The sequence below is a fragment of the Tyto alba genome, unplaced genomic scaffold (genome assembly GCF_018691265.1).
Source record: "Tyto alba isolate M040663 unplaced genomic scaffold, T.alba_DEE_v4.0 Super-Scaffold_23, whole genome shotgun sequence".
NCBI classification, from domain to species: Eukaryota; Metazoa; Chordata; class Aves; order Strigiformes; family Tytonidae; genus Tyto; species Tyto alba.
This window is the reverse complement of record NW_024881297.1, coordinates 7,284,775-7,404,661: the sequence shown is the minus strand read 5'-3', so window position 1 is coordinate 7,404,661 and position 119,887 is coordinate 7,284,775. Positions and strand designations below refer to the sequence as shown.

General features: G+C 43.4%; 8 protein-coding genes and 1 long non-coding RNA gene across 17 annotated transcripts in view; 6 read left to right on the top strand and 3 right to left on the bottom strand.

The window, feature by feature from the left end:
* Positions 1 to 10,790: 10,790 nt before the first annotated feature.
* Positions 10,791 to 28,517, bottom strand: LOC104357907 (glycerol-3-phosphate acyltransferase 3). Of its 2 annotated transcripts, XM_009963417.3 has the most exons (12): positions 28,225 to 28,517; positions 20,978 to 21,050; positions 19,148 to 19,418; positions 17,938 to 18,012; positions 17,157 to 17,246; positions 16,149 to 16,242; positions 15,747 to 15,862; positions 14,290 to 14,345; positions 13,852 to 13,937; positions 12,911 to 13,039; positions 11,617 to 11,696; positions 10,791 to 11,167 (listed from the first exon to the last, which is right to left on the bottom strand). In XM_009963417.3, the coding sequence occupies exons 1-12, from the start codon at positions 28,378 to 28,380 to the stop codon at positions 11,053 to 11,055; spliced, it is 1,341 nt and encodes a 446-aa protein (XP_009961719.2). In that variant the 5' UTR covers positions 28,381 to 28,517; the 3' UTR covers positions 10,791 to 11,052. The 2 variants fall into 2 exon arrangements, with proteins under 2 accessions (XP_009961719.2, XP_032853817.1); XM_032997926.2 differs by lacking the exons at positions 15,747 to 15,862; positions 16,149 to 16,242.
* Positions 28,518 to 36,107: 7,590 nt separating this feature from the next.
* Positions 36,108 to 43,003, top strand: ABRAXAS1 (abraxas 1, BRCA1 A complex subunit). 2 transcript variants are annotated; one of them, XM_042796327.1, is made up of 9 exons: positions 36,108 to 36,249; positions 36,832 to 36,922; positions 38,308 to 38,344; positions 39,160 to 39,226; positions 39,887 to 40,080; positions 40,606 to 40,725; positions 41,040 to 41,124; positions 41,615 to 41,747; positions 41,905 to 43,003. In XM_042796327.1, the coding sequence occupies exons 1-9, from the start codon at positions 36,163 to 36,165 to the stop codon at positions 42,309 to 42,311; spliced, it is 1,221 nt and encodes a 406-aa protein (XP_042652261.1). In that variant the 5' UTR covers positions 36,108 to 36,162; the 3' UTR covers positions 42,312 to 43,003. The 2 variants fall into 2 exon arrangements, with proteins under 2 accessions (XP_042652261.1, XP_042652260.1); XM_042796326.1 differs by having other exon boundaries at positions 36,125 to 36,249; positions 41,615 to 41,723; positions 41,884 to 43,003.
* A 1-nt stretch (position 43,004) lies between these two features.
* On the bottom strand, positions 43,005 to 45,335 carry MRPS18C (mitochondrial ribosomal protein S18C). Its single transcript, XM_042796328.1, has 6 exons — positions 45,193 to 45,335; positions 45,006 to 45,067; positions 44,057 to 44,140; positions 43,563 to 43,620; positions 43,194 to 43,253; positions 43,005 to 43,112 (listed from the first exon to the last, which is right to left on the bottom strand). The coding sequence occupies exons 1-6, from the start codon at positions 45,242 to 45,244 to the stop codon at positions 43,036 to 43,038; spliced, it is 393 nt and encodes a 130-aa protein (XP_042652262.1). The 5' UTR covers positions 45,245 to 45,335; the 3' UTR covers positions 43,005 to 43,035.
* Positions 45,336 to 45,365: 30 nt separating this feature from the next.
* HELQ (helicase, POLQ like) lies at positions 45,366 to 61,792 on the top strand. 3 transcript variants are annotated; one of them, XM_042796323.1, is made up of 19 exons: positions 45,524 to 45,676; positions 46,082 to 46,820; positions 47,155 to 47,333; positions 47,880 to 48,080; positions 49,101 to 49,173; positions 49,650 to 49,747; positions 50,331 to 50,429; positions 51,143 to 51,288; positions 52,137 to 52,376; positions 52,810 to 52,953; positions 53,259 to 53,400; positions 53,701 to 53,805; positions 54,348 to 54,567; positions 55,359 to 55,516; positions 56,396 to 56,494; positions 56,782 to 56,955; positions 57,543 to 57,656; positions 59,808 to 59,942; positions 61,589 to 61,792. In XM_042796323.1, exons 1-19 carry the CDS (start codon positions 45,524 to 45,526, stop codon positions 61,673 to 61,675), a joined length of 3,306 nt encoding a protein of 1,101 aa, XP_042652257.1. In that variant the 3' UTR covers positions 61,676 to 61,792. The 3 variants fall into 3 exon arrangements, with proteins under 3 accessions (XP_042652258.1, XP_042652257.1, XP_042652259.1); XM_042796324.1 differs by lacking the exon at positions 52,810 to 52,953 and having other exon boundaries at positions 45,366 to 45,676; XM_042796325.1 differs by lacking the exons at positions 56,396 to 56,494; positions 56,782 to 56,955; positions 57,543 to 57,656; positions 59,808 to 59,942; positions 61,589 to 61,792 and having other exon boundaries at positions 55,396 to 55,505.
* Positions 61,793 to 68,204: 6,412 nt separating this feature from the next.
* Positions 68,205 to 84,687, top strand: HPSE (heparanase). Of its 2 annotated transcripts, none has more exons than XM_042797008.1 (12): positions 68,205 to 68,482; positions 70,071 to 70,216; positions 71,568 to 71,693; positions 72,085 to 72,258; positions 72,719 to 72,890; positions 73,517 to 73,564; positions 75,610 to 75,703; positions 76,320 to 76,426; positions 77,311 to 77,425; positions 79,274 to 79,392; positions 79,533 to 79,679; positions 82,651 to 84,687. In XM_042797008.1, exons 1-12 carry the CDS (start codon positions 68,286 to 68,288, stop codon positions 82,763 to 82,765), a joined length of 1,560 nt encoding a protein of 519 aa, XP_042652942.1. In that variant the 5' UTR covers positions 68,205 to 68,285; the 3' UTR covers positions 82,766 to 84,687. The 2 variants fall into 2 exon arrangements, with proteins under 2 accessions (XP_042652942.1, XP_042652941.1); XM_042797007.1 differs by lacking the exon at positions 82,651 to 84,687 and adding an exon at positions 80,453 to 82,268 and having other exon boundaries at positions 68,210 to 68,482.
* On the bottom strand, positions 75,651 to 81,091 carry LOC122153809. The gene is made up of 3 exons (XR_006165690.1): positions 81,005 to 81,091; positions 76,472 to 76,570; positions 75,651 to 75,761 (listed from the first exon to the last, which is right to left on the bottom strand). It is a non-coding gene; the product is annotated as an uncharacterized LOC122153809 (long non-coding RNA).
* Positions 84,688 to 85,490: 803 nt separating the features above from the next.
* Positions 85,491 to 105,260, top strand: COQ2 (coenzyme Q2, polyprenyltransferase). Of its 3 annotated transcripts, none has more exons than XM_042796899.1 (8): positions 85,491 to 85,732; positions 85,917 to 86,083; positions 88,603 to 88,724; positions 88,956 to 89,041; positions 89,932 to 90,065; positions 90,513 to 90,701; positions 93,441 to 93,638; positions 103,791 to 105,260. In XM_042796899.1, the coding sequence occupies exons 1-7, from the start codon at positions 85,519 to 85,521 to the stop codon at positions 93,594 to 93,596; spliced, it is 1,068 nt and encodes a 355-aa protein (XP_042652833.1). In that variant the 5' UTR covers positions 85,491 to 85,518; the 3' UTR covers positions 93,597 to 93,638; positions 103,791 to 105,260. The 3 variants fall into 3 exon arrangements, with proteins under 3 accessions (XP_042652833.1, XP_042652832.1, XP_032853889.2); XM_042796898.1 differs by lacking the exon at positions 103,791 to 105,260 and adding an exon at positions 93,838 to 94,498; XM_032997998.2 differs by lacking the exon at positions 103,791 to 105,260 and adding an exon at positions 93,801 to 94,498.
* Positions 105,261 to 112,670: 7,410 nt separating this feature from the next.
* On the top strand, positions 112,671 to 116,386 carry LOC116962848 (placenta-specific gene 8 protein-like). Of its 2 annotated transcripts, XM_032997977.2 has the most exons (5): positions 112,673 to 112,820; positions 114,585 to 114,713; positions 114,924 to 115,048; positions 115,888 to 115,991; positions 116,237 to 116,386. In XM_032997977.2, coding segments are annotated over exons 2-5 (345 nt in total). In that variant the 5' UTR covers positions 112,673 to 112,820; positions 114,585 to 114,598; the 3' UTR covers positions 116,238 to 116,386. The 2 variants fall into 2 exon arrangements, with proteins under 2 accessions (XP_032853867.1, XP_032853868.1); XM_032997976.2 differs by lacking the exon at positions 116,237 to 116,386 and having other exon boundaries at positions 112,671 to 112,820; positions 115,888 to 115,995.
* A 3,298-nt stretch (positions 116,387 to 119,684) lies between these two features.
* The window catches only part of LOC104363414 (placenta-specific gene 8 protein), a 2,028-nt gene continuing 1,825 nt past the window's right edge, over positions 119,685 to 119,887 (top strand). The window contains exon 1 of the mRNA XM_032997997.1: positions 119,685 to 119,759. The gene's annotated coding sequence lies outside the window, so the exon portion shown is untranslated. The remainder of the gene's footprint in view (positions 119,760 to 119,887) is intronic.

Below are 119,887 nucleotides of genomic sequence, written 5' to 3'. Positions count from 1 at the left end.
TCTTCACTGCTCTCAGCATCTCACCTCTCCTCCCACTCTTTGCCTCATGTAGACAGATAATTTGTCCAAAACAGAGACAGCGTGATCCCTGATGAAGCCTCTGGGTACAACAACCACAGAAACAGTCGACCAGCTAGATCTGAGATTGCCAGCCAGCACTTCAGCGTTTTCATCCCTCTAAGTGTTTAGTTGTGATCATGCCTGAAAGGCCCGATTAGGATTGAAGGCAGTAGCTTCTCCGTGCCGTACACACATTAGTGCCAGAGTCCCTACTCCAAAGAGCTGTACTGCAGGTAGTTCTGGAGTGTTACAGGGTCCACAGGGATGTATGGATCCAAATCAATTAAGAGTGACTAAAGTCTGGGACAGAAACAAATCAAAAGAACATTACTTTCCAAATACTCACAACACATATGCCCGTGGGTAGCTTATTTTAAATTTTTATTTTATCCATTGTTCCAAAAGCAGAAAGTGATACAGGGCATTTAGTCCTTGCTCATGAATTTTCATCTGGGGTGCAAATGGCAGAGGCCAAAGGCTTGGTTGGCTTGTGTTTACCTGGCCTTAAGGAGCAGAAGTCTCCACCCAAAGGACAGGTGTAGCCCAGGTAGCAACAGTGGACGCTATCTAGCTCCTGAGGAAAACTATACAGCACTCACAATAACATGTCATACAGATTTCATCTCCATTACATTTCAATATCTTCATTTAGATAGTAACATCTAAAATTGCCATCAGAAGCAAGAATTGCAATACAGATAATCCTGTGCAAGGCAAAGCTTTTTGTGTTTGTTGACAAAACCTTGAAAACTGAAAATAAATAATCTGTTTGACTTAGTCCACGTGCATGTTAACCTCTGCGTCAGTAAAATGCAAAAAAAGTCTTGGCACAGTGTATGTCAACTTTGGTGGCATATGGCAAATTCCTGGGTGTCAGAGGGCTGAAATCCATCCGTGTCCCTAAAACATCAAAAGAAAATTCTGGAGACATCTACTTGTAACATCACATGGAATTAAGGCATTGCTTTTCTGCCACAATAGCCTGGCTATTGGAACTACTGCCTCTGTCCACAGGCTCCATAAACATATGGTAGGAAATGAGCAGTCTCTACCAACATTTGTGCTTTAGAGCAGGGGAAGATAACTGGTTTGATCCCTGCTGTCATTACACACCAGTAGGGAAAAAAACACTGGTGAAAAGGTATTTTAACAGGAGGCAGTTTTAGGCACCAACAGCCATTCTGTATAAGCTGAACAGAAGCAGGACAGAGGCAAGATTCACACATAAACAGAAACTCGTATTTTATTGCATCCAGGTTTCCCCTTTGCGCTTGCATGAATAATTCACAAAGCCATTAATGTTAAATTGTGAAAAATCAATTCTGTTCTTGAGTTGCTTGAAGAATCACCTTCTCTGCCTGGGACAGCAGAGAGGAAACACGCCTGCTAACCTGACAGCCTTCTCCTAGTGACAAAGCTGCTGGCAAAGTCCTATCATGAACGTGCTGAAGTTCATCCTTTGCACATATCTTGCACTCCCATCAAAGCATAGTAGGCTGTTAACTGCAAAACCTGTTGACCTATTTAAAAAGAAAAAAAGAGACAAACAAACCCCACAGCTTGCTCTCTTTGCCAAGTGGCCTTTGTCTTTCAAAAAGATATAGCTATTGTAAACCACTGATCACCTATCCACTGATAAATTTGTTTCAAATTAATTCCATCATTACATTTTATTCGTTTGCTCTGTAGCCTGTGAGAACATAATATTTCTCTGTCTTGCTTTTACTAGTGAGTCTGTTTTCCTAAGAGAGGACTTATTTCTTTCAAGCACTAGGACCATGCTTTCAATGCAGGTACGAGCATGATCCCACTAAATACATGGAAAGAGTGCTAGTTTTAGCACTTTTCCATGCTTTCGTTTTTTGAAGGCCAATTTTATGTACAAAAGCTACACGTCGTCATGCTTTCTAGTGGAGTATTTTCCAGTAAAAAGTGCAAACTATGAGAAAGACAAATCCCAGGAGAATATAACAGAGCTTATAAACTTGGAAAAAACCATTTTCATATATGCTTATTTTTCAATTTATTTCACAAACTACAGTGCATATAAAAAAAGCTTCATTTTAAATTATATGCCTAAAGTTTATCTAAACGAGGTGCTCTAAATAGATCCAGAAAGTTTTTTTTTTTTTTTTAACTTTCTGAGAAGTTATCAAGATTTTAAATTTTTGTTTTATAAGCACTAGTAATAATGTATTTTTATGTCTGTAGCAAGAATACATTAACATTTATTGCCTTATTATGCATAGCTAGATAATGTAATGCATTATTTTAACAGGGTTGTGGATTGAATCAAAGACTGAGAAAAAGTACATGCAAAATTCTCATCAGTGTTATCATACTGCTTTTCTGAATTACTTATTTTTATGTTCCTTTGGCTATACTTGTTTTCTCCCACTTAGTTATCAGAACCTATCAAGTTTTGGCAGTGTGGAGCATGGCTGCAAACTTGGCTTCCAGGATGGGGGAAATCTTGTTGAACTGACTCACGAAGAGAGCCTGGATGGTGTCAACTCATGTGGCAGTCACACTCCTATTTTGCTAAGTTATTGCACATGTTATTGGCTTCTAGTAGGTCAGATCTAATAAAAAGTAGCTTTTCATTTGTATCCTGTCACTGGAGCCGGGCAGCTTCAGAATACCAAACAGTTTCAACTCATGTAAATATCTGTATTTTATTGGAAATAAATAGGGTCAGGGTAGTTACCCTAGTAGTCCCTTTTATTTTCTGCCGTTGAGGAGTAGCCAGCAAACCACTCGGGGGAATTCTGCACTTTCTCATCTGTCTTACGGCTGCAGGCAGGTCATGCCTTCTCTCCACCGCTGTATTTGCTATAATTCACTGTAAGAAGTCATACCCTTTATACAAGGAGTCAGATGTTTTCAGCTTTGCTTTGAATCCAGGAACCTAAGTGGAATTTTACCTTCTGCTCTCAGGGACTTCCAATTCCTATTGCACTGAAAATAAATACAAGTAGCTTGGCTTCTACCTACCCTTAAAGCCTAGCAGTGTGTACTGACAGAGCTGCAGCCTCGTGTGTCGTCTCCAGCAAGAATGAGGGCTCACATAGGCACCGTGTGCATTGTAAACTCAACGCCCAGGCATGTCCCACCTCAAAAAATGTAACTTCCCTCATTTAGAAATGTAGGTTTCTAGGAGTTAAGCAATCCTCCTACAATTAAGCCCCTGAGCTTACTTTCTCCTTACAACAGGTGAGAAAATATGAGCACCCAAGAAGGACATTAACCGAAGCGAGCAGAAACAGAGGAGATTCCAGCTAGAACAGGTAGCAGGAAATACGCACTGTGGCGGAGACAACTGCAGGCCACGGAAACTGCACGCGTGTCCCACACAGCCCCGAGTGTCTCAGAGGTGCCGATGCTGAGGTGACTCAGTTAGAAACCGAGCCTTTCGTGCTGGAGAGGGAAGAGGGAGGAGAAGGATCTTCTCTAATACAATGGTCATATGAATAAACCCCAGGGGCAGACGTTCCCAGGTGTTCAGCATCCAGAGCTTCTCGTTTGGATACCGTAAGCGCAGCCTTTGTGGTCGTTTGGCCTCCCATCTACGGCGTAACAGCCGAGACTCTTGGAAACAGGGCCTTGAGACCTTTCTAGCAAGCAATACACTTGCACATTTTTCAGGGAGATGTCTCAGTGCTTGTTCCTGCCAGCTGCTAAATATCCTGGCCTTTATACAACAAACTATTTAAGTGCCTGCTTACAGCTTGGTTCTGCAGCAGTAGAGGAGCATCAGAAGGCAACTCGGCAGTGGTCTTCCCGTTATGGTCTTAAAAGCGTCCGTGCTCAGCTGACCAAACCACCTAGAAACCTTCACCACTGCCTTAACGTGGAAGGGGCTTTGTGAGCGTCTGAGCAGTTCTGTGCATCCAGCACAGGAAGAGATGCAGACACCATCTTCTGAGCAAAAATGCTACAAACAGACAACCCAGCAGTCGTGCGAGAATCTGCGGCACCAACACAAGCAGCGTGGCACAAGTATGGTATCTCGTTTTACTGTCCACCATGACCTGAGGTCCTGCAGCCTGACTTTCTACTGCACTTGGGGAGGAGAAACGGTGAAAAAAAAAAAAGATATATATATTACTTCAGAACTTCATGATTTCTCTAATCGCTGAAGTTGCCAATATAAAAAAATTACCATTTCAAATGATACCATACTTTTCTGTTCATGCCAGTATTTCAAGGAAGGACAAGACATGCTGATGTCCGGTAAATTAACTTACCTTTTAATGTTTTTTTTCTTTTCCTTAAGTGATATTAAGGCTTGCACTTCCCGAAAGAGCATTCATAAAGTTCTAGTCCTCATTGCAGCCTTAGACACACACACAGCTCTGCCACCTCCTGGTCCCACAGCGAGAGCAACCCGTCCCCGTGTGACACATGAAGTGAACTGCGCGGCGTAATGTCCGCGCTCACGTATGATGCCCCGGTGGCACGTACGATGCAAAGAGTGAGGCTGTGACATGCAAAGAATAGCTTAAAAGCCCAAAGGTGCGAGACAGCATCTGGGTGGAAATCAGCCCCAGCTCAAATCTAACCTAAATGTATTTTTTATATAGATAGCTCTCCTTATATCCCTTGTAGGTGTATTTTATAAAATGATATTAATAAACCACAAGACGAACAGTGGTTATTTGAAGTATAATATACGGTGTGCGTACTCATCTTATGTAAATTTATAAATTACATCAGTAAAAGAGACTGCTCACAGCCAGATACTGTGAGCATTTTTTTAATAATCTATTATATAATTGATAAACACAGTATATAATGTATGAACAAATGAATGCTTATGATGTATTTACAAAATAAGCTGTTTAATAGATGTCTGTATAAACTTAAAAGGTAGTATTAAATAGCTATCCCATATAAAAAGAAAAAATATACCTAAAGTTATCTTATATTTCTTAAAAGTCCGATATGCAAGGACATAGTATTTTTCCCAATATTACTCTGTTTAATATCCACCATGTGGATATTAAATGTGCTTCACCACATGGATCTTTCGCATAGTCAAATGCAAATACCAAGGGATATCAACTGATGTCAATAATCCGCAGTTGCACACAAATCATGACTACTGATTAGTAAAGCAATTATCATATTAAAAGAGTTCAACAGGGCTCAACATACTGTAAAATTAGAAATCAGTCAATACCACTGCCATTATATAGAACATCATTGATTGGATGTACTAAACGCTAGCCTTGATGACAATTGATCACGATGAACCCTGCTCACAAAGGAGTCTGGTACACTAATTGAGGAGCCATCGTTAAATAGAATAATAAATAGAGGAGGAGGGGAGAGGAGAAATGGTTACAAAGCTAAGGTCCTTCCTGTCTGTACAGCAACAATAAAGAAGCAAAGAGCCAGGAAGGCCTCTGTCTCTACTGTATGTCCACTAACTTCTAAGTCTACTTTTCCAAAACCAGATGAACCTGTGAACCCCTCGCGGGTCACCTCCACAATCTGCGCCACAGCTGAGAAACATGCTCGAAAGAGCCTGAGCAATGGGTATTTCACCTCAGCACGAACATTTCCAAAAGCAAATCCCACAGAGAGGCTAGGAGACCCAGAGGTCCCATCCATAATACATCTGTGACCTATCTCCATTGGTCTACTTGAAATCAGGCCTCAGACTGCACACATAACCAAAATATGTTCCTTAGAGTGCCTTGGGGCTAAAGAAGAGCTGCCCCCGAAGCTTTCTTCACTTTCATTCAGGACAGGCTGCACAAGGAAGAGTTTGAGAAAACACCAGGTGATCGAATTCAGCACTAACAGCTCGCTGTTCTCACTACAGCTCAAGGAAACACGTCCTGGCAGAAAACAAGTTCAGAACATCTCCCCTATTATTCTGAAAACATGTTTTATTCTGAAAGTGTCCCCAGTCCCAGATCAGGAGCAAAGGGCATCAAGGTACTAAAGAAACTCATCACAGCAAAACCAACCGTCACACTGCCTTCAGGAACATCTCAGGCTTGCCACCTCTACTGAATTTTAAAATACAGATAGAAGCTCAGGGATTAGACCCATACTTGATCTTGAAGCAATTAAAGGACAGAAGCATTTCTGATTTTCGTGTCCCAGAGAAGAGACAGCCTGGGGAAGCCCCACACAACACAGGCTGCTGAAACTTAGAACCATAAGCTTTGCTGGTAAGTACAACACGACTGATAATCAAAGATCCGATGTTTGGGGTATGCAAAGTTATTTCTATGTTTTCATGGTTTCCTGGAAATGGAGGAGCAGTAACAGGCTTGTTCATCGGAATTTAAGGTAACTGCATTAAATAAAACATTGAGAAGTCTGTGAAAGGGAGACTTTGCTACCACTGATGAGCTGTCACTAGATGGCATCCTTTGCACATTCCTTACGACACATGGATGTACAATTCCTGAAACACCTCTTGGAACAACAGCGAGTCAAGAAAAAGGTACGCAGGTAAGGTCAGCAGATAACAGAGAGTGGGTCAGCAGAAGTCAGAGAGACAAGAGCATTTCAGACGTTCCCAAAGATAAGACACAGCTTCAAGAGAATAAAGGACTCTAGCTATATCAGTCAGTCTTAACATGCAGGTGCATTACAGTGAAAGATTATTGAATGTTTTAGCAAACTGATTCAGTTCTCACAGAGTACAAGAGATCACTAAGTTGATTATCACTATGTCTTCTAACAATCTGTAACGTTTCCATTGTTATAATTAACTCACATTGCTCATGTCCATGCTATGCTCCTAGATAGTAGGCACTCAGGCATCTCTTTATATACATACAAAGTCTGTGTGTGTGTATATATATATTCCCCTACACACACAGAAAAAGATACGTACATTTATATATATAAAAAGAGACCTCAACATTTTTGGTCCCATCTTGTATTTGAGTCACAGAAGTTCTTGGAAGCCCAGGAAATTTAGAGAACCTATCTAAAAGACTGGCTCAAATGTAGTAAGGCAATGACAGTCATTTACACAGAAACTCACCTTACTCTGCTTTAATGCTGCATAGGTACAACTTGTTTCAGGTTACTTTACCCTTGTAGCAGAGCAGCACAATGTACTTTAAACATGGAAAGTGATAATGTCCAAATAACCTCTTCTTAATCCAGAGGTGAAAGCCCCGAAATGAGAGCCAGGTATTGAAGCTATTTCAGTCTGCACATTTAGTCTAGAGGAGACAAAGCATAAATCATCTTTACAAGTTCTACCCCCAACCACGGAAAACTTAGATAATAGTAATGCAAACATCCAAAAAGATGCTTTCAGAGGACTCGTTCTCACGCTCTGGGTTTGGAAGCCTGCCTGAGGAAGGAGAGGCACATTAGACATGGTGACCCAGCCTTTATGGGAGTGCGAGAGTTGCCCTTGCTTATTCAAGGCTTCAGGACTCTCAACACAGGGGACACAGCTCCAGGCTTCAGCCCAGTGCAGAAGCAGGATAGCACCCGTGTGGGTTAAGGTCCCGGACCTCCCCAGGACCCATGCTGCACACAAAGATTCTGCACTGCAGCTTGAGCATGCTGCCTGAGTTTTATTAAGGCTCTAAAGGTGGAATCTATTAAATTTATCTGGTTTATCCATCCACACAGCTGATCAGGGATGCCTTCTAAAGTTAGCATAGCAGCTATTTTGACTCTGACTCACCCACACAGGCAAAGGGCCTGATTTTATTCACTCATTCCACATAGGCTTAGTTTCCAGTCATGGAGCACTGTCTTGGGCATCTCAGAAGTTCAGGATGAACGCACTTAGGACTGCTTTGGTTTGTTCCAGTTTCATCAACACAATGCATTAGTGCCACAGCAACAGTATCACTTAGATGCATCGTAAGTAGGTATTAGCCAGCAGCACCAAATTACAAAGCAAGGCTATGTTTTACAATGTAGGTCTTCCCTACACTGACTAGCTGTATCAGAAAGCCCCCATATTTTATTTGGGGAAGAGGCCACCCAGTTAACTGAAAGTGCAAGGAGCTGAGGGCAAGTACATTAAATGGTAAACAACAGAGGACTTTTGTGCTCTTGAGGAAGGCAGAGCCACAGGCTTCTCCAAGGTTGTGATACATCTTGTCTATGTAGCTTGCACAGCTAGGAAATTAAAAAAAAAAAAAAAAACAAACAAAACAAAACATCACTTACATTGATAGATTTATTTTTTTTTTAAGGATTATTTTTTTGCTGGGGATGGAAGCGGGTGTGTGAGTGCCTGATCCACTGAAATATTCCTTCTCTTCCATCTAAGCCTACCAGTTGGCACAAATTAGCCCAAGACCATGCTACATTTGATCCTGCAAAGGTACAGAGTAAAAAAAGGAGCTCAAACAGTTTAGAAGCCTCATTCCTGCAAGACCAGTGGAAGACAAGCAAAGAGGAAAAGTAACACAAGTGTGAGTTCTTTGACTGTGAAAATTAAGATGCAGTTTACCAGCTTCCCAGTCACATTATCATAAGGTGTTCTTTTTACTGTTACTGTGCCCTTCTGCTGGAGGAGGAAGACACACTAATCTGTGGTGTCCTTTTGGAAAACAAATCAATTCCTGCACAACCTCAGCCCTCTAAGGGCAGTATACAATTTCAGTTAAAAGTAATTGCCAAGGCCACTGCTGATAAATGCAAATGAAATACAGAAGTTCAAGAGAAAGGAAAGGAGGAGATGGAAGCTAGGTAAAAAAGCACCACGAAAAAACAGAAATGTTTCTTCAAAGCAGGGCAAGGTAACAGTAGCCTCTATTTCAAGTCAGGTTGAGCATTTCTACCTGCAGCTAACAAAGCACACCTCACTCCTGTCATCGACAGGTTCTTGGGTTCACTGCTTTATCTTTCTCTATTCTGTATGTAAGTACCTGCTTCACAGAATTTTTGACTTCTTTTGACAAGACAGACAAAAAATGACAGAAAAAATACAGACAACCCCACCACTCCTCCCACAGCTCAGAAGGTAACGTGCAATACTCGTACATTCAGAGGTGTTAGCTATACTTCCACAAGCCTTGGCATCATAACCATAATGAGGATCACACATCCAAGGGCTCTTCTCTTGGTGAGCTGGGGAAGTGTTGCAGGATCAGAAGAAAGCCACATCATCTCCTAATGTCTTACAGAAGCAGAGCCCAAGTGAGAAAATTTCGGTTCCAGCAGTTCTTTATCTCCCCACCTTTTCCTGTCTCTGGCCCCTCTTTGTACCTGTTCTGTCTCCCCTTTTACCCCCGAGGAGGAAGAAGGCACACAGCAGTGTGGAAAGGATGCTCCCAACATTTGTCTTAACCCCTTGCATACAACTGCAGTCTCTGTTAGTGACTCTCAGACATCAGTCACGCAGAAGGAAAAACTCCCAGTTTAAAACTCTGGCATACTGAAGAGATTTAACAGCTAGCAGATTAGTCTGTCACATTTCTTCAGGTTTTATATACTGAGAAATTAGATCAACAGCTTCAACAGACATAAGCACAGCTTACTCCAGTGGGGGGCAAGCAGACCTCCTTCACAAGAGGTCAGCCTGAAGACATTTTCCTCTGTAGACATACTGCCAGCACCCTCCCTGCCTGGGTGGCTAACAGTAGGGGAAACTGCCCTTTTAAAAAGCTGCTTACCTACAACACCAAAATTTGGACTGACTGATCCACCAAGAGAATTCACATACCTGTAGCACCCAAGCCCAGGGATGATACGCCAGACCACAGGAGAAGAAAGCTCAGTTCTGTGCCAGGGAGCTTCAGGTCACTCCTCACCTCTGTTATCTGCTCCCCCTGAATAACAATTTTCTAGGCTCTCCAGGGCTGGGCAGTGTTCTATCTGTGCATGTGTCCTTCTGCAGGGTGTATTTCTGCTCACCACAGCAGGCCCTCCAGCTCTGCTGAGACCTCTATTAACAGGCTGCTGTCACATAAACCTTATTAATTGTCCTTATCACTCATCTGTCTTAAAGCAACTTGGGCAAAGTAACACCTACTCATGTGTGCTCATTAGTGCCACTCAGATCGTTAAAGAAGCCAGATTCTTCCACACGGGAGCGACTTAGCAAGAGAGCAAATACAAAGAAATAGTGCAGGTGACAAAAATATTTCCATCTCAGATTTCTTAAGTGCCCTTGCTCTATTTATTTCTGAAGGATAGACTTGTCAGAGAAAATTAGTAGTCTTCACATCAAGTGGCAACACAAGCAGATGGCTATCCAGAAATTACCACATCATAGGTTTCCTGTGTGTAATGCATACAAACAGACTGAAAGGGATATAGTAAAATCAGAATAGACAATATAATTTAAAAATACGATACATTTTTCTAAAACATTGTCCTCGACTGTGACTGATTTATCCCAGCATCACACATCACACACCCAGGCATCAGGGATGTGCTGCCTTGGACACTGTTCTGCTCTTGTCAGTAGGACCCTGGAAAACTTCCCATGTTGCCATCCCTGGTCTTGTGACATGGAGGGGAAAGTCAGTGACTGCCTGCCTCCCTCTGGCATCCAGCACTTCAACTTGCAATTCGGAAAATGTGTTTTGGTGAACTGCTTAATGTCTTCTGACATCAGGAGATCTATCTCTGCAGCAACACAGTGACTGTGGCTCACAGGAAAACTGCTAGCCCAACTCATTGATAAGAGGTGAGGAGTACAGAGGTGTTTTATCACAAGAAGTTACCATATTTAAGTCTTCAAGGTAACTCAAAGATTTAAAAAAGAACAAAACGAGCTAGTGTTTCAATGAACTTAAGTAATTTTATTGCAGATTCTTCGCACTCAATGTCAGAAAGTATTTTACCAGTATATTGTAAATCTTCCTTTGTATAAAATCATACCCTTATTTAATACAAAATACTATCTCTTGATGGTCTCCCTGCTGTGTCATAAGCAAAATATCTTACAGGGATATAAGGAAAATATGTCGGGTTTAGTATAAAAAAAATAGCCCTTTTTTGGTGGAGATAAGTCATAGAAAAATTAGATAAAATAAATACCATTCAACAAACATTTCCATTTCCCACAGATCCATTTTCTATTACTATCTGGCAATATTTTTTCTGTTGCTCTTCCTTGAAAGACTCATTGACCTTTTTCCTTTTCAGTCCCCCGTCCCTGAAAGATACAGAAAAGAAACAGCCTTGAGCTCACTTCATGGTCAAAGCACAAAAACGTTACAATATTTAGACTATGTAGTCAAAGCAGTTTTCACCCTAATGCAAATGGCTTTTGCAATAGAATGCTAAATTATCTGTACTGCCAAGACTACCACACAACACAATGCCTTTCATTTAATCCAGCATTTAACAAGCAAATAAATTACTTTTCACCAAATGCTATTTGCTGGCTAGATCTACCTGCCAGCTACACTTCTCTTTTTAAACTAGTCTATTTATTCTAGTGGAACTGTTCAAGGGATAGAGTAATATTTTCTGACTCGGTGATGGACTACAGCCCAAGCAAAGCAAATCTGGAAAAAGTTTTAGAAGATTTCAGGCTAATGTTTCAGAAGACAGAACACCTAAATATGCTTTAAACCCAACCCCAAAGGTGTTGCTTCTTACCACGGAAGCACTGACATTCCTCCCCGAGCAGCAATGACAGCCTTGACTCTGTTGGCAAAGTGAACAGCATCTTCTTCTTCCTGAAAAACAAACAAAAAAAACAAAACAAAAAAAAAAAAAAACACAAAACCAAAACAAAACACAACAAATAATTATTTTCTTTGCAATTTCAACACCTTCCCCATGTCTCACTTAAAGAGATACTTTTTGTCAGACAGCAGGCACTTGGGTTTATGGCAGGCCCACAACCCAAATGTGACCTGCAGGGCAGGTCCAGCTGGTCCTAGAGAACGCTGCCTGGTTTGGCACCATTTGCTGCCAAAAACAACCAAGTGGGAGGCTCTGTGGTTTCTGGGACAAACCTCAAACAACACACAGCCTGACTTCACAGGTCTGGCCAGAGCAGGGGATTCTTCTGCTCTGCCCAGTACTTCAGTTATGAGTCTGAGGCTGGGAACAAACACAGCAACACGCTCACCGTGGAGGAGATGGGGTGCCTTGAACAGGGTTGGGACCTGGTGCATCCAGCATCAGCAAATTACTCTGAGTTCACAGGAATCTGTCTGCATGAATTGCAGGGGACTGAAGCCACATGCAATTACAGAAGCTTCCCTGCCAAGACTAAGGCTGAGCAAAGACCAGGGTAGGCAGTACCAAACTGGGGCATTGCTGGAATAAAGGCCTTGACCACTTTGTCAATGTCAGGTCAGTATCCAGGGGCAGTAGGCTGGGCGGCTGTGCCAAGTTGTGGGGTAAAGCTGCTGGGCAGAGGATTAGTGGGTTTCTCAACCCTGCAAAGCATCAAGGAGGTAGGAGGAAGCTGTGCAGATGCAGGTAGAGTGAGGACATAGGAGGCAGAAGCACCCCAGCATGGCATGAAGAGAAGGCCTGAATCTATACATCACTCCTGGAGTACAAAAAAGGGAGGTCTGTGCCAGGCTGATGGGCAGGACTCCTGCAACACAAAAGCACATTTTAACCTCTCTTCTAGTTGCTGGGAGCAGAGGAAATCAAAGCAGCTGCACCCAAGTAAAGAAGCTGTTTGGCAGCAACAGGGAACATGGTGCAGAAGTGTCTGAATCTCTGCAAGAATAGTTTTTACTTGAAGATAACTAACGCACATAAATCAGTGCTCACTCAATCTTAAGACTACAGTGTTGCTTCCTGGCCTTTGTCCATTAAGTTGTCAATAAAGATCCACAAACATAATGCTAACACACCGTGCATAGTAATGCAGACGTCCTCCCAGACAACGTTTTATGAGCATTTTCAAAACATACAAAAGCATAAGTACCTCTTTGACCATTGGTGGCAAGTACCACACGTTACAGACAATAGCCCAGCTGGTCATCAAATTAAAAATATAGGTCATTATGGAATGCTTTGTGCTGTTCCAGAACGCATCTCCAAAGCGGGGGTCATACTGGAAGACAAGAAGAATAAGCAAAAGGGCATGACCTGCCACCTTAGTTTAAATCACATTAGCTGCTCTTTTTCATCCACGAAGTCACAGTTCAACTTGTTAAATCGGGGGCAAATCTAATCATGCCTCCTAAAAGCAGCAGAAAATTCAGAGTAAAGCTCCACATTTCAACATTTATTACAAGTTTATAACAGTTAACCTTTACAAACAATTCAGGATCCCAAACTGTGACAGACCCATCGAAACATATCTCAATTATAACCAGACAGATCTGCTCAAAATGTAAAGACTTGTCATCTACAGATATGCTGACTTCAAAGGTTTCCTTGAGAATGCTCACACCAGTTTTAACAGTTTCCATAAGATTAGGCAACATTACAGTTCCAGAAAAAGTAACCAACATATCTAGAGCTAGGGTGACTTGGCTAAAGCTACTCCAAAAGCCTTGGAAATGCCCGGAAAAGTGCCTTTATCCCCAGAACACACAAGAGCCAGGAGCCCTGGGACAGAAAGAGCAGGCAGAACTGAACATGCAGCACAGCAACTGCCAACTGTGCTTTTCAGGTTGCTCCTAACCAGCAGTAAAGACAACCAGTGAAAAATTTCCCATACGGCACTGAACTGCAAGACATTGGGCAGCGTGAAAAGATTTTGTTTTCTCAGGGCTTATTCAGTACCTCATTCACACAGGAAAAAAAAAAAAAAAAAAAACAAACAAACAACTTTTTAAAGTTTACACATGAACAGCTTCTGTGGCATGAGAAGCTTCTGCAAATAATCCTTCCGTGTTTGAACAACTGCAGATACGTTACCTTGATTGCTACTGGATGGATGGTCCCTCCTACCTCAAAGCTTCCCTTCTTAAACATCATTACTGATGTGTTGTTTATGCAGGTACCTGGCCAGAATTAAAAGAGATGAAGAGTTTAATCCACTCTTAAGTGGATTAAAGTATCAGCAAATGAATGCTAAACTGTTTTAAGGAGACTTAAATTGCTAAAGAAAGTAAGCTTTAGTTCTGAAACATAATCCCAGAGTTTGTTCTCTCTTCCATTATGCTATACACCAAAGCAGACAGACTATCATAAAACTGTTATAAAGTATCAGAATCTGACTTCTAATATATCACAAGAGCTAATTAATTCTACAGACTAAAAACAAACACCACACTTGTAAAGACTGGGTATAATAAACTGCACTCAGTGCCAAGAAGTGAGAAGAGCAATAAAATCAATACAGTTGTTTCCTACCTTCTGGGAAAATTAAAATGGGTAATTTGGCTTTATCTGCAATGTGTTCTCTAATTCTGTGGAGAGAAAATAAAATTTCAGGGTATAGTTCATTTTCATAGAAGAGTCATATTTGTATTTGGCCAGGAATCTAAAAATCCATTACCTCTTACATGGGACAAGAAAAGCCCTTTGCCAGTCAGTGGCCTCAGCTGGGATGTGTGCTAGTTTCAGGCCTTTACCTTGGAGGTTATCTCTTGCTAATTGCAAAAGTAGGTTTTCTGCAAAACTGTATGCAGTTTTATTTCACCATTTTAATCCAATTAACACGAACCCAGAGACTGGTGGTACTTGAAGCATGTAAAAATCACCTCCATTTATCTTTGACAGGTTCCAGCTGTGAACACAGTCAAACTTTTTTGACTGGAGTATATTCTATAGTTCAAGTTTTCATTCCTTCTAGGTTCATAACGTCCGTTTTGTATGTATCTAATGATTCTCAGTATCTTAAGAGAAAGGTCACTATTTTCAAGTGACGCAGCAAAAGTAGTAAAACAAATTTATTTACCACCAAGCAGATTACTGACACAAAAATCTGGTTTCCGATACATCTGTCTTGCCTATGACTCAAAAGCATGCACTTCCTCTCCACTCTGTATTACAGAACAAAACCAAAACATGAGATATTAAAAAAATGAGATAACGATCCATCATGGGGGGACCTCCTCCATTTTTCTAATGACAAACTATCACAGACACTTAATGTTAGCTGTGTTGCACCCTATTTCATGAAGATTTAGGACTAAGAACAGTCTCTGTAAACACCTGAGAATAAAAGAACTGCCATACAGAGTCAATCCTGTTCATGTCCTTAAAGTCCAACATGCTGTCTCTGCCAGGAATCAATACTGAAGGCCTGGAGAGCAATAGGCATTGAGCAGACATATTATGACACTTCTCCAAGATGCTCTTCCAGCTTCTAGCAGCTAGGTGGTACCTTGGTAATTTTTTTTTTTTTACCTTTTTTTTTTTTTTTTTTATTCATACTTGCCACAGTCAGCTTCCCTTTATCCTGTCTTCACAGCAGCTATAAGCAGTTTTGATGCTCAGAGCTGATGAAAAATGTACCAGGGCAAGGCATGATCTGGGAAGTACACGTGCTGACAGAACTCTGATTTCTGTCCTGATATCCCGAATCATCAGCCTCGAAACTGAATGAACAGGCTCCTGCCTGTGGCAGGCAGGGTAATCGTGGCAATGGAAATTCCCAGGGGTTCCAGGGCAAATGATCAAAGGCTCAGTAGACGATTGCTACACCCTGCACCTTCACTGATGGAGCAGTTCCAAACCTTACACTGATGACAACCTACAGCTGCCCACCAAAGAAAGATGCAGGTTAAGAACAGTCTCAACTCACACTTGCACCTCACAATTACTAGACCTGATGGGACAATTAAGCAAGCACCTCACTACCTTACTTTTTCCTCACCAGATGACGGTCTTTCATTTCTGAGCGTTCAAACAAAACATGCTGAGAGGTTTGCATGCAAGATTTTTGAATAAGCCCCAGAAGCCCTCCGTGTGCCTGGCCGACCTGCAAGCCCAAAGACACTGGTTATTATGCAAACGCACACACACTAAAATGATAAAATTCTGAACACAGATGCATCAGTTTCTAAAAGCTTGTCCACCAATTATAACCAATCCTCTTGGTCAAAAGTGTGCATACACCTGCTTGCGTCTATTATTTTGCAGTCCTGAATGTGAGTTTGCATGCTGTCAAATCCCACTCTTTCTACCAGTAAGTTTATCGTCTTACCCAACACTACATCTATGGGCATTTCAACATTACCAATATTTATCAATTGTCTTTTTCATACCAAGGAATAGCATCTATCACAAGCCAGGATTAGAACATCCAGTGGAGACGTGTGGTTGGCTACACAGATGCCTCCTTCCTGAGGTCTGTTTTCCCTGCAGTGACAACCGTAAAAATAATTACTTAATGTTTATTCTCCAGACTACAGGCCTTATCAGGTGACTCATCCAGTGAGCATACATCCACGACGCTCAGTGACAAAAGCATTTAAGGCACACAGCTCATCAACAGATTCGATAGAAAGTAGAACACGAAACATTTTAAAATACTAATATTACTATGATATACATTAAAACTTCTGGCAGTACATTACAGCAGATAAGTTATCTTTCCTCATACTAAAGAGTCCTTTCACATTTCAGTAGTTTCGGTATTTCACCAAAACCAGTTTCCTTTTAGCTGAGAATACAAGACTTCACTGGGGTAGGCATTTTAGCTGCATGCATTAACACTCAGAGGGATATATCAAAGACTGCTCAGGCACTAAAACCCTAAAAGCAAAGACAGTAAAGCATGATTTTGCTTGTTTTCTAAAGCATAAACAAAAAAATACTTCAGATCCACCATTACATATATCTCCACCACTAAGCAAGCAAGATATTACAAAAACTTACTGAAATACCATCCATAACTTACTTTATGACTGATAGTGAAAAATTAGTTACCAAACAAACTGGCTAATAGAACAGTCAAACATTTTATGAGAGTGTTCTTGTATGTGATTATAATACATTCATGACAAACACTGAGAAAAATGTCTAAGTGTATATTTAATAAAGAACACAGTACTACTCCACCTTTGCATACCCTGTCAACACACAACAGAAAACACAGTAGGGTGTGCAAACATCCTGACAGAGTCTACACGGTCCAAATGGCTTCTTGGATCAAACTGCACCATCATAGTGTCCGTGCAGTAATGGAATAAGAATCCCGCTCTGAAACTTGAGACGTTGACTTCTGTAAGAAATCAATCCCAGCACACAGGGAGCAGGGTGGCACCACTCACCTGTTATGGAAATGCACAAGACCGCTCAGGCATCGGACGCCTAACGTGGCACACATCATCTGAACCTGATTGCTCAGCCAGCATTTAACTCTAAAAGAAATGAAGCCACACATGCATTTCCAGTTATGTGTAGTCACTCATAGAAAAATGTAATATAAACTCTCCAAATTATTCCCAATAGCTGTTATTACACAGACCATACTAAGAAGATTCAATTACACTAACAACGTCACACAGGAGGAGCTTATTGGGTATCAAAGATATTCTTGGTCTACCCTTCTACTATAATCTAATCTAAACCCACCAGATTTAAAGCAGAGAAGATAATAGTCAGGGTTTTGTTTTACAGATTTCTCTCTGGAAGCAACTAATTCATTAACATTAATTAAATATAAAATTGTTTAGCTGGTGAATCACGCTTGAGGGGTTTTTTTGCACTGACAGGACATAACTATCTCAGAGTATTCATATGGAATTGCTCAGGACAGATTATTTACTTGCCCTATTTTGACTCAAGTAGAGTGTACTCTTTATTTTCTACTCTAAGACATGCTTCCATCAGTATCTGTCTTACACTGCATGTCTACTTTCAGATGCTATTGCCATACTCGTTCTCATAGTGCTCTATGAATTTACAGTAGAGGAAAAAAAAAAAAAACCACCACTCCACAATAGTTCACATTAATCCTCCAGATTCAAGCAGACTTATATTCCAACAGAGTAATTGAAATCCTTAAAGAAATAAAAAAAGAAATGGAGAGAGCTCTCAGCAAACACCTACCTGCCATTTGGAAACTGTCCTACTACTGTAGTGGCCAAGACCAGCAAGAGGATGCTGAAAACAGCCAAGCAGACACTACGAAGTAAAATAATCTTAATTAAATGCTAAAAATCAAAACTTGGAAAGCAAGCAAGAAAATATTTTATTTAACCCTTTGATCCATTTCACAGTGCTTCCCTCCACCATTAACAGCATCCAACTAGCAATGCAAACCAGTTAAGGCCAACAGGATAATATGAACATGTTTTCACTCACTCCTGCACTGAGCACAAAACCTTGTGCTCCCTGGAGCCTATCTTCCAAAAAGCACCATGTCTTGATCTGAAGCTATCACATAGTAAAGAAGCCATCACGTTCAAAGAGGATGGCAAGTAGTGGCTAGAGTTCTCTAACACAGGTGGGATTTCTCAGTGCCAAAAGGGACCCATCATTTCATTTTTAAAAACCTAGTCAGAAATTTCAGTATGTATTTCCACCCCAAGCAGTAAGCTACTCTATCATCATGAAAATTAAACATCATTGGTTACTCATGGCTGAGCAAAAACAATATTGAAACATTTTTCTACATGAACGTTGTCATCTTAAGCTGCATATCTAAGTTTACATACAGACATATGTGCGTTGCTATGTGACTGACTGGTATGAAATCCCTCTACACACTGCAGCTATGTTTTGAATATACTGTCCTACCATCAAAAGAATAAGAAATTTTTAAAAACTTTTGCTCTTTACAAGAAGAGATGAATATTTGTAACTGTTTGGTCAACATGATAAAAGGCTGGTTTTGCTAAAAAGTCTGAAAATTAGATACATTCCAAGTGGCTGTCTTTTTTTCACATCCAGCCATGTGCTCTCCTTCCAAGCCCAAATGTTCAGCATACAGTCTTCCTGTCTCTTATTCAGACAGGTAGAGCCGCGTCCTTTCAGTTGAAACAGTTGTTACTTTACATGACAAAAAGATCTCCAGATCATTTCTATAAAGTTCTTCTGGATTTTCAAAACAAATTAATTACCAATAAAACACATGCAACATGAGAAATGTACATCTTCAGCACCTTTTTTTGGGGGGGTGGATATTTGAGTTTCAGTGGCATCTTGGAACACAGTTATGCCAGGTTCTCCTTCCCACACCAGTCAAGAGCATATGATTTCACAACTTTTGTAAAAAGTAATATGAAAAACCAACCCCAGCAAATTACATCTGGCTCACCGAAAAGGCATCAGGAGGCAATACCGAATCAGGATCCCAATAACCCACACCATGCTCAGTTGCCAGCTGATGTGGTGCAAGTTGGCATTGTTTCTGCTGAGGAGATTCCAGGACACCAGCTCCTCTGAGGAGAACCGGTGGGTGACTTCGTCTTCTGCAACTACCTCACACCCCTTTTTGGAGAAGTACATAACATCAGCAAGGTTGAAGCATCCTCGGTGATGGCCAGCGATCTCCTCCTCCATGGAGGTTTCCTCTCTCTGGATGATCCCTGCATGAGGAAATGAGTCTTCCCTCCACACAGTGGAATGGACAATATGGATTCCAAAGAGAGTGAAATACAGGTGCTTTTTAGAAATAGCTGTCCTCCTACCCGTTTATGTACTCGCATTTAGTTCTACAAGTTACTTCTCTAATCCTATGGCATATAACACCACTAAATTATTGAAGGGAAGAAAGCATTCAGAACACCTGCAAATAAAATCTTGAGCCTCTTTCACCTGCTTCATTGTCATTTACCAAACAACGTATGTACATGCACCTAGAAATGTCAGAAGTGTACTGCCAACACTGCAGACCCTTCCTGGTGCCTCGACTCAAATTCAGGCAGTGTTTGTGTAGTAGTTATTCTTGCTGCTGTTGATTAGTTTTACATTTTCCCAGCTGTAATAAACACATTCCTCTGGTATTCTTTCTCAGAGACTTCCCTCTTCCCCAATCCTTTCTCTTTTAAGAGTCATTACACTACCAAGAAACTTTAAAGTGTCTAGAATTTTCCTGCGAGATATACATAGTGTAACACACAAGTATTGTGCAGGAAGAATGACAACACATTCATGTTCCATATCTAGAAAATTACACCTCATAGGGCAGCACCTCAGCAACTTGCTGAGGTCATTCTTGAGATCAGATTCTTATCTGGCTTCTTACAGTGACTAAAATTGTATTGATGCATACCAGCTAACACTTTACTGTTTTGTTTGCCCTTTTTTTGGGGTGGCGTGTGGAGGGTGGGTATTGGAAGATATTAAATATGCATTATTCAAAATAAATTTAATTTATTTTAATCGACATACTACCCCCCACACCCTAATCTGAATCACAAGACTTTTCTCCAGCTGCACTTCAGTCAAACCTTCAACGTCCAGGAAATCATCAAACCTGAAATTCATTACCTGACAAACCAGTCTATGTAACTAATGACGACTAACAACAGCACTACAAGTAAAAGGATTATTGTGAGAACTTAACCAAGTCCCCTTCAGTCAAAGAAGAAATTAAAAACAGTTGTGAAGAGGAAAAAAAAAAAAATTACTCTCTCACATTTTATCCCCATGCCTAGAAAAGAGTACAAATCATAACTGTGATCCACGGGATGGTATAGCTCTTTTACTTGAGAGACCCTGGCTTTTTGCACACTGGGAGATACAAAATGTAAGAGAGAATCCATACACAGTAATGTCAAGGGCAAAGGACAATCATTCCTCCTAATCTTTAAAGAGAGAGCTGATGGAGTCAGAAAGTACAAAATACCCATGAAAACAGGACAGCTTCCCAAATGCTTATCAGCAATGTCTTTCTCTACTCACACTAGCCTCTGACACCTTTTATTCAGAAGACTCAATCATTCACAGATCATTATAAAAGGTCTCTTTTGTAGGTTTGTAACTTCAGCAGTTATTCGCCCATCAAACTCCATTTTGGCCATTCCAGTTTTCTTACTTATCAGATGCAGTTTATTTTTGTTTACTCTTTTCTAGGTAAGATATTAAAATAATCACCTTTTTAGAAGACAAATAGTGCTGTATCACCTTAATTCAGAAATCTTACCAGTGGAGATTAAATTTTCAAGTGCCAGCGCCTTCTGCTTTTTTACTCCCTCCTCAGTCTGCAGGGTGGCCCACTGTTCCCAAAACAAGAAAAGCAGATGTTGATGGTTTTCATTTTGTCATCTCCAGGCAATCTGTAATTACTTTAGGTGAACTGTCTGAAAGTCTTTTATTGAGGCCAGGTCTTATGTTTTCATTTTTCAAATTCATCCTGAAGGCTGTCCTGCATGCCTCCTCTTTCATTTGTTACACAGATTACCTTTTGTCACTGTCAGGTGAAATAGTTTGGATCAAGTCTCTTTTCAGGATATAGGAGGTTACTTTTTTCTTGGGGTTTTTTGTTGCTTTGGCTTTGTTTGGATTTTTTAAAACAGACAAACAAAAAACCCACCCCAAAACCCCACTGAGCTACCAAAGAGATTCTGTGAGGTCCAGGGGTCCAAAACTCTGTCCTCCCCAATTAGCTTCAGGCAACAGAATGATGCAAAATATCACTGACATTAGAGACATGCTGGATCTCAACCAGATTTTAAAGAATAAAAGAGATTACTTCAGCTTTAGGGCATTCATACAGTTTTTACTAAAAGAATATAGAGGAGGGACCGTATCGTATACCCAGTATTTTGGAAGTAGTAGTTTTGGTAATGAACTTTCACCCCTCCCTGTCTTTATCTAACCCAAGTTTATGCTGCAAAATTAAGTTTATGCTGCTCTGCACAGGGAGGAGAAAGCTCCTCCACTAGCAGAATTTAATATAGCAATATGACTAATTTTTGAAGTTTTCATGGTTTTGAATGCTTTCATCGTACATACCTAGACATAGAAATAGTAGCTCTCACAAGGACTAGATCTTCCCATAGTTACATCAAGACATCAGCCGTGACAAAGCACACGCGATGCTTGCGTGTAGGCTCTGTTCATTATTAAGGCATCAGTGATCCACACAACTTATGCCCTCACCTGCTATTAAGGCTTCCCATCTGCAACAGATAAGGATGCATCCTTCTGCTTCAGCATAAGCTCTTGCAGAACAGTTTACTTCCCTCTTAGTGACACACGCAGCCATTTAAGTCACCACAAAGCTTGATCTCAAATAGTCTTCACCTCACTACACGTTGCGTGTGCCAACAATATCAACTAGCTTTTTGCCATCTTTAAGTTTTGTGTGCTCTCTATCAGTTCCTTCTGTAGCTATAAAAGTTTAAGTCAATAACAAGAGGGACACTTTATCAAGACACAATTAGGATATTTTAGTTACCCTTAACTTTTTTTACCAGCCATCTTAAAAGAAAAAAAGCAGAATGGGTAGTGATGTGATGTTTTAAACTCCACGCAAACCACCTGTTATAACACCATGAGAAAAAAATAAAAATAGAGACCTTCACCCTGTCTATACTTTCCAGCTATTCCCTAGGAAAGCTAAACTGGTACATCACCTGTCTCAATCTTCTGCAGTACATGGAGAGTCATTCAGAAATGAGCCAGGGGATGTCATGAAAACGTCAGCCCACACACTGAGAAATGAAAGAATATATGGCACAGGAACAAGAATGTTGCAAAAGAGAGTAAAGGCAGACATGTGGCAAACTTAACCTCTTTATAATGCGCTGCTGATCCTCACCCCTTCACCAACATCCTTTAGGATAGTTGTATGGCATAAGAGAGGAAAAAATAAAAATCAGCTAGCTTGGCAAATAAAGGCTTTTGCCATGGTCTCTGCTTTTCTGTCTACCACCCTTATCTTGCCCATCACGGCCCTCCTAGGTGAACAGGCACCTGCCAGCTGGCAAGCTCTGCCAGAAGTGAGCATGCTCATACTGTCTTGAAGGATTTGGAATCCCTCAAGGAGGCTGGTTTTTGAATCCCACCTAGAAAAAGGGTGATAATCACTGACCAGGCTGACTCACAAAAAAATATCTTAACTAATTCAAATGAGCAAGACAATTCAAAACCAAACAAAAATTAATAAACTTGAATAGTAAAGTCCTGCCAGGCTATTACCTAGTGCCTCATAGCACAGTGGAACAAAAGGGGCAGCCTGTAACTAAACAGTCAGCCAAGGCTACAAATGCAGAGGACAAGGCAGACAAGGAAGGGCTTTCGATAGGTAAATGGTTACACAGGGCTTGCTAGCTTGGAAAAGAGCTGGCTGAGACTGCATATCACGGAGGTGTACAACGTCTGGGCTGGCACAGAGCAGGTGCATAAAGAACAGTTATCCATTTTCTCTTCTAATACAAGAACTGGAGGGCATCACATGAAAGCGTTGGGCAGGGCGTATGAGCAAGAAAGAGGTAACGTATTTCTATAAAACACTCTTAAGTAGTGGAGTTCACTGTCCAGGACATATTGCCAGAGATCAACTGAAGTGGGAGCAGTTACATAAAAATGTGGATGAACATCATCACTGGGACACAAAACCCTCCTGAAGCAACAAGCAGCTGAGAGGGTATTCCCAGCACTAAGGCCGTACAATCACCCAGCTCAGGCTTTTCGTCAAGCAATTGAGTTGACACCTGTCAGAGCCAGGCTGTCTGTCTGGGTCAAACTCCAGACTGACCCAGCACAGTAATCGCTATGTTGTTCTGTATTCGGTAGCATCTGTATGTTTGTTTTTAAAATGCGGAATAAGGCTTTGCTATTGCCTTTGTTTTGCACAGCATTGCGACACAGCTGTCATGCTGGTCTTTATTGCAAAACTGTAATGAAAGGATGTTTTAAATACCTTACAAAAACATGGATGTTGCAACTAACATAGAATTTACTTGTTACATGAAGCAACTTCATTCTTAACTTGCTGACCGAATGAGAACTCCGGTGCTGTGCTTTCCTCCCTCTCATTTCTGAAGTGATGAGGACACAGGTAGTCCAAACACCCAGCAGGTGATCCCATCTGAAACAATGAAGACTTGACAGCTTAACTCCAACAGCCCATTTCTTTGAGGCCTCCTATAATTCCATTCTGAACAAAATAAGGGTGCCTAATGCTTCGTTATATTCATTACTTTCTTTGTAGTATGTGACATGAAAAGCTATACAGTATGGAATGTTTATCTTTAAATATCTCACTACTTTTGTTTTTTCCTCTCTTTTTAGGTACAGCTTGGTGTGTACTCCATTCTTCTGTACTATGTAATAATTCAGTTTTGCCTCTCCATCTACTTTCCCATATTTTACTAACTCTTCTCCCACGTTCTCACAAAAGCTTTTTCTAACCACTTATTACACTGGCTTTTTTCAATCCTCTCAGCTTTGTTCTCATGTGTGTCAAAGGCCTTGGAGCAGTTACTCCATTTAAAGCCTTCCAATACAATTACAAACAGGTCAGTAGGTTTTTAATGCAAGCTAAAATCACCATTTAAGATCAAGCACTTACAACCTTATCATCAACAGTCCTTTCCAGCCTCATTTCCCCTTTCATGTCCCAAACAAGAACCCAGAGCAAATGGGTGTATTACATTGCATGTCTAAGAAGATCTGCAAGCAATGACTCTCTGCAATCAGACCGTGAAAAGCACTCACAAATCTCCTGGCTGCTCTAGTGAGGGAAGATGAAATAGGTTGAGAAGGGTCCCAAACATTTGTCTGGGATAAAAGCACATGTATAATTTCTTTGGGTTTTGATGCAGTAGCTAGCTTATGACAACCATGTATCTGAAAGCACAGTAATGAGCTTTTTCCACTACCTCAAGTGTCTGCAACATCTGCCCATACTCCAGTGGGAGTTGACAGCATATTAGCTACCTCAATGTACAAGTGAGCTATCAATTCAAATATCCACAATTATTAGCTGGCTGATGTCTTCACTACACACAAGTATTTCTCAAGAAACAATACTCCAATTTCATACAGAAGCTCAGATCTCAAAATTCCAGAAAATTCTTGGCAAATGGGGCTACAGCTGTTTAACATGTTTATTTGACTCTCCACAGGACTGTGAGAGCATGGTGTAGGTTTCATTCTATCAAATGCATTTTCTTCTGCAGCTGCAACACGAAGGAGCTGGAATAATGTCCCTAGCACAGCTTTTCTAGTATCGTCATTTCCACCAAAACTCATTACAGACAAGCAAATAGAAAGCGTAGAGAAAAACACATTATTTCAAGAATAAAAGCTTACAAACATACGTGAAAGAATAATCCTGCAGGAAACCAAGCCAAATTCATCTTTATCATTTCCAGAAATATTTTAAGGATAAATGAATGGTAATAGCAATTATGGGCTATCAGTTATGCAACTGAGAAAATACTGTCTCGGACATATTTTACTATTGCAGTATCCATTAAAAAAACAAACAAACAAACAAACAAACAAACAAAAAAACCAAAACAAAACAAAAAAAAACAGAACACCAAACAAAAGAAACCTACCACTAACAAAAACAATCACTCCCCAAATTTTCAAACCTTGAATCTTGCTTTTGTAAAAAAGCTTCTTTCTAAAACACAATTATCTAGATTTCTTGATGGAGAAGCAGCAAAGGGTACAAATTCTTTCCATTTGTTCCAGTCACTGTTCGCACTGCCAAAACACTTCACTGAAGTCAGGAAATCAGTTACTTACCTCATCACATGCTACCATTACTCGTTGCTTAGTAATAGATCTGCAAACTTGGACTTTATTGTAGAATACCTAGAGCTCCCAGCAAATTCAGTAAGGGCTACAGATATGCTTTCTTTGAAAACACACCTTTAAAGTCAAAAGATATTCTTTTCAAAGTCCTTTATTTCAGTCATTATTATTATTTTTCTTCAAATTGACAAAACACAGAGGAAAATAAAACATGTTTTCCCTCTGCCTCCCAATTTACATAGTCATTTAAAGCTGTAAGAAACAAATATAAAGTGTTCTCAGGTGAGAAGTCTTCTATTAATTTTGCTGGTCTACATAACAGACTAAATCAAATGCAACAGTCATTTTCAGAATTCAGTCACAGTGATCAAGGTTGGATTTTTGGTGAAACATCAACCAGTTGTTTGGTACTTCCAAGATTGCCGATATTCCTGCAATATAGTCAGTAGCGTGCCAACAGATGACTAAGCATTTGCTCTTGGCATTTTCAGCATAGCTATCTGGTAAGGCATCCTATTTCACCATTCAGGCTAGCAACAGGGACCAAGGATGGTCTTTGTGCATTACCCTGTTAGCAAGATCTGCGGTAGATAACGTCACAGCTAGAACCAAGTCAACACTTCACTAGGCTATCAATGTCAAGTGGTTCATTTTTTGAAAGAAGGGCGTGTATAAGCCTGCTTTAAAGCTAACTGTATCCCAAGCAGCAAGTTTGGCCATATTCAGGCCAATGAGCCCCAGTACTCCCAGAAGAGGCCCAGCAGTCACATGCACAGGCTTTAATCCAGCACTCCCCAACCCTACCCTTACTTCCAAAGAGCCAAGGACCACAGCACAAGCAAAGGGAACCTAACATTCCCTCCATCCTCTCCCTCTCCTATTTCAGGCCAAAATAAGTAGTTACCTTTTCAGCACGATAAGAAGCATCTGAACAATACTTCAAAGAAAACAGCTGAAATTAATCATAAGATGAAGACAGAGGAAACTCCTTTTTTGCCCACAGGACAATTAGGGAACAACTTTCAACTAAATAACAAAACAAACCAGCCTGAACTGCATCACACAGAGCTGTGCTCTTCCTGTTACTAACTGCTGTGGCATTGAGGAACTAAACGTAAAAGGCTGTATCTGACTGCATAAAAATAAACTTAATTACTTCTTTTTTGTTAAATTAATCCTCCACATTATGAACACAAAAATATCATGCTCATAACCTGTTATGAAAACTGTGAAAAGAAAAACTTTTCATGTGCTTGTCCAACAAGACGTGCCTTCCTATATTAAGCACCCACTGAGTAGGTCAAGTGTCCTTCAAAACTGGGAAATGCACATGGGGAAAAAAAAACACAGAAATTACTTTGATGTCTGCCAACTGTAGCAGCAAAGCTATACAAAGACCTCCTCAGGTTTGTGTTTGATATGAAAGCACCTGATTAAATCAATTCCACATACAAGTGTCATGAGCCTCCTACTCAGGGTACCAGTAAGAATTTCATTAGCATACCACTGGCTGATAAAAAAAAACTATCACATATAAAATCCAATATTATATATAGCCACTGCAGGCAGCCATTTCCCATTAACATCAGCATCTGAAAAAACAAGCAACCCCCAAAGTCTGCAGTCACATTCACTATGCTAAATTATGTTCATACAGCTGAAGACAGTCCCTGCCCAAGAGCTCTTAATCAGTACCAAAATAAAAAATAATAAGAGACAGAAGAATTGTAAGACAGAAATAAGATAGAATTGACAAGGTAAAATAGTCATGATATTAACTGTATCCCATTGTTATAGACATGTTCTACTGCACAAATAGATGGCTTTAACAGCTTAATAATAGTAACAATACTAGTAATAAGTTTTTCTGCCACAAGAAGAAAGTATATTAATGAAAAGCAGGTTTATGCCAGAAAGACAAGGTTAATCTACTGGAAAAGAAAAATGCTTCACTGTTCAATATGATGAATTCACAGCACCTACTTTTAGCCACTGATGGATATGAAAAGTCAAACTTGAAAAATTAAATGCAATTCTGGCTTATTAAAAGCTCCAGAAAACTTTTACTGATATTAGCAGAATCAGGATATTACCCATGACCTGTTCATCTCTAGAAAAATTACTCTTTCAGAAGGTTGCATAGATCCCTCAAGTCTCATACAGCAGAACTTGTGACTGCTAGATCCCCCAGATTTGTAAGTGGGAAAAGCAAACACACAGAGTCAGTATTCCTACCTAGAACAGTACACATTAATACCATATAATTAAAATAATCCAAATAAAACCATTGAAACTTATGTATATCTAAAATACACGTTCCTGTTACTTAGAAACTCCCATAAAGTAGCACATAATTTTATTTATATTTGACTTATCATGAGTATAGTATGAACTATTCTAACCAGCTTGAACTAGAAGCAATATATCATGGAATCTCTACCCCAAAAAACTTCAAACTGATACCAGATTATGACCCAGCACATAACTAGATAACATTAAAGATACCATTCAAAAGAACCATCACTTAAGTTAAAGCTGCAAACAACATACCCAAATTAATGGAATTGTTTCTGCTGACTTTCATGGCATCTATATCAAACATACAGATTTTTATTTTTTTATTAAACATGTCCTGTAGCAAACACATACCTTTTTTTAACCCAATTCTCAACTTACCTCTAACATTTTTATTACAATTTTCACATAGAAATGAGAAATCCCCAGTGACACTCTAAACATCGAAGGCAACAAAACTAACACCAGGAACAAAATCATCCAGATAGACAAAATCTTGCCCTCTGTAAGGCCATAGCCCTCTCTATTTTCTTCCATGCTTGCTCCTTCAAAATGCCAACCTGCTGCCTTTCTAAGAATCTATTCTCATCTGTAGTGGAGAAGCCAGCAAGCTTCCAGAGACAGAGGCAAATAAAAATTACACATTCTAAGAGCCAAAGCTATCCCTGGGAGAAGGCTGCTGCCCTCTGAAAACTGACACCACAGGTGTCCTCAATGATAATGTAATTTCTAGCCCTTGTCCCGCCCTAACTCCACCCACTTACCTTTGAATTGATAAGCATTTACTCACCAGATATAATACAGGGGAGAAGAAAGAAAAAAATGTAAGTTATATATTCAGTAATATGATACTGTCAATAAGGAAACTTGTTCAGTGTCAACTAGTTTTCACACAGCATCTCACCGGTAAGTTATGATGCAGAGCCAAGTAGATGTGGTTTCCAGACTGCCTAAAATCTTCTCTTCTAAAACTCATTTAAACACACACGAAGCACTTCTCCAACTGATGTTTTCTCAAATTAGTGATTTATTTGGTCAGACCTTCTACTTCATGGTGAAATGAGTGCCTTGTTTTGGTATTTGACCAAAGGAACCAAACTGAAGCTTGAGGAGCAAGTCAGGCCTTTTTATTTTATAGTAACACCTGTGAAATGGAGATGCAAATTCCAGCAGGGAGGAATAAACAATACAATAAAACCTGCTCCCTCCACTGCTCTACAAGAAATGAGCCAAACGGTATTACAGGGTTACAAAATGCAATGTGGTGAAATAACAAGTCACCTACCTTTGCATCTCTTCAACTACAGAATTTAAATACAATAGATAAACAGGTTTCTCCTATCCTGTCAAATGCCAATAATTTAATTCAGTATTTTTTAGGAAAGACACAGTTCAGTGCCTTACACCGACTCTTCTCCTGCCTTTTTCTATGCATCACAAAAGAAACAAAGGTGAATAACTGCATCTCTAGAACCTAAGAGAAGCTTACCAGCTGCTCATTTATGACCTTATCACAGAATAAATAAGCTAACCTTGGTGGAATGAGCATTTAGGATTTAGCTTCCAAGATACTGATATGCTGGTCCACAAGAAATCTTTCCTCTGCATATGCTTACAGTAGCATGTTTGTCTAAAGCTGGAGCTGTCCTTTTAAAATATCTCCACCCCCACGTACCATTGTTTGGTTTGTGCTGTGGAGCAGCCCTGGTACACACAAACTGGATTCCTTAGAAACAAAAGCAAAACCCAAAGATCCTCTGCAAAAAGTGCACCCAATGCTCTCCGGACAGCAACAGAAGCACAGGTATCAGAGTAGGCTGCATCACCACAAAGTCCTCCAGTTTATACCATTCACCCAGGCACCAACAAGCAAGCTCTTGACATGTTGTAAGCTCACATGATACCATGACATGCTTCTGGTGCCATATAACGAGTCAAGTAGCTTTTGCATCTTCAGATTTACTGCTGAATGCCATCCCTCGGGTCTTTGTAGCTGTATCACATCTCCTTTAGCAATCTAACTTTTCTTTTGCGTGTTCTTTTCATTATTTACCTGCTTTACATTCTCTCCCCTTGCTGACCTCTTTCTGAGTCTTCTGTGCCTTCTACAAAATCTTACTGGTTTGGGTTTTAATTGTTTCTGCCCTCCCACTGCTCTTTCTCTCAATGGCAGCCTCAAGCCCCTCACTCACTCATTACCCTGCTGCTGCCAGGCACACCATTACACTAGTTCACCAGAAAGCTCTAGTTCTAGGCTTCTCTAAGACCAGTGTTACATTGTTTGTAAACCAGCTTTGCTCACCCACTCCTATTTAGCTACCATTCCTTCCATTCTCATTTCTGGTCTCTTCCTCAAGTGGCTTGCCCTGCTAACTCACGTTCCCTAGGATGGCACATGGTAGAGAGCAGGACGATCTTCCAACATGACGCAGTGCATCTCTGAACAGCTACTTCCAGACGTGGCACAGGGGATCAGCATGCATGTCATCTGGGTGCTAAAAACTTTGTGGGCGGGAGGGTGGAGGTAGTTTCTGGGACCTGATCAGAGGCAGGAAAGGTGGGCCAAATGAAGTATTGACAGCACACCGTGAAGTCACGGAAAGGGGTGGTGATTCTCTTAATGGGATGCCTCAGCAATAAGCCCAGGCACACAAAAGAGGGATCATGTCTTAAAAGGAAAAAGGGAAAGACATAGTTCCCCATCCCTGGAGGGAGGAAGAAGTGGTTTCCTTTCCTGAATAAGGGAGAATTGTTCTCCATTCTGCAAGATCTTATGATTTGCACTGCCTGTCTGGCCCTTACAAAGTCATATTCTCTGCCACACTAGGAGCACAGGCAGACACTGTAATTCTTCTCTGCCACCTTCTAAAAAAACAGAGAGCAAGCAAACCCCTCCATCATGATGAATGATGGGACTATAGCCCTTTGTCAGCTATAATTTTCCCTGACACACCAATCAGTCCAAGACATGTGAGGTTTCCTGGAGCTGCTGAGACAGCTATCGCAGCCATAACCCAAAAAAAAAGCAGAACAGGTTTGGAGAGAGAACAAATAAAACAGAGAGTCTTTGGTAATCTATTGCTTTTCACCCAATGTGTCACATTTGCCACACAGCAAAAGACAATTACTACACCCATTCCACTCAGTTTGCTCCTGGACACGCAGCACCACAACTCACTGCAGTGAAAGCATCACCTTGAATTCATGGGCCAGCCTGGGAGCCCCAGCTCCTTGCAGGGATGTGAAAGGGGAGGCTGTAGGGCTGGCACGGCCACATAAAGTGAAAAGAAGAGGAAGAGCTGCCAGTAGCCTCTCTACTGAGGTGGTCAAACTATCTAGCCCAAAGGCACTATAAGATCTATATGGCCAGGTCTCCACTTACCTTTATCCTTTGCTTTATCTGCTTTGTACCTTCTGAAATTATGCAAAACATTTCAGTGTTCTTACTGTTCTAATGCAAACCTCTAATGTCACATGGTTGGAGAGGGGGGAAAAAATAATAAAAACAAACAAACAAAAAAAAAAAAAACCCCAAAACAAAACAAAAAAAAAAACAAAAAAACAAAAAAACAAAAAAAAACACCCCCAAATTCGGAATGACACCAAAATCAAGAAGAGCCTCTACATCTACCTATTAACAGTATGGAATAAAAATTCTAAATTCTAATGTAATGGAAAGTTGTCCCAAAAGGCACTAAATAATGAGCTTGAGTACTGGAATTGGCCCAATCACAACCAAGGAGTTCAGTCTTGATTAACTTTCTGCCACAAGTGGCTGGCAAAGCTGCTAAAGCATTTTTTTTTGCTCTTGGGATCATAAGCATGGAAACAACTGAGACATGGTAGTCAAAGCAGGTCTACTTCTTAAGTCCAAAGCACTCAGGATTGCTATAGAAGTAAATCTGTACTTGAATTGTATCTCTGCCCTGTATGAAGGTGATGCACTTGCTCATGATGTGTAGAAGGAAATTCTGTATTTCTCCAGGCAATTCACAACACAGCTTCCTATTTTCCAGCCAGAAAGTTGGCATAGCTTATTACGCCTCATCACAACCACTGATTTCTTTATTACTTCAAAATTTATCCCTCTTACCAATAGCCAGCCTGCTGCAATCACGTCCATTTTGAAGCTGGAAGAGATACTTTATCCAGAAGCGTGAAGTTATTACAAATAATTCAGATAAACATGCAGCAACAGAACATAGTTTCATTTGTAAGGTCCAGTAAATAACAGTTGATTAATCCATACCAAAGAACTACAAGCACTGCTTTATGGTGAAGTACCCTAGATGTCAGGAAAAGTCACAGGACAGTAAACGTGCAAAACTCTCTGTTCATTCGAAAGAATTAAATCTAACTTAGAAGACAGTGATCTTGACACAGGAGGAATTCAAGAGCAATTTAACCTGCAAGCATAAGAAATTCACTTGAAACAATGAAGATAATCCTGGTCTCCCAGGAAAATGAGAAGGAGATGGAGTGGGTGGCAGCTGCCTACTCTTGGCTCTCAATCGTTGAGGTCATTCTACTAATTTCTTATTATTAGGCAATGTTTTGCAATTGTCTGAAGGAGCTGGAATTATGACCCATTTATTTTTTCACTGCAAGGAGAAGCAAACACAACACTGACATCTGCCTCTCTGTAGCACTTCATATGGAAGGGTTAAATCAGGTATAAACAGCCTTTTCCTCCCAAAGAGTGGCTGTACAGCAGCCATCTTTCAAGGAGGTGCATATACGCTGTGAACAGACAGAAACTGCATTAGGGCATAACAGCTTTCAGAGAGCGCCGCTGTGGTTCTGCCTTCCCTCTGATGTTACCCACGGTGAAAAATGGACCAGAAAGAACACTCGGTGCGGCCTCTAAAGAGAAGGAATCACACAGAAGTTTTGAGAACCGCTCTTTCCAGGTATGACTCCTTCATGTCCAATACTAACAATTCCAGTGATTCCAAAAGATGCCCGAAGAGATGTCAGAGGAGAGTTTGCAGCCGATACCAGCCCACCTTTCTTACAGCATCTTTTTGATCAGACTACTGGAACATTGTCTGTCCCTAGCAGATACTGTTCCAAAAGAGCACTGACACATCAACTTCAGCCAGGTGTTACTTCAGATGCTGAAGTAACACACTGCCTACAGATTAACAAAGAGATATTTCTACCTGAGGCAAACAACAGCAGGCTCCACAACTACCGATCACGGTCAACGTTCTATCAGTTGATCTTCATTTTTTACAGTACATACACAGGGTATAGTTTACCCGTTTTGAGCTGCAACATCATCAAAAGCTGCTTACATCCAGAACTACACCCTAGCATTGTCATTAGGCACATAAATTTGTTAGTACTGCTAAAATTGTTCCTCCGACTCCAGTTGTAGGGCTCCCTGGTATTTCTATGCAAGTTTTGTCATGCTACAGAGACAGCAAAGCAGACGGATCTACTTAGAAAAGCCCTGGAAGTCAATGACACAAAGTCGAGGCAGCAAACCTGGGCTGATTTCCCAGCATCTCTTAACATCCAGGGGTACTGGGATTATGTTTTGCAGGATAAGAAAGTCTTTCAAACAGGACTGCCCAGAGCATTCTGCATTCCAGTAATTCTGATGTGTGTACTCACATATGAAAACTAATAAGAATACCTATTTTTCAATTAAACTTTTACCTGCTATAATAAAAAAAAAAAGGCCCTTTTGTTTTTTTCTTGTATCTTCTCAAAGTTTCAACCTCCCATTCAGCAAATTACTCACCTGATTGCCACTCAAAGGTGAAATAATCTCTGGTAGTTTTGTTTCAACTTTTATCAAGACTGAGGTTCATGCTTCACTTGTGAAAAATCCTCCAGAAGGCCAAAATGACCTTAAAGATCACCTATTGCAGGCTAAGCAATGACAGGTACAATATTTATTTATGGAAACCACGCTATCTTCACACATTAAAGTGCAAATATCCACTCCTCTGCATTCATACTCTAACTGATCCATGCCTGCTGCTCTTTAGGTCTGCACTGATCCCATCTACGCCACTAAGCAAATCTGTGTTTATATCTGACTGCAGTAAGATTGTGCTATTCATGGTTTATCTTTGGCCATCAAGAGTTGAATTATGAAAACACTGAAGAAGTATGTTTAAGTATTGTATCACTCATTAGCATGACTGTAACACATTTAGCTCTGACCACACAAGCATTATCGTTTCCACACAAGGTAAATGCAACACCTACAGAACCTTATTTATCATATCCTGTTGCTTACAACAGGCTTGCATCTTTGTATCACAAAAGTGGGAAGTCCACTACCCGTTCTGACTGTATTTGTTTGCCTCAGCAATGTATCAACAATCTGTCAGATGTGTAGGCATTACATGACTGTCAATACGTATCTCACATTGTCAATATAAATCTTGTATATGGTTTGAGTATCACCGATGTTGAATGCAACAGAATAATTTATCAATGCCCAACATTTGTTGCATTGATTAAATGCATAAAATTTTCTCACAGCTCTGGCTTAGGAATGACTGCAATCACAGACACGGCCCTTTGGGGCAATTTCTGAAAGATGTCAGCATTCATGTCATCATTTTCTCCTCAAACAGCTACGGAAGCTCGTCATATCCATCTGTTCTTGTTGTCTCCACCGTGGCAACATGGTCCGTAATGAAGTCATCTGTTGCACCCTATCCCTTCAGATGTGTTGTACTTACTATCCATTCGTTTAATACCACATGGCCTGCATTGCAAGATACACATATTAGCTCTTTCCCATTAATCCTGCCAATCATTCTGTATCATCTGGAGACTCGTCACCTCCTTATCTAGATAATTTATGAGTGTGTTGAGAAATAAAAGTCTTAGCTGATCCCTCTCTCCACTATGACAATAGGTAAGAATCACAACAATTCTCCTCTTCTAAATATTGCCATCATTCACATAGATTTTAAACAATATTTAAGGAATTTTATTGAAATGTAAATATGCCAGAACTAACCATTCTCCATCTAAATCTTGCCAACAAGTTTTAAGGGAAAAGAAATTGCACTGAAAAGGTTAATTTTCTATGCAACCTAAAAATACATGTGTGAGACCCCAAAATCGTGGAAACACCTCATGAAAGACCACAGAAGCATACATCCTATTTCAAGAGTCAAGAAATTAATGTCCAAGGCTAAGAATATACTTAGCTGTAGCCTTGGTGAGGGATGAAATCAAACATCTGCTCTCCAGAAGCGCAGGGTAAAAACTCCTGCGGCCTTTAGACCAGATCTCTGATTACGTTTCAAAGAATGCTGTCACTTTTAATTCTCCCTTCCTGAATTTTTTTTTTTCTAGAGCTTTCTTCTGGGTCATATGGTCAGGAACACCTGCTAGAGTATGAAAAAATATGTTACTACAAATATTAAAAAGAAGTCAAACGTGACTACTGTAAAAAGACAACAAACATTCTGCAAACTCAGCCAATATCTGGGGAAAGGAGTGCTACAATTTACAGCTGTCAGACCACTGTTTAGCATTATCATTTTATTACTTCCTTATCACAGTTTATTAGGCTATTATCTCAGCAGATTCTCACCGTGCGCACCTCCATACCCATGCAGCTGCACATCCTGTTTCAAAGGCACAGCCTTGCCGCAGAGAGGAGCTCGGCCAGGCCCATGCCTTGTCAGATTGCAGCCCGCCATGACACAACCCTCCCACGGCGAAGACATGAACCCAGCTCACTCCCACCCATGCTCCCAGCTGGATGCAGGCTCTGTTTAAAAGCTCTTTTGATACTTCACTAAAGCCAAGGAGGCGCTTCTAGAGAGCACCAGCGCTGCGATTCGGCCTGGAGCTCTGTCAGGTTGCAGAGCTGGCAGGGATGGTGGAGGCCACAACGCCTCGCCCTCAGGCAGGAGCCCTTGGTGCTGCACCTGCAGCCCTTGGCTCCGTGAGACACGGCGTGGGGGGGGGAACCGAACACCCTTCTTAAATCGCAGCACTGTTTCTCCTTAAGGGTAAAAGCACACCAGAAGCGTAGAGTGAAGAATGACGCCATTTAAGGCAAACCGAAAGGGCTGTTTTTGCAGTGCGCCTCGCTGGGCAGGAGGCGGGAAGATGGCGGCAGAGCGAGGGAGGATTGAGGGGAGGGCATGGCATGGCGGCTGAAGCCTGTGCTGCCCGGGCCCCGCACGCCTCCCCGCTCCCGCCCCCGCCTCTCCCTCCCGGGGCGGGATGTGCCCGACCGGCCCCGGCCCGGCCCGGCCCGGCCCTGCCCTCCCGCCGGCGGCCGCTGGGGGCTCCCGCCGCTGCGGCGGCGCGGCCCCGCCATTGTCGGGGGGCATGGAAGGCGAGAGCACGTCGGCCCTCTTGTCGGGCTTCGTCTTCGGCGCCCTCGCCTTCCAGCACCTCAGCACCGACTCGGACACGGTGGGTGCCGCGGGCCCTGCCGCCGGGAAGGGGACGGGGCGGGGCGGGGCGAGTGGGACATGGCGGGGGGGGGGGGGGGGGGGGAAGCGGAGGGAGGGGCAGCCCCACGCCGCCGCCGCCATGGCGGAGCCCGCCGGCACCCCGCTGCCATCCCGGGCCGCGCCGTGCCGGAACACGGTTTTGGCGGTGCATTCCCACCCGGCCGCCATGACGGGGAATGGCGGGGTCGCTTCCGTTTAAAAGCGAGGAGGTGTGGCGGCGGCGCGCCCGCCGCGGGCCGGCCGAAACGCCGGTCGGGCCTTCCGGCCTAAGCCGGGCAGCGCCTGTGCCGCCACACACGACTCGCCTCAGAAACGTGAGGAATGGAGTACACATTCCACCTTTTTTTTTTTTTTTTTTTACTTAAATACAGGCATGTATTCAAAAATGAGTGAGAACCGACTCTCTTTTTTTTTTTTTTTAAAAAAGGTAATTTTGACAGCTTTTTACATCTGAAGATGGCATTTACACTATTCATACAAAACACAGTCCTGTTTGATGCTACTGTTAATGTGAATTCTTACTTTCTCTCCCCCTATAAAGGAAGGTTTTCTCCTCGGAGATGTGAAAGGTGAAGCCAAGAACAGCATTACTGACTCACAAATGGATGATGTGGAAGTTGTTTATACAATCGGTTAGTCTGTCTGCATTTTTAATACCGTACTTGGTTTCAGGCAGTACATGTGTGCTTACAGTTTTGAATGAGGGCATTCAACACCTTACAGGATCAGAGCTGCTAGATCCTGGGGTCCACACTGATGTAAAAACACACATAGAAAGGTTATCTTGTAACATTTTAATTACTACAAAACAGTTTTACTGTAGAAAATATAGTAATTTAACAGAAATACTAGTTCTTAGTTCATTGAATAGCTCCTCTTTGCCAAATATCTTGTCACATTAAAGGTAATTTAAGGCTTAGACTCCTTTGTCTTGGCCGCCTCACAAACTCCTGGACTACAGTTGCCCTGGAAAAATTTGGCCTGTTTCAGTGATGTAAACTGTAATGTGTTAGCATCTTTTACCTAATTTAGAGCTTATAAAATACTGTGTGTAAAGGCTGCAAACTATTTACGTATTTCATTGAGCAGATGCCAGATGTATTTTTATTTATAGAGTTGATAGGATTGGAGTGGATATGAATTTTATACTAGCCCTTAACAAAAATGTGTACATGCATATGCACACACATTTAACTCCATTCCTTTAAAATGCAGTTATACACAAAGAAATTGAACAAGGTAATACAGTATGTGCCATCTTTCCAATCTTCCTGAAAATATGGTAGGAAGAAATTACATCCCATTTTCTAGTTTTACTCCAGGATACAATTAAGGTATAACACTTTCTTCCACTGAGTCTCACAGCTGAAACAAAAATGATGTGGGTATTTTTTTGTGGTGGCATTGATCAAGTTACCCAGAGTCTCATCATCACATTCTCACAGACAGAGTTAGTTGCTCCAAAGTTTGGGGCTTTTTTTTTGTTGTTAACTTGGGAAAATTAAACTAGTGGAGAACTTGGGAAAAGAAAATGATTTAGAATGCCATTAGATCACCTGCTGTTTTTTTTTTTTTTTTTCTGGTAATCAGTCTTGCAGTAGTCATCTACCTTACATGGTTCTGTTCTCCAGCCTCATCTCTCTTACTAGCAGCATCCATGCCTTGCTGCAGAGTAACTCAAGTGAAATCTTTAGTGTTACATACTACTCCTGTACTCAAGAGAAGGGAGAGAAAAATAAAGTGCCCAATTTGATCTTTCACTTGACAAAACAGGAAAATGTATTAAAAAATGCAGTTTATATAAGTGGTTCCATTTTACATTTGAAAACTTTATTAGAATATTTTTTAAAAAGTATTTACTTTCTTAACCTTATTTAATTAGATGTTAATGCATTTGATTTTGAGAAATTATATAGAAATCTTTCTTAGTTCTTCCACCAGTTTAGTTCTGATCACAGCATACAGAATATACATCTTGAACTGATGAACCGAGAGTAATATTACCTTCTCTTTCCAGATATACAGAAGCACATTCCATGCTACCAGTTGTTCAGGTAAGAATCTTAAATAAACAGATATGAAAAAGTTAACCCTATACTTGAACTCTTCTAAACTTAAGTTACATTACTGAGAAAATCACCCAGTTGTAACTACAATAGCCATATCAACCCCTTGGAATTACAGGTATAAAATGCCCTATGTTACTCCTATTTTGGTTCATTATGTCGTTTTTTGGTGTTTGTCGGTGCGTGTAGAGAGATATGGCATACTGCACCTTCTGGTGAGCTATGATACCATATAAACTGCAGAATAATGCCTACATACTGAAAAAGAAAACCATTGCTTCTCCAAAAACATACATCCCAACCCCTCACCCTCAAAAAAAAAAGAAAAAAGGTAGTTGCCTATGACTGATACTAAGTCAGAAAAAGAAACACTTGCTAGCCCCATGGCAGGAGTAGTTTCAAGGACTAGTATTTAGAGTTCCATCATAGATGGGAACACAGCTGTGCAGGTTTGCATCCCTGTAAGGGGAGAATCACAACCCCATTTCCTTCTCAAATCTTTTAAAACGTATTGTTATTCAAAAAGCATTTCATAACAAATTGAAGGCATTTTACTATTTTACAGTTGAGAGAACACAGGTGCTACCTTTAACTTGTGTCCCAGTAGCACTGATGCCAGAACAGCATCATGAAATAACTGCACTGTCCTAGCAGAGAAGCTGTGTCAGCATATCTTTATGCTTACTGGGGAAAAAAAAAAAAAAAAAGCTATGAAAGTGAGATGACTGCCAGACTGCTAGGGAGTAATTATTTCTACAGTAGGTTTTTTTTTTTCTCTTCTAATTTTCCTAATTTTCTTCTAGCTTTTATAATTCTGCGGGAGAACTGAATGAGCTTGCCTTGAAGAAAATACTATCGGGCTACAAGAAGGTATTTTGTTTTCAAACATTAACTATACCAAGGAGCTTGCTCAGATTTTGGGGCCTGTTCCAGACACCTCTTGTATGAAGCCTTTTTTTTTTCCTCCTCAGATATTCTATCTAGTCCCTCACAATGCTAGTCAAGGCAGTTGCATCATCTTCTGCTCCCTAAATAACAGTTTAGGTTGGTTTTGACTAGGGTTTGCCTACATATATGTCAAATTTTTTTTCTTACTCATTTCTTAAGCAAATAGTTCAAATATCCCAAAGGAATTCTACCAATTTCAGTAACAGTTGAAGTGGTTAAGTGCTACTTGACCAAAACAATTTAGTCTTCTCCACAGAAGAAGGTTTCACAAGGGGAAAGGAGAAGCTGGAAAGAGACAAACAGCAAATGAGCAGAACAAAGTTTGCAGAGTTTCAGCTTGTGCACAAGCTCAGAAAACAGGCCAGTTAAACACATAGTTTTGAAGGAAGGAGAGAAGTTGTCATACTGGAATTAGGCTTAGATGGCTTAAGGGTTTCAAGTTAACTAACTTCTTGAATATATACACATCAGCAAACAAAGATGAGATTCATGACTTCGTACTAAATCCTCTAACTTGCTTCAATATGACATGCAGGGACAATTACCATTTAACAGTAATAATGACTTCTCTTCTGCCTGCAGAGTGTAATAGGATGGTACAAATTCAGACGCAACACAGACCAGACCATGACATTCCGGGAAAGACTTCTTCATAAGAATTTACAGTCACATCTGTCAAATCAGGGCCTTGTGTTCCTTTTATTAACTTCTAGCGTGATGACAGAAAGCTGTTCTACCTACAGACTGGAACATGCCTTACATCGGCCGCAAGAAGGGTAATTGATTTGTTCTCTAGTTTTAATAAAGCAGTAGCACAGCACATGGTACAACTTGGAACAGTTTGGGTTTTTCTTTGTTGCAGCTGAATTAACTATTTTTTTTTTTCACCCTTGAAACTTACACATTAAATAAGATTATTCCTTATATTGCTAGAGCCCAGTTGAAATCTTACCGTGAAGTTCTATTCAGGGATTTGCCTTTATAACTGTCTGCAGTGCCAGTGTCAACAGGCAGACACTGTCAGTTCATTTATGCACATAAGTTGTTCTTGATCAGTTTGTGTTTGTGTATAGGACTTCAGCTACACGTGATGACTCATAACCAGAAACAGGAGAAAACTAGAGGCAGTGCTTAGTCTTGTTGCTCTTGCAATTTGCCTTTAGCCATAAGTAGTCATCTATGTGTGATGTGATACATTTAACAAGAACAAGCTATACTGTAAACTTCCATCTGGAATGTGAAATGGTCAGTAATCTTTAGCTATGTTAATAAATCATGTTCTCACACTTCTGCTTTTTAAGTCTTTTCCAGAAAGTTCCTTTGGTGGTTACCAACTTGGGTATGGCAGAACAGCAAGGTTACAGAACAGTGTCCGGTTCCTGTGTATCTTCTGGTTTTGTGAGAGCAGTAAGACAACACAGGTACAGTATGCCATATTTACTGATAGCTGTAGCTTTCAGTTAAGAGAAGTATAGTTACCCTTCTATACAAGTCTTTTAAGTGCTTTTGCAAATGCTATAGCCATACCCTGCTCACTTGTTGACCTGTTTCCTGCAATTATTTACCTTTCCAAGGTACTTGGAAATTAGGTAAGTCCTATACTTAGATGTCAGAGCAGCTGTCTTTTTCAACATAGACACCTAGCGTTGAAGCTCAAAATCCTTCTCATTATAGCTTCCAAGTAAGCACTGGGATTATTAACTTGCAATTATACAATTACATTCTTGGTCCACAGGTCAGAATTCTTTTATGAGGATGGATCCTTACAAGAGGTTCATAAGATAAAGGAAATGTATGCCACCTTGCAGCAGGAACTGAAGGTAAGGCAGGCACACCTATCGATACAGTTACTTCCAGCAGTACTACAAAACCAAGTCAAGCAAAGGTTATACCATCTTGCACTAAATGAGAAACAAAGCTGTGTCTTGGAAGCGATGAAAGATCAGAGTTCCGTTCACTGTTAGTAGCTGTACACTGAGTTCTCAAAGTTGAAGACTTAAGTTTCCATTTGATCAAAAGCACACTGATAAATCCTCAAGTCCACCGATAAATTCTCACAAGAGGATTATTTTGAAGAAGCACTATCTGTAGCTTGTCAGAGCTCTATTGCTTAGATGGGAATAAGTAAAACATCTTGCACTTTATTCAAACATGAGGTTTAGGTTATCATCTCTAAAATCCACCTCAAGCTCATCACTTAAGCTTTTTGATACTTTGTATCCAACATAGAATCATGAGTACCTTTGCAACAAGGTTGAAGTCAGCTTCTATGAACACCATTAATTCCATCAAATGCTCTTTTCCTTGCAGAAAATATGCTCTACAGTAGAAGCCAGTGAACGATCTGTAGAGAAACTCTTAACAGAGGTGAGCCAATTAAAAGAAGAAATAAGGAAGAAAAAGCAACAGAGTTGTTCAGGTAAATTAAATAAATGCAATGCCAGTCTTAGTAAGACTTCCATAGTTGATTCAATTGGCAGAAACACAAAGTGCTTCTGAACTTTAGGCAGTCAAGGCAGTAGTGGTAGAAGTGTGCAAGAGGGACTGCAACACTAGCTTTTTTTTTTTTTTTTTTTCAGGAAGAGACATAGACTACACAGGAGAGCCAAAGGAGAACGTCCTCCTTTGTCAGGCATTGCAGACATTTTTCCCCAATTCTGGACTTCAGACATGTATTGTATCCTTCAAGGGCCAACAAATATCCAAGAACTCCTGTAATATTGACCATAATATTAATGTTATGGACAAACTGACTCTCATGGTAGAGGAAAGAGACTTCACTGAAGCTGAAGCAAGACACCTAACCAAGCGTAAAGTCAGAGGGACCACAACAGGATCAAAGTCATTCAAGAAATCCAGATCACTGCAACTTCACCAAAAATTACTTCGAGACCAAGAGGACAGTGACCAGGAAAGGAAGCTTACACAGAGTAGCACTGAAACAGAAGAGGACATGTTGGAAAAAGTCAGAGACACAAATGAATACCCACACTCTCCTACTTTCTGATCTGTTGGTTTGTCCAGATGACTTTGCACCAAGAGTTACTGCCAGCATATTCAAGTGGCATATCAATTCACAGCACTGCAGGGATAAAAAAACCCAGTGTATTTTGCAGGTTGTTTTTTTTTTTTTTTTTCTATCCAATGCATGAATCCTATTTGGCATAGAGACAAGTCGACGACATTCCCTCCGATAACATTTGCCTTCCAGAGTTAAATCTGTATTTGCTCTCTCAGGGTTTAAAGACTATGCTAGCAGGATGTTAGCAGTCATATAACCATGTCACATGCTGCCTCAGAGTAATACAACTTCAAGCTGCTGTTGAAGCAGTACTACCCAGTCCTCAGCAGAAGCTGAGGCAGGGAGCCTCAAATGAATACAGGTAACATACTTAACAGAACGAGCTGTCTACATAAATTGCCACAATTTCAATACTTCCATTTATCCTTGGCTATCCACTGCTTGTTTATTTTGTCCTCCTTCCAATCCAGCAAGGGAAAAACACCCACCTGAACTTCAGCAAGACCTGTGAGCTGAGGAAGTGGTCCAATTTCTACTATTGCTTTCATCTTTCAGACTTCCTTCAATTTTTAGAGACTTGACACTTCATAAGAAAAGCAGCTGACGTCCAGCCTTCAGTCAGGGACGCATTATGCTAGCCAACCACACTTCTAGTAAACAAGTATATAAACATGAAAGGTAGTTTTATTGTTTATTTCTTTATAATGTATTATTCTGGATACTTGACATTACATATCTTGGGGTCTGTGAGAAATGATGGATTCTTAAACATAACTGGCATAAATCCTGTAAAAGATAAGATGGATGGGTTTTTTTAATAGGAAAGTAGTCTTCACTTACAAAACTTAAAAGCATAATCATACTTACCAAATACTTGAGCTCTTTTAATGGCTTTTGTAATTTCCTTCTGCTTCTTGCTACACAAGCCTAAAGATAAATAATTTTCAGTCTCTTAAATCAACAGTACCCAAACCATTAGTTTAAAGGGTAAAGATGATTTAACTGACACTTCCCTCCAGCTTTGTCCAAGTCTTTCTAGAAAAATACTTAAATATAAAAAAAAAAAAAAAAAACAACATAATTAAGGGATGTTTTCATTCCCTGATGAAGGCTATTAAGTCATAAGAATACTATTACAAAATGTACAGGGTTGTCAGTAGTTACTTTTGGAAAGATAGCTGATATACAGTTACTTGGACTCATAAGAACTAGTACATTATTTAATACTTCACATACCTGTTATGTGCCTGCCATAAATGCGGCCAGTATGCAGAGAAACAAACTGGGAAAGAAGCTATTTAAAATTAAGAAATCCAAAGTCAGTTTATGAACTTTTTTTAGAGAGTTTTAGTTTATTTTAATATTTGCATTTTATTTTAATTTTTTCATCTATTTTTAGAAAACTCGGTTCTACCTGGAGACAAGAAAAAATGTGTCTTAGACAGTATTTTATATGCCATAACATTTAAGCAGCATGACAGTGGAATTGAAACTGAGGACTATTTAGTAAAAAACAAATTTCTAACACCTGCACATAGGACTACTAGATTGAACAGTTTATCACAACTACACTCTTTGATCTTTATTCTGCACATAATCTTACTCAAAGTTTTAGATCCCTAACCCATCTGAATGAATTTTTCTTTTTGATTCTTGGAGACTTCTTACACACCCATTTAAAAATCGTAAGCCACTTACCTTCATCTAAGGACAGAAATTTTCAAACTCACCTGCACATTCTTGTAGTCCACATTTATTTCACATAAGACACATTTTTTAGGAGGCTCTTTATAGGGGTTCTCCATCTGTATGGGCTGAAATGAGAGAATTATTAACATCTGTAAGCTTCACAAGAAAATAAAGAATGCTTGTTATTTTTATCCTTTAGGCAAAGCATGCATTGAAGCCAAGAGCTATTTAGTGCATTATCGAAGTTTCTCAGTAACTTTCCTACCTCTATTTCTTTAACACACTGGCTGGTACCTAGCAATTTAAAAGACTTCTCACAGCTACACAACCTTTTATATCTTAATGACAATAAGTCAATTAAAGCAATCAATAAGATGGTGTGTTTACGCCCTTTTCTCAAAATACAATAGCCACAGAAGCTGGCAGTAAAATAGTTCTGTCTGATCAGTCAGAAGAGACTTTTTTTGAAAATAATTTCAATGTAAATGTCCTGAGAAAGCTCCCGTTTACTCACACACTTTAACAGAGACATTCCCAAATACCTCTCAAGCCCTGAAAGGCTCCTTAAACTTCCAAACAAACCCAGCACCACATCCTTACAAGATATGACTGAATGGAGAAAAATTATTTTTGTAACCCTAAGTAGAATCTGGGCAGAAAAATGTTTTTAAAAGCTTTTACTGGTACAAGATATTTTTATGATGTAACAACCACACCTAGCGCATTCTCTTTAATTTTTTTTTCTCAGCTATATTCAGGAAAACAGTGCTGCCAAAGGGTTTGTTCCACACAGGAGCTGCTGGCTGAAGTGACCTCAATCGAGAAACCGGACTTCAGCTCGATGGCGCCTGAACCTCTGCCACTTCAGCGCTGAGCTCCTGCTCTGTAACGCATCAAACGAGCGAGAATTCTGCGGTGTTGGTTTGTTTTTTTTGAGAGCCCGAACCACACCGGGACCAAAGCGCCGCGACTCGCGCTGTGCAGCCTCACCTGGTCGTCCCGGCCGGGCGGCCACTCGTGCTGCAGGCGGCGCGGCCGCTCCCACAGCGCCGCTGCAACGGAAAGAGCGACAGGATTAGCGGCGGCTAATTAACTCGCTCGCTAATTAGCGAAGCCCCGCCGACGCCCCAGCCGCCCCCCGCGAAGGGAGGGAAACGCCAGAGCGGAGGGAACGCACCGGGCACCAGCCCCCGCCAGGGCCTCCGCGCCGCCGCGGCCCGCGCCGCCATCTTGTCCGCTATCCCGCCCGCCCTCCACACGCGCGCTATTTCCGTCTGTGCATCACTGGCAGCACCCCGCCGCCTATACAAGTATGGCCGGCGATTGGCCGCCGCCTGGTCACGGAGCCTTGATGTCAGCAGCTGACGGACGGAAGCGACGCGCGCGGGGGGAAGCGGCCGGTGGGTCGCCACTGCCGTTATGGCGGCCCAGTTTTTCTCTGGCGAGTCGGCCGCCCCCCGCCGTGCCCTGCCGCGGCCGTGACGCGGATCCCTCCGCTCCGTGGGGTGATGGCCGAGCCCGGCGCCGCCGTGCGGAGGAAGAGCCGCCCCGGCTCTGTTCGCAAGCGGAGCTGGGCCCCGGCGCTGCCCGGTGCCTCCTGCTCGCCGGCCGCTTGCAAGAGACAGAGCTCCGGCAGCGAGGGGCCCTCGGCGGAGACCCCGGTGCGGGGATGGCGGGGTGCGGGCAGGCTTCTGGGGCTCGGTATCGAATTTGGGGGGACTCTGCCTGGGAGGCCGGCGTGGCCCGGAGTGAGCCTGCGGGGTGTTGGTCGAGGAGGGCCTTGATTTCTAACAGAGGGGGTGCATTTTGGCTTTAACGTAAAAAAAAAAAAAAAATCATTATTAAGTAGCTATACAGGCATCCTGTCTACTTCTAGGTTAAGTTTTGCTGACTTCTTGCAGTCCTTTAGAAGCCAAGCTAAGTTTTCCTCACAAAAAAAAAAAATCAGAAAAACGCTTAAGTTGGTGAAGACTTCACTGTCTTGTATTTGATGTGTGTTGTAGAAGTTATGCTGCGTTCCTTGGTGTTATTTTGGAGTATTAATACTCATTGTTCTGTTTTTACAGTGTAGTAATGATAGCGAAGAAGATATGTTTGGTGACGATGACAGCTTTTATGGAAATAATTCTTTGCTAGCTCAAGTTGAGGATATAGAGCACAAATACCTACAGGATGAAAATATGGATATGAAAGCAGCTGGAGATAACATACTTGAGAATCTTCAGTCAAGAAGTCATCAGACAAAACAAGATAATTTTTCTACTTCAGCAGATATGGTTGTCTTTAAAGCTGACAAAGAGGATGCTCCCCAAATGAATGAAAGTGACCCGGCGAATAGCAGTCAAGAACTGACCGAATCTGTTTTAGATGACTTGCCATCATCACAACTTTTGTATTTTGAGGAAATGGTTGAACGTTCTTCTGATTCTAGAACAACTCCAGTCTCAGAAAGGAGGAGTAAATGTGTGAATTCTTCCTCAGACAAAATCAGGAGTCTGTCATCTTTGTATTCCGATGCTGAACACAGGAACAGACCTACTGACTTTTCCTCAGATTCTAAGTGTGATTTATTTAAATCTGAGAGTCTTAAAGATCATCTGAAAAGTGCTATGACTGGAAATGCCAAAGCCCAGGCTCTGCAGGTCTCCAAGACCAAACAGCTTAAAGAAGCTGTTTTATCTGAAGAGATTTGTGTTGCTAGGAAAACTATTGAATCATCTTCTGTTGATATAGGCCCTTTTTATGGACTACCTAGCAAAGTTAAAGATCTGTTCAGGCAATTTCGAGGGATTGAAACGCTTTATGGTAATGTAATTAATGCTTTGTTGAAAAAAAAATAATTGCTAGTCGAGTGTTGCCTGATTTACCCTTTACACTAAAAAAATACTCAAGGTAATATTGAAAGTAAATCATGTTGGAAAGTGGTTGTTTTGTTTTATTTTGTTTTTTTGGGTAGGTGGGAAAGGTTGATATAGCTTATAGAATACTTTGGAAGGTTTGATTGCTGAAAGTTTTCAGTAGTTCAGTGAAGAAAAGCTCTCAAAACACTAGACTCAGAGTATTCTTTATGAAACATAGTCATTTTGATATTGAATAACATGCCCCGGGAGTTGCTAATAATTATTCTTTAATTTTGCAGAATGGCAGCATGACTGCTTAATGCTAGAATCTCTACGGCAAAGAAAGAATTTAATATACTCATTGCCAACCAGTGGTGGAAAAACACTTGTAGCTGAAATAATGATTCTCCAAGAATTACTCTGCAGGCAGAAAGATGTTCTGATGATCCTGCCATATGTTGCCATAGTCCAAGAAAAGGTCTGGATACAGTGTTTCTGATACTGTTTATCTTTTCTTATATGCCTGGTTACTTGGCTGGTTTTAACACTAATTTTGGCAGACTCTGTGATTTTCACAAATAGATGGTGGGAAGTAAGTAACTTCTCTCCTAAATGCTGCTCTGAGGGTCAGTAATTTTGTAATAAAGCAGGCTTACATTATGAGGTGGAGATGCTGAGTTATAAGGAGAGTGTGCTGAATTCTGAAATTTCAGCTTTTTGTGATTGTATAGTTTTGCAGGCTTAGAACTGTACTGCCTGACTTTCCAAAGAAATGGTTTTGAAATAAAAACTAATAAAGTTTTAGTATAAAGGAAAAGCTAATTTTAGAGAGCAGAGATATCCCAAGCTTGATAATAATTGTAAACGCTTCAGGTTTGCAACTGGAAAAGGTGGTCATAGCTGATGTTTTCACTAATTCAAACAGTTGATTGTGGTGTGGGTTGGTTACATGCATGTTGATTTCTTGAGGCAGCTCTGAAAGCAAAAATGATTATGAGCTTATTCTCTAACTTTTTTTTTACAGGTTAGGGGTTTATCAAGTTTTGGGGTAGAATTGGGTTTCCTGGTTGAAGAATACGCAGGAAGTAAAGGAAGATTTCCACCAATCAAGAGGATAAAAAAAAAGTCTCTTTATATTGCTACTATAGAAAAAGGACATGCTCTAGTAAATTCCTTAATTGAAACAGAAAGAATTTCTGACCTTGGACTGGTTGTAGTAGATGAGGTATGCTACAAGATTTACTCAGTTTTATAATATGCAATTACTAGCAAAGAGCTGGTTTTTGATTACTTGGTTTTGATTTGAGTGTTTATCATTAAATTATTACTACTTAACTATTTTTTTTCTGTGTTGCTATGTAATCCTGTCATATTGAAAGTTATTTTTCTTTAACTGGAGCATTTGTTGCTATATCAGGACAATAGATTCTGTATTAAGAGATCTACTGTGTAAGTGGCTGCTGGTGAATTACTTAGTAACTGCTTGTCAGTTAAACATCTCAAATGGATTAGAAAAAACAGAACTCATTTTAATCACAGGGAATGTATTTTATGAATCGTAGAACCAAATGCCTAAATGTGAAACCACGAGACTTTTTCCTCTGGTATTAATAATGAATAAATGAAACATTAAAAAAAAAAATATATCAAGTAACATTTGACTGTGAGAATTGCTCCTTATTTTGCTTTTAGTAGTGTGGCTGAGTTGTTCTACTAGGGGTTGACTGTGGGATTGAATCACATGTATCACATTTAATGGGGATGTTTAATTCATTAAATGCTTCAGGCTGATGTTACTTAAACATAGTAGCTTCTAAACAGAAGGCAGCTTAAGAATTAAATTCTGCTTTTTCTGGAAGTAGCTGGCTGATAGAAAATTTTTTAGATTAACTTCCACTGCAAATGGTGCTTAAAACAGGGTTTATTTAAAATTGCTTTAGGCTGGTAATACAGATTCCCACATTAACTGTTTGCTGTCAGGAATTAACTATGTCAGTTACAGTCTAGTTAAATGGAATGTAAATCTTGTTATCTACTTTTGCTCTCGAGTCTGTTTTTCCATGATTCTTAAATGTTGTTTCAGTGAGCTATACTTCTGGATGGAGCTTAGCAGTAAAAATTTACCAGGGGGATATCATGAGGAAGTCCAACAAAGACATTCCTGTAATACTTGTTTAGGACTGCATGATTTGTTTTTTATAGAAATGCTCTTGACTCAGTAATATCCTTTCCCTTCTGTTCACAGTTGCATATGCTTGGTGAGGGAAGTCGTGGAGCAACACTGGAAATTACTCTTGCAAAAATTCTCTACACTAGTAGTAAGTTATGGCTGCAGTTAATGCTATTAAAATATTGTAGTGATGGCATCTCTAAAAAGAAGTCATACTTTTACTTTCTGGATTTGTGGTGGTGTGTCCACCTTTGAAAAACATGGCATGGCTCCATGCAGTAACAATGTTTACTCATTCAAGTGTTAGTTGATCCTGTAATGATGGGCTGGGTGGTTTTGAAGTTTTTTTGATACTACTTCTCTGAGAAATCCTAAGTATTGGCAAATGTCTTCCATTTTTTCATATGAGCCCCTTACCCATTCCAATTAAATGCTTCTGTAGAGAAGGGTACCTCTTTTATGTTTGTGTCTCAGATAGTATTTCTTAGCTATATCCCACTTTGAAACTGCTACTTTGGCATTTAAAAAGACTAATGATGAACCTGATTAATGAATTAAATACTGAGCAGAAGTGTTAAAAATTGTGAACATGTCAATAAATTAATCTCAACTTCTGTTTTACAGAAAACACGCAAATCATTGGGATGAGTGCAACCTTAAATAATGTTGGAGACCTGAAAAAGTTCCTGCAAGCAGAGTACTATACTAACAATTTTAGACCGGTCTGTATACAAGATACCATAAACCACTGAAGAAGATAGTTGGCTTTAAAGTTACAGCAAATCTGTTTAGGATTGTATCACAGCTTTTGTGCTTAATTTCATGGTGTAATGAAATATAAGGCCAGCTACTGTTTGCAATTGTAGCAATACAGTAAGTAGCACTATGCACTTGTAAATGCACAAGTGGAAGTACATTTACACTGTTGTGGTAAGCCACTGGTGTCATTTTAACTAAACCAATTTCTAAATTACAGCTACCGTGATAAGTCATTACAGTTCATTTGATATGACTAGAATCTGTACTGCAGGTGCTTGAATGCTGTCATGACAGTGGTTTATCAATAGTTCATTTGTCAACATTTGTCATTCTTCGTTACAATTAGACACTTTGTCAAGGCAAATAATTAAAACAACTTTTAAAGATTTTTGAGGTGGAATGTGTGTTTGTGTGCATGCAAGTATGCATGTGTATAAAATGTGATGCATAGAAAAAAAAAACAGGTGGACATCAATAATAGCTTAATCTTTAGAGAAGACTTGGTAATTTAAGTGACGTTTCTGTTTATGGGTTATATCTCCCTAGGTGGAATTAAAGGAATACGTAAAGATACGAGACACCATTTATGCAGTTGACAGCAAAGCAGAAAATGGCATTACTTTTTCACGTCTCCTTAATTTCAAGGTAAAACTGAAGTGCTTATAGTTTCTTTGAACTATAGTTATGAAATGTATTATTTTACACATTGTTTACAGAGCTCTTACCAAAAGAATTACTGGAACGTGATAGTTCATTTATAATATCTATGAGAAAGAAAATGATAAGCTTTGGGAAGGAAAAGGTCTTCAAAAAACTAAATCCTTAACCTGACTTTCACTTCTTTACTGCTCTTTAAGGTTGAGGCTTCTTCAGTATTTTGATACGTGAAGAGCAATGGGTTTGAATATTCCAGATGCCCGGTGCTTTATGTTTTGGGTTAGATTTTCTCAACAGTCAATCGCTCTTAGATGATACTGAAAGAAAACATCTTTTGGGGGTTTTGTCACTTTATTACTGCCTGGTAGGCATTCATTTAGACTTTTAAAAAGAAAAATATGTGTTATTGTTGACTGCTGGTATCATAAGTAACATCACTGTGGTGGTGTTATAAGAAATGGAAGTATTAAGAGGAGAAAGCAAAGCATTCAATTCTTATATCCATGTATCCCTCAGTTCAAGCTAGACATGTCAAACTTTCAAGCAAGGTTTGAGAGAAAAGCTTATTCTGCAACCTCTTGCAATTATGTCACGTTAAGGCAAATGGGAGTATTCTAGAAAAGGTTGAGAACGAGTATTGAATACTTAACTTATGACTTAATTTCTAAGTTTAAATGCTTGTCAATCTGTGTTTATGATAGTATTCTAGTAACCTGGAGAAAGCAGATCCTGATCACATCATTGCACTGGTTACTGAAGTTATTCCTAAATATTCCTGCCTAATCTTTTGTCCCACTAAAAAGAACTGTGAAAATGTGGCTTCAATGGTGTGCAAGTACCTCAAAAAGTAAGTTTGTCATGATTTTTTAATTATATATGGAGTAATTAGGGTTCACTAGGTCGTAGATGACTTTCCCTGGTGATGAGAGGTAAATACTTTGAATATGGAATCATGTAAAGTTACAAACTGCATATATGATAGCAAACTGCTCAAGGCTCATTAAACAAATGGTTTATCCCCAAAAAATTCTATTTTTTTTAAACAAACTAGTTGAAAAAATTATAATTAGAGGACAAATAAAGAAAAAAGGATAAGCATACTAAATTAATATAACCTTGTGTCCCTTTAGCACTCGTCTTTGCAAGCTTAGAAAGCAAACATTTTCTCTATAGCCTGGCATTTGGTCATGTATGTTACTAGCTGATTGAGTAGCTCTGGTCCATGCCTATTTTGTGAATGTGACTTGTTAAATCTAAACCAGGCTTTGTTAATAAAAGTAAGACTTAAATTTGGTTTCATTTAAATGGTCTAGCAAAGTTAAATTTTATGTCGGAAGGAGTTATATTAAAATAAAACCCCTCCCTTGCTATCAAAATGGAAACCATTTTTGATGTACCTATAGTCTTCACTACAAGTTGATACTGGCCCTAGTTCCTTTCTTCAGTGTGCTCAACACCTACACCCAGTTAGTATTTGATCCCTTCTGTGCCCATGCTCACAAACAAAGAATTTACTGCATCTTAATCAGTTTCCTGTGTATTGCTATTTTAAAGTTACTGGAAATAACTATTTCTCCAATCTAGATGTTAGAGGAATGGTTAATGAACAGAAATAGACAGTAAGCATGTCTCTTGTAGTTTTTTGAGTAGTTAGTAATTGATCAAAGTCTAAAGAAATGCTTTGCCTCCCTCAAGAGAATTTAGAATTCACAGGGAGAAAGAGAAACAAGATCTCATCAAGAACCTAAAGAATATTGGAAATGGAAGTGTCTGTCCTGTTCTGAAGCAAACAGTCCCTTTTGGTATTGCCTATCACCATAGTGGCCTTACAAATGATGAAAGAAAAAGTATAGAGGAAGCATATTCTACAGGCATCCTGTGTCTGCTTGCTTGCACAGCTACTTTAGCTGCTGGAGTCAACCTGCCAGCTAGAAGGTTAGTAACTGAAACATTTCATTGTTGCATTGATTTTTGCTTTGTAAAAAAAATTGCTTCAAGTTGGAAATGTCAGTGCTAGTAAAAGTATGTTTCTGCTTTCACTGGCAAATTGGAAGCATAAGGGATTTTGTGTTCAGCTCGAGACACAAGACTACAAAGTTTATATGTAGGAAACATGAATCAGTAGCAAGTCGCTCAGAATGCATAGCTGAAGAGTACTTATCTAAATGGATTAAGGAAATTTTACTAAATTGAGGAAATGCTTCAGTATTTTAGTAATGTTATCCAGAAGAATAATGAACTCTTGGTGGTTTCTTTAGATATTGTCCTAAGAACAATAAATTTTTAAATTGTAAAATAAATTTTTTTCTCAGGTGATACAGTTTGAATATGTCTTAACACAAAAATGTGTTGTCTTTTCTTACACAAGTGCTGCTATGGCCGCTGTGCTCTCTATGACCAAAGACTGTTTGCTAAGTATCCAGTTTTGTGTGCACGTGTGTTGGAATAGCGCATCTGAGGGGGGAAAAACTCATACAGACAAGTGTTGTCTCTCTAGCATAACTGATGTATGGTCAGTGTTGCTTATGGGTTTTAGTATGATTTCTTTTAGATCTCAGTGATTTTCACTCTTAACCTTTGGCCTTTGAGTAGATGTAAAGACCCCAAAAGTTCTGCAAAACATAATGAACATGGCTTAACATTCAATTAACCTTAAATTGTTAAATGCTTCCTGATTGATTTACACATCTGTTGAAACAGGTGCATTTGATTTTTATTAGTTACTAAGGGCCATATGTAAAGCATGCATTTGTAAAATTTTACTGCTGCTTCAGTAATTTTAATGTAAAGCATAGCTTACTAAAGACTTCTTTACAGGGTTATTCTCAGAGCTCCTTATGTTGCTAATGACTTCCTGAAGAAGAACCATTATAAACAAATGATTGGCAGAGCTGGTCGAGCTGGTATTGACACTGCTGGAGAAAGTATTCTCATAGTGCAAGAAAAAGACAAACATTTGGTAATTTTTACAAAGCTGTTGGTAATTTAAGTTGTTTGATTGTGCTGGTGGGATAAACAGGAGGGTCTGAGCTGCCTGGCTTAATTTTTGTTCACTTCTTAATGTTGCAAGTATTTGACTTCAGGAATACTATCTATGAATTACCTCTATGTGGTTTGTTTTTGGACATGAACTGTGAACTTTAGATGTCTACACTTATTTTCTTTACAAGCTGAATCATGTGTATCAGTATTTTTAAAAGTGTAAAGCTAATGCATAAGTATCTTCCCTAAACTAGTATCTTTCTTGCCTTTTTTTTAGGTTCAGGATTTAGTTAACAGTCCTTTGGAGAATTGTTACAGCAATCTTCTGCTGGAGTTGACCAAGGGAACGCATAACCTATTGTTATCTTTGGTTGGGCTGAAGGTATCAGTTAACTCTTCTGTGCGAGTAACTTAAGTGCTTGCAAAGCTTGCAAATGCAAAGAAAATCTAATCTATTGATTCTATAGAAAAAAAAAAAAAAAAGACTTTTTAAACAGGTTGGCTTACAAGTTCAGAACAGCTAATGAGATAAGAAGGACAAAGGTTTGATTATTTTTTTTTATTTAACTCAGTTACCAAGTAATCATGTAACATGGCAATTTCCTTACGTGTAAAAGTCTAAATTAGGTCTACCTTCTGATACACTACAGGATTAATATTTCAATTTCTGATACTTGATTCAAAATACAAAGTGGAAATAAATTGGCATGACGCAGTAGCTAGAATAATAAAACAGATGGAGAGCTGTCCCATCGGATCATCATAGACTCTCTATCATTCCATTTGTTGTCATGTATTTCTGTAGAAACACACTAACAGAATATCAGGATATGCTCTATTCAGTAATTTTTTTCATATAGTTTATGAAACGTGTTATGTGAAATGACATCTTTAAACATACTAATCACTTGCAAACTGGTGCAGATAGCAGTTACCCATGAGGAAGTCAACAATTTCATTTGCGGTACGTTGCTGGGTGTTCAGCAGCACCTGCTGTCTAAAGAGAAGAGCCTTTCAGAGATAATTAAAGATGGGCTAGAAAATCTAATAGAAAAAGGACTCCTAAAAGGAAGAGTATCTGAGGACCACCACAATTCCAAATGTACACTCACAATCACCCTGTTGGGTAAAGCTACGTACAAAGGTAAGACTTTTTTAAATTATAATCTTTATTTTAAGAAACACTTTAATCTCAGCCTTATTTCAATTTGATATTGTTTCCCCACCTGAAACTGCAATGAAAAAAGTTGCAGAGAGACATCTTCGATTACTAAATGATGTGCTGGGCTGCAAATGGGAATGAACAAGTAGTGGATGACTGAACATGATGGGAATTAAATGTAATAATATTGGTCACAATGGGAGTGAAACTGGAACTGTACCCCAAAAAAATGATTTAAATATTTGATTTGGTGATTGTAATCAAAATGGCTCATGACCTCATTTTATAATTCATTGTTATGAACAGGTATTGTGAACAGGGGGATTTCTTGACCTAGAGGGAAGCTTAAGAGGAAAAGGAAGCATATGACATGTAGACCAATTGTAATAGAGGAGAGTGTACCTGGAAGTTCTTTTTTCCTGTCATAGTGTAAAGATACAGAGTGTAGAAAGCAATTGGAACAGGATGAATCTGAAAGATTCTTTCAATATACCAGATTGTTCCAGGATTTCACTAAAGCCAAGGCAATTCACAAACACTCCAAAACCACTTACAGAATCAACACGCATGGAAATAGGTGACTGCCTTTCCTGGGTTCTGTTTCACTGCTCATGTTTGTTTACAGCAATTATTCGGGTTAGTTATTTCTCTTCAATTCAGATAGATTAACAGTCCTTTGTGGAAGATAAAGGAAATATTGACTCTGTTAAAATCTATTACACTTAACTCTGTATGCCTGTTTAAAATTGCAGTATGTTGTGTGCTTATTATAGGATCTATAGACTTGGCATACTGCAATCTTCTTTACAGAGAATTGAAGAAAGGTTTGGAAGGGCTGATTCTTGAGAGCAATCTTCATCTTCTATATCTGACAACTCCATATGATATGACTTCTAATTGTAGCCCAGATTGGATGATATACTTGAGACAGGTGAGAATTTATTAGCAAGCATGCACTGGGGCATTTAGTAATACTGCTTATTAATTTTTAAGTAAGTTTATACACATATGAGAAGTAGGTAGTGGGGTAACGATTTGTAAAGTTAAGATATGCTATTTTATTTTCAGTCACAGGGCAGAAGTGCTTTCCTGTATTATATAAAAACCCGAGGTCTCTTTTGCATTTGTAATATTTGACCCTGTTGCCAGTACTTCAAATCCTGACTGTAACCTTGATGCTAGCCTTGCCATCGCCACAGTCTGGTTAATCTTAAACAAGACCTTCCTGTAAACTAGCTGTATGTAACCACGTCGTTTGTAGTCTTGCAAGAAAACCACTATTAAATTAATCAAGAGCCATATTTACCTTCTGATGCTTGTTCGTTTAATCTGTCATTTAGGGAACAAAAGCCACTAGAGAATGTTAAGTCTTAATCTTTATTTGATATCTGAGTCTAATGCTTAACTCTAGCCACGACTGCAACTATTACACTGTGACCAATACCTTCCTATAGACTCCTGTGCTTATGTCAGCCTTGGCACAGCCCTTATCCTAGTCTTGCGTACTCTAAGATCCATCCATAATGCAACTGCTCACTTTACGGAAAAGTGTTGTATACTAGGGGTGGCACTAAAATCTATTTAATTTTGCTAAAGTGTGGCGCTCGGAGATGGACAGTTACAGATCATTCAAGCAGGTAGGCAAAGAAGCTGCAGATCTGACTGTGTCTAGTGATTATAGTACTAGTTTAGAGACTAAGTACTGTATAGAGATATTGAAAAACATTGTTTCACTTTGAGTAATAGACTTGTTTTCTATAATATCAAGAGAACTAAATATTTGAAAACTCTTCATAAAATCGTATTTTAGTTCAACCAGCTAAGTGCAGCAGAGCAAAAAGTATTGGATATTGTGGGAGTACCTGAAAGCTTTATTACGAAAAAGGCTTCTGGTCAAGCCATCAGAAAGGTAGGTTGGAGATTTCTCTTACCTAAGATGACAGTTTAGTAATTTCATTTGATTATTTAAAAATTCCAGATAATTTTGTTGCTAGTGTTCTTTGTTTACTGTTTTACTTACTAAGGTTCTTTTAACCTCATTGGTTGGTTTTCCTAATGTTGTTGAATGCCTTTGGCTATAATGTAGATGTGTTTTAGAGATGTGAAGGAGTAGAGATTAAGATAATTTCCTTGTAGCACTAGCAGAATATCTTGAATGTGATATTGACTCTGAATTCTAACTTCCTTTATTCCTAGAATGTGGATAGTGCTGTGGTAAACAGGCTCTACCTGTCACTTGTCCTTTATACCCTGCTGAAAGAGACCAATATATGGAGTGTTTCAGAGAAATTTAATATGTCCCGAGGATATGTGCAAAATCTTCTTAATTCTGCTGCCTCATTCGCATCCTGTGTTCTACATTTCTGTGAGGTAGTGTGTTCAATGAATTCCAATAAATCCTTAGGGGCTGGTTTTGCAAAATCTGGAGTTTTGTTCTCTTACGTTAGAACTGAACGTAGGTGTTGTATTTCACCTTTCCTGTGCAAAACTTTTCACCTTTCCTGTTCAAAATTATTTCTCCTGTTCAGAAGAGCATGCTCATACAGTGATATTTCTTATATTAAAAGTAACCTTTATGCACTGAGAATGTGAAAATACACAAACTGTACAGGGCATTGATCAGTGTCAGTGCTGTTGGTGAAATAACTGACAATTTTACCTTTCTCTTGGAAATAAGACCATGTGGCTGTGGAATGTCATCTTGGTAAAACAGCTGGCTTGACTGTTCTCTTGTTTTTCCTCTATTGCTTACCCTTCAGAACTGTCCCAACTTTGGGATGTTCAGTTAGAGAGTGCTGAATAGAACTCTCCAACCAGCTGAAAAAACAACTAGAAATAATAGGGCTTCCCCTGTCTAAAAGCCAAGTATATGCTTGTTGCTATAGCAGAGCTCTTATCAGTCATACCCCCAAATACAGAACTTAGGATCTGATTTTTAGTGATCTTTGTCTCTGCAGGAATTGGAAGAATTCTGGGTTTATAAAGCCTTGCTGACAGAACTTACCAAGCAGTTGACGTACTGTGTTAAGGCAGAACTCATCCCTCTGATGGAGGTAGCAGGGGTTCTAGAGGTTAGTAAACCTGGTTTTGTGACATTTTTCAATGTAAACTTGTATTTTAAATGTTACTGTGCCTTGCCAGTATATCGGGAAGACTAAGCTAGTTTTTTGTTGAGAATTTGGCATTGTGCAGATGCACCACAACGGTCCTGGAGTCCAGGGAAAAGGTGGTCTGTTGAGGAAATGTGAGCTGGAGCCAGTAATGTTTTTCTTCTGGCTGCTACCACAGCAACAGCAAAAATGCTGTATTTGGACAATAATTTAGCTGTGTACTCAGCTGGAAAACAGAGTCCAGGTTTCTTTTGTGGTAAGGATTCTTCAGTTCATGGGAGTAAAGAGGAATAAGAATTTGCGTAGTTATTTCTGTGACGATCTTCTAATGTGAAGTCCTATTGGGAATTTAGGCTTAGGATGGTAAAAATCATTTGCAGTGCTTTGTGTATTTTAAATAAATAACTTAACCAGTCTCTGAATTGAAGACTCCTATTAAAGTAGAAAATCGGTTGGGGCCTCAGTGCAAGGTTGTAAGTAATTACGGGACCTTTTTGCAAAGCAATCTAACTTGCCCATCCAGCCTGTTGTAGAATCAGTTTGTCAGCAAACCATGGAATTTAGTGGCAGTAAGGTTTTATTCTGAGGAGCTGAACAATGATGAAGATTTAGAGCCTAATGTGGTTTTTTTTTGTATATATAAAATTTTCTGAATTAGATGCAAAAGATAAGTAGTCTTTTTTTCATTGCTCACCCCATATGGGAGCATTTCCGTGTAGGGACAAAACTAGCCTGGATAGCATGATCCTGCTGAAGTTGTATTTTAAAGATGACTCTTGAAAGTTACTGCTATAACCAAGGTACTTCTGCATTGAAGTTAAAACTATACCAACAGCTGATATTTGTAGCAGATAGACTGTCATCTTGAACAGATTTGATTTGCTTAAACTTCTGTGAAGAAAAGGATAAAATCAATCTTAAGATTACTGTAGTGAAAGTTATTTTTTGCACACTTACTGTCACAGTTTTCAAAGAGTGATCTAAAACCTTCTCATGAGATTAAGTCATTAGTGGGGAAAAATTCTGTGTCATGGGCCATACTGTGCATCTAAGAGCCAAATGGATTACAGAAAATAGTTGCTGGAAATTAGTGATTATTTCTGGTGAAATTAGTGACACCTACTTCACATCAATGAACGTGCATAGCCCTCAGTTACCATAGAGGAAGATAATGTAAGCTGTTACCCATTGGATGCTAAAAAAGGCCACACACGCCATCAAATGTCTTCCTATTATTTGTTTTTACAATAGATGATGGGGAAAAAAAGAAAAGGTAATTGACCAAATGTTTGAAGGTGTAACACTCAGTCATCAAATGGTTATTATTTCATAACTTGGGATACTAAAGCCTTGGGTATGCTAAATTGCTCTATTACCAGTGTAGAAATGCATTTTAGTTTAAACTTTATAAAGTTTTAGCACTTTTTGATTTGCAAAAACGTTTGCCCATAGACCTTCTGTTAAGCAAATACAGCTTGGCTACCTTACATAGCAACAGGACCAAACCAAGTTAAGAGAAGCAGATAATGCACACCCCCTTACACTGGTGATAATCAAATTCCAGAGACTCTCTCCTGTGGTGTGTGTATCTCCTGTATATGTGAGCTCACAGCCACGACTTCACACAAAGCTAGAGAAATAAAAAAGATTCTGTGATACTAAAGGAAAAATTATTTATAAGCTTGAAACAAAGTATTGTCTTTCTGGAATTTTGTGAAAACTGATCTGTGGAAAAAAATACCAATAAAATCAGCCCTCTTTGGAGCTGTGTAAGTTAAAAGAATGTTGGTCGCTCCTGTCAGTGGCAGTGACTGCATATAACATGTTAACAAAAGAGGATGGCAGAGTCAGTGTCATCTAGGCTCAGAGAAAATATTGACAAATGGGTTCCTAAGAGCTGGGTAGGGTTGTACAGGGAGGTAAATCTTAGTGGTAAAGGTGTATTTTGGAGGAGTAAAGATTCTCCGTGAGTATTCACATTCTTAGAAAGACAAATCAAAGAGAATTGGATTGATAAACAAAGATTAAATGTTTGAGGTTGGTGCAGAGATTGGCACCTAATGGTAATTCTCATTGCCTTCTCTAATAGTCTAACACAATTTTGGCTTGCAGGCACGAGCAAAACAGCTTTACAATGCAGGGTACAAAACTTTGGCACACCTGGCCAATGCAAATCCAGAAACTCTGGTCAAGATGATTGAGCACTTGTCGCGGCGTCAAGCCAAACAAATTGTTTCATCTGCAAAGGTAAGTTAGAAACAAAGCTATCAAAACCTGCTCCAGAACTTCAGTATGTCAGTAGTGGATGCTTGAATGACATTCAACATGAAGGATTCAGTTTACTAGTAAAGGCATTAGTAGATATATGATCCAAATACTGTTCTGTATTAATATATTGAAATATTTTCTTGACAATATAATTTGTCTAAGATAGTTAAGAGTAGTGAATTGAGCAATTGCTGACCTTCATGCTCCTGAATGATAGGCAAGCTTAAGCTTTTTTAAAAACAATTTGTTATATACAGGATAGTGGAAAGTTGTGCGTTTTTCAGAGGGGAAGCAAAGGGCAGAAATTTGACAACTTGTCTGATGAAGTGTAGGAGTTAAATGACTACTTTGATCTCTGTGCTGAGTCATCATAACTGAAAATGCTCAGTTCTGCCAATACCTCAGGACTTACCTTACAGAAAATCTAGTGATAGTTGTGATAAAAGAACAGGACTTTCAGGACTGTAGAAATGGAAACAAACAAGGTATAGGATTAACCTCACCCTATTTAGTTTGCTTTTGTCGTGTCCTGTTATTCTTTCCTTTCTAATCGCTTTCCATTTTGAGTATGCATCATGAGAAGGGCCTTCACATCATATCTGCCTGTAAGGCATGCTTAGGCACACATAAATAATCCAAGGGAAAGGATCTGTAAGAAACATTGAGTTGTGCCTGAACAAAAAATACAGGAAGTATTTTATTTATCAGGTGTTAGTATTTTTTCTCCTCAATCTCCATTAAATACCTGCTGTTGCACTGGCATCAGCTTCATGTTTGATTCTGCTAAAATAGCAAGCTTTCAATAAAGGGAATGGCTAGGATAAATGAATGGGTGGTTGGTGTAAAAATGATGCAGTCAACGGTTTGTATATTCTCACAGTAAAGTACTAACTTTTATGCACTTAAAAAGTCATGACCGCTTAATGTTGCTGTAGGCTCCTTACTGCTTTTTTGCTGCTGTGTGAGCTGAAAGAAAGATACATGCAGATTTCTCATCTACCTTGGTGCCAAATCCAGCAATCTAGGTCACTCATGCTCAGATATTAAACTGATGGAGTTTTCTCTAACTGGGAAGTTAAAGTGCTTGCATGTGTTATACTGCGCATGCTACTTGGGGGACTGTTTAACTGCCAGCAACAGACAGTTCAGGGCAGTAGATTTAAACAGATATCAAGGGTCCTATATGTCTGATGTAAAATGCTGTAGTAAGAAATTTTGCATAAAGCAAGAAATTGGCAATTTACCAGGTACAACCGACAAAAAGTTTATTCCAATGTGGAAGATAAATGTTTAAATTAAAAATGTTCTTGTTAACACTCTTAGACTAAACTGTTCTGTTAAATTTTGTGTATTATGTGATGGCTGAACTGAGAAAACCAGCTGTGTACTGTATGAATTTTTTGTGTTAGTGTTTTTCATATGGGCATATGCTAAACAGGAAAAAGTGTTGGTAGTGCTTACGAAAATGTTAGTCCTACAAGCAGAGGTATTGTGGTCCTGTGACCAGCAGCAGAAGTTTTTTACAAACCAGATGCAAGTTTAGAAAAAAAATATGGGTGTAATGCTTGTATTTGTTTTCTAATGTTTTGGGGTTTGTTTGTTTTGTTTTGTTTTTTCCATTATAGATGCTGCTAAGTGAAAAAGCTGAGGCTTTACAAGTAGAAGTTGAAGAACTCTTAAAGGTGCCTACAGATATCCCAGGCACCTACTGACCAGCTGTCATGAAGAAAAATCATTAATCCAAAAATTGGGATTTTAAAAATTTTTAACTTTCCTGTGTAAAGCTGCTGTAATTGTAATAAATATTTAATGTCTTTTGTATACCTCAATTGTGTGAGTTCTGAGTTCAGAATGTTTCTTGGAAGGGTGACTTAATTTGAAGGTTTTGATTATGAACCTCTTGAGCAGGAGGCTAGAATCAAAAGATGCGATGTTAATTTATTCCTGATTTTAGACATAGCCCTAGGAGTGCTTTGGGTACTGGAGTAGCTGCCTGGTGTGTACTCCTACTCAGAGCTGATGTTCATAGCTGACTTAAATAATGCCTTTACGTTGCATATTCCCTTTAGGTCACCTACTTGAGTGAGCTACTCCAAAATTCCTACTTGCAGGAATCTCTGTACTCTAGGTGTAGCTGATGGAAGGAGAGAAACGGTTGTAATTGGTAACAAAGAAGTCCCAGAGTTGTGTAAGAAATTGTAAATGATGCCTAGTTTAAGCCTTGTAAAAAAGTGTGAATATCAAATTTGTATTCAGCCTCTGGCAATTCCCCAAGAGAGAATTCTTTCCGGATGTTTCTTGTAGCAGTCTTCCAAGTAGAAGGTGTACTTTTTTAAAATGTTTTTAAATTTCTTGCTTAAGTGTGAAGACTAATAAAGATGAGGGCTTGAAGAATTGATTTTTGAGAAGCCATATCAAGTTCTGAGACTCTACTGGCGTGTGTCAGTCACACTGGTTAGAATTTTTAAAGGTATCTGAACCAGTTTTGCTCCAGCAAAATGTTGGGCTTCATGGAAGTACTTTTGAAGATGCATTAAACTTCTTCAGCTGTGATACGTAAACTTTTTGAAGCTGGTATGTAGTACAGGACAATGTTAGAGCACTGCACGTTAAGACTTGAAAGCTGTGACAGACTGCTGGGTTAAATCATGGTAGCCTCTATACTGGCAGACTTAAATATGGCATTTCTGTCTAAGATAGTTATATCTATAAAGTATTTACACCTGTAAAGTCAGGTGTCCCTTCTCATTTGAGGAAAAGATAAACTTCAGCTAAAACTGTCTTTTTAAATTCAACTTAGGCTAATTGTGTTGGGATTCTAGACATAAACAGGAATGTTTTCAAATCCAGTGGTATCACTAGAGGTTGAACACTTGACTGAAAGGAGGTTATGGTGGAAAACTGATGAAAAGGCTAGTATTTTACAGCTCATTTTGTTGCATAGAGAAGTCAAAGGTAGCAATTTGACAAATTCTTTATAAGCTTTCACTTAGCAGAAACTTGCCTCTGAGGCCATAATTGTGATACTTCAACTGTAGCTTACAAAGTTTGGGTAAGTGAAATATTTGAGTGCATCTAGTATAAACCAGGTCAAGAATTTAAACCCAGCGCTTTCCAGAGGCAGCATGATTCATTTCCGTGGCTAGATTCGGTGCCCGCAGGGGAATCTTGTTACTCAAGTGCCTGAGGCACAGATGGTTTTGGAAACGTGAGAACATGTTCAGCTGGCTCTTAACAATAAGGTATAATTGGCCCTCAAGTGCAGAAGCAGTGTTTGCCGTGACCTGAGGTTATCGAAGTCTGTCTCTTAATGCCTTGCCTTTTTAACTGAGGTATTTTTACTACATGATAGGTACCATGAAATTGCATATTAGTTTATTTGTGTTCTCTTCAAAAGACAGATGGTGCTCCCTCCAGCATAAATCTAAGCGGTTGATGTAGCGTGCATGTTGAAAATCTTGTCGTGTCTCTAAGGCTTAACCAGTTGCTCTCAAGGTTTATTCGTGCTTGATGATGTTCCTCCAAAGTCTGAAACAGTCTGGCATGGATTTGGGCAGAAAAAAACAGTGCAAATTACTGTAAAATTATTCACTCAGAGTACTGAGTTACTGCAGTAACAGGTATTGGAGAAATAATCCATTAATTGCTACAGTAAGTACAAGAGTAGTTAATAAGCCATTAATCTGTCACAATACTTTCCATGATATTTGTATGCTAATTTTTTAAAAGTGTACATTTTTATTTTTAGATTGTGGATGGGAACAGCAGGAAAAAAACTATTCCTGGCAGCTGTCCATTTTTGGGTCACTAACTGCCCATCCTCGTGCTTGTACGGCAACATAACAACCAGCAGCCTTGCAAGGACGGCAGGTTTTGATCAGACGTGAGTTTAGGAATGAAGTCAGGTATTCCCTCCAGATACTGGAGCCCCTTTGGAAACGGGGGGGGGGGACACGGAGGGGGGGGACGGGGCAAAAACTGGTTTGAAGCAAGCAGGTGTAGCCTCAGGTCTGCAGGAAGCTGGTCTGGAAAGAAACCGAGGTTGACCGTGGTTTGTTGTCTCTGCTGCTCTGTTTCTACAGGCTGTGCTTTGCCACAAGGATGAGTGCAGCTCCCCCAGGGTGTTCTCTGACCTTTGATAACATCAGAAGTGAAATGAATGAACCCCGAAGTGATTTGCATAGAACTTTGCTATACGTAGCTTGTCTTTATTTTTCTGAAATCAAAGTAATCAAGCAAAGCAGTACCCATCTTTCACATTGCTTTTTCTTTCTACAGTATGTATTAACGTATGATTAAATGCTTTTTCACAGAAAGCTTACCTGGGCTTTTCCCCTGGGTGGAGATGGGAGAGGAGGGGGAAAAAGTACCCAACAGATGCTGGTCGCAGTGTTTTGGCATTGCTGGATGATGCCGAGTACGGTACTGGGCTCAAACTGCAGGATAATGTGCAGGTGTCAGAATGGGTGTACATGGGTTTGGATGTGTCTCATGGGTGGTTGTGCTAGGGGAAGGCTCGTGCTAAGGATGGGTTCAGGATGCTTTGGTAGGCAAAGATTTCTCGCTTGCTTCAATGCAATGTTTATATCCTAAAGCCTGTGTTAAAGGGAAAGAAGCAATTGGCTTATCTGAGTGAAATCATGATAGATGCCTCAAAGCTAAGGTAGCTCGTAAAAATACATGCTCTAGAGGATGTTGCTGCTAATTTCTTCATAACCCACAGTAAGTTGGATCAGAGCTATGGTGTGTATAAGTCTCTTCAGGTTGCAACTAGTACAGAGTAAGCGTTCTGACCAAAAACCTCAGAGCATATTTATTAGCTTTTATGAATATTCTCTCCACTTTCCAACTTGCCCACACAGACCAGTTCTTGTGTTTGTGCGATTCCCTTCCTTCCCCCAAGTCCATAATTCTGTCCTTTCAGGAATCCCTGCACATAACTTATTGTAAACTGCCTCTCTAGAAGGACTGGTAAGAGGGTCAGGCTTAGGTTAACGTCTAGCTGTTAATTTTCATTGTGTGAATGAGACCTATTGTGTTCCTGTGTTCTGGAAAGCTGCTTCCACGTGAGCTAGTCCTGCCTAGGCAGCTCTCGCTTTGTCCCTCCTTTTAAAGCTTCATTTCATCTCTTTCAGCATGGTGGGTCCAGCACTGCGTATCGGTTGTAATGAAACCCAAATATTATCACCTAAAAGCTTCGGTTTGATTAGAAGGGAGGCTGAGTGGTTTTGCAGTGCCCCCATGGAACCTGAATTTGCCAGCTGCAGACTCGGTGGAAACAAAGTATTTTAGCACTAGCTGTAAGGCTGCGTGCACTTCAAAGAGAGCTGCTAAAAACTAGACCCGAAGTGTCATTTCCATCTCTGAACAAACAGAGCGTGTGCTGTCTGGGAGTCTCATAACCAGCTGGGTTCAGAAATAAAACCAGCTGGGGGTGCCGAGAGCTGTGCTGTGTCAGGACAAGGTCTGGCTGGGAGTTCGGTGGCAGGGAGTAAGAAGAGCTTACAAAAACACCTTGACAGGCATCTTTGTGTTTTTACGGTTTCTGGGCTTTCCTGGCACCAGCTTAGACTTAGTTTCATCTTCCTGAGGCTTTGTTGATAGAAACAGATCAAGTGCTACTCTGACGTGGGTCAGCTCCATTCATCCACCCAAACACTGCTGTGTCATAAGAATCATCTGCCTTTTGTATGGACAGCTCTTCCCTTCTGAATTCTCTTCATATGCATAGGTAAAGCACTGATATATACATGTATAGACAGATATATATAGAGATTTATATATATGTGTGTGTACATATCAGTTTTTGGTTCTTGCCCAGGATCGGCAGCGGGGTCACTGTTAGCAATACCATGGTGCTGCTGCTGTTGGACAGTTGAAATTCCTGGAAAGTTTTTTCTCTTTAGCTCTCCCTAGCTGTAAAAAACCCGGTCAGCACAGTGTGTCTGGCAGGGGAGAGGCAGAACTGCCTGCTAGGAGCTGCGTAACCAAAGAGCCAGACCCTGGGGGAGTGAGGAAGCAGGACAGGGTGCTGGTACCCAGCTGGCTTCAAACGACACGCAGGTGGGTGTAAGCCCAGTCCTAGTTCTTACACCCTGCCCTTGTAGCTCAAGGGGCATGGCTCCAATTCTGCCCTAATTTCCATAAGAACCCAAATACCTCTGTATTGATCTCCCCTACTTTGCAATAATTAAAAAAGCTTATAATACAATGTGAAAAATGCCCAGGCACAAGCTACCACTTCCTACTGTAGCTCTTCCAGGTAGTAATGCTGGAAGGCATTCTTTTCCGGGTACAAGGTTTTGCAGGCTTCTAAAAGTGTTGTGATTTAATGCCAGCTGGCAATTAAGCACCACACAGATGTTTGCTCGCTCTCCCCTCCCTGTGGGATGGGGGGCAGAATCAGGGAGTGGGGGGGGTGAAGTTAAAACTCACGGGGTTGAGATAAAGACAGGTTGATAGGACAGAAAACAAAGGAAAAATAATAATAATAGAATATACAAAACAAGTGATGCACGGTACAATTGCTCACCACTGGCTGACTGATGCCCATCCCATCCCTGAGCTGTGGTGTCCCCTGACTAACTCCCCCCGCTTTATATACTGGGCATGACATCATATGGTATGGAATACCCCTTTGGCTAGTTTGGGTCAGCTGTCCTGGCTGTGTCCCCTCCCAGGCTCTGCTGGCAGGGCAGCAGGAGAAGCTGAAAAGTCCTTGACTTTTATTAAGCAGTATAAGCCCTGCTTAATAACAACTCAAACATCAGTGTGTTATCACCATTATTCTCACACTAAATCTGAAACACAGCACCGTACCAGCTGCACAGAAGAAAATAAACTTTATTCCAGGACAATGTGCTAGACCTTTTGTACCCACACCTGCACACAGCAACTGAATCCAAAACATAGCCTTGACCATTCGAAATATGTACCTCCGCCGTGAGAAAAGCAGCACAAGGGCAAGTGGCTCAAAGCACCTCTGTCCAAAGAAGCACACTGAGGAAATTAAGGGAGAAGTAGTGAATTCCAACAACTCAAAAAAAAAAAAAAAAAAAAAAAAAATTGTGTGCAGGCTGCATCTCACCTGATTGATATTAACATTTTCTGCACCTGTAGTAATGACCTTAATATGGTTTACGGCAATGATTTGTCATGCACTGAGCTGCATTCTTAAATCCTTGGTTCACTCGCAGGGCTGGGTAGTTTGTGTGGTGCTCCAGCCATTTGCCGATGGATGAATTACCCTCTGACAGATCACCCCAGCCCTTCCTGCAGGTGTAGGCTTATAATGGGTGGTGTACCCCCGAAATGGGAAGCGTTATGCTGACTAAGATACTGAGACAGTCAAGAGCGTCACTGATGTTTTGTTTCTGGCAGAGCCATGGATGCGTTTATCAAAATCAGAATTAATCTGGTCTAGTTCTTCTCGTTCTGGTGACAAGTTACTTAATAGGACAAAAACATAGAGTAAGCAGGAACAGGAAGGGCCAGGCGGGTGAGTGCTTGAGCCACTCGGATTAATGCCCCGGCATGGGTGAGCGTGGGAAGCGCTGCACCCAAATCAAGTGACAGATAAGGGCTGGACAGTTTTTCGGTGTGTCCCAGGCAGGTGACCTTTTTGAAAACAAACTTAGTAAGGAACGTGGATACTTCGGGATGGGCAACGTAGTGGTGAAGTGTAATCGTTTAAAGAAAAGCTGCCTGTGTTTCAGTGGTGTGTGTTTGAAGCAATACCTGCCCCGAGGCTGCAGCTGGCTCTTTCCCCACCGGGCTCCCTGCCCAGGCAACCTGTTGCCAAAGAAGAAGGAGCTTCGGCACAGGCTGGACCCTGCCGGGAGCACCCGGGCTGCAGACCCAGAGCCTGCTTGAACCACTTTTTTTTTTTTTTTTTTTTTTTTTGTAACAGCAATTCCAAGTTGCGCGTTGGCTGTAGTTAAGAAATACCCCTTGTCGCAACAGCGGGGTAGCGAGGGGAAGGCGGGCGTCAGCCCGAAGCAGCCGGCTCCCCAAGCGGCACTCGCTGCCTGCTGCCGTGACCCCTCTTCCCACGGTGGACGCCCGCGGGTGGGATGTCCGGCTGACATCTCGCCCCCTCGAGCAAAGCAGCGTTCGGCAGGCGGGTTTGGTTTTTTTTTTTTTTTTGTTTTTTTTTTTTTTTTTTGTTGGTTTGGTTTTTTTTGGTTTTTTTTTTTGGTTTTTTTTTTTTTTTTTTGGTTGTTTTTTTTTTTTTTTCCACCGCCCCCCCGGTCCCGGCGCCGGGCCCGCCCTCCGCGGGGGTGGTGCTGCCGGCGGCGCGGCGGGCCGGGAGCGGAACGGAGGATGCTGGTGCCGGTGCTGGTTCTGGTTCTGGTGCCGGTGCTGGTGCTGGTGCCGGTGCCGGTGGCGGAGGGGCGGAGGGCGGCGGGGCTGCGGTTGGGGCTGAGGGGCAGCCCCCGCGGGGAGGTGAGCCCGGCTTTCCTCTCCCTCACCCTGGACGCCAGCCTGGCCCGGGACCCGCGTTATGTCGCTTTGCTTAGGTGAGCCGCCTCCCTCCTTCTCGTTTGGGTAAAGGGGCCCGGGGAGGGGCGGCGGGGGGGTGTGTGTGTGTCCCACCCCACCCCACCCTGGGTGAGATCCCCAGCAAGCAGAGAGGCCTGCGGTGGGGGGCGAGCTGGGGGCAACGGGGAGACCCCCATCCCTGGGTGGTAGGGCTGGGGGATCCCCTCTGCTCCGCGATCGACTCATCGTCCCCCCTCCCCACCACCACCCCCGTCTCCCGGGGCGGCAAGGCGATCCGGTGACGCTCGCTGGGAGCTCCGCGGGGATAAACCTGGGAGAGAAGCAGGGAAAAAAAAAAAAAAAAAAAAAAAAAAATAAGGAGAAGGAAAGTGCCGAGCAGGGGGGGTTACGTGTGGCGGGGCTGGGGGCTGCTAGCCCTGCCCCTGCGCGGGGTTGGAGGGGGGAGTAATCGGAGTCCTCGGGCAGCTTTGCAGACATTTGCTGCCAACGTTAAGTCAAATAAGTGCCGAGGAAGGGCTGTCACCGTCCAAGCTGGATTGAGAGATCCTAAAAATTAAGTCTTTTTGCCCCCTTGGGTAACAGTGAACAACTCTGGGTTGATGAGTGATGGTGTTCCCCGCCTGTTCTTTTGGCTCCCACCCGTGTCTTGCCGTTTCTTCCCTGCCTTTGCTCTATTTTTTTTGTGCTCTATTCCTTTTTGATTCTAGCTATTTTGGAAACTACCTCAATTCTTTTAACCTGTCTGATGCCATTCTTGAGCCCCCACGGTATTTGTCCAGTCCTGATTTCCTTCCTCCCACCACTTTCATCGTTTCCTCCCTCACCAAGGTGGGGAGAAAGGTGCCACCAGCTTTCTTGGAAAGTGCTGGGGTCCCCAACCACACACCTCAGGGTTCAGTCGGGGGCTGGCCCGGCGGGGAGCGGGAAGCACTTGGTGGCCTCGAATCTGCTGCGTGTCCCCCCCCGAGCCCCGAGCAGGTAGCGCCCGTGCGCCAGCATCCTCCGCTGCCCCGCGGTTTCCCCCAGCAAAGGCTGGGTGCTGGTGCGGCACGTCCTGCGTGGGGTGTGCGCCAGTCGCCGAGGCAGACCTGGTGTTATTGTAGAAGCCTGCTTCACTAAAGCTAACGCTTGTCCCGGCACGGACCCTGACTCTCTCTCGGGGACAAAAGCGATCGCTTTGGCTGTTGTTGATGGAAATTGGGACTGACGGTGTAAAATCGGTTTTACGTCCACCTTCTCACGGGACTGGTATGCTCGTTCTGTATAATCAAAACCAAAAAATCTAGGGGAGAAGGATGCTTAAGACCAAAGAATATACGTGTTTTGAAGTATTGCCTTACTTTGCCCCCAGGATTTGACTGTCTGTCCTTGCGTGTTCCCTGGGGCACATCCCCCCTCGCTGCCTCACCGACACTCTCCTGGCCCGCTTGGCCGGCAGCAGAGGGCTGGACACAGGTCCAGTGAGGAGTCAGGAGTGCCGTGAGGCTACCGGGTAGCCCCAGGTTACCTACTGCAGCGCGTCCCTCTGAGCACTCGCTGTGTTTAGCCTGTACACCAAAGCCATAGTCTGCACCTTTCTTCTGTTTCTTGACATCCCTCCCTCAGCAATCCCAAACTGCGTGCCCTGGCGACGGCCCTGTCTCCTGGCTTCCTGAGGTTTGGTGGCACCGAGACAGATTTCCTCATCTTTGATCCCTACAAGGATTCAACTTCAGAAGAAAAAATCCTCTGGGAACTCCAGGCCCAGCAAGGTAATACGTGCATCAGCGTGTTAGACTCAAAACCATCCTGGTTTGAGAGGTGGCTTGGGTGCAGGCTGGGGACGCCACAAGGCACGGCAGCAGCACTGGGGATCCTCCACGGGGTCAGCATCGCTCTCCTCCATGGAGAGGAGATCTGCAGACCTTCGGCACGGTCCGAAGGAGTTGCTGTGCCAGCCGTGGGAAAGCGAGGAAGGGCACAGGGGGATCTCCTGTCCACCCCAGCATCTGCTGGGACGTTCCTTTTGCTGCCCTGTGCTGCCCACAGCAGCCTTGGGAGCTCCGCTGCCGCCTGGGAGGTGGTCAAGGTCAGCTCAGAAGTTGTGGTTTCATTATGAAAATTAAGTAACAGATAGAAGAAATAATCTGATGAGAACAGAGCGCCCATTCTCTCTACCCTGGCCAAAGCCAGAGCTAGGCTGGGGGCACAGCCTTGCTCTCCCGTCGCCTTGGCAGGGCAAGTGCAAACCCACCGGATCGCTGCCAACTGCTCGAGCTCGGTCTTGGTGCACGAGGTTTTCCCACTGCCCAGAAGTCCATTTCCTCTTTAAACTTAGCGAAAGCACACAAACCCTTCTAGAAGTGTTTCAGATGAGAAAATTCCCATCTATCCCTGTGCTATGTAGCACAACAGCACAACCGTGCACCCCTGTGCAACCGGTGGTGCTGGGGTTTTGAAGTCAAGCGGTACTTTTCCCCCGCACCGTGCTGCTTTGCTGAGCGGCTGCCTCCTCTCTGGGGTAGCTGCGACTCCGACCCACGCCTTCCTCTCTCAGTTAGGGCTTGTTCCTGGATTGCATGCCAAGAAAAAGTGTCTCCGTTGCCGTCAGAGCCGCGCGGGGCAGCCAGCCCTTCGCCCGGCGCGAGGCGGGCAGCGCAGGAAGCCGTGCCCCGTATCTGCCCACAGCAAGGCGGGCTGCAAGCCCTGCCGCACGCCGGCGTGGCTTATCTGCTGCCCGGGCACCCCAGCCTGGGCTCGGTCAGCTCGCTGGAACGAGCGTTTCCAAGGGGAGGGGGCTCCAGCTAAAATAATAGTTTACTATGATACCTGCCCCTAGAAGCACAGCTCAGTCTTCCCGTACCCCACCATCTCCATCACCTCAAACTGGGAAAGGTACTTTATATATAAATATATGATATATTTTTATGCATCAAGCCAGCCCTGTTCTTCTACGTGGTTAACACTGTGAAAGTAAGGGTCTGTTTCACAGAAGCGCACGACTGGCGCTCAGCCTGGCACCGAGCAGCTGTGCTTCCTCCCGAGGGATGCGACCCTTTGCAGGCTGGACCCTGGCCACGAAGACAAGGACTTAATTGCTGTCATCCTCCTTCTGCCCTACAGAGGCTTGTGGCTCACGGCCTGCGTTTGCTGCCATTGAGAAGCTACTGCTAGCCCAGTGGCCCAGCCAGGAGAAGCTGATTCTTGCAGAGCATAACTGGAAAAAACACAAAAACACCACCATTACAAGTAAGACTTTGACTGTTTTTTCTGCTAGAGTTTATAATCAGGGGGCTGCAAATCTCTGCCCCACAGTAAAAGCACTGTAGTCTGTTAGGAGCTGAAACCACTGAAAATTAATGTTTTTTTACATGGGTGAAATGCTTCTAAGAAATCTTGTTCTACTGTCTGCCACCTCCTATATAACAGTAGCCAGCTGCTGCAGGAGTTGGGAGGATCTCAACAACTTGCAGGATGGTGTGTAGTATGGTCTGGGCTCTTTTGTCCAGCTGGGAGAGCTTGGCACATCTGCAGCACCAGGCTAAATAAACAGAGGCAGTAAAGATTGTCGCTTGGCCAGAGCTCAGCTAGCACACCATAACCTTGAGATAAACATCCCCCGCCTTTCTCCTCCGCACAGGAGATACGTTGGATATTCTCTACAGCTTTGCAAACTGCTCAGGGTTTCACCTGATCTTTGGGCTCAACGCCTTGCTGCGGAAAGATGGCTTGCAGTGGGACAGCTCGAACGCCCGGGTGCTGCTGGACTACTGCTCCTTGCAGAGGTACAACATCTCCTGGGAGCTCGGGAACGGTAAGCGCGAAGCCTGAGCCAGCGGTCACCTGGAAAGGCACCACCGCAGGGTGCGGGCTGATAATTTTGGATGTTTTGGATGACAGGCTGTAAAGGCAAGGTGATGTTATATTGGGAACATTAAGGTCTTAATTTGCGAGGAGGGATTCCGCAGCAGGCCCGACGAATGAGCAAATGGAAATGATTTTGCTGCTCCTACCAAGGCTCTGAAATGAGGTGAACAGTGCCCTGCAAGCTGCAGGATGTCACCTACGGAGACCGGCTGGGACAGGGTTCTGGAAAGCAGGGTGCTGCGTCACCCAGGCTTTCGGTTTCATGCTCATCCCCTTCAAATATCTCCCCCGTACTGTGCCAGATGACGTGAAGCCATGGGGGGCTGGTACTCCCCACGTGGAATGAGCTGCCCTATTTTGTGCCCTGAAACTAGAGCAGGGTCCTGATGCGTGTGTGTCTCCCCCAGAGCCCAATAGCTTCCGGAAGAAATCTGGCATCTACATCGACGGCTTCCAGCTGGGGCAAGATTTTATTCACTTACGCCAACTTCTGAGTAACTATACCCTCTACCAGCACGCGAAACTCTACGGTCCCGACGTTGGGCAGCCCCGAAAGCACACACAGAGGCTGCTGAGAAGGTAGGGGTGTGGGGCCCCGGCAGCACCCCCCAGGGTGGGTGGGTGTGGGTAGCGGTGGCTCGTCTGCTCCCAGATACAGGGGCCATGAGGAGGCATCTGGATGGGTTTGTAAGGATTTTTCTGCTCCAAATCAATAGTAAGGATGTACAAACGGATACATCCAGTCTATTTGAGAACTAATTTCCTGCATTTTTCCTTAAATTACAAACATGGACTTTTTTTTTTCCCTTGTCTGGGGATGACTGAAATCTTACCTGCGTGCATGAGCTCAAGGCTTAAATAGTCATTCAGTTGAAACCAAGATGCTAGCAGTACTTCAGCAACCTGCACACCTTTCACTTGGGCGCTGGCTCTAGTGCTGTGCTAACAAGGCCTTTCCACCCTCAAAATCTCCACTTGTTACACAAGCATTAATTCATCCTCCCAGCAACCCACTGAGGCGGCCGGGCTGCCCAAAGCCCGTTGAAAAGCCGTCAAAAACGTGGCCCCAGAGCAGTTCCCCTTCACTACTGCCAGCCCGGGGGAGAGGGGAAGAGCTGTGCGTGGCAGCTCTCTCGTGGGGGGCCAGAACCCATCACCAGTACCTGCTAACCCCCCGCTCTCCACTGCATCCCCTCTGGTTGCAGCTTCCTGAAATCGGGAGGGAAGGCGATCGACTCTGTCACGTGGCACCAGTAAGTACCGCTCGGATACCACGGTCACGCTGCTTATCACCTGTTTTCTTTACAAAATGTCATTTTGAACATTTCAACAGGATGAAGGGGGTGAAATTCCTCTTTCAGCAGTTCCTCTGGTGCATCTCTGCAAACTCCTCTGCTCAGAACAAGCGATTAATTGTGGGGGCACATTACAGAAATGCAGAAGCTCTCCAAAGAGACCCAAGAGCAGTGGCGGGCGTTTGTAACGTAGGCACAGCAGTGGGGAATGCAACGTGTGCAAGACGGTCATTTTGCTTGCTAAATATGTGCACTGAGAAAAACAGAAGTAGGATGTGAAGAAAAAGATGTCACGGCAGCTTTATTTCTCAGAAGAGCATGATGGGGGTTAGGTCATGGCTGTCCCCCACACAAGGAGAGTTCCTGCAGCAGTTGAGCCTTTTTGCATATGCTGTGTTTCAACATGTACCAAAAGCTGGTGAGATCTGAGCAGCAGTCCCAATTGCCTCAAAGCTCCAAGCTGCCAACCCTTGCAAATAAAATGCATTTTCCCACGGGAAGAAGGGGGTGTCATATAAAAGGAAGAGAAGGTAGCTCAGACTTACTCAACAGAGTTGAACTTCTGCAAGAGCAGGAGGTTTTTAACAGAAAGTTTTAAACAACCCACGGGTGGCTGGGCTTTGAAGGAGTCAATACCCCTGACGCTGTCTCTCTCCTTGGCATTAGAAAGGCTGAATCTGCTTGAGTGAAATCTTTGCTCCCTAAAAGCGAATTCAGGGAGTCACTGATGACCCTGCCGGCAAATGCAGCCTTGTAAAAAAAAATGCAGCAGAAGCCTTGTCAGCTGAGGCTCCGCACGTGGCCTTTTTTTCTCTGTTTGTGTCTGATATAAACAAAAAGCCCTGCAGGTCTGGCTGAGCCTTACCCATAAAGAAGTGATACCTTCCCCTGCTCCCTTACATCTGCTCTCCACGCGAGTTGGGGCTGTCTGTGGGCAGCTTGCCCTCAGATCCCACCCACGGTGCAGACAGCACCGGCACAGTCTCAGCCCTTCGCTCTTGTGCCGTGGCTTAGAGATGCGGTTTCAAGGTGCTTGGGTGGGCAGTGGGGTAGGTTGGCCCCAGGGCCCCTCTCATGAACGCCACGTGTTTGAAAAGTGATTTCCATGTGAAGGTGGTTTTCTTTCTGGAGTCAAATGCAGCACAGTGACATGCAGCAGTCAGGTAACAGTGGGAAAAGATGCACATGCTTGTATTTATATATATATATATATTTATTTATGTATGTATGTATGTATATGCATAGATGACTTATCTATGTATTTTGAACTGCTAGTAGGGCATAAAACATGTCTTCCCCTCTTCCTGGGCTGTTCTTGCCCTGTGGCTGCCTTTGCTTTAAATGGGCATGTGCTATTTTCTTTACTAATTTAGGATTATCAGGTTTTAGCTTCCTCTTGTGGCTAGAAGACTTCAGCTACTTCTGCTAGGACTGAATGATAGCGTGATGAAATGCAAAAAAACCACAGGGGTCCCAATTTCCCATTATTTGGATAAACTAGACTTAAAAGCTCTTCTGCTCATGGTGGAGGGCAACCTTCATCCCATAGGGATGCCTCCATCCCATTCCCCTCCAGATGGCCAAAATATTCCAATAAAGGGACAGAAGCTGGGATCTGATATTTTTAATATATAACTTGATACAGTAAAGCAAGTATTCACATAGGACTGTCAGACTCCTCATCAAGAGAATATTTACAGAAGCTGGCTCTTATTTAGTGATGTTTTCTTCATTCTAAATGAGCAGATGCAAAAAACCCCTACTACTTCTGTTGACCAAAATTTCTGTGATATCCTTCCTCCATCAAGGTAATTATACCTGGTACTCCCTTAAATGCAAACAACATACCTACACATTTGGAAAACAAAAAAAGAAAAAGCACTGGACAGAAAAGTAGTGCTGTGGAGAAATATAGTAAGCAACTGAGTACTTTTGGTGGTGTTTTGCACCAGTGGTATTTTTCCTTAATTTTCGCTGTGCATTTTTTTTTTTTCGATTTCCAGTTACTATGTAAATGGACGAAGTGCAACGAGGGAGGATTTTTTGAGCCCTGAAGTGCTGGATACCTTTGCCACAGCTGTACACGAAGTCCTGGAGGTGCTTCGTCCTGTTCAATCATTCCCATGTTCAGTTTCCAGGGGGTTTAGCAGAGAATCTGGAATAACGTACAATTTCTCACTAGCAATCAACAGCGATCCTCAAAGCTTGGGTGCTGCTGTCATTGTAAATTAAAAAAAAAAATTAAAAATACTACTAATAAATAAACTCCAATAGTTTGCCACGTAGCAAGCATGGTGCCAGGTACATCACAGATCTCGAACACTCATTTATCAATGCAGAAATTACCCAGGGATGCAATTTATGGTCATACTCCCCACCACAATTTCTTTGTATTTTGAGATCCTGAGAACAGTATAACTTAGAATATACCACTACTTAGCCCGAGAAGACTTACAGGACCTGGCTTTTAGTGATGTTTGCCTCATTCTACATGCATAGATGTGATTTTTTGGAGGGAGGGGAGGTAAATCTGCTTCTAGTCCTTTTGATCAAAATTTCTGTGACATCCCACCTCAACTGGTGTTATCCCTTAAATGCAAATGTTGTATGTAGCCGTTTGGCTAAAGCACAAAATTTTGATTGCCTATTATTTCAGGAGCCAAAAAACTTAACAGTTGTCTCTTTCTCTTCTTCCCAATGCTACACCGGCCAGATTGTTGGTGGGACCGTGCCCAACAAGAAGGTCTGGCTAGGAGAGACGAGCTCTGCCTATGGAGGGGGAGCCCCCAGGCTGTCCAACACTTATGTTGCCGGCTTTATGTGAGTACCATGTCACAGGTGTAAGTAAATTACACATTTTACCACCTGAACAGGGAGGGGGTTGAGGATCGCAGCCTTCCCGCCACTCTCTGTCTCCTTCCCCAGTGCCTGAGGTTCAGTGTAGGTCCAGGAAATCGCAGATTCCTACGGGAAATGGGGGATGAGAAGCATGAGCAAGTTGTATTTCTGCCCTCAAATCTGCAATGATAACTCTGTCCTTTAGTGAGGATGGAAAGTCATTCATAAGATGGGTGTCCTTTTCCAACGTCATCCTTTGGCCACCATGTAATAACTAACAAAAGGAAAATTTAGTCGTGAAAATAATTTTCTCCAAAGACTCCAGTTGTAGAATTTTGTTGAAATAAAAGAACTGAGGATTTTCTTAGCACTTTGATCAGTTTGTAGATTCAGGGAGATAAAATTGCATGGGAATGTGCGGTTCACTCTTTGAAAATTAACACAAAACATGGTTGCAATGTATTTTTTTTCCTCGTATAAGGCACGATGATCTTTTCATCAGGGCCCTGTGGGTCAGGAAGTCAAAGCCTGATAATGGCAGGAAACCTGGGTGTGATGATCCCTGTCGGCCTTCAGGCCCTTGGCCAGTTCAGGAGCATCTGCTGCTACTCCCAGTTTCCACCACCTGCAAACAGGGAAGTGGAGCAACTGTTCCCGCCAACTCAGACCTCCAGAGGTGGTCTGAAATTATTTTTTAAGGTCACCAGTGCAAGGCTTGAATTGAAATGAGTCGGGTGGCTTTAAGGAAGTCAGCATCATGCCCTAATTCTTGCTTTCCTACTTCCCGAGCTGGTTGGAGAGGAGCGATGGTGCGCAGCGGAGGTCAGCAATTTCATCTGCATGTTGTTTGCCTCGTTTTTTGGCAGGTGGTTGGACAAACTCGGGCTTTCGGCCAGGCAGGGGATTGAGGTGGTGATGAGACAGGTTTTCTTCGGGGCAGGGACCTACCACCTGGTGGATGCCAACTTTGAGCCTTTGCCGGTACGTATGCAACCCTGCTAACACCATCTGAATGCTGCGTGTATTTCTGCACAGGCAATACTGGGTGTGGAGCTACAAGTCAGCTATTTTAACAACACAAGATAGCAAGAGATTTTGTAAGATGGTTGCAGTTATCCTTGCACCTACAGTTAGCTCAGGTTTCATTATGGGTTCATGAATTATAGAGATATATATATGTAGATACAAGATATTTACTGCAACTGCAGGGATGCAGCTAGCCTTCAGCACAGCAGAGACTGATTTGTGGGACATGATGATCTGATTTGTATGTAGACACTTCTGGAGTTCACAAGGGTCTTCTTCATGGACTGTTTTGGTTTGAGTTTTCCTCAGCTGAGTGATGAGTAGCTTTTAAACAAAAGTGATATGAGGTATTATAATAAATGCTACCCCAAGTCAAAACCAAACCAACATGAAGTCAAGACTCAAGCATCTCTTAGGCCATGAGCATATTTAGCCTTCAGTAGTGGCTGAAGGATAATTAAACAAAAACATGCATTTAGTATAGTTCAGTTTATTAGGAGATAACGTTCTGCTGCGATGAAACATCATTAATTGAACTAGATGTTATTCTTGCTTGTACGGCATGTTTCTTTGTTTTAGTAGCACTTACTTCAGGATGAGAGGAGAGCATCTATCTTTTTTGCTTTCCTCTCATTTTTCTGGTTCCAAGATGTGATTTTCACAGGCTCACAGAGACCCTCTGAGAGGAAACCCAGCATACAGGGGTTTTCTGTCCTGCCTGTTCAGCTAATCGCTGTGCCAGGGGCCGTGCTGTCAGGCTTGTTGCTTTGGGCTTTTTATTCTCTCATTTAAAATCGATTTACTTTGGACTGAAAGAATGTGTCTTGTTCCTCACCTACGGGCAGTACAGATGGTAATGAAGCTAGTAACACTTTAGAGGCAGGGAAATCCAAACCCAGGCCCATCACTTTCGGTTAGCTTGGAAAAGAAGCAGCACAGCAGTGCCGCAAGGCTGCACCTCCTTGCAAAGGGGAGCATAGGAAGAGTCACTTCCCCCCACTTTTGGTGAGTCAGGAGAGAAACACAAGTTTCTCTTCTAGGAAAACCTCAAAGACAGACAGAGGAGCAGGGAGTAGCTTTCTGAAACCTGCCAGCAGGAGCACATCCTCCCCTGGGGCTGTGCTCAAAGAAGCAAAGCTGGAAAATGCAGCCTGCCTGTGGCCTCCTAGTCCCAACACACATCTGCACAGACTGCGCGCTCTCTTTGGTGCAGTCATGGACGTCATAGAGGAAAAGTAGCAGTCGAGATGCAAGGAAGAGCACACCTGAAAAAAATGAGTCCACACTGAGCATCACCCTGCTCTCAGGCGTCATACTGGGGCTTCAGGTCAGAGCATTTACTCTTGACTGGCATTCAGAAATTAATCCTGAAACCTGTTCAAAAGCAAGATGTTAGTGAAAGGCATGGAAGTTATTGGGGGCTTCTTCCCAGAGTTGTACCAGTAGATTGGTCAGAGGCTTTCCTGCAGTAAGGGTAGCTCATCCCCCTGAGGGTTCAGCCCTGAGCTGCTCTGTACCCTACAGAGAAAACACTCTCTCCCTCACCAGAGATTTGTATATGACAAGGAAAATTACTCTAAGGTACCTTGTAAACACAGCTGTTCTGCAGTGTGGAGGCAGGGTTTTCTCTTTACCCATGCTGTTTCTGGGAATGTAAATAGATATGGTGAAAAAACTTCATAAAGCAAAAAATTGTGGTGAACCCCCCCCTGAAATTACCACCAAAAATGAACATTACATTAAGCACCGTGTGGAATACCTGGCGTGTACACAAGTGTTTATGTGTGGTTTTGTGCCTCCCAGGACTACTGGCTCTCGCTGCTCTACAAGAAGCTGGTGGGTACCAAGGTGCTGCAGGTTGGCCTGACAGGAGCGGACGAGAGGAAGCTCCGCGTCTACCTCCACTGCACGAACACCCTCCAGTAAGCCTCGAGAAAGGGCAAAACTGAGCCCGTGGCCACCCCCAGGCCAACAAAAGCAATCTGGGACAGCGTGAAGACGCACTTTATTTCTGTGAAACCTCTTTCTCTCCCAGTCCCCAGCTTCTTCTCTTGCCTTGCAGCCCAAAGTACAGAGAAGGGGATGTGACACTGTTTGCCTTAAACCTCTACAACGTTACCCAACATCTGCAGCTACCTAATTACCTATCAAGCAAACATGTGGATCAGTACCTCTTACTGCCTCACGGTAAAGAGAATATACTTTCCAGGTAAGTGTGCAATTCCTCCTGTCTCTCTAGAAAGGATTGTGAGTAGTCAGATGGCCTCTAAAACCTCACCTTGTTCAATTTGCAAGGTAGGAGGTGGGGCGTGGGGATAGAGGTTGTATTCAGTCACCTGGGGTATTTTGCAGTAAAGTGGGACTTGTGTTAAATCAGGTCTCCTTGAATCAGGATGCTGAAAGCTTGCTTAAGGTATAAGGACACTGATGTTAATCGGGAAGCTTTTTCCTAGCAGGCTTCAGGGCTCTGGACCAGCTGCTAAAGTCCTTTTTCTTTGCACAAGCATAGGTATATTGCTTTCCCAAGTGCTGGCTCCTGATTAACAGCAATGCGTTCAGGCTTTGTATGGTTTCTGTTGTTGTTACACAGAATATGTTGTTGTTGTTGTTGTTACAACAGAATATGTTGTTGGTGTTCTGTTGTTGTTGTTAATGCATCAGCACAGGAAGGAACTGCTCTGTGGGCATAGAAGATAGCTTAGTATTTGCAGGAGAACAAACAATTAAAAATTGTGCTTTTCAGAGCCTGTTAACCTCACTGGAAGAGTAAGAAACATGTACTTGCAACTTTCTTGTGCTATGCTTCTAAAGGAGTCCTTGCAGAGGGAGGGCAGCAGATGCTCTCTGTGTGTGCACACATAAACCCTCAAGGGAAGCTTAATTTGGCTTTGGGCTGAGATGTTTACACTCAGGTCCAGAGTTGTTTGTGCTCTATGGCAAACAGAGCACAGCTGCCCAAATAGTCTCTCTGTCCTTCTCCAGGTCTATTGAGCTGAACGGCCGCGTGCTACGGATGGTGGATGACAAAACGCTGCCAGAGCTTATCGAAAAACCCCTTGGTCCCGGCAGCATACTCGGCTTTCCAGCCTTCTCTTACGGCTTTTATGTTATCAAAAATGCCAAAGCTATTGCTTGCATTTAAATGGTTAATACACATGCACACGATAAATGTAAAGCCCTTGGCTAGCAGGGAAGTTTAATCCTAGAAATTAACGTTTCTACCATGAGATTTAATTCTGGCAGCACCGGCATGATCTGTGGGCTGGGGAAGACATAGAATCGTAGAACAGTTCGGGTTGGAAGGGACCTTAAAGATCATCTAGTTCCGACCCCCATGTTTTCTACTTCCTTGCATAAAACAAAAAAAAAAAAAAAGGTCCCTCCAGAACAAGATCTCCTCAGTTCCCCCAGCACAGGGTCCCCTCCCCTCAGCAGGCGCGGCCGGGGCCTTCCCGCTGCTGTTTGAGGCCACTTTTCCCCACGCAGCACCGCGCGATCCGCGCTGAGACACCCGTCCCCGCTGGGGATTCGTACCTGAAAGATGCTCGTTAAGCTCCTGGGGGAATTATCCAGGTAGAGCAAGCTCAGGCAGGGCCTGGTTTTGCTGTCTGTCCAGCCCGGATCGCTGCGCTTGGGCACGGAGCTGCATCAGCTCTGCCAGGCGGTAACTCCAACCTCCCCTCCAACCTCTCGTTTCTGCAAGCACAGCTCTTAGGCAGTTCCTGCAAAATCTTGCCTTCAGAAGGGTTTTCATTTTAGCTGCACAGCTGTGATTTTGCCTGCGCTGTGTGGGGGAAGCCCGAGGAAAGGTTGTGGTTGCCGAGGGCATCTCAGGGTGGAAAGCGTGGGCGTGCAAAGCAAACCGAGGTCAGGGTGCCTTCGGGGGAAAATGCCCTGCCGAGAAACCTCCACGGGATTTGGGGCAGCACCGGGCGTTTTTCCCAAGCTAGGAGAGTTCAGTCACAAGATGGAGCTGTGGCCACGTCCTTTCCAAAGGCGAGTTTTTGACACGCGTTCCTGCAGAGTGGTCTGCCTCTCCCCTTGCATGCTTCATCCCCGGGAGGAAAGGAGAGGAGCCCACTAGTGCCCTGGCAAACCCTCCGTGGTCAGTGGGCTGCATGGTGAGGGCTCCCAACCTTCATCACCCCGCAGGCGGTTCAGCTGGAAAGGACATCCCTGACCCTGTCCGCAGGGGAAGCTCTGCTTTACGCTCCCTAAATCGCTCAGGGCCTTTTTTTGTCCTCAGGGAAACGGGACAGTGAAGAGTCTCAGCAAACCACCCACCCCTCGACCATCAGAGGGAGGTCAGTGGCCTTAGAGCTTCTTGGGGACAAACCTACCCAGACAGGCTGACATCCCGCCTGCTGGGGAAACCGCCGTTTTGGCCAGAAATCTGTGCTGGCGGTGGCTTTTCTCCGTGGCCGTGCCTTCCCCGTGCGTGCCCTGCTGCGAATTCGGTGTGCCGCCGGCCGCTTTCCTCTGGCACACGGGCTGCCGGGCTGCACAACGCCTAGGAGAATACTTTTCGTCTCCCACGCCTGTTTATTTGCATTTGCTTTTCTTGAAGATATACGTCATGCCACTGTCAACACCTTACGGTATTTTAAGCACAGCAGGGGTAAACAACAATACCACATCACTCTATTTCCCTTTTTAAGCTTTATAAGGATGCTACAAGCTATGTGGGGTTTCAACACAAGGCAAGGGGGGAGAGGACGTTTTTTAACAAGCTGACTTCAAAAACATGTACTTTTGAAGCTGTGATGAAAAATTGCACAATAAAAAAGGTTATATTTAAGTTCAGCGTGTCAAAGGAGTGTTTGCATTCACAATCCAGATGCGTTCTGTGAAGGGTTATGTACCAGAGGGCAATCCAGATCAGAAATGACAATAAGGAAGGCTAAATTTGTTTATATTGTCCAAGTTCAATAAAAGAAGAGAGTGTAAAATGGAGTGCAAAGTCTTGCATACAATCAGTGTAAAGTTAATAATATATATTATTACTACAATAATATAAGTTACAACTAAGACATCTAAATGATTGTTTGCCTGGTAGCTTCTTTTTAGAACTTTTCTAACAGTTTTGTTTATGCCAATGCTTGTGACTTTTATATTTGAAGATTTTAATTAAATTGATTTATACCAGCTTTTGGCGATCTTTTTTTTTTTTTTTTTTAAAGACTCCTTTTTGGCATACTGACACCACGAGACTCCCTAAATTTCCCTTGGTCATGCATCATCTGCGCTTTCTACGATTCCCAACAAGACTACCCAAGTAAACAAAAAAATCAATGAAATCACGTCCAGGTGGGTGTGTTTCAGTTGTAGCTGACCGCCGGTTCCGAAGCCCTCCACCCGGCAGCCTGTCTCAGACGCAGCACCCGGGCTGATGAGGGACACGCAGGGATTGCTTGGAGGGGTGCAGGGATGTCTGGGCGTGCAAATGACAGCAGCTCTGCCTTCATCTCCCGGCCACGTCTTGTCCTCCGAGCGCACGGCCTGGTTCTTCGTACGGCAGGGTGGCGAGAGGTATGGCTTACAGCTCATGTAGCCACTTCTAACCCAAAAAAGCTCTACACACACCCAAATGACTTCTCTTTACAAAGTGTTGTATATTAAGCTGCTAGCTACTGTTAGCTCTGTGCAAACAACACGGTGGGGAGGAGCGTAGAGAACAAGACGCTGGATCCCAGCACACGGGGACAGGTAGGGTCAGAAGCAGAGCCCTCGCAGGACCCGTCTGCAGCAGCAGTGCCTGCCCCACGGGCACCTTATCTCCAGGGTGGGCTTCTTGTTTTTTATCTCTGTGAATGTTGTAAACCTTGGAGACTTGACCTTTAATGTCAATATTTATACACACACACACACACACACACACGCACACACACTTATCTGAGACCAGGAACAACGATTGTATCTTACACAAGTTCCAATTTACTTTTGCATATTTAATTCTGGACCTCGGATTACTCACCTTGTATTTACTCTAAGTCAGTTCCTGGAAGGTGGAGTAAGTCGCATCATGAGACCTTTGTATAGGGGATCACTTAATGTATGTGAAAATACAGTAACTGATAATCTCCTTAAAATCAGTGACACTTTTACCATCACCAAGCCCATGGTGCCTTAATAGCTTTTGGTGATTTTTCAAAGTCCGAAATGTGCTATTCCCTAGATTTTTTTTCAGTGAGGGGCCAGGTCACCTTATAATGAAAATAAATCTAGTGACAGTAAGTTTGCTTTTCTGCTTTACGTTCATGAGCTCCTTAAAAACTGTCTGCAGATAGTCCAGGGCTTGCTCACCACATCACACATTAAAAAAAAACAAAACAAACCAATGCTCACAGTGCCTGCACAGGAGCACCCACCTGGTGAAAATCAGAGTTTCAAAGTTCCTGTGGACACAGCAGGCAGAGAGGCTGCGGATGCATGGCGGCAGGACACACTTGCTGCCCTCCAGGATTCACTCTTCAAACATGCCTTGGGAATTCATCCATACCTGAATAAAGCCTGTGATCACTGACTCTGTCAGCAGAAACACAGCCAAGGTCAGCAAAAAAAAAAAAAAAAAAATCAGTTTCACTTCACCAGAGTTGAGCAACTGTGGGGTTTTTTCACGGTCCTGTGTAAATCATTTTACTGAAGTAGTGCTCATGAAAACAGTGAATGGAAAAATGTGAAATCACTTCTCCATCACACTGTTTTACTTCCTCCTGGTAGTCAACATTTTTGGAAATTAAAGTTCAAAATGGTTTCCCTTGTTTTTTGTGCGTCAGTCATTCAAGCTGAAGCAAGTGTAGAATGAGACAGAAATTATACACTGCAGGGACACTGAATTCTCCAATAAATCTTTCAGCAGCAAATCTGGGAATATTTTATCAGTAAAACCATGCCATGCAAGACGTTTTTGCGGCTGTCTAAAGCTCTCCTCCCTCCCCAGTTTATGCAGTAACTCGCATTAAGACGGTGGGAGAACTGAGTGAATGAAAACAGAGATCCAAAGGCCGTACATTGTATCGTATGTTTTTATTAATTAGCCTGGAAAGATTTGGGAGATGAGACTGATCTGAGGAAACACTAACCTGATACCCCCCCCTTCAGGGGATGCTCACCAGGTGGCCTCCATCTATCAAAGGATGGTAACTCCTTTGCAGTGGAATGAGAAAGAACAAGATGAGCCATTGATGGTCCATATCAAAGGAGGGTAACTCCCATTTGATTGAATGGAAGGAAGACAGGATGGGCATCTCTGATATCTCTTGTCCTTGAGATAAGAAAGAAACTAAAACTACTGAGCCATAAAGACAAAGGTGCTGCAAATTAGCCCAGATCTGAGGGACAAGGTGTAAGTGACTACAGGACTGAGTCTGTGCAGAAGTAAGGGTCAGCTAGCGAACACAGTGAAGAAGACTACGAGCCTTCAACTGAAGGCCCTGCCCACGGCCACCAGGCAGCACTGCGCAAGCGCGACAGCAGGAATCTGGGGTGGGGGGACATGTTAATGATTTATCAGAACTGATTGTAATATTCCCTCCCTATTCTCGGGATTGTGATGCATATGTATTAGGGTAGATGAGTATGTAACGTTTTATACAATAAAAGGGAGCCCCTTTTGGCTCAAGGCAGCGCATGCTTTTGGAGAAACGATTCCCCCCTGTGCCCAGTGCTGAATAAACATACCTACTTTATAACCTTACTGGTTGTAAAGTCGTGATTCCGCGCCTCAAGACCTATGTCGATGCATCGAACACTTGATGACAGTGTTCGATACAGAGCCACCTCCGGGATTTCAACCAACAGCACGGGAAGACTTTGAGAAAATTCAGTGGTAAAAGCAGCACACACGCTGTTAGGGAGGTGCTGAGGGTCGGTAGCTGTAGCTTACAGAAGTTATTCAATCCATGCACCCCGTTGTTTTGCCATCGGGCCCCTCCTCGCCCCCGTCCCCGTTGCCCCGGAGTGAGGCGCACACCGCACCGTTCGCTCCCGCTCTGTGGGCCCCGGCGGGCGGGTAGGCTGCGCATGCGCGGCGCCGCCCCCCGGCCAACATGGCGGCGCTGCTGAGGCGGCTGGGCGGGGGGGTCGTCGCCGTCGGTGTCCGCGCCTCCCGCTTTCCGCCGGCCGCCGTCCCGCCGCTGCGCCGCCCCTCCGCGCCTGCGGGAGCTCCGCGGCCGCTCGGCTTTTCCGCGGCCGAGCTGGTGCGTGCCGCGCCGAGCCCGCTGCGGCCCTACCTGCGCCTCATGCGGCTGCACCAGCCCGCCGGTGAGCGGGGAGGGGCTGCGGGGGGGGGGGGGGCACCCATCGCCGCCCACACGCACCCTCGCGTCGGGCGGGCGGTTGGTTTTGCCGAAGTTGTCTGCTCGGCGATGCATCACCGCCACACCCCCCCCCACCGCCCACCCGTGTTTCTCTCCTCACCCCACCCGCGGGTTTTGCCTTCCCTCAGGGACGTGGCTGCTGTACCTGCCGTGCACCTGGAGCATCGGCTTGGCGGCCGAGCCGGGCTGCCTCCCCGACTGGCACATGCTGTCCCTCTTCGGCGTGGGAGCGGTGCTCATGCGTGGGGCCGGCTGCACCATCAATGACATGTGGGACCGTGACTATGACAGAAAGGTAGAGGAACCCGAGTGGGCTCGCCAAGACCCAGGTTAATTAACTCGCTGAGTGCACGCTGCAGAAATTCCTCTGTCTTTCTGGCTGAGATGCGTCCAGTTAATTGGTCTACGTTTCCTCCTAGAGTAGTATAATTTTATTTTGTACAACACTTCTCTGCCCAGAACTGTAAAAAGTGTTATAGAGTACTTACCTCTGTCAAAGATAAAACACGTGTTGTTGCCAGCTGTAGGTAGTACTTTAACAAGTTTATTTTTCAACTTTGTTTTGCATGCCAGACCAAAATAACACTTTTTTTTTGCTACACTTGCTAGTTACGATCTGCTCAAGAATTGCTTTTTTTCTTTTTCTTTCTTCTTCCTTTTCAGGAACAAGGGTTCCTTTATTATGGTTAGTTTCTTCATGAGAACGGCTGTTAAAGATGCCGTGCCCAACCCTGAGCTAATCCTCTTCTATTACACTGTGTTTTTCATCTCCCTTTTGTGCAGAAGAGGGAAATAAGTAAAAGACAGTGCCCAGTGTCAGATGTTGAAATATGTGCAGGTGCAGGTTTGGAGGGGAGTACTGTGGTGATGCATGGCTGCTTGCTTGTCCTCTTTTCTGTTCCTGTATTGTTCCGGCGCTGGCAAGAGGCAGGATAATGAGCCAACCTGATCCGTGAAATCCTTACAGCACTGTTGGATTTGTGGTGTCAGGAAGGCAGTGAGAAAGTACAGTTTTTGTGGCAGCTTTGGGTGGTTTAGGGTTCAGATGTTATTAACAACATATACTAGAAATATTTGTCAGGGTGATCTGTGTGATTAGCAAGATGGAATTTTCAATATAATGAATTTATTTATACATTGATGTGATGTGGTTATGACGTGCGGAATCACGACTTTACAACCAGTAAGGTTATAAAGTAGGTATGTTTATTCAGCACTGGGCACAGGGGGGAATCGTTTCTCCAAAAGCATGCGCTGCCTTGAGCCAAAAGGGGCTCCCTTTTATTGTATAAAACGTTACATACTCATCTACCCTAATACATATGCATCACAATCCCGAGAATAGGGAGGGAATATTACAATCAGTTCTGATAAATCATTAACATGTCCCCCCACCCCAGATTCCTGCTGTCGCGCTTGCGCAGTGCTGCCTGGTGGCCGTGGGCAGGGTCTTCAGTTGAAGGCTCGTAGTCTTCTTCACTGTGTTCGCTAGCTGACCCTTACTTCTGCACAGACTCAGTCCTGTAGTCACTTACACCTTGTCCCTCAGATCTGGGCTAATTTGCAGCACCTTTGTCTTCATGGCTCAGTAGTTTTAGTTTCTTTCTTATCTCAAGGACAAGGTACAAGAGATGGCCCGTGCTGTCTCTTTCTCATTCAATCAAAAGGGGGCTACCGTCCTTTGATATGAGCCATCATATGGCCCATCCTGGTTTTCTTTCACTCCATTCTTTCACTCCATTGCAAAGGAGTTACCATCCTTTGGTGGAGGCCATCTGGTGAGCATCCCCTGAAGGGGGGGGGGGGGGGGTGGTGTTGGGTTAATGTTTCCTCAGATCAGTTAGATGTAAAGTTTTAAAAATTCCCGAATTCCCGTCACAGCTCTCTTGCATACCTTAAAAGGATCTCTCCCAAGTGCATGTTCAAACTGCAAAAGCAATATTTGACCTTTATCATAACCTGATTGGGAGGGGAGAACAAACTAAAATAATTTATTTAAATTCACATTATTAAAGCATATGCGGAACACTTAATGCATACACAGTATTCTTTAAAATGTTGGCTTTTGAACGTCTTTGAATAGATTTTACATCATTTTCATCAACATGTAAAACTGTTGCTTTTTTTTTTTTTTTTTTTTCTTTTTGGAATGGTCACCTTTGGCAAGTAAATCACCATACATTTCAGTTTAACTTCTTTCTGATATTTGTTTATTCCTTCAGTTTGCCTTGTATGAGTTCTTTTTTCCAGAGTTTCTAAACTCCATTGTATCCTGTCTAGTTTTAAATTAATTTTCTTTTCACAGTTATTAACAATGGTTATGTGTAATACACATATGTAATATGTACACGTGTAGTAGCAATGGTTATTAACAATGCTAGAGGAGCTCTCCATCTTTACAGTATTTTATATGGTATTCACTTTAAACATTGAAGAACAGAAGTGCTGCTGGAAATTGGGATAGTTAGCTCACAACTTTCGAAGTCTGATTTTTATTTTTTCCTAAGATAATAAAATTAATATATAAGATGTTTACAGTGTTTCTAATTAGCCTTATTGCACATGAGTAGGACTTTATTTCTGCTCTAGTTTTTAAAGCCTGCATACTTCTATTATAAGCACTGCTGCTTAGACATATAGCTCATGCCCATGATGATACATGCTAGGGTTGTATTGTTGAAGGAACCCCATTTCATATGTTCTGTGACCTGTTTCTGTTTATTTTTCCGCTTCTATGCCAACGGTGTGACTTTTAAGATTCATTGTAATGTGTTATGTTGGATTTGGTATTAACATTATTCTTTCAATTTTTAGGTTGTGAGGACAGCGAGTAGGCCTCTGGCAGCTGGAGATATTTCCACTTTTCAGTCCTTCGTTTTTCTTGGGGGACAGCTTAGCTTGGCGCTTTGTGTGCTTCTGTGTCTCAATTACTATAGGTGATGTATAAGTTACCTTTTGTTTTTTAAAATTTGATTCCAAATCCAAAGTTAAGCACAGAGATTTTCAGCAGAAAAGGTGTTGAGGGCAGAGGGAGTAGGTTATTAGTCATGGAATTGTATTTGAAAGTAAATGAATTAGTTCAGTACTATGTACAGCTCCTGTAATGCTGCACTATATCTTGTGATCTTTAGACTGGCAAACAATAAACCTGTTGGTACTTTTTACAGTATCATTCTGGGAGCAGCCTCTTTGTCCCTTGTGATCACCTACCCTTTGATGAAGAGAATAACATATTGGCCACAGTTAGTTTTGGGTGAGCTGGAAATATTTTTTACTATTTTTTTCTTCAGATGTAGTTTTTGCGGTGTTTTACAAATTAGTAATTGAACTTGAGCAATCTGGGTTTTTTTATAACTATATTAAAATAAAAATACCTTATATACAAAGTTCTGTTGTGCCAGAAGCTTCTTAAACAATGTTTAATGCGTATAAGAGTTGATGTTCGGTTTTGGGTTTTTTTTGTTAAAAATCAGTTCCTTATTTTGACAGAGTGAGGGGAGGGAGGAAGGGAGGGAGAAAATAAATATTTGTCATTTGAGAATCAGCTCTAGTTTTGGGATTATCCAAAAACCTTTCTTAAACATGCATTTGTCCTGCATTTCAGTCTTCAACCTCTAAAATAACTCCTGTGCAGAAACTGATGGTGCTTGTATTTCAGGCTGAACTACTAAAACATATATTTGTATCTTGGTCTTCACGTTCCAGCTGCCTTCAGCTTTTTCAACCAAAATTTTAGTTTTCAGCCTTGAAGTACCATAGTTGGCTGTGGTGCACTCTTTTGCAGTCAGTTATACTGACATCTTCCATTATACTGACATCTAAGCCTGTTAACTTTAGACCTGTTGTTTGAGTACACTGGAATAGTTCTGTGCAAATGTTTCCCTATGCTCATGAAGTCACATTTAGACTGGAGAAAAATGCATGGCTGTACGTATTTCTCCTTGTATGTCCAGAGTATTTAATGTCAAAATACTTCTATTTATTACCTGCCTGAAAATAAGTGGTAGAAAAATAGAGGTGCCAGTATTGTACAAAAAGCTGCTGATGATATACACTTGAACAAATACTGTCTAATTCTATGCATGTAATTTAGATTGTGCCTGGCAATCTTGTAACTTTTTTTCTTTCTCTTCATGTTTTTAGGACTCACATTTAATTGGGGAGCCCTTCTTGGCTGGTCTGCCATCAAAGGGTCATGCGAGTGGTCTGTGTGTTTGCCCTTGTACTTTGCTGGAGTAATGTGGACGCTGGTATATGACACCATTTACGCACATCAGGTAGAGTAACACTGGGAAATTTTAGGTATCTGTGTATGTTTGTGTGTTTAATTTACAACTTCGTTGTCAAACAGCAGTACTAACCTGTTGTGGTTCTTCACTCTCTGATGAGCTAAACCGGCACCAAAGAAACTCCAGCCCTAGCACTGTTGTTGTTTGCAAATGTTTTACCTATCAGGTAGAAAGCTGGAAGTATAATGCACTTTGTGTGCTTACACGTTTGCATTTACGTTGTGTAAATAACTTTGATGTTGGTATTAGCTCTCGGCTGCTAAAGCAGCTGTAAGGACCAACCTTCTGATTTAAATTTTAATATAGGGACTTATAAATGCCCTTAAATTGGGTTCCTAATAAGAAGCATTGGAAACTTAAGCCCCCTGTCTTGTTTTCCTTAGGAAGCAGCAGTTGGACTGTGGATTTTTTTGCTAATTCATCCTTTCATTGTAGGATAAGAGGGATGACATCATTATTGGTGTGAAGTCAACAGCATTACAGTTCAAGGAGGATACGAAACAGTGGCTCAGTGGCTTCAGCCTTGCAATGCTCCTGAGTTTGTGCATGGCAGGAATGAATTGTAACCAGACGTTCCCATATTACTCAGCTGTGGCTGCCACAGGGGCTCACCTAGCACACCAGGTGTGATGGATTTATTTATACTTTTTCCGTGTGGAAGTTCTTGATAAGAGATCAGGGTTCTTTTCAACCCCTATCAATTCACCACCTACCTAAAAAAGATGTAATTCCTGTAAAGAGAACTGAAGTCTTCAGACAACAAGCTTGCTTCTCAACTACCTTTTGCAGACTTTTTGTTTGAAGAGACCTCCAGTGGTCCACAGACTGTAGAACACCGGTTTTCAATCTGTTCCTAACCAAACAAAGTGCCTTATGTTAAGCTGAGATCAAGGGAGGGGTTTTCTTCTCCCTTCCCCTAGCAGCTGCAGATAGATCCACCTCAATATCCTGCAAGATTGTGCAGTTTTTACTCTTCTGATGCAGCTCTTGCTATGTCTGGCACATGTGATCTGAGACTGCAGTTGATGTATATTAGGATCATTCACTTACTTTAAAAGATTTTATGGTCTGCAGTATCAAGGACACATGCAGGCTTTTTTAGTTTTTTTTTTTTTAATAACGTGCTGCACAGTAGCTATATGAGAATGAATGTTGCACGTTCTGTCTCTATGATGGTTAATTTTACATCTAAATAATTCTGTACTGTGGTCTGGAGCTTCAGTCTGGGATCTGAGAGTATCACAAAATTTTCTGTGCTTTGCTCACTACCACCTGTAGCAGATGTTAATATTACACTTTTATGTTAATTGACAGCTCTAATTCACAGTTCTTTTTATAGCAGAAAAAAAATCCAGTTCAGTCTTGTAGTTGTATTAGTTTAGAAAGTTTAATGAATAACAGAAATTAGCTTGTCAGTAAAGGAAGCAGATAGGATCTTCTTACCCTGTTCTTTCTGAATCCTAACAACTGTGTTGCTCAGTCTTGTAATGACAAGTCAGTCTGTATGAAAATTAATTGCTGGTCTTGATAGGTGAGCGATAGCAAAGAGGTTTGTGTGTTGCAAGTAGTAAAGCCATCAACATTCTGAGAAGTTAAGTCTGTAGTTAACATGAAAGTTTTTAAAGCACATTAGTCTTACGTTACACCTGCATGGGGGGACCTCATGCAGGTGATACTAAGCATACCTCTGAGTAAGAGAATTCTTGTGGTGATGTGGTCTGGTCCTTGTCAGCCACTGCTTTTCATAGCAATCGTACTTGGAAATCTATGAGGAAAAGAACAGTATGTCCCACTGCATAATCATTTACAATTTAAATTGTCAGAGAGGCCTTACATTGTAGTTCTGGCGCAAATGGAAATTACTTTCCTGCAGGGAGGGTCTTTATAAGTGAGAATGCAGACCTATTGGATGTAAGTGGTGAAGAGTGCACAACAATTGTGTAGATTGCCAAGGTCACAAGAGCAGCATTTTTCTGTGTACCGCAGAGTAGCTGCTTTTTGAGTGATTATTTTAATATTAGTTCTGCCTAAGCATTCTCATGCTTATCTTCTTGTTCAAGACTTTGAAACGTGTACTTAACTGAGTTTAGAAAGCTGAGTAAGCTGTGTGAGGGGCAGGTTTTCCTTAATTCATTGAATTTGTGCCCGAGACAGAGGAGTTTGGGTCATGAAGATGTTAAATTTCTATCCCGATCAAGAAGTTCACTGATAGAAAAATAACATCTTTTATTTGCTTTTTCTGAAGGTGTATCTCATAGCTCAGCTGCCGTGGGTTTTGTTTGTCAGTTCAGGCTTTTCAGTTCCCTGTGGTTGAAAGGCTGACAGGTTGTCAAGGGCGTGGATAACATCATATATTAGAAGTTTGTGGACAACGTTTCAGATTATTTGATCAGAACCCAGACCTGTCACCTCTGTACAACTGCAAATGGCAGAGAAACAGGTTTCACAGGAAAGGTTTCACTTCTTTTAGGCAGATACGTTCTGTTTTGACTTCTTCAGTGACTGAATTGCAAGGTTTGGGCTTTTGCGGGGTACTTCTCTATTAACCCTTTCACTTGTTTTGCTTAACCTTTCCTCTTATCATCCTTCTCAAGACTTTTGCACCAAGTTTTGTTTCCAGGAATGTTTTTCAGTAACTTTGCTCTGGCTTCACTGTGTGGTTTTTTTTTTTCACCTTCAGCTGTGACTCACAGCAGTCAGCTGCCAAGCTGGGCAAGCCTTGCTTCTAGCTGTTGTTGCAGGTGTACTCCTTCTTTTTTGCAAGAGAGATAAAGGGGCATGGCTAAGAGCGACTGGACTAAACCTGGGTGATTAGGCAGGGCTGGGCACCGTCCTGTGCATTCCAATTAGCCTGGTTCACTGCTGGCTCTCCAGTGCCTTGTCTCTTCTGAAACACAGAGCAACGCTTCACAGCAGAGAGTTAAAGGGGCAGGGAGGTTTTGGGGGGTTTGTTTTTATTTATAGTTCCTGTTGAAGAATTAGGTGGCTACCTACTGAGGAAAATCTCAAAAATACTTATTTACATGCCCAGATGTTTTTACATTTTTAAATATCAAACCAGACACACCAATCAATATCCAAGCTGTTTATACAGCTCTTCGTTGAGAGGGTTTGGAAATTGTGTTCATATGTGATCCTTGACTTTTCTGCTGTATGTTGGATAAATCTGTCAAGTATGCATAGGTGACAGTTATGAAAAAAATGCTTTGTAAGCAGAGTGTTCTTGTTTATTGTAGAAGTACAGGTAGACTTTGAGATTCATTTTTTGAAGTTACAGACCTTTTTGTGTCTTTTTGTAATGTATCAAATATTTATGTGGCTGTAGACTAATAATGCTAGAATGTTATACTGTGCTTTTTGCAGATTTACACTTTGGACATAGACAAACCTGAAGACTGTTGGAAGAAATTTGCTTCAAATCGTACTGTAGGAATTCTACTCTTCACAGGGATTGTGCTTGGAAATCTGTGGAAACGAAAAGACTCAAAAATTGTAGAAGAGCCTTTAGAAAACAAGTAGTTGAAACTACTAGAAATATTGATATTTTAGTCCAGCTAAAATGTAAGTACTGTAAGAAGGAAAACACTTTTAACATAACTATAGCTGCTTTACACTGTTTATTTATAAAAGCTGGTGAAAACATTCTTGTTTCTAAAAACATGCAGATGAGATTATTTTACAATGTAAATTTTGATTATCCTTAAATTATTTCAACCTTCATAGAATCTTCAAGTGAAGCTGCTCTGCTTTTCCTGTGCAGTACAAGCAAACTTCTGTCAAGCCCTCAAGACTGAGAGCCGAAGATTTTACATGAAACAGATGTCTCTTAGTGACAGCACGTGGGACAATGCAAAGTGATTGCAGGATACAAAAAACAAAAGTGGTTGTACTTGTTTGGTGGTCTGATTTATTACATAAATAATCTTCAGTTTGAGTTGGAGCTTGTTGTGTGAAAGAATTGCAACAACAATTTTTATCCTGAGGTGTCTAGAAGCAGGCAGGACTCTGTGTGTGAGGTCCAGAATAAGAAGTCAATGGAGAAGTACCTAAAATTACCTCTTGCTGTGACTGCTGGCAGTGGTTCCTTTTTATGCAAAAAGAACAGGCAAAGTTTCCCTCACAGTGTGAGCTGAGTTCATTTATCGAGAATAATTTGAACACAGGCTACTAACTTAAAATAAAAAGAAAGCAGCTCAGAGCTGTTGCCAAGTATGCGTGACTGGTGGTTGACCTTAAGCTATGAATTTATCACGAAAAGTGGTCCTCATTTTTTTTTACTTTTATTTTTTAATTCTATTCATTTTGACCTAATGTTTACTGATTTTATTTGTAGTCTTACAGTTTATAGGAGCATGCGTATGTGATAAATAACAGCAGAATTTTGCTTTCGCTAAAAGTAATTAAACAGTTACTTTTATTGAGTTAGGCTCAAGCTGTTATTAAAAATTAGTGTTGTTAAAATTACAGCAGTTAAGCAAGCCTTTTTTGATCACAAGTTAGGCATATGGTTGGGCTTTGTGTGGAGTTGGGCAAGCAAAAGGATGGGGGGAGTGGTCTGCGGTTAGGTGTCATGTAAAGAGGAATGGAAGCCAGCAGAAGAAGGGTTAAGCGAAGAACTCCTGATGAAGAGGAACCTGGACTTGGCTCCCCCACCAACACTCCCCCCCCAAGAAGACCACCGAGACCAGCTGTAAATGCCAGAGAAGAGGAGGAAGGAGGGGGAAAGGAGAGCGAGTGGACTTGTTGCTTGGCTTGGCTGTGTTGCACTGTTCTTTGTTTGATTTCATGTTTAAACCAAAGGTTACATACAGCACTGTGGTTGCCTCCCCTGCTCAGCAGCTGTCTGTTTTGTGATAAGAAGTAGTGAAGCGGTGGGAAAGTGCAGGGAGAGACAGCCCTGAAGAAACCAAGAAGAAGTAACTGCGCAGGTACAAAAAGGAGGACTGGCACTATAAAAAGAGGCCCCTGCTGGGGCAGGGCACGCCATCGCGCCCAGCGCTGTATTCTTGGCTCCACTGACTTTGTCCCCAACAAAACCTTTTTTCTATATACACGTGGGCTTGTTTCTCACAACTGGGGGCTCGTCCAGGATGACAGAAGCCTCACTGCCGTGGGGCTAGAGGGTTCTGAAGGGAAGGCGCACCCCGCTGAGTGCAGGGGTCTCTTCGGTTCCCTCCGGCGCCATCGGAGGTCAACGGTGACGATCCCAGAGGGGAACTCGTGGACCAAAGAGGGGGTAGGGCTCCCTGGAGACCGCGGCAGCCGTTAAACCTTGTGCACAAGATCCGGGCAACGAAAAGGGGACGGTGAGTAGTGCCCGGCTGGCGGGCTGGGGGAGGACTGAAAGGTGTGTGTGTGTGAGAGGTGAGGCCCAGGTCGCACTGGCGAAGCGGTTGTGGAGTCTTTGTAACCGCGGGTCCGTGCTCCCGCGAGGGGGACGGCCGGTGAAGAGACGAAGCGAGGGAAAAGGTGTGAACGGCTCCCCCGGGAGGGAAGGGGCAACAAGATACTCCAGTTAGTCTAGTTGAGTGAACAAGAAACTAGGAGCTAGGCAGTTGAGTTTCCTCGGATTGGAAAACAAGATACTTCAGTTAGTCTAGCTGAGTGAACAAGATACTAGGAGATGGACAGTTGAGTTCCCCAGGAAAAGGGGGAAACAAGATACTTCAGTTACCTAGTTGAGTAAACAAGACACTAGGAGCTAAATAGTTGAGTTCCCAGGGTAATAGGGAGCCAAGGATTGCCATTTCCCACACAGTCCATTAGGGAAAGGCTGGGAGGAGAAGGAAAAAAAAAAAAAAAGCGGAGGGACAGGAGGTGGGAAAGCCTAGCCCTGGGGAAAAAAAAAAAAAAAGGAACAAGAAATTACCAGGTGATATTCCATCGAACAGTCCATTAGAAAAGAAATTAGCAAATTGGGATTACAGCCCATATACCAGAGGAAAGAGAAAGATCAAGATGGTAAATTATTGTATGTTTGAATGGACTAAAGGACCTACCAGGGAAGATTCGGTGTATTGGCCAAAATATGAATCAGAAGAAGGTTGGATTTGTCAAGCTCTTAATATTTATGTTAATTCAGAGGAACCATTTAATCAAGAAGAAGGTGAATATGCCCTGTGTTGGAAGGAGTTGCGGAGATTTGGGATTTTCAAATTGAAGCAGGAGGAGCAGGTTGAAGAAGGTAAAAGGGAAAGGAAGGAGAGGAGATGGGACCCTTTGGATAACTTACCCTCCCATATAACCTGGCACACCTAGAAAATCAAGGGGTGCAGCAGGAAGATGCGGGTGAGGAGGAAGATGCGAGTGAGGAGGCTTCTGTTGTTAATATCAGACCTGAAACCTGGCAGCAACTAAGGGGGGAGGAATCACTTAAGGGCTATAGAAAGGGAGCAGGGGGAGGCTCAGGTTTATCCCTTGCGGGAAGTTCCAGTGGTGGGAATTCAAGGCGAGGGTAGGATTTGTGAATGTGCAGCTCACTAATGCAGAAGTGAGGGCGTATAAGAAAGAAAGGAAGTTAGTAGAGGAACCTGTGGGGCTGTCAGAAGAGATTGATCAATTTTTGGGACCCAATATATATACATGGGAGGAGATGCACTCAATTATGGGAATCCTTTTTTCTCCTGAAGAGAGACAGATGAATAGAACAGCAGGAATGCAGCTATGGGAGTGACAGGGAGAGAGAAAATCAGCAGGGGATACCCGGGGAACAGAAGCTCCCTGTAACCCCTCCACAGTGGAATCAGAATGAACAAGAGGGGAGGAGACATATGAGTGACTATAGGTCATTAATAGTGAAAGGAATCAAAGAAGCAGCCCCGAGAGGACAGAATGCGAGTAAGGCCGTCGATGGTCAGCAGGGGAAGGAGGAAACACTGAGTGGTTAGAAAGGTTGAGGTATAATATTCAACAATATTCAGGAATAGATCCCTTGAGTGTGGCAGGGCAGGAATTACTCAGGATGAATTTTGTGACTCACTCGTGGCCGGACATTAAGAAAAAGCTAGAGAAAATAGATGATTGGCATAACAGGAGTCTGGATGAACTCCTGAGAGAAGCACAGAAAGTATATGTTAGGAGGGATGAAGAAAAGGTTAAAACTAAAGCTAAAATTATGATAACTGCACAAGAGGCTGTTAGAAATAAACACAGGGAATCTCAGAGGGGAAATAACAAATTTGAAAGAAGCAAGGGAATGAAAGAGAAAGTGGGACCAAGAGAAGAGGCACCACTGGCTAGGGAAATCACAAGGGGATGTTTTTATTGTGGGAAGGGGGGGCCATTATAAATGAGAAATGCCCCCAGCGAATACGGGACCTGTTGGTGTTTGAAGAAACCCAACAGGATGAGGGTGGTAATCGCTAGGGGTGTCAGGGGCTCTACCTCCTGGGGATATACCAACAGAAGAGCCCTTGATAAATTTGAAATTAGGACCCCAGGAGGAAGATTATGTAAAGAGGGAAAAGATACAACCCAGGCTGTAGGGGCTAAAGGCGAAGGGTTTTCGGTCTCAGTTATAAAGAATGTGTTAATACAAGGGGAAGATCAATATGTTGTTAATGCCAGGGGTAGGATGTAATTTGCTAGGTAGAGATTTACAAGTGCAGTTAGGAAAAGGTATGGTACCAGATGAAGGAAAAATGGTGGTTAAATTACTAGAATTATGGGAGGAGGATGAGAGGGAGGTGAAACCTGAGGTTTGGGCCAAGGAAGAGAGTGAGGGAGGGTTGAATATTCTCCCCATTAAGGTAACAATAGAAGATGAGTCACACCCTATCAGGGTAAAACAATATAATATACCAAGAGGAGGGAAAGAAGGACTTAAACCAGTGATGGAATCCTTACTGCAGGACGGCACCCTTGAACCTTGTATGTCTCCCCACAACACTCCTATACTTCCAATAAAGAAAACAGATGGAACTTTGTAAATGCAGAAAATGGAGTGGCTCATGGAGTGTTGGTTCAGGATTGGGGAGGGCAAAAGAAACCAGTGGCTTATCTCTCAAGACTTAGATCCTGTGAGTCGAGGGTGGCCAACCTGTATACAGGCAGTAGCTGCTACAGTGATTTTGGTAGAGGAAAGTAGAAAATTAACATTTGGAGGTACTATCATTGCGCATACTCCACACTCAGTGAGGAGCGTGTTGAGTCAGAAAGCTGGAAGGTGGTTAACAGACTCAAGGATGTTGAAATATGAAGCAATACTGATGGATCAGATAGATCTCACATTAGTAACAAATAAAAACATTAATCCCCCATAATTTCTATACAGGGAGGATGTTCAGGAACCAGAACATGACTGTTTGGATTTTATAAATTACCAAACAAAAGAGAAGATTTGTTAGATGAACCTTTGCCTTATGGGGAAAAACTATGTGTTGATGGGTCCTCTTGATGCCTAGAAGGGAAAAGAATATCAGGTTATGCAACTATCAATGGGCAAAAAAATGGTAGTGTTAGAAAAAGGGAGATTGCCTGCTGGGTGGTCAGCGCAAGTCTGAGAACTCTATGCCCTGAAACAGGCGTTGATATATTTGAAGAATAAGGAAGGGACAGTGTACACAGACTGAGAGTATGCATTTGGAGTGGTCCACACATTTGGAAAAATATGGGAAGAAAGAGGGCTTATAAATACAAAAGGGAAGGAGCTAGTACACGAGCAGCTGATCAGAGAAGTTTTAGAAACCCTGAAGCTCCCCACAGAAATTGCAATTGTGCATGTGAGAGGACATCAGAGGGGAGCATCAATGGAAATAAGGGGGAATAATTTAGCAGGTGAAGCAGCCTGAGAAGCAGCTACAGAATCATCAGTAGTAGTTTTATTGGTAGTAACACTGGGGGATTATGAGAATTTAGTCCCGAATTTCACAGAACAAGAGGAGAAGGATATACTTAAAAATTGGGAGTGAAAAAAGTCCAGAAGGAAAATGGACTTTACCAGATGGAAGGCAGATGTTAAATAAAACATTATCATGAGAAATTCTGTCATTAATACATCAGAAAACACATTGGGGAACGCAAGCACTTTGTGATCATTTTCTTAGACAGTATGGGTATATAGGAATATATACGGTGGTTAAACATCTAGTTGATCGATGTCCGATTTGTCAAAATGAACAAAAAGGAAATGAGAAGAAAGGTGGCTGGGGGACAGGAGCTAGCCATACAAAGCCTGCAGGTAGACTTCACAGAGCTACCTCAAATACAAGGGTGGAAGTATTTTTTGGTATTAGTGGATCACTTAACTCATTGGGTGGAAGGAATCCCTCACACCAAGGGCAATGGCAACCATGGCATCCCAGGTGTTACTGGAAAACATTCCCAGATATGGATTAATAGAAAGAATGGACTTGGACAGAGGAACACATTTCACTTCAAAAATTATACAACAACTATCTGAAGCCTTAGGGATTGAATGGGCGTGGCACACCCTATGGCATTCTCAGAATTCTGGAAGAGTAGAAAGAATGAATCAAACTTTAAACCAAACCTTGACTAAGTTAATGATTGAGACTCAGATGTCTTGGATTAAATGCCTGCCGTTGGCCTTATTAAGGATCCATACTCAGCCACGAGCGGACCTGGGAATTTCTCCCTATGAAATGATGTTTGGATTACTATGTATGAGTAATGACAGGGATATTGTCACCCCTGAAGTAGGAGATCAGTATGTAAGAAAGTATGTAATAAGAATAGCTAACACTTCAATGAAACTAAGAAAGAAAGGGCTTCTGCCTCAAACACCACCATTGGATTTTAATATCCACAGTGTAAAAACAGGTGATTGGGTATTGATAAAAGTGTGGAAAGATCGATCATTAACTCCCGAGTGGGAAGGTCCATTTCAGGTGCTGCTGACCACCGAGACAGCGATCTGAACAAAAGAAAAGGGGTGGACTCATGCCTCCCGAGGAAAAGGACCGGTGGAAAAGCCTCAGGAGTGGACTGTGGTACCATCAACTGATCAGCTACGAGTCACCCTCCAAAGGACTAAGTAAATTCATCGGGAGGGGATTGAATGACTCTTAACCAGTGGTTTGGACTAGGTTCAGAGGTAACACTGTGAAAATTTACTTACTTGCTGTATGGGGAACCACAAAAAGATGTCGGGGAAAAGCTGGCCTTGACCGCACGTTAGCTGGCAGACAAGCATCAGAGTGGCTTTTGGTAATAGATTATGAGCATTTTGGATTAGATCGGGCATTGTTAGGAAATCAACCTAATAGGGTAATACTTTGTCTGGAGTGTATACACAGGTTTCATGAAGTGTGGGTTTTGTGTGAGTGTGAAATGTGTAACCAGACACGGTATTGTATATGGAGAAAATTATGTTATAACTGTAATAGGGACTGTGAGTATAGGGAAGGGGCACGAATTGTAACCTTGATTTGTGGGAAAAAGAGGTTAGTCCCCAAAATTTGGATGTCCCTGAGAGTTGATGGAAGGACACTGTCAGAAAAGTGCCAAAAAAGGTTTGCTTTGCTTAGAAACAAAGGAAGTGGCTACAAAGGAGCTGCACTTGAATTGACAAACTGTTAACACACGGATTTGTTAAACAGTAGAGGGCAAGACCGGGTTAACCTCTGTGCTCGCCACCAAGAAGACCTTTATCTCAGCTGTGGGCTGCAACCCCATAGGCATGAGAGGTGGAGGTATATGTTACACCGGACCTCTGCTAATCATCCTGGTATGGTTCGCTCTGATAGCGGCAAATCCATGCAACAAGGGCTTTACTGTTCTGTCAAACATCAGAGTGTGGAAAAAGGTTGGATTTTTCTTCTTTTGTGCTATGGCAGGTTTGCTGGTTTTACCATGTTTAATACCCTGCTTTACACAGCTACTATCTCATGTTATTGAGGGGATGCAAGTAACAGCAATGCCGGTAAACCCTGAAATGGCTGCATCGGCTGGTGCCCACAAAGTTATGATATTAAGAAAAGAATGAGACTAAGTGTTAGTAAGCTCAAGCCAAATATGGTATTAAAAAGAAAAGGGGTAGTTTGTGATAAATAACAGCAGAATTTTGCTTTCGCTAAAAGTAATTAAACAGTTACTTTTATTGAGTTAGGCTCAAGCTGTTATTAAAAATTAGTGTTGTTAAAATTACAACAGTTAAGCAAGCCTTTTTTGATCACAAGTTAGGCATACGGTTGGGCTTTGTGTGGAGTTGAGCAAGCAAAAGGATGGGGGGAGTGGTCTGCGGTTAGGTGTCATGTAAAGAGGAATGGAAGCCAGCAGAAGAAGGGTTAAGCGAAGAACTCCTGGTGAAGAGGAACCTGGACTTGGCTCCCCCACCAACACTCCCCCCCCAAGAAGACCACCGAGACCAGCTGTAAATGCCAGAGAAGAGGAGGAAGGAGGGGGAAAGGAGAGCGAGTGGACTTGTTGCTTGGCTTGGCTGTGTTGCACTGTTCTTTGTTTGATTTCATGTTTAAACCAAAGGTTACATACAGCACTGTGGTTGCCTCCCCTGCTCAGCAGCTGTCTGTTTTGTGATAAGAAGTAGTGAAGCGGTGGGAAAGTGCAGGGAGAGACAGCCCTGAAGAAACCAAGAAGAAGTAACTGCGCAGGTACAAAAAGGAGGACTGGCACTATAAAAAGAGGCCCCTGCTGGGGCAGGGCACACCATCGCGCCCAGCGCTGTATTCTTGGCTCCACTGACTTTGTCCCCAACAAAACCTTTTTTTTATATACACGTGGGCTTGTTTCTCACAGCCTGCACACGGGGCTGTGTTGCGGTGATGCAGAATGTTTGTTTGCCAAATTCATTCTGGTATTCCAGCAACCTTTCCCGATGTCTGCTCTGCTTCTTAAGTGGTGGGGCACAACTGTCTGTGCAGTCACACCAGAAATAAGACTGTGTACTGCTCTAGCTCTGAAGATGGGTATCATAGATTGAGATTATTTAAACTGATGGGTCAGAGAGACGCTGCAGTCCAGAGCCATGCATTCAGGGTTTCCTAATTGTAGTTTTGTTTTACTAATGATGGTGAACAGGCAAAGAAGTTCCTGTTGTAGCAAAATAGGGAAGCATGTGAGTCAATGGCTTTGGTCACAGAAGATCCGTTTTGGGGCTGGAACAGACTTCTGTGGGTTCTGAACACTTCTTTTTAATGTACACCTTGAAAAGTTGTTTTGTCTTTTACTATTTAAACAAGCAATGTTGAATGTATTTTGAGCAAATTAGAATGAGGAGATTTTTCAGCCTGACTGCATACAAGATAGAAATATGTGAAAAAATTAGGAAGCATAACTGCTTTTAGGGCCTCCTTGGTCCTTACACAGAAATTGTTCTTAAATTGGGTTTATCAGTTTGAGGTGGAGGAAGTATTAAGTTGAAGCAAATAAGTTTAAAATGTAGAATAAGAAGTTTCTGAACAATTATGTGACAAATTTGCATTTTGCTGAGGGATGCATCCAACTTCGTGTTGAACTTTGGTTATAGGGCATTTAATAGTAAAGTCTTGTGATGTAGTTAGTATGGATCAGTTTCTTAGTACTTGTAATATTAGCTTAGAGAGGTTGTGGCAAAAGTTCTTAATCTATTTTTAACATGTTAAAGTGGTTTTAAGTAGCTTAGATTTGGGAAGAGCTCACAGTTTGTAGTGCCTTTGAACCTACTGCTGTCTTTGATGACAACTTGTCACAAGCAAGTGTTTGTCTTGTAGCGAGAGGAAGAAGGTGTAGCTAAATAGAGTAAAAATTAAAGTTTCAAAACAGTCCTCATGTCCTAAACTTGAAAATTATTGCTTGTTTTCCATGGGGGTTTTCCAAATTCATCTCAAAATACATTTCACAAAGATAAGTGATATACCTGTATTTTAGGTTCATTACCTGAAAAATTAAGAAAGGTTCAGGTTTTAAGCTATAATACTGAGAGTGTTATTTGTGTGGGCATTTCATGATTAATGCACAGAAATAAGAAAAACTTTTTAAGTGCAAAAGAGACAAAGGCTGAACTACTTCCTGGCTAAAATGCTGTTTGCATCTGTGAGCAAGTATATGTGCGTGTCTTCTCTTTACGTTCCCAAGCTATTCTATTCCAAATCTTCACAAAGTCACTCTCTGCTGTATTTAGATACAGTCTGTTAAAAAAAAAAAAAAATCTCAAGCACACCTATCTCTAAGCAGCAGCAGCAGCTTCGTTATTAGCTATTGTGCTTTTGCACAGATAATGCGTGTCCTCTGGAAGTTTCTCCTCCAGTGTCAAATGTTGCATTTCTCCTCCCCTTCCTTTTCCGAGTATTCCTCTGCAGAACGTTAAGATAACAAATGCTTTTGGAGGTAGCAGGAAGGTCAAAAGTGCTTTGCAAAGGCAAACATGAAATGCTGGCGGTTGCTCAGTGAAGCAGAAAGCTCTGTAACCAACACAAACACTTGCCTTTGTGTGCTCCCATTGTACTCTGTAGGAAGGTGTATCAAACCAACACCAGATCTTTGTCCAGAAGTAACCGTGGGTCTGTAGGGGTGCTGGCTCCTGCGGGGATATGGGGAAGGGCTGTCAAGGCGTTGGCAGCCCTTCGTGGTGGGGCTGGGTCTTTGACTCAGAAGCCCACTTGGGGCAGCGGCATCCAGGAGCTTTGCCAGCGGGAGGGACTCGCCATAGGGTCATCCAAAGCAAATTGTGCCTGTATTTTGCTCTTTGTGTATTTCTTGGTAAATACGGTATCGTTAATGCAAGGGGGTCAGATTTCTTTCTCCCTCTAATTTCAGGGAAGTATGGCTGCAGGCACCTAGCTCGGGATCTGTGGTGTGCCAACAGCATGGGCCGGAGGACGTGGGACAGCCAGCGTGGCTGGAAGGCAGTCGGGCTGCAGGGGCTCACCAGGTCAGTAGGTCAGGCGTAGCACCAGCCACTGGTAGCATAACGTGGGGACAAAAAGGGGGCTCGACGCAAAGTCAGAAAGGTGTGTCAGTGTCTGGAAAGAGCTGTGGGCTGAAGTCACTGAAAAGGTTAAGGTAGCCCATCACCTGTACCAGCATGGCATCGTGGTTAGCCAGTATTCAAGGAAGACACTGAAAGAACAACTATTGTGATGACGGACTGATGTGGTGAACAGAGGTGTGAGAATGTATTTTGTGGGTGCTTCTTTGTTTTTTCCATTTGGCGAAAGCAGGGAAAGGGCCCTTAATTTGTTTTTAAACACATCACTGTGCAAGTACCCAGGAGGGAAGATCCATTTAAGCTTCAAAACAAAGATGACAAGAAAAAAATGTGGATGTTAACCGCCATGAATAATGTGAATTTTTGGTACTAGCTGAAGGCCTCTGGCATACTAGAGACGAGTTATCTGCAGTGCTTCCCTATAATTTGTGATGGAGGCAAAAGGTCAGAGTAAATTTTAACACTGTGTAAAATAGGTACAGTACCAGAATTACAAAGGAAAATGCAAAAACCTCGTTGGTTTTACAGCACTTTTATTTTCCTGGATGGTGGTGTTTAAAAAACACCACCCCTCTACCCCCAGACAGGCAGCTGTAGACACATGGTTTTGTCTGAGATAAGCAGGAAGAGGTCTAACACAATTTAAAACCAAAAGCAAAACCAACAATGAAAAACAGTGTTCAAATGCCAAGTTCAAAACTTATAAAAATCCAGGTTTAATTTCTGGAAGAGTGAGTGGAAATCCCTGCCCTAATGAAAAAACAAAACAAAACAAAAAATCCCAAACAAAATCCACCGCTGAATGTTTACACTAGCAGAACACAGTTCCTCCAAATTGCAGAGCTTCTTGGCTATGACAGGTAAGTATGTTGCTTCAACTGCTTAAAGAACAGCACCAAGCTTGTAACAAGTTGGGAAGGTGGAGGGGGAAAGCAACTGTATACCCATTCCACGGTACCTTGATTTTTTTTTTCCTGGACTGGCATCAAAGTATTGTTCAGCTCTGAATGAGAAGTATATTGGAGGGAAATAATTTTATCTCCAAGTTAACCCTGCAGGCAACAGCAGGTGCATAGCATGAGGGGACTGTTGTGAGGAGAAACTTCAACAGCGTTAAGTGGCTGCTTAGTGGAAAGGTCTGTGTGCATTGTGTGTTGACTGTCATGCTGTAGTGGCCAAATATTTGTCAAACAGATTTTCCAGCTTCATCAGAGCTTATTTCCTCCCAAATGTTGTCATGCTACTAACCACTTTTTCAAGAAATGTATAAATGGAAATAAAAGTACTTGAGAGAAAAATGAAGGAAAGCACAGACTTTTATGTACACCAGAATGTGGTCTTTGGCAATACCTGCATTACTGTTGTGCTTTATTTAAGCATTAGTTGGAAGGAGCCTTAAAGAATTTATTTGCTTAGTGCTGACATGATGCTTTTTTTCCCCCCTGCCTCTTCCACATGCATACCACCACACAGTGGATCCAGATAAATGAAAGATTTGACAGGTCACTGGAAAAGGTGCTGTGCTGACCGTATCTGTCAGAGTGAGGGGCTGGGATGTTCCTCTCTCCTTCCTGCTTGGGGGCAAGACCTGGGGCAGAAAGCCAAGGCTGTGTAAGCACAGGTGGTGAAGCTGATGAGGCTGAGGTTGGTGGTGGGGTAATGACCAGGCTGAAGGTCTGGTGCTGCAGTGCATACCTCCTCTCCCAGGTGACAAGGGATGAAGACCCAGTTGCTCAAGGCCAGGCAGAGCTCTGACACCCGCACGTTCATCACTTCTTGCGTCTTTATCTGGAGAGAGCGCTCTCCGCAGCTGGCCTGCCACAATGTGGGGACCAGTCGTCTTGTTTTTCCTGTACGCTGGGTAGGATGGGGAGAGTGCCCTCTCACTCCTTCCCATGCCTCTCAGCCCAGTCATGAGCTGCTGTGCTCTCAGGGGCCCTCAGATCTTGGGACATCCGTACAAGGAAGCCACCCACTGCAGAGTAGGTGACTCTTGTATCTGCTGTCTTCAGGCCTTGCTCAAGAAATCATTGGTAATGCAGGGGGACACACACCAAAAAGCTGCCTTCAAGAGTTTGAGCTGCTCAGTGCTGATTTATATATGCCAAGGTAAGTCAGAAGGTACTTCAGAAAACGGGAGGTTAAACACGTAGGGAGCAACCATGAGAGGCTATCAGGTGAGTGTGTTGGGTGCAGGGTGGATGAAGTCACGTCGAAGAAGTCCTGTCATATACAAGAGGCATCATGTGCACAGGAAGGGGAGAAACAAATCTGCTGTCAAACTGAATGTGAGTAAAATTCTCAGAAGAGGATTCGTCGTTACCTGCATGCAGCCTGTGTGGAGCTGCACAGCTTCCCTTCTTGCACACCACCTCTCCCAGTCCAGTTCTCTCTCAGACTGCCTTCTCCCATCTGTCTTAAAAAGCATCTTGTTATTAAGTAGTAAAGGCCCTTTTTAATCAACAGTGCAACTTCCTCTGCTAAGTAACATCAATACATTTTAAAAGTACTTGTTGCATGTCAAATTATGTTGCAAAGTTTGTTGGGTATCATTCTGCCACTACCTTGGTGTCATGGTTTGAGCCCAAAGGGCAACTGGGCACCACACAGCCATTCACTCACCCTTTTCACCCTCAGGAATGGGAAGGAGAAAATGAAGTAAAAAGCTCAGGAATCCAGGTAAGGACAGGGAAGAGTGGCTCACCCATCACTGGTCAGGAGCAAAAGACGGACTTACTAGGAGGAGAAAAAAAAACCCAAACACTTTAATTCAAACACTGACAAAGACAACACCTAACAGACAAGGTGGGACAGTGAGAAGCGCCACCACATCCAAAACCACCTCCCCCCACCCCTCCCTTCTTCCCGGGCTCAGCTCTGCTCCCCATCTCTCCCCCTCCTCCCCCAGCGGCGCAGGGGCAGGGGATGGGGGTTACAGCCAGCTCGCCGCTCCTTCCTGCTCAGGAGGGGGGGTGAACGCTGCCCACCCCTCCCCTGCTCCCCGGGGCTCCCCTCTCCCTGCAGACAGCCCTCCATGAACCTTCTCCACAGTGAGGCCTCCCCACGGGCCGCAGCCGTTCCCGAGCTGCTCCGGCGTGGGTCCCCCCCGCGTGTTGCAGCCCTCCCAGCGCTGAACCACAACAGCGGGGGCTGCTTCTCCCCTCAGAGTCCCGGCCTCCTTTAAGCACAGACGCCTGTCCTGGCGTGGGCTCCTCCACAGGCTTCAGGTCGGCCTCTGCTCCACCGTGGACCTCCATGGGTGGCAGGGGGGCGACCCTGCTGTCTCACCACGGGATACAGGGGTCTCTGCTCCAGCACACCTCCCCCCCTTCCTTCTCCTTCCTTCCACTGACCTGGGTGTTTGCATAGGTGCCCTTGTAAATCTTCCTCACAAGTCCCAACCCTGCTCCCAGGTTCCCCTTCTTAAATACATTATCACAGAGATGCAGCCACCGTCACTAATTGGCTCAGTCTTGGCCAGAGGCGAGTCCAACTTAGAGCCGGGGGAGCTTTTGAGAAGCTTCTTCCAGGGACCACCGCCATAGCCCCCTCCCCTGCTACCGAAAAACCCTGCCACTCAAACCCAGCACACTCAGTTAATGTTGGATTAACTTGGTGATGCATCATGCGTGGCTGTTCACTCAGCTCCTGCTCGGGTGCTGGGCTCACGTACGCCAGGAGCAGCGCTGTCCGGTTAAAGCGAGGGCATCATGTATGTTGGACACGGGACAGGAGAAGGTAAGGTCCATCAGCCCCTGCAGCATGGTGGCAGCAGCTGGCAGGTTGGGATAAAGTTCTTGGGAGGTATCGTGGAAGAGTGTTCTGGATCACTTAGAGAATCTCTGTCAAAGGTATTAGCAAAAGCGATTTTTAATGGGAATTTATAAAAGTGCAGCTTAGCAAAGTTCAACGGCAAGGTTCACGCTATTGCTATGTGAAAGAAACATACAAAGGAAAATCAAGTTAGAATCTATTTAAACTGATTTATACAGAGACCAAAAACGTAAAAAGTTAAGGGAGACCCTCACATTGATTCACCGGTTCAGACTGGAGCCCCTTTGCTTTCTAAACTTCTCAGCGAGGAGTCTAGGTGCAGCTAGCTTCAATCTTGGACTTGGTCAATAGTTTATGTCTAATGGGGTTAATGTAAAGGGTAAGGAAAATACCTTATTACACTGATTTGTCAGGGAATGAGCGATTATGGATCCTACATAACTCTGAGGTAGCAGCAGTTTAAGGTTTATTAATACTATTATGGTAAAACACAAGATTAGATTGAATGTTTTTAACAATACTTAATCATCAGCTAATTATAAGACTTTTAATAAAATTTGTTGTAATCAACACTATAAAGTTTCCTAAATCGAATGCGCACACACACACACACAGAGGTTAACCTATGATAGTAAATTATTGGTACCAAATGATCTTTGAAACCTTGCAAAATCTAATTGTAGTGAATTACTAATTTGCTTTGTCAACATTTGTCAGCAGATCTTTGAGCCCTTTTTTCTTCATCAGCATCTATCAGTGGACAGTCTTGGAAGTCTTCACGAAATCTGTTCTTCAAAATCCTTGCAAAATCTGGTCTGAGAGGCGTCCCATCTCAGAGGGAGATACTGGGTCGCAGCCCCCCGCGATCCAGAACTCAAAGGGTGTCACTTCGAGCCACTATTTATAGATTTGCAAGATGATTGACTTTGGACAGTAATTCTTCATTTTGGACGTAATTCTTGTTGGGTAATTCTGGTACCTTCCAGAGCAGGCTACGATCCAGGCTGCAGGAGTGCCAGGCACGGTTAGGGAGCACCTCATCATCCCCAGTCACTGTCAGGCAGCAGGAGTTTTGGGTACGGTTAGAGGGAGTGCCTCGTCATCTCAACTGGCTGCACCTGTACAAATGGCAAGAAAGTCCCAGTTGGCACTTGTAACCGTGCCAACAGCACGGCGTTGTCTGGCCCTGATGTTGCTACGTGGCCCATGGGCACCACCGCCGCCGGAGGCCACCGGAACGGCGCAGAGCACACGTGCAAGCTGGAAGGTGGGCACAGGTCAGCTTATCCCAAAAAGCCTCCGGAGCTGGCCCAAGAGTCGCCAGGCTGCTGAGGTTGTCCCGCTTCTCAGCGCCATGTGGGGATGGGGACGGGAGGACCTGCCCTCACACCCTCGGGTAGCTCCTCTGCTTGCGCGCAGATGCAAGTTGGTGAATTTGTGCGTTAGGAAACTAACGAAGCAGCAGATTACAAAATTAACAAATCGGAGCAGTCTGTTACAAGGGGGTTGATTCGATTGTTGATTTTTACTTTAGTTGTTTCTTACCTTCCGAAACCACTCGTGCTGCTGCTTCCCTGTGGTGATATGTGGTGGTGGGGAGCTGCTGCGAAGCAGGGGACGCCCTCAGCCCTGGCTGCGACCTCCCTGCTGGGCGCTGGGCCCCGCGTCTGGGCGTCTTGCTGCCCGCGGGGTTTGGGCAGCTCGCCCAGGTGGCAAGGCACCCCACCACCACCCCCCCCCCAGCCAAAATCCCAGCGCCGTTTTCTGCCTGATCAGCCAGGCGTGCCGTGTCCCTGCTGTGGGAGGGACAAGGGATGCGCAGGGAGCAGGCCTCTCCTTGCGCCGGCTGCAGTCGCTTCGGTTTCGGTGGGATGTGCACCCGACCCTTCGCTGCATTTCTAAGGGCTGCAAAAATTTCCCCTAGCACTTGCTCAGCTCCTTTCTCCTCCAGCTTTTATAGTTGCATGGATTTTTCCTCTTGTCCGAGTCGTTCCAAGTTGTGGGAAGGAGGCGAGGTTGAGGGGAGAGGTGCTCTTCCATTGAACCAGCTGAGACATCTGGGAAAAACAAACAAACAAACAAACAAACAAACAAAAAAATTTCAGATGCAGAAGCCCTTCTCCGTGTCTGAAACAACACCCTGTTGAAACCCTGAGGTGGTTACTCTGCCTCTTGAAAGAGCTTTGGAGAGAGGCCCCCAGGCACCCTTCTCCGCCAGGCAGCCCCCCCGACCTGCACACCAGTGGGTTTGCAACAGACCTTCTCTAAACAAACCCACTTCTCGCCACCCGAGACGCCAGGGTTTGTGTAACAAGGAGCATGAGGCAGCGTACTGGTGAAAGGTGGCTTTGCTCATTTGTGGTAGTGTGTGAAGCTGCACGATGGAGTTGTTCCAAGGCACGGAGAACAGGTGGGAACATTCGCGTGTAGACGGCGTTGGTGTAAAATGGAATGAACTAGTTCCTGGTTGCCACTTCCCTGTAAAATACAGCGGTAGACTGTGTAATTTATACTTTGTTATTTTCAGAGGAAGCAAAAATGTGTTCAGGGAGGTTTTTTTACTCTACACTCATCAAAATTGCATTTACTGTAATACATGTTAAATTGGTGAGTACTAATTTCAGCCGAATTTTTTCCATTGTCCCACTGGAAATAATCTTTTATTCTTACCCCATGGAAAAAGGCATTCCAGGTTTGGCTTTATTAGCGTGGCTCCTTTTTCCCCAGCTATCGGCACGTTCTGCTCTTTGCTCGTTCAGCTGCAGCTGAGAGGAGTGCCTGGCAGCCCACGGCCCATCTTCGCACAGTGACACTTCACGGACCCGGAGAAGCCGCCCGCGAAGGGGCTGGTGGCCGGTAGCCATCGGCAAACCCCCGGCCAGGCCCCGTGGCGAGCTCCAGCCCGGACCCGCAGCGGCTGCGACCGGAGGCAACGGGCACCGCCGGCCAGCGCTGGGCGAGAGCGATGCTCCTGCTGCGAGCGTCCCACGGTCGTGTTGGGATTTCACTGGTGAGATTTTTTCAGGGGTTTTTTGGTTTTGTTTTTGTTTTGGTTTTTTTTTTTTTTGCCTGACTGAAATTCCAGGTGAAGGGAATGAGCTGAGGGACGGGTTTGTGGCGGTGTTTTCTCAGGGTGACAACAGGCAGTTACGCTTTGCTGCACCGGGATTGCAGGTAGGAGTGGGCTGCTTTTCTGTGGAAGAAAAGCACTTGCAGGGCCTGGCTGATCAGGCAGTCAGCGTTACCCCAGCTCTGAATAGAGGACAGACTGTTAAAAACCTTAAAACGTTGCTGATGAGGTTTTTTTTTAATGTTATCTCCCATACTGACTGTGCATTTCAACTTCCCATTTCCCTCCCTCCCCAGCAGACTCCTATTCTATCTGGCATTTTGCATGAACCTAGTCTAGCCAGCCAGTGGAATGTCAGGTATCTCCTCCCCTAGAGAGCATCAGCTGAACTACAGCTTTTTGCAGACCTCAATTCCCACTGCCCCTTGCAATATTTTTAGAAAAAAAAAAATCAAAAATAAATCTGTAGGATCCAGGCAGTGGTCAGCAAGGCGGCCCCATCAGGGAAAGCCACAGTTAAGCTTTGGAGCTGTTGGAAGCCAAGGGGAGCATTTCAGGTCATGGCTCACTGTTATCTCAGCAGCACTATTGATACAAGGCTCTGCTTAATGCATGATAGATCCCAGCCTGTTGACAAAGCTGATGAGTTGCAGTTTAACCCAAACTTCTCATTCCCCCATTCTTGTCCACGGCGAGAGAGAGAGAAGGGGATCTCGCCTTCAGCGCTTCACATGGAATGCTTTGACCTTGCGTGGCTCCTGGGCAAGTAGCTGCTCAGACCTACTCTGTGCTCTCTGCAAACTCTGAGTATCGTGTTGGGAACCGAAAACCGTTGTCCTGGTGTTGCAGCTTCTCTAGGAAATGTGGACGCGCATCCAAACCGGTCAGTGACTTGCATAGGGAATGAGCAGTTAAATATTTGGGGCATGTTAGTGAAGAAACAGTAAATATTAATATCTCATAGGGAAAAGTGAATGTGTGTATGGTAAGGACTCGGTTAATTTTACAATAGCTGGGCTACGTGGCTTGTAACAAGCACTTAGGGCATCAGCCTAATTTTTATGTAATGCCTCCACATGGGGTGTTTTTACTAATTCAGAAATGAAAACCCAAATGCATCCCTAGGAAGGAGCAGGGAGCACGCTTGCTGCAGATGGAGGAGAGCACTAAAAGTGAAGGCACCCTCGCGTCTTGCTGCCTCCTTACTTGGGGCTGAATGAAAGTTGGGGCTGGGGCTTCCCCCCATCACAGTGTTGCGGCACCGGGCGCTGATCCGCAGGGAGTCACCCCCGGCTGCAGATGGGTTCAGCTGTTGCTGGGTTTGACTGAGAGCATCCTGATTTACCCCCTGCCCCAGCTTGCTGGAGCAGGGGCTGTTCTGGGCACCGCAGGGACGTTTGGGCCACCCAGGAGCCCCTGCCAGGGCCCCCCCTCGCTGCCGTGCTGGCCACCCGCCGTCACCCCAGCCTGGTTGTGAAAGCAAGCAGGTATGCACAACCCCTTCATCTGAAGCCTTTGCCTTGAGGAAAGGGAAAAGCTCAGCATGAGGTGCCCTTCACTGAGTCTGAGCTGGGATGCAAGAAGTATGCTTTTTCTTTGGAAAATGTTTATCCCAACAAATGGACATCTTTCAGCGCTCTTCTCCCCCAACCAACAACTACATGTACTCAGAGTTAAGGGAATAAGACGATCTACATGCAGCCTTTTTTTTTTTTTTTTTTTTTTTTTTTTTTAAATGAATAGCAGTCTATGATTTCATTCTGGATTAAAAAAAAAAAAAAAAGAAAAAAAAGAAGTTGTGCTCTGCACTTGTGTTAAGCCTGCAGTCATAAGGAGAAGGCACAGCTCCTGACTTCCCCCTGCAGCTACCTCCCACAATTATACTCGCTCCCTGCTGGCTGCCTGTAAGAGTCTCCAAGAGTGATAAAGTTTAGTTTCATCTTCCCCTGAGCCACTCTCTGCAGACACCCAGCCGGCAAGGACGTCTGCACTGACAGAGGCTGCTCGCCAGAAGGTTGGTTCTCTTAAAGCATGGAAATAGTAAAATCCTGTTAACCTGGGAGGGTGAGATAATAGTGCAAGGGTAGGGTTTTGCTTGTTTGTTTGTTTTATGTTCAGAACATAATTTAAGGCAAAATATATGGGAAATCATACTTGGGGGAAGGGGGGGAGGCTTTTATAAAGCTCTGCACAAAAACTGCATTATGGAGAGGTTACTTCTTGGCTGCTTTCTCCTGCTACCAGAATTGTTGAACTGTGTTAAAGCAATCTAGCCGGTACTTTGCATTTAAACTGGGCTCTCTCTTGTCGGCATGGGTGCCCAAATTCCTCTTAGCAAGGCTGCTTAGCTGCCTGCGTTTTCTGGTAGGCTCTGAGGATGTGTTGGATTAGCTGCTGTCCTGCCAGAAGCTTGGACGTAGTTGCTTTTATATGTTGCTGCCCGGTCGCCCTGTGCACTTGCTGCCCTTTCCAACGGGGTGTGCTGGTGGTGACAAAAGCATCTGCACGTTGCAAATCCCACCATTACCGTTTGCTGCTAAGAAAGAAGAAAGCATGTGAATAATACTCGTATACAGAACACTGTGCATTTGCAAAAGTGTAAGAAGTACCACGATTTGCCACGGGTGGGAAGCGAGTGGGCAGGGGGAAGCACCCAGAGGCAATGCACACCCAGGGAAAGCCACGAGTGGGATTTCCCGAGGAGCTTCGTGGCGCCGAAAGGGTGGAGAGGGTGGGTGCCCTCACGCCCCGCTGCTCCCCCCCCCCCCAGCATGGCCCTGTTAATTTCCGTTACTGGATCAGTTAATTTCTGTTTCTGTTCTGGCTTCTGAGGTCAGGAGGTGGGTGGGGAGCAGCCTGACCACTCAGCAGCATAGTTCTGCCTTTGCCAAGGTGCTATTTCTAGAAAGAAAAAACAAAACCCCAACAATTTATATCAAAAAGCCTCAACAAATGTGAGCAGGTAGTTTATCTTTTTTTCTTTTTTTTTTTTTTTTTTTTTTTAACTCTTCTGATATTTGTGCATAACTAGAAGAACCTGGCCAACTAGAAGAACCTGCCTTCAGGGCAAAACTTGCTTTTAATTTTTATCTGAGAATGTTTTGTGCCGTCCTTTACACAAAAATTCTCCCTACACAAATAGACAAAATTGTTCTCCCTATTGCTGGGAGAATAGGAGCACAGATATTTTGGGGTTCGTTATACCTGAGGCTTACTGGTTTTCAGGATTTATTTGCTCACATAACTTCAGGCAGGAAAGGACTTGGGATACAGCATTGAGTTTCTGCCTTTCCGCCTCTCTGGGACAAGAAAATGTAGATACCAGTTTTTTACGGTATCTCTCTCGCGTGGAGCCCGGCTTCATGGTGAGGAAATTCCCGCGTGCTTTGTACCCATGCCAAAGTGATCCTGTGTGAAAGATGCCAAGCCCGACAACCAGAATGCCCGAGTCACCGGCTTTAGCCAAGGTTCACTGCCCGGCCCTGCTTGGCACGAGGGAAATTGGTGACCTGTGTCTAAGCACTAGCGAAGCCTTTCTGGGGTGGAGTGGGGACCGTCCCTGGCCTGATGCTGCTTAGAAGGCCGGATGAAATGGCAAAAAATGCAAAAGTCTTGAAAAGGCGTAAAACGCAGGGTTACGCTTGGTCACCCCCAGTAGCAGCAAGGGAGCTGGGCAGAAGGCTGCCTGCTGAAGAGCAACGGCAAGCAGCTGGGTGCAGGGATCAGACCGACCGCCGTTTTCCCGCTAACCGCCCCGTTCCCCTCGCGTCTCTTTCAGAGGAGCACGTCGGAATGGCCGCCCCGGCCGTGGTGACGATCCAGCCGCAGTACGGCATGGCCGTGCCCTCGGCCTCGCGGAACATGTGGCAGACCGGGCTGCTGGACTGCTGCACCGACTGCGGCGTCTGTGAGTGCCTCGGGCAGTCCTGCCGTGCAGCCGGCGGTCCCATGCCCTCTCAGGACGTTTTTCTTGCCCCTGCCGCTCGATTCAGCGCGGCAAGAGCTGCAAACATACAGCCCAGTCCTCCCAGTTCCCCCCCCCCCCCCCCCCCCCATGCTGGTGGTGCTGGGCGGGCAGGCAGGGCCTCACCAACCGCCGCGTTTCTCCCCTTGCCAGGCTTCTGCGGGATGTTCTGCTTCCCCTGCCTCGCCTGCCAAGTGGCCGGGGACATGAACGAGTGCTGCCTGTGCGGGACCAGCGTGGCCATGAGGACGCTCTACCGCACCAGATACAACATCCCGGTCAGTGGTTAACCCGACCCCCTCCCTCGCCGTGCTTCGAGGTTGAAAGATGAGGTGCCCCCCCCCCCCCCCCCCCCGAGGCCCATCTCTCTGAACACCAGGGCTGAGCATGGGGCAGCGGCGTTCTCCGCTCACCCTTTTTTTTTTTTTTTTTCATTTTCATATCCTGCATGATGCCGGGAGCACGGGACAGGGGTCGGGACGCCCTCAGCCGCGCTGGTCCTCGCGCTGGTGTCCAACAACGCATGATAACTGGACACGGCTCCTTCCCAGCATCTCGGGGGGGGGGGGGGGGCACGTGCCCTGCAGTCGGTTGCCGCTGACCACAGCGTCTTGCAGAGCCTCTGCTGCTGCTTCTCCATGCCACCCCCAATCTCTGAAAGATGGGAAAGACTTGAGATAATGGCGGGCAGACTAAAGAATAGATTAAGTCAGTTGCACAGATAAACATCCGTAGTCAGACGCAGGAGAAAGGTGGACATCTGCATACAGTACATCTGTGAAGTGGTTTCTTCCCCCTGGGGGTTAGTGCCCTCCCCAGGGCTGGCCCAAGTCCAGTTTGCCCAAATTGTCTCTTTCTGTGTGTTTTTTTTTTTTTCCCCCCAGTCTTAACCACAGAAGCTGGAAGGTAAGTACCTACCTGCAGCCTGTAGAAGCGGCTCCCTCCTGCCTTTCCACTGCGTGGGGGTTTGCCAGCCCTGGTTTTTAGTGTCTGCTACTCGGGATGCTGCAGCCAGCCAGGAAACAAAGGGCACGCTGTGTGGAACGTGATTAACCTTTTCTTGGCTGAAACGTGGCTTTTGGGAGGCCTGCATCCCTAACCAGTTTCTTCCCAACAGGGGTCCATTTGCTCTGACTTCTGTACCACTCTGTGCTGTCCTGTGTGCTCCATTTGCCAACTTAAGAGAGACATCAACCGGAGGAGGGATCTGGGCATATTTTGGTAAGCTGGGTGTGCTGGTGCTGGTTTCTAAAGCCGCCGCTGCGTTCAGCCGAGCAGCTTCCCCAACGCCTGATGTAAGGCACGGAGTTGCTGCAGTTGGGAAATGGCCCTGGACGGGTGACGAGAATGACCTGCCCTGCAGCAAAACGTTGCTGGGAGCCTCGTGCAGGGTGGGGGGGAAGGACTGGGGGGGCAGGCACGGCCCCGCTCCCTGACCCTGCCCCTGCCATCCCATCCCATTGCAGATGCCGCCGTCCCCACCGCGCCCTGCGGAGCCGCTGCGGGCCGGAGTCGCCGCTGCCCCGGCTGTTGGGAAAGGCACCGCCGGGGTTTGCCTTGCTTACGGTTGGTTCCCCCTTCCCTGAGTAATGCCATGAATAAACAGCAGAATTTGCCATCCTGCGTGTGCGCGTGTGTCACTCTTGCGCTGCCTGAGAGTTCCCATCCTTCTCCCACTCTGACTCAGCAGCCCCTGGTACAGCTGAGATTTCCGTGTGCCCACTACAGAGAAAAATTCACACTAGCTTTTTGTTACTTGCTTGCTTTTAGAAAGGATGTTTAATACATAGGAGGAGTAGATGTTGCTCATCCAAGATGTAAAATTTGGAAAAGTGACTTCTGCTCCAGGGCAGAGGTGGGGCCTCACCTTCTGAACATAAAGCCACAGGGATTTTTGGGCTGCCTGGCACCAGCCCACCTCCTGCGTTGCAGAGTCATGCTCCCTTACGGACCCTGAGAACGAATTCCCACCCACCTGTGATTAAAAACCTGGTTGGGTCGTGGGTTGGCCAAGTCCCCTCCGTGGGCCAACCCTGCCGCCTCCCGGCCACGGCCAGGCGGAGCACACCTGCCTGCGCCGGGCTGTGGGCCATGCGCTCTCCCTCCAAAAGGTGGACAAGGTTACATCCATCCTCTCTCCATCGTTCTCGGAGAGATGCTAAAAGATTTTTGATCCGTACCAATCTCCCACAGCTTCGCTCTCTAAGGGAAAGATGGTATCACTGCCTTCACCTTCACAGCAAACCTTGTGAAGGGGCAGGTAGAGGTTCTGTCAGTGCTGTGGGGTGGGTCTGCCCCGCAGCACTCCCACCTGCTTGAACCCTAGATGGCCCAGACAGTCCTGTGGATGATCCCTGGAAATACAGAAGACTGTATTTTTAACGTAAGAGAGGTAAAGGCCAGGAATGTGGAGAAGAGGAGAGAATCCCATCCCAGCATGGTACGATTTCGCATCTGCACCTCGAGGCAGCGCCGGTGTCATCCAGCGGAGTTAACGTTCAGCTCTTGCCAAAGCTCAGGCTTAGCGAAGGGAAGGCACCCCACCCCCAGGGGTGCAAGGCTCAAGGCAGCACAGGAGCCCTAAAATCACCACCAAAAGCCGTGCGTCCCGTGGGGGCTCCGTGATGCTGGGGTGGGGAAAGGTGAGTGGTGGCAGCAGGAGCCTGCAGCTCGCAGCAAGGAAAGCGGCAATTGCGCAAAGAAAGCAGCACCTGAGCCGGCATCGGTTAGTCAGGGTGCAGAGGTCATTCTCTAGGGAGCACCCAGAGCATGTAAAGGATAAGAACCAGGAAAAGGACATGCATTTCCCAGCACAAGGGCGGCTTGGCAGGTACAGATGGCTTGGCTTTGCTTGGGCAGGAGCTGCGGTATAAAAGTATGGAAGCTGCTCTATGGAGGTGGTGGTGTTGGGGAAGGGGTGGAAACAAAAGTGAGGTTTTCTGCCTGGAAGAACTGCTCCAGAGCTAAACCAGAATGTGCTGGGTGCTGCTGACAGGCATCTCCACAGAACCGGGCAGCAGCGTTAAAGGACGGCAGCTTTTGCACTGTATTGGTCGGTTGTGCACATAGACCTGTGCCTATAGGTAACAAAATGCTAATTTGTAACTTTGGTTATCAGTGAAATGGGGCTGCGTGCAGCTCAGGATCCATTTTGTTCCCGTCAGCCATTCCAACACTGCTGGTGGTGCCCTGGAGCTGCAGATTTGGGGGTACTCGGGGTGGTGTACTGCGTGTGCTGGGCCTGGGCCACCTTTTGGGAGATGAGTGTAGAGTGGAAGCTTCTCCAGGCTGCTGCCCGCTCCACACCACAGCCTCTGCCTGTGCAGGGAGGTGCTGTGCTCGTACGTGGGGAATGGAAAGTTCACGGTCAGCCCTGCCTGCAAACGGCACAGTGTGTGTGTGTGTGGCGGTGAGCGCCCCTCGGCTGCATTTTCACTGTGTGCTGCTATTAGTCGTGTTTTCTGGGCAGCACCTCCTTTGGCACGGGAGGCTGGTGAGGTCCTGCCTCTAAAACTTCTCCTCCTGCTGCTCCCACGCACGCTGCTCCCTGTGGTCCTTGCTGCCCTGCCTGCTGCTGAGCATCCCTGTCCCTGCACTCCCTGCCTGGCATCTCCACTGCATGGCCCGTCCGTGGTCTGTCCCCTCCCCTGCCCCTCCCGGCTCTTGCTTTGTCTTAAATCATCCCGTGCCAAGGCTCCCCACAGGGGCTGCCACTTTGTCATGTCGTGAAGCATTACTTCGGCTGCAGAGGTGGCAGGAATTACCAGGGGCCTCGTGCGTGAATGAGGAGGGACAGTCAGCCAGGACACAGGGGCAGGAGGCGTCTGGCGAGGGATGATGGGTGCTGTGGCCCCCGCTGCACCCATGGGTGGTAGGGTTGCCTTCACTCGCTCCTGCTGACAGCTGGGTGATACACCCCAGAGAGGCCACAGCAGCATTTTTACTGCTCAGTGGCCCTATTCAGTAGCAGCAGGAAAATACCCTTGTTTCGTAACACTCAGCAGGGGCCGGGGACTAGAGCAATCCCACCAATCAGTTTGTCCTTCCAGGCCACTTGTCACTTACTGGGAGCAGATGCCGGTGTCTCGGGTAGGGTCAGCCCAGCCAGGCTTCCACTGCCTGCAGAAAGCTGCAAAAGTCACGAGCAAATCACATGGAGACTTTTTACAAGTTTTCTTCCCTTTTACAACATAATTCAACATCCCTTTGCCTGTCCGTCTACTACCAGGGGACAAGGGTCAGCCGTACAGCAGCCGGCTGTGTCTGACAGCAGAGATGTGTCCAGGCCAGTCTGTAAATGATGGGGAGCTGTTGGCAGAGCCACCGACCCTTTTGCTGCCTGTTGACAACAGTCAGTACAAATGTAGTGCCACAACCTGTACCTCCCCAGTGTCGGATGAGGGTAACGTGCTCGATGGCATCATCTGAGTGCTGGACATAGTATATTTATTCCTCTGTATTCCTTGTGGTTAATACTTCAGTTCTGTGTCTGTGTGTAATTCTGACATGAATACAGTCCCATTCACTTTATAGAGTTTTAACAGAATTGATGGGTATTAATCCCATGCTTCAAAAAGTAAAGGCTTCCCCTGTTTTTCTTTCTGCTCCTCCCAGCGTCCTGAAACTCAGGTGCTCCCTTGTCACACAAGGGCAGGGAGCCCCAGGGCAGGGAGGGGAGCTGCTCAGCGGGCACCCCGGCTCTCACCCCGACAGGCAGGACAACCCTGTGAAAGCTGAGCAGGGACAGCCGGGACACAAACTGTCCGAAGGCTCTCTGTTAAATACCCACAACGCCCGCCGTGGAAATGCCCACGGGCTGCGTGGGGACGCGGCGGCTGGAGAGGACATCCCTGGGGAGCTGCCCCGGGACCCTTCCCGGGCAGAGGAGCAGCAGCCCGCCGTGACGGGGCCCAGCGCTCAGGCTGCCTTCCCGCTGATGATTTCTTTGCTGAGGATGTGCGCTGGGAGCAGGAGGAAGCCCTTGTAGCTGTAAGAGCACGGGAGCCTTTGCATCTCATCCCGGTGCTGCTTAACAGGGCAGTGCCGAGCTTGGGCACAGGGCAGGGAGTGTGTCTGTATGGGCCATCCTATGGGATCATCCCCTATTTTTTTTTTTT

What these genes read in the sequence shown, in the direction of transcription:
- LOC104357907 (XM_009963417.3), bottom strand. Translation starts at nt 28,380, where the DNA reads ATGGAAGAAAATAGAGAGGGCTATGGCCTTACAGAGGGCAAGATTTTG. An exon ending in TTGTAATAAAAATGTTAGAG is followed by an intron (nt 21,051 to 28,224) that starts GTAAGTTGAGAA and finishes TTTTGGGAACAG; the next exon opens with TGGGCCACCCTGCAGACTGA. An exon ending in TGAAAATTTAATCTCCACTG is followed by an intron (nt 19,419 to 20,977) that starts GTAAGATTTCTG and finishes TTCCTCATGCAG; the next exon opens with GGATCATCCAGAGAGAGGAA.
- ABRAXAS1 (XM_042796327.1), top strand. Translation starts at nt 36,163, where the DNA reads ATGGAAGGCGAGAGCACGTCGGCCCTCTTGTCGGGCTTCGTCTTCGGC. An exon ending in TACTATCGGGCTACAAGAAG is followed by an intron (nt 39,227 to 39,886) that starts GTATTTTGTTTT and finishes TTCTGCCTGCAG; the next exon opens with AGTGTAATAGGATGGTACAA. An exon ending in ATTAAATAAATGCAATGCCA is followed by an intron (nt 41,748 to 41,904) that starts GTCTTAGTAAGA and finishes TAGACTACACAG; the next exon opens with GAGAGCCAAAGGAGAACGTC.
- MRPS18C (XM_042796328.1), bottom strand. Translation starts at nt 45,244, where the DNA reads ATGGCGGCGCGGGCCGCGGCGGCGCGGAGGCCCTGGCGGGGGCTGGTG. An exon ending in TGGACTACAAGAATGTGCAG is followed by an intron (nt 43,621 to 44,056) that starts GTGAGTTTGAAA and finishes AATTTTAAATAG; the next exon opens with CTTCTTTCCCAGTTTGTTTC. An exon ending in TAAAAGAGCTCAAGTATTTG is followed by an intron (nt 43,113 to 43,193) that starts GTAAGTATGATT and finishes TATCTTTTACAG; the next exon opens with GATTTATGCCAGTTATGTTT.
- HELQ (XM_042796323.1), top strand. Translation starts at nt 45,524, where the DNA reads ATGGCCGAGCCCGGCGCCGCCGTGCGGAGGAAGAGCCGCCCCGGCTCT. An exon ending in GGGTAAAGCTACGTACAAAG is followed by an intron (nt 54,568 to 55,358) that starts GTAAGACTTTTT and finishes TGCTTATTATAG; the next exon opens with GATCTATAGACTTGGCATAC. An exon ending in GTGTTCTACATTTCTGTGAG is followed by an intron (nt 56,956 to 57,542) that starts GTAGTGTGTTCA and finishes TTGTCTCTGCAG; the next exon opens with GAATTGGAAGAATTCTGGGT.
- HPSE (XM_042797007.1), top strand. Translation starts at nt 68,286, where the DNA reads ATGCTGGTGCCGGTGCTGGTTCTGGTTCTGGTGCCGGTGCTGGTGCTG. An exon ending in ACACAGAGGCTGCTGAGAAG is followed by an intron (nt 72,891 to 73,516) that starts GTAGGGGTGTGG and finishes CTCTGGTTGCAG; the next exon opens with CTTCCTGAAATCGGGAGGGA. An exon ending in CACTGCACGAACACCCTCCA is followed by an intron (nt 79,393 to 79,532) that starts GTAAGCCTCGAG and finishes CTTGCCTTGCAG; the next exon opens with CCCAAAGTACAGAGAAGGGG.
- COQ2 (XM_042796899.1), top strand. Translation starts at nt 85,519, where the DNA reads ATGGCGGCGCTGCTGAGGCGGCTGGGCGGGGGGGTCGTCGCCGTCGGT. An exon ending in ACACCATTTACGCACATCAG is followed by an intron (nt 90,066 to 90,512) that starts GTAGAGTAACAC and finishes CTTTCATTGTAG; the next exon opens with GATAAGAGGGATGACATCAT. An exon ending in GGGCTCACCTAGCACACCAG is followed by an intron (nt 90,702 to 93,440) that starts GTGTGATGGATT and finishes TGCTTTTTGCAG; the next exon opens with ATTTACACTTTGGACATAGA.
- LOC116962848 (XM_032997976.2), top strand. Translation starts at nt 114,599, where the DNA reads ATGGCCGCCCCGGCCGTGGTGACGATCCAGCCGCAGTACGGCATGGCC. An exon ending in CTGCACCGACTGCGGCGTCT is followed by an intron (nt 114,714 to 114,923) that starts GTGAGTGCCTCG and finishes TCCCCTTGCCAG; the next exon opens with GCTTCTGCGGGATGTTCTGC. An exon ending in GCACCAGATACAACATCCCG is followed by an intron (nt 115,049 to 115,887) that starts GTCAGTGGTTAA and finishes TCTTCCCAACAG; the next exon opens with GGGTCCATTTGCTCTGACTT.